At 41.5% G+C, this 134,653-nt stretch overlaps 3 protein-coding genes across 10 annotated transcripts; 2 read left to right on the top strand and 1 right to left on the bottom strand.

The window, feature by feature from the left end:
* The first annotated feature begins 18,135 nt into the window (after nt 1-18,135).
* On the top strand, nt 18,136-93,547 carry MED14 (mediator complex subunit 14). Of its 6 annotated transcripts, none has more exons than XM_079910764.1 (31): nt 18,136-18,750; nt 23,751-23,777; nt 27,336-27,441; nt 32,277-32,450; nt 33,106-33,235; nt 33,702-33,830; nt 34,146-34,253; nt 34,784-34,916; nt 35,888-36,038; nt 36,480-36,591; nt 40,343-40,384; nt 42,202-42,280; nt 51,037-51,196; nt 54,825-55,019; nt 55,409-55,543; nt 57,921-57,997; nt 63,279-63,439; nt 63,526-63,672; nt 64,740-64,831; nt 66,120-66,272; nt 66,813-67,082; nt 70,891-71,031; nt 72,831-72,942; nt 75,936-76,067; nt 78,043-78,225; nt 79,142-79,377; nt 81,452-81,631; nt 81,730-81,837; nt 87,937-88,062; nt 88,475-88,667; nt 91,268-93,547. In XM_079910764.1, the coding sequence occupies exons 1-31, from the start codon at nt 18,161-18,163 to the stop codon at nt 91,339-91,341; spliced, it is 4,656 nt and encodes a 1,551-aa protein (XP_079766890.1). In that variant the 5' UTR covers nt 18,136-18,160; the 3' UTR covers nt 91,342-93,547. The 6 variants fall into 6 exon arrangements, with proteins under 6 accessions (XP_079766890.1, XP_079766889.1, XP_079766891.1 ...); XM_079910763.1 differs by having other exon boundaries at nt 40,259-40,384; XM_079910766.1 differs by having other exon boundaries at nt 18,632-19,137; nt 40,259-40,384.
* A 2,160-nt stretch (nt 93,548-95,707) lies between these two features.
* LOC307180532 (uncharacterized protein CXorf38) lies at nt 95,708-113,269 on the top strand. Of its 3 annotated transcripts, none has more exons than XM_079910906.1 (7): nt 95,708-96,151; nt 96,313-96,447; nt 102,628-102,747; nt 103,920-104,069; nt 104,369-104,548; nt 112,241-112,403; nt 113,005-113,269. In XM_079910906.1, the coding sequence occupies exons 1-6, from the start codon at nt 95,936-95,938 to the stop codon at nt 112,400-112,402; spliced, it is 963 nt and encodes a 320-aa protein (XP_079767032.1). In that variant the 5' UTR covers nt 95,708-95,935; the 3' UTR covers nt 112,403; nt 113,005-113,269. The 3 variants fall into 3 exon arrangements, with proteins under 3 accessions (XP_079767032.1, XP_079767034.1, XP_079767033.1); XM_079910908.1 differs by having other exon boundaries at nt 95,986-96,151; nt 102,584-102,747; XM_079910907.1 differs by having other exon boundaries at nt 96,042-96,447; nt 102,584-102,747.
* Nucleotides 113,270-118,930: 5,661 nt separating this feature from the next.
* On the bottom strand, nt 118,931-119,436 carry MPC1L (mitochondrial pyruvate carrier 1 like; the record flags this gene model as incomplete). Its single annotated transcript, XM_079910339.1, is given in 2 exon segments — nt 118,931-119,063; nt 119,065-119,436. Coding segments are annotated over 2 exon segments (411 nt in total). The 5' UTR covers nt 119,343-119,436.
* Nucleotides 119,437-134,653: the final 15,217 nt, after the last annotated feature.

Raw genomic sequence — 134,653 nt, 5'->3', positions numbered from 1 at the left:
TACTTTTATATGAATATGTTTGGATGTAAATATATAGCAATGTTAATAAACAGTAAAATTAAAGACTTTAATTTCAAGATATAATTAGTGTTAGCGTATTAAATAAAATATGTATGACATTAAAATTACTATTTTAACAAACTAATAATTTCCTTAGGTGACGGACAAATCTGTCATCAGGAAAAACATTTTCTTGTTCACATATTTGTATTTTACGTGATTCTTATACTGTGTATACCTTTTTTTTTTTTTGCCTCGCTGTGCGGCTTGCGGGATCTTAGTTCCTCGACCAGGGATTGAACCCGTGCCCTCAGCATTGAAAGTGCAGAGTCCTAACCACTGGACCAGCAAGGAATTCCCTATACTGTGTACAGCCTTAATCATTTTTATTATCTCCTTTAGTTTACATAGCCAACTTTTGTCTTCTCTAGACCCAGAGAAAACCACTAGACAGGAAGCCAAGAACCATCTAGCTAATTTTCCGTGAATATACTTTTTAGATTATATTTATAAATTTTAAGGTGGTAAAATAAGCACATACATCATCCAAAGGCCTGGAACATTCTGTTAACTTATAAAAGTTTTATAATACATAAGAATAAGGGTAAATTGAAACTATGTTTAGTGACCAAAGTTTTGTATATTTTTATACTTAGAAGTTATTCAAATAGCCAAAGATTATTTACCAGTGAATTCAACCTAATATTTAAAACCTTAACAAATGTTAACTAAAGATCTGGAAATTGTAATTTTAGCTAACACACTAAGCCCTTATGATCTGTAGAATCATAAAAAATTTATAAACTCAAACTCTTTTAAAAGATATCTGTCATTAAATTCTCATTTAGTGAAACACCATTTTCATTTAGTGAAACACAATTTGGTAAACTTTAACATCTTGTGGAAACAATGAAAAGTTATTTGATCCATAAGACCAATGTGGGAAATTTAGGAAATCTAAATCATGAGAAGTTTGGCCTTAGTTTTATATAGACTAGAACACTGGCTTGCATTAATTTTAATAGATTAAAACCAGGAGAAGACATTCTTCTAGTAACAAAGGCTATTATTTAAATGTACTTGTCATATATTTTTTAAAGTGAAAGAAGCACAGTTTATTACACTTTTTCTTTCTCATAGACATTTATGAATATTTATCTGTACTAGATGTTCTTAGAATATGAATATGACAGAATGATCTTTCTGATCAGTTACCTTTAAAATTTCCCAAGTAATGAAAAGAGAAAAAAATGTAATAGAAGAGAAGGAGCAAGTTGTAGAATAAAATTATCACTCTAAAAGCTAAACACCCATTTGGACATATAGTCATATATACACATCCACACTAGAGTCATTAGAGGTGTTTTAAACAATAACTTGGGGCCTTGATAATTTCTTAAAATTTTATTGAAGTATAGTTGATTTACAATGTTGTATTAATTTCTGCTGTACAGCAAAGTGATTCAGTTATACATATATATATATTCTTTTTCATATTCTTTTCCATTATGGTTTATTACAGGATATTGAATACAGTTTCCTGTGTTATACAGTAGGACCTTGTTGTTTATCCATTCTATATATAATAGTTTGCATCTGCTAACCCCAAACTCTCAATCCTTCCCTCCCCCAACCCCCTCCCCCTTGGTTACCACAAGTCTGTTCTTATATCTGAGTCTGTTTCTGTTTTCGTAGATATGTTCATTTGTCGTATTTTAGATTCCACATATAATGATATCATGTGGTATTTGTCTTTCTCTTTCTGACTTACTTCGGTTAGTATGATAATCTCTAGCTCCATCCATGTTGCTGCAAATGGGCATTATTTCATTCTTCTTTATGGCAGAGTAATATTCCATTGTAGATATATACCACATCTTCTTTATCCACTCATCTGTCGATGGGCATTTAGGTTGTTTCCATATCTTGGCCGTTGTGAATAGTGCTGCTATGAACATAGGGGTGCATGTATCTTTTTGAATTATAGGCTTGTCTGGATATATGCCCAGGAGTGGGATTGCTGGATCATATGCCAAGTCTATCTTTAGTTTTTTAAGGAAAATCCATACTGTTTTCCATAGTGGCTGCACCAATTTACATTCCTACCAACAGTGTAGGAGGGTTTCCTTTTCTCCACAGCCCCTCCAGCATTTGTGATTGGCACCTTGATAATTTTATCAAGTCATACTATTAAAAAGCCAGTACTTATTGATATTAACACTTGTATGGAAAAAATAACATGGTCTCTCTCTTTTAGACAAGCCAGTCTCCTCATGAGTATTTTTGGTCTCTTTTTGTTCTAAAGCTCCTCTCAGATGAACAATCTTATTCATGTCAAAGTTGCCCAAAGTGGCCACTACAATTCCAAACTGTCCTCAGTGAAGTTATGCCGGAAGTTAGTACAAGTTTATTAGCAAACAAAGCCAGGAGAAATCGGCTGACACTTGGTCAGGTGTAAAAATATCACTTACAAATGAGTTGGGCCCTTAACGCTAATGTTAAGTCACCTCGACTGCTGACTGGAAGAATCAGCAGCCTCCCGGAAGGCAGAATATTTACAAAGATCTCTTCCAAAGTCAATTTCTCATAAGTTCTCAGACAAACAACAGACAAGATGGTGGACACGCAGATGATAGAAGATGGTGTTAAAAGCTAAATTTCACCAGAGGACACCAAAGTCTGATCAGACCTCTAAAATCCCAGGAGACAAATGACACATCTGATACCAGAGGGCCAAAGAAATCAACAGAGTCCAGATTCAGAGCAAAAATCCATGTAATCAGGGACAGAGATGCCTCAAGTGGACGAGATGCAAGGGGCTGCAGATGTGCACGTGATTACTGAGTCAAAGGCCCTGGTCGGGCTTCCCTGGTGGCGCAGTGGCTGAGAGTCCGCCTGCCGATGCAGGGGACACGGGTTCGTGCCCCGGTCCGGGAAGATCCCACATGCGGCGGAGCGGCTGGGCTGCGAGCCATGGCCGCTGAGCCTGCGCGTCCGGAGCCTGTGCTCCGCAACGGGAGAGGCCGCAACACTGAGAGGCCCGAGTACCGCAGAAAAACAAAGAAACAAACAAAAAAAAGGTCCTGGTCCATGTCAGTGAGGATCTCAGCCGTACCTTGGTAGAAACTCCAAATTATTCTAGCCTAATATGCCCAAGACCACCAGGGACAAACCTATAGCCTGACAAAATCAGTTTTAATTGACCCATCATGGTGAGGGACACCTGGGATGGCTTTGGCTGATGGCCTGGGGAGCCGTTAAAGACCTGGCTGGCGTGTCTGTGTGATGAGGGAACAAGAATGAATGGCAGCAGTGAGGCTGTCTCACATGCCTCAAGCTACCATGCACACTATTCAGTTGGGACAGAATTAGGCCCTCAACAAGGCTTGCTACTTTGGATTTCTGTTCCGATGACTACATTATGGCCAACCCAGGAAGACTCTCCCGAGGCTGATAAAAATCCCACGGAATACCATGGAAGAAGCTATTCGAAGCCCGAGTGCTGTAGGTGCTCCAGACTGACAATGAGCATTGGACAGAATGACAGCCCCCCACGATGAGCCTCTCACTGCAGAGAATGGCTGGAAAGATACTTCGATCTGCCCGCCGCCCCAAGTGGAAGAAAGACTCCATTATCTTTGTTTTAGTACTTGGGGGCCCTCTGTGGTAGGCTGTGATGATGCTGAGCCCCAAAATGCCCAGGATAAAGATAGGCACCCCAAACCAGGCACAGACTGTGATCTAAGACAAAACTAAGGAAGGGAAAGGCACAACAGTCTTTTCTTATTTCATGAAAATAATAGAGTCAAGGGAGAAGCAAGCCTAGTCCCACAAGTGAATAGATTGTGGCCACACTTTTAGGGGCCATTGTAGCTCCCTCTCCTAGATGACTCTGAGAGCAGCCTTTGGCTCCCTAGGGAGAAAGAGTGGCTACTGACCTAGAACAAATGAACTTTGTGGCCACGGAAAGAGAACAATAACCCTGGTACCTGAAGAATGAACACCTTCATTCCCTAGGAAGTTTGAGGTGGTGGGAATATTTAATGCTTTCTTTGTCCCCTAGACCCAGCACTGCAGCATCACAAAATAATCACATGGTCCCCTTGAGTCAAGCAGTGGGTGCAATTGGCAATATAACCCTGCTGCTGGGTTTGTCATCCCATCTGAGTGCTAGGAAAAGAGAAGAACTCATGTGGGTGTGGCCAGAACAAAACTATTCTGCTGTGTGGGACACCCGCACCATAGCAGGACTATTCAGTTCTGCCTGATACCCTCAGGAAAGCTGGACTGCTTGGGTGTGTCTGACACCTCAGCTCCCCCCTCATATGTGCACCAGTGTAACCTTTTTTCAATCTGACTGATAGGAATTAAGGCATTGAGCCCTTGGCCCTGGGTTCCTTAGCTGTGATGCATCTCACTGCTCACAGACTCTGTCTGGGCTCATTGAATAACTCCCTGGGACTTGGGGGCATGAGAACCAGAGCTACCATGCTGATGCCTCTGCTGTTGCTGTGCTGAGTCTTACTCTGATCACGTGATCTAGTTCCAGTACCTATGGATGCCAGGTTTACTCCTTGCAATCCAGAGGTTGAGGGTTCTTCCCTAACAAAGGTAGAACAAGGCAAGGTGAGATTTTTTATCTCTTTTTTTATTGCGGTACGCGGGCCTCTCACTGTTGTGGCCTCTCCCGTTGTGGAGCACAGGCTCCGGACGCGCAGGCTCAGCGGCCATGGCTCACGGGCCCAGCCGCTCGGCGGCATGTGGGATCTTCTGGACTGGGGCACGAACCCGTGTCCCCTGCATCGGCAGGTGGACTCTCAACCACTGCACCACCAGGGAAGCCCAGATTTTTTACCTCTTAATGAAGAATATAATAATTGTATTCTAAATGGGTTCCTTCCCCCTTCTTTCTGTTTCTAATAATACCCCTCTTTTCCTCTTTCCTTTGTTCACCCACTAGAAATCATTTATTTAAAAGATACTGAATTTTACCAAGAGGTATCTGCACCCTCCGTGTTCATTGCAGCATTATTCACGACTGCCAAGACATGGAAACAACCTAAGTGTCTGTCAACAGATAAAGAAAATGTGGAATACCCACACACACACACACACACACACAAATGCATGCATGCACGCATATTATTTAGCTATAAAAAAAAGGAAACCCTGTCATTTGTGACAACATGGATAAAACTTTGAGGGCAGTATGATAAGTCAAATAAGTCAGATGTAGAAAGACAAATACAGTGAACACTTGAACAACATGGGTTTGAACTACAGTGAATTTTTTTTTTTGACTAAATTTGTACTACATGATCCATGGTTGGTTGAATCCTCAGATGGAGAACGGTATGTACAGAGGGCTGATTGTGAAGTTAGACATGGATTTTTCAACTGGGCAGACGGTCAGTGCCCTCACCCCTCACCTTTTTAATATTTATTTATTTATTATTTATTTAGGCTGCTCCAGGTCTTAGTTGCAGCACGTGGGATCTTCGTTGCAGTATGCGGACTTTTAGTTGTGGCCTGCGGGCTTCTAAGTTGCGGTATGTATGTGGGATCTAGTTCCCTGACCAGGGATCGAACCTGGACCCCCTGCATTGGGAGTGCAGAGTCTTACCCCCTGACCACCAGGGAAGTCCCACCCCTCACCTTTTTAAAGGGTCAACTGTACTCTATGATCTCAGATATATTTAGAATCTAGAAAAGCCAAACTCATAGAAACAAAGAGTAACTTGGTGGTTGCCGGAAGTTGGGGGAAATGGGGAGATGTTGGTCAAATGGTACAAACTTCCAGTTATAAGATGAACAAGTTCTGGGGATCTAATATGCAGCATGGTGACTAAAATAGTTAACATGTATTGTACACTTGAAAGTTGCTAAGAAAGTAGATCTTAAATGTTCTCACCACAAAATTTTTGAAAAGGTAACTATGTGAGGTGAAAAAAAAAGATACTGAATTTTAGCAAAGCTAGAAATTTTTAAGATTATAAATTTGTGTGTGTGTGTGTGTGTTTTGAGAGTCCCTTGGAAACATTCTTATATCAAGGCCTGAAACAGAAATTGTTAAAATATTTGACATTTTCATCTGTTTTACAAGCAGTTATAATTAAAGTTTCTTGTAGTTTTCTTTTTTAATGTTAGTTTTAAACACTCTATAAATTACAAAAAAAGTTTTTAAAATCTGAAAAATTGAGTAGATATATATTAGAGGCTGTTCATTAGGAAAGAAAAAAGATCTGGGCCTTTAGTTTACTACCCATTCTTAATTTTTTTTTTTTTTTTTGGCTGCACTGCGCAGCATGTGGGATCTTAGTTCCCTGACCAGGGATCAAACCCATGCCCCCTGCAGTGGAAGCATGGAGTCTTAACCACCGGACCACCAGGAAAGTCCCCCCTCCCCCAGTTTTTTTTATTGTGTATATTTTACACATACAGAAAAGAAGAGAAAGAATGGAGTATAATGAACTCCCATGTATCCATCATCAACTTTAACAACTGTCAACGTTCTGCCAATCTTATTTCAGCTACCTCCCCCAACTTTTTTTTCTGAGCCATTTAAAAAGAACTCCTAGACACTTGATTTCACATGTAAATATATGAAAGTCAGTCTTAATCCCAAATAAGTTAATGCAATATAAATAAAATTACAGTGTATAGATGAAGGAATATGCCTGTTCTATTCACTCATTAAAGCCAGATAGCTAGGCACTATGTTAGCTGCTGGGAATATCAGAGAGAGCCACTTGAGGGTAGGAGAAGACAGAACGTTCATAGGTTATTAGGTGAAGAATCAAATATAAACATTATTGCTCCTAGGGGATGATAATGATAATAGTTAATATTTATAGATCAATTACTGTTTTAAGCCCTTTGCAAACGTTATTAAGAATAAATGTTAGGGATTGGTTCAAGATGATGGAGTAGAAGGACGTGCACTAATTCCCTCTTGTGAGAGCACTGGAATCACAACTAACTGCTGAACAACCACCGACCAGAAGACACTGGAACTCACCAAAAAAGATACCCCACATTCAAAGACAAAGGAGAAGCTGCAATGAGATGGTAAGAGGGGCGCAATCATAATAAAATCAAATCTCATAACCACTGGGTGAGTAAGTCACAAACTGGAGAACAATTATATCACAGAAGTCCACCAACTGGAGTGAAGGTTCTGAGCCCCACGTCAGGCTTCCCAACCTGGGGGTCTGGCAACAGGAAGAGGAATTCCCAGAGAATCAGACTTTGAAGGCTAGTGGGATTTGATTGCAGGATTTCAACAGGACTGAGGGAAACAGAAACTCCACTCTTGGAGAGCACACACAAAGTAGTGTGCACATTGGGACCCAGGGGAAGGAGCAGTGACCCCATAGGACACTGAACCCAACCTACTTGCTAGTGGTGGAGGGTCTCCTGCAGAGGTGGGGGGTGGCTCTGTCTCACCACGGAGACAAGGACACTGGCAGCAGAAGTTCTGGGAAGTACTCTTTGGCATGAGCCCTCCCAGAGTCCGCCATTAGCCCCACCAAAGATCCTGTAGCCTCCAGTGCTGGGTATACTCAGGCCAAACAACCAACAGGGAGGGAACTCAGCCCCACCCAATAGCAGACAATTAGATTAAAGTTTTGCTGAGCTCTGCCCAACAGAGCAACACCCAGCTCTACCCACCAGTCCCTCCCATCAGGAAGCTTGCACAAGCCTCTTAGATAGACTCATCTACCAGAGGGCAGACAGCAGAAGCAAGAAGAACTACAATCGCGCAACCTGTGGAACAAACCACATTCACAGAAATATAGACAAAATGAAAAGCCAGAGAACTATGTACCAGATGAAGGAACAAGGTAAAACCCCAGAAAAACAATTAAATGAATTGGAGATAGGCAACCCTTACAGAAAAAGAATTCAAAATAATGATAGTGAAGATGATCCAGGACCTCAGAAAAAGAATGGAGGCAAAGATCGAGAAGATGCAAGAAATGTTTAACAAAGACCTAGAAGAATTAAGGAACACACATCTAGAAGAATTAAAGAACAAAAAAACAGAGATGAACAATACAATAACTGTAATGAAAACTACACTAGAAGGAATCAATAGCAAAATAACTGAGGCAGAAGAACGGATAAGTGATCTGGAAGACAGAATGGTGGAATTCACTGCCGCAGAACAGAATAAAGAAAAAAGAATGAAAAGAAATGAAGACAGCCTAAGAGACCTCTGGGACAACATCAAATGCACCAACATTCACATTATAGGGGTCCCAGAAGGAGAAGAGAGAGAGGAAGGACCTGAGGAAATATTTGAAGAGATTATAGACGAAGACTTCCCTAACGTGGGAAAGGAAATAGCCACCAAAGTCCAGGAAGCCCAAAGAGTCCCAGGAAGGATAAACCCAAAGAGAAATATGCTGAGACACATAGTAATCAAATTGACAAACATTAAAGAGAAAGAAAAATTATTAAAAAGCAACAATGGGAAAAACGACAAATAATATACAAGGGAACTCCCATAAGGTTAATAGCTGATTTCTCAGCAGACACTCTACAAGCCAGAAGAGAGTGGCATGATATATTTAAAGTGATGAAAGGGAAGAACCTACAACCAAGAGTACTCTACCCATCAAGCATCTCATTCAGATTTGATGGAGAAATCAAAAGCTTTACAGACAAGCAAAAGCTAAGAGAATTCAGCACCACCAAACGAGCTCTACAACAAATGCTAAAGGAACTTCTCTAAGTGAGAAACAAGGAGAAGAAAATGACCTACAAAAACAAATCGAAAACAATTTAGAAAACGGTAATAGGAACATACATATCAATAATTACCTTAAATGTGAATGAACTAAATGCTCCAACCAAAAGACACAGCTTTGCTGAATGGATACAAAAACAAGACCCATATATATGCTGTCTACAAGAGACCCACTTCAGACCTAGAGACACATACAGACTGAAAGTGAGAGGATGGAAAAAGATATTCCATGCAAGTGAAAATCGAAAGGAAGCTGGAGTAGCAATACTCAATCAGATAAAATAGACTTTTTTTTACATCTTTATTGGAGTATAATTGCTTTACAATGGTGTGTTAGTTTCTGCTTTATAACAAAGTGAATCAGTTATACATATACATATGTTCCCATATCTCTTCCCTCTTGCATCTCCCTCCCTTCCACCCTCCCTATCCCACCCCTCTAGGTGGTCACAAAGCACCGAGCTGATCTCCCTGTGCTATGCGGCTGCTTCCCACTAGCTAGCTATTTTATGTTTGGTAGTGTATATATGTCCATGCCACTCTCTCACTTTGTCACAGCTTCCCCTTCCCCTTCCCCATATCCTCAAGCCCATTCTCTAGTAGGTCTGTGTCTTTATTCCTGTCTTACCCCTAGGTTCTTCATGACATTTTTTTTCTTAAATTCCATATATATGTGTTAGCACACGGTACTTGTCTTTCTCTTTCTGACTTACTTCACTCTGTATGACAGACTCTAGGTCCATCCAGCTCATTACAAATAGCTCAATTTCGTTTCTTTCTATGGCTGAGTAATATTCCATTGTATATATGTGCCACATCTTCTTTATCCATTCATCTGATGACGGACACTTAGGTTGTTTCCGTCTCCTGGCTATTGTAAATAGAGCTGCAATAAACATTTTGGTACATGACTCTTTAAAATAGACTTTAAAATAAAGAATGTTACAAGAGACAAGGAAGGACACTACATAATGACCAAGGGATCAATCCAAGAAGAAAATATAACAATTATAAATATATATGCACCCAACATAGGAGCACCTCAATACATAAGGCAAATGCTAACAGCTGTAAAAGAGGAAATCGACAGTAACACAAAAATAGTGGGGGACTTTAACACCTCACTTACACCAATGGACAGATCATCCAGACAGAAAATTAATAAGGAAACCAAGCTTTAAATGACACAATAGACCAGATAGATTTAATTGATATTTATAGGACATTCCATCTGAAAGCAGCAGATTACACTTTCTTCTCGAGTGCATATGGAACATTCTGCAGGATAGATCACATCTTGGGTCACAAATCAAGCCTTGGTAAATTTAAGAAAAGTGAAATCATATCAAGTATCTTTTCTGGCCACAATGCTATGAGATTAGAAATAAATTGCAGGGGAAAAAAACGTAAAAAGCACAAACACATGGAGGCTGAACAACAGTCTACTAAATAACCAAGAGATCACTGAAGAAATCAAAGAGGAAATCAGAAATTACCTAGAGAGAAATGACAACAAAAACACGATGATCCAAAGCCTATGAGATACAGCAAAAGCAGTTCTAAGAGGGGAGTTTATAGCAATACAAGCCTACCTCAAGAAACAATAGAAATCTCAAATAAACAATTTAAGCTTACACATAAAGGAACTACAGAAAGAAGAACAAACAAAACCCAAAGTTAGCAGAAGGAAAGAAATCATAAAGATCAGAGCAGAAATAAATGAAATAGAAACAAAGAAAACAATAACAAAGATCAATAAAACTAAAAGCTGGTTCTTTGAGAAGATAAACAAAATTGATAAACCTTTAGCCAGACTCATCAAGAAAAAGAGAGGACTCAAATAAATAAAATTAGAAATGAAAAAGAAGTTACAAGAGACACTGCAGAAATACAAAGCATCATAAGAGACTACTACAAGCAACTGTATGCCAATAAAATGGACAACCTGGAAGATATGGACAAATTCATAGAAAGGTATAGTTTTCCAAGATTGAACCAGGAAGAAATAGAAAATATGAACAGACCAATCACAAGTAATGAAATTGAAACTGTGGTTAAAAGTCTTCCAGCAAAAAGAAGTCCAGGATCAGATGGCTTCACAGGTGAATTCTATCAAACATTTAGAGAAGAGCTAACACCCATCCTTCTCAAACTCTTCCAAAAATTTGCAGCAGACAGAACACAGCCAAATTCATTCTATGAGGCAACCATCACCCTGATACCAAAACCAGACAAAGATATTACAAAAAAAGAAAATTATAGACCAATATCACTCATGAATATAGATGCAAAAATCCTCAACAAAATACTAGCAAACAGAATCCCATAACACATTAAAAGGATCATACACCATGATCAAGTGGATTTATCCCAGGAATGCAAGGATTCTTCAATATATGCGGATCAATCAATGTGATACACCATATTAACAAATTGAAGAATAAAAGCTATATGATCATCTCAATAGATGCAGAAAAAGCTTTTGACAAAATTGAACACTGATTTATGATAAAAACTCTCCAGAAAGTGGGTATAAAGGGAACTTACCTCAACATAATAAAGGCCATATATGACAAATCCACAGCAATCATCATTCTCAATGGTGAAAAACTGAAACCATTTCCTCTGAGATCAAGAACAAGACAAGGACGTCCACTCTCACCACTATTATTCAACATAGCTTTGGAAGTCCTAGCCACAGCAATCAGAGAAGAAAAAGAAATAAAAGGAATACAGATTTGAAAAGAAGAAGTAAAACTGTCACTGTTTGCTGATGACATGATACTATACATAGATAATCCTAAAGATGCCACCAGAAAGTTACTAGAGCTAATCAATGAGTTTGGTAAAGATTCAGGATACAAAATAAATGCACAGAAATCTCTTGCATTCCTATACACTAACAACAAAAGATCAGAAGGAGAAATTAAGGAAACAATCCCATTCACCACTGCAACAAAAAGAATAAAATACCTAGGAATAAGCCTACCTAAGGAGTTTAAAGACCTGTACTCAGAAAACTATAAGACACTGATGAAAGAAATCAAAGATGACACAAACAGATGGAGAGATATACCATGCTCTTGGATTGGAAGAATCAATATTGTGAAAATGACTATACTACCCAAAGCAATCTACAGATTCAATGCAATCCCTATCAAGTTACCAATGGCATTGTTTACAGAACTAGAAAAAAAATCTTAAAATTTGTATGGAGACACAAAAGACCCCAAATTGCCAAAGCAATCTTGAGGAAAAAAAACAGAGCTAGAGAAATCAGACTCCCTGACTTCAGACTATACTACAAAGCTACAGTAATCAAGGCAATATGGTACTGGCAGAAAAACAGAAATATAGATCAATGGAACAGGATAGAAAGCCCAGAGATAAACACACACACACCTATGGTCAACTAAACTATGACAAAGGAGACAAGGATATACAATGGAGAAAAGACAGTCACTTCAATAAGTGGTGCTGGGAAATCTGGACAGCTACATATAAAAGAATGAAATTAGAACACTCCCTAACACCATACACAAAAATAAGCTCAAAATGGATTAAAGACATAAATGTAAGACCAGACACTATAAAACCCTTAGAGGAAAACATAGGAAGAACACTCTTTGACATAAATCACAGCAAGCTCTTTTTTGACCCACCTCCTACAGTAACGGAAATAAAAACAAAAATATGCAAATGGGACCTAATGAAACTTAAAAGCTTTTGCACAGCAAAGGAAGCTATAAACAAGAAGAAAAGACAACCCTCAGAATGGGAGAAAATATTTGCAAATGAATCAGTGAACAAAGGATTAATCTCCAAAATATATAAACAACTCATGCAGCTCAATATTAAAAAAACAAACAACCCAATCAAAGAATGGGCAGAAGACCTAAATAGACATTTCTCCAAAGAAGACATACAGATGGCCAAGAGGCACATGAAAAGCTGCTCAACATCACTAATTATTAGAGAAATGAAAATCAAAACTACAATGAGGTACCACCTCACACCAGTTAGAATGGGCATCATCAGAAAATCTACAAACAACAAATGCTGGAGAGGGTGTGGAGAAAAGGGAACCCACTTGCACTGTTGTTGGGAATGTAAATTGACACAGCCACTATAGTGAACTGTATGGAGGTTCCTTAAAAAACTAGAAATAGAACTACCATATGACCCAGCAATATCACTACTGGGCATACACCCAGAGAAAACCATAATTCAAAAAGACACATGCACCCCAATGTTCATTGCAGCACTATTTACAATAGCCAGGTCACGGAAGCAACCTAAGTGCCGTCGACAGATGAATGGATAAAGAAGATGTGGTTCATATATACAATGGAATATTACTCAGCTATAAAAAGGATGAAATTGGGTCATTTGTAGAGACGTGGATGGACCTAGAGACTGTCATACAGAGTAAAGTAAGTCAGAAAGAGAAAAACAAATATCCTATATTAATGCATATATGTGGAACCTAGAAAAATGGTACAGATGAACCAGTTTGCAGGGCAGAAACAGAGACACAGATGTAGAGAACAAACGTATGGACACCAAGGGGGTAACGTGCCGGGGGGGGGACGGGTGGTGGTGGTGGGATGAATTGGGAGACTGTGATTGACATATATACTCTAATATGTATAAAATAGATAACTAATAAGGACCTGCTGTATAAAAAAATTAAATAAAATTCAAAAAAATGTCAGTTTTCAATAAGTTTTAAGAAAACACAAATGAATATATCTATGAAACAAAAACAGACTCACATATATAGAGAACAGACTTGTGGTTGTGGTGTGGGGGACATGGGGGAGGGAGGGTTTGGAAGTTTGGGATTAGCAGATGCAAACTATTATATATAGGATGAATAAACACCAAGGCCCTACTGTATAGTACAGGGAACTATATTCAATATCCTGTGATAAACCATAATGGAAAAGAATATGAAAAAGAATATATGTGTGGGCTTCCCTGGTGGCGCAGTGGTTGAGAGTCTGCCTGCCGATGCAGGGACACGGGTTCGTGTCCCGGTCCGGGAAGATCCCACATGCCGTGGAGCGGCTGGGCCCGTGAGCCATGGCCGCTTAGCCTGCGCGTCCGGAGCCTGTGCTCCGCAACGGGAGAGACCACAACAGTGAGAGGCCCGCGTACCGAAAAAAAAAAAAAAAAAAGAATATATGTGTGTATAACTGAGTCACTTTGTTGTATGGCAGAAATTGAACACAACATTGTAAATCAACTATATTTCAGTAAAATTAAAGAAAGAATAAACATCATTTAGTTTTCATAATCATCCTTTGAGGTAAATACTATTATTACAGATGAGCAAACTGAGAAACCCAGAGAAATGAAGTAACTTCCTGGAAAGCATTAAGATCATAAGTGGTTGAGCTAGGATCTTTTTCTAAGTGGTCTGATTTCAGATGTTGTGCTCTAAGAAAAAAAGACTACCTTAATATTGTGGTAAAAACAATGTTATTTGTTCACCAAACCATTTCATTTTCTTCCTAGGCACACAGGAAGACTATACTTCCCAGCTCCCTGGCCTTTTAAACAAGCCATGTGGCTAATTCTGGCTGATGGAATGTGGGTGGATATATAAAAAAAAAAAAATCTCCAGGTTAGAGCGATGGCTTCCCAAGATGAAAAGAGACTGTATCTGTAGGTTATTACTTACAGGAGAGCCTCTCCATCAGGTACATCTTTACTGAACTTTGTGAGCACAAGAAATGAACCCTTTCTGTGCTAAGTTACTGAGATTTGGTGGGGTGTTCGTTATGGCAGCTTGTGTAAATAATACTAATAGAAAATTTAAAAATTTAAAAATTATGAAATATTTCAAAAGTATTGAAAAGTGCAGAATATATTAACAATCATATCTCTATCCCCAGATTTAACATATATTAATATTGTCACATTTCCTTCAGGTTGTTCTTCAAGAAACCCATTAGATATAACTAATAGCTAATAACCAATAAAAAGCATCACCTCATCCCTAACCGTTCCTTAGAAGTAACTACTATCCTGAAGGTGGTGTCTATTATCCTCATTTACATTTTTTACTTTGTCTACGATATATTAAATTATAGAGTATTTTGTGTGCTTTAAAAATAGGAATGGTATCAAAAAGATGGGGTTTTTTTCATTCCATATTGTTTTTGAGGTGTCTCCATGTTGGTACATGTAGGTCTAATTTATTCAATTACAGAGGTATGTAGAAATACAGTAATTTATGTATCCATTCTCCTACTGAGAGACAGTTGAGATTCTTCTTATTTTTTTGCTTCTACAAACAACGTTGCGATGAACTTCCTTGTACCTGCCTAGTATCATAGAGTCAGGAGAGGCCTCTCTGAGGATTTTCTCATTTAAGCTGATACTGGAAGGATGAGAAGCCAGCCACGTGAAGAGCTGGGATACCAGTGTTTCAGGTATCTGGAACAGTAGACAAGCCCTAACACCTTAGGGAATGGCATGTACTTGATCCAGTGAAGTTACAGTGAAGTGAATGAAGGAAAGAGTGGCAGGAGATGGAGGTGGAGAAGCAGGCAAGGACCACTGTGTTAATGGCTTTAGAGACCACACTAAGAAGTTTGGGTTTTCTTCTATATGCAAAGCCATCCAAGTGTTCTCATTTTTTCTAGGTTGGTCAGACCATACTCACAGTGAGTTTCTTCCCTCAACTTCACTATGAAAGGAGCATCTCTTAAATGAAAGCAGTTACTGCTTTTGCTCTCCATTTTGGAGGAATTGATTGTAATATCATAAAAAAAAGAAAGAAAAAATACTTTTCATTTCCTTTCCCAGACTTTTGTGTCTGAGGGGCAGCTGTATGTTTCAAAAGGAAACTACATTTGACCCTTGAACAACATGGGTTTGAAGTGCATGGGTCCACTTATATGCAGATTTTTTTTTTTTCAGTAAATGTTACTACATGATCCGAGGTTGGTTGAAAATCGCAGAACAGCAGATAAGGAGAAATTCCAGTTAGGGAGGGCCAACTATAAATTATACATGGATTTTTGACAGCAAGGAGGGTCTGTGTCCCTAACCCCCAAGTTGTTCAAGGGTCAACTGTATATGTATCAAATTTTCAATGTTCCATCAAAAGGGCTTATAAGGAAATGTTCTTTTTTCCCCATATTTTGCAGTCAAATTGTTCCTCATTAAAATCAGATTGACTTCATGAAAGATCTAAAGTGTTAGGTTGATTTAGGAGCTGAGGAAATATGCTGCTAGTTCTGAAATTATCTCAGGTGTGATAGAATCTGGTGATGACCAAATAGAGCAACAATTGAAGAGTGGGAATGAAAAATTAGGTATTTATGCTACAGTGCCAAACATTGTACTGTAGGCTTTAAAATGATAAATTACACTATTTCCAAAAGTTTGGGTATGAGCCATTCCTTTAGAAACTCAGCCAAACATGCTAACATTTTCTCTCCTTCCTTATTCATTTTTTCGATTAGCAGTTCCTATATTTGCTTAATTGTCTGTACTATCAGGTTGGGAGGTGCGCTATAACTTTCAGTTTTCATTTAAATTACCTCCCGATCTCCAACAATTCAAGCACATCAAGTCTCACAGTTCTATTCTTGTATTTTCACCCTATTTTCCATTAGAATATCGTTTTTAATAACCAGTACTTTTCAATTTTTAAAGATACGTATTCAGACTCACAGAAATTTCATTAATATCTAACCCGATGGATGCCGGTGAAAATTCCTCTTTTCTAAAACAACCCCCATCCACCCATTACTTTTTTTTATTTGCAAATTGGTTGTAATTTCTCTAGGTAGAATCTTACTGCCAAATAGAATGAATACCAAGAGGCATGGTGTATAACTGTGTTTAATAAATGCAATAAGGCAGAGTTAAAATCCCATCAACATCACACAGAATCAGAATGTGAGTATTAGAAAAGACCTTAAGGACCATCTTGTACATCTTGTGTGTATGTGACCATCACGGCGTTTTAAGTGAAGTCAATAGTTTTCAGAAGAGGAAAAAGAACCTTCAGTAAAACAAATCAAAACAACTGCAAAAAAAGAGGTAACATTCTAACTAACTTAGAAACAATGTGTTTGTTTCCTGAGGTAGCAGCATAGGGATGAATCTTAGGGAGGTTATCTGCCCTCCAGCAACTGTACCTGTGTGTGTGGGGGTGGGAGTGTAAGTAATCTAATGTCTTTTGCTGAGTACTATGATGGTATTGTTTGTGTAAATGTGCTTTAGGATCACAAAAGAGGGAGCAAGTGATTAATTACACTCCAAAAGTTACACCCTCAAAAGACAGGTGAATGGTCTTCAAGAACGACTAAGAATTACACAAGTGGACAAGAATGAGAGTATTTTAACCTTAGGGAACAGCATGTGCATCTCTTACACCTAAGAGTTACAGATAAGAATCTGCAAATAGATGTTTGAAAAGGGTCGCAGCAATTGACGCTTTTAAACGGTTGCACATTAAAATCACTTAGGAAGCTTTTAAAAATCCTGAAGCCCAGACCAATTAAAGTCGAATGTATTGGGGGTGGGGGTGGCATAAATATTTTTTAAAGCCACCCACCCCTCCACCGCCCAAGATTCCAACGTGCAGGCAAGGTTGAGAATCGCCGCTTTAACGCAGGAAGCAAAATTATTAAACGTGAATTATGAGGGGAGAAAAAGTGGCAGTAGGGCACAGAAGATGAACTGAAAGTCCTTGGAAGGCAGGGCGGCTACTTCAAGGGCAGGGACAAGAACCAAGTGGGAGAATCAGCGGTAGAGGATTTAAGGGCTGTTTCCGTGGTAGAACTGCCAGGATTTGGGGGTCGGTAAAGAACTCAGCATATACTCAACTCCGTTAAAGTGAGGTTATTCTGCCAGTGGCCCTGCTCCTACCCCTAATCAGATTTTCTCGAATCTTTTCCCACAGTTTAAAAAAAAAAATGACGGAAACGTCTTCTATCCCACGAAAGGCGCATGGGCAGACTGTGGGCGGGGCAAAGATCTGAGAAGTCAGAAGCACGCAGCCGCAACAATTTGCGAGTCCAGAACCACAAGTCACAAACATCTGGGATGGGGTGGCCTCCCGATCGTGTTGCACCCACCTGGGGAGCGTTGATCGACACCTCAGCGCAAATTGGAGGCTTTTAAATCCCAGAGGGCGGAGAGGGCAAGGGCGCGGCAACTGCTGACGTTCGCACCGGCCCCGCCCTCACATCCACTTCCGGGGGCGCCCGGCCCCCGCTTCCGCTTTTCCCGCCAGCGCGCCGGCCCCGCCCCACTCCCACGCGCCCCCCAGCGTCCGCGCGCCCAACAGCAGGGAGAAAAGGCACAGGTTGCTGTCGGAAGTTCCCCTTTGGCTCCCTTTCAGTACTGCCTAACAACTTCCGCTTTGGGCAGTCAACAACATGGATGCTGCGGCTGCCTGGCGGAGCTGCATCTGATCGGTTGCGGGAGCGCAGCTTTTCTGCGGCGCCCGCCCCGCTTCCCCGCCCTCCCTCCTCCCCCCTGCCCCCTCCCCCCCCGCCCCTTACTCCAGTCCCTGGAGCCGGCGGGCTTGTCGCTACATGGGGGCGGGCCTCCGCGGCCGGCGCACGGCTTCCTGTTCAGAGGCGGCCTGGCGGTAGTAAGCGGCGGCGGCGGCGGCGGCGGCGGCGGCGGCGGCGGCGGCGGCGGCGGCGGCGGCGACGACTCCGCCCGCGCCCACATCGGCGCGGTGACCGAGCGCCCGGGAGGGAGACTCGAGGTCCGCATCTTGTGCCGCTGCGCCAAGCCCGGTTCTGCGCCGCGATGGCCCCAGTGCAGCTGGAGAACCAGCTGGTCCCGCCCGGAGGCGGCGGAGGGGGCAGCAGCGGCCCCGCGTCAGCCCCGGCGCCTCCTCCTCCGGGAGCCGCCGTGGCGGCGGCCGCTGCGGCGGCGGCTAGCCCTGGCTACCGGCTAAGCACCCTCATCGAATTTCTGCTGCACCGGGCCTACTCGGAGCTCATGGTGCTGACTGATCTGTAAGTGCCGCGAAATCCACGCCTGCTCCCCAGCCCCCCCTTCCCGCCCAGCCGGCTGAGAGGTTCGCACCTCCTTCTCCCCAAAAGGCTGCTGCTTTCTCCTCTTTGCTGGACTGCTTAGTCTAGAATTTTTGAACTCTTGGGGCCCAGCGGAGGTGGAGGAGAAGCTTTGCGTTTGGGGTCTTTCTGGAGATGAAGCAGCCGAGACTTGTGAATTATGCACGTTGTTAGACTCCCTGAAAAGCCAGTCCTTGGAATTTTTGCTCGATTTGCCAGCTGAACCCTATTGATTTCTTGGTTGGAAGCTTTCTAGCCCAGACCCCAAGATTACGGTTTAGGAATACATACTATTCGAGTTACAAAAAAAAACCCCCAAAAAACCCAAAGGTGAGAAATTGTTTTACAGCTTCTTACGGTACATTTTAAATGTGGGTTGTAATTACTCCTGACAAAGTTTGAACTCAGGAGATGTATTGTGTATAAAATAATGTGAAATTTTGGATTCCAAGTTTGTTTGTTTTTCTGGAACGTTTGGGACTGAAGTCTTCACGCATTTAGTGTAAGATTGTTTTGTAACTAGCCTGCTGTTATTGTCTCTTGGGGTATGAACGGAGTTTGTAAATCACCAAGTTACCGGGTGAAATGCCTTGCGACATGATTAGGGTGTTAATCTCTTCAGAATAGGATCGGAATACACTGTAAAGATTTTCACGTGTGTGAAGAAACTAAAATTTAGGGGTATATATACTTGAATTGCTGTTTTACACTTTTAAATTCATGTTCAGAAAAAGTAAGAGTTACTAGTTTTCATCTAGATTCGTTTTTATCTTTTATCTATTGGTAGGCTCCAGATCAGTGTATTCAGTTGAAATACACGAGTATGTAGGTATTAGGCTGTGCAGTGTCACAGTACTTTGTTGCTAGAGACTGTTAAAATGTTTTTTTTTGCAGATGACTTAAAGAATTAGAATAGGCTCCACTTATTCCTGTAAAACATCATTCTGAGAATTTTGATACACTGTACTTTACAGAAAGAAGCCTCCCCCCCCGCGCCCGTGTAATGAGAAACTTAAATAGCTGTCATGATGAGGGATTATTGTGGTAATATACTTCTCTGCACCATTAGTTGTTGGATTTCATAAGAATTTGAGTATCCATGAGAAGATATCATGTACCCGTCCTATGTAGAGCTATGGGAAACTGTTGAAAACTGCCGCCGTCAGTGTTTGTGTAATTTGTATAATTTGTTTCTCCATAGGGCATTTGTAGCACTTCTTTGAATTGTGTTGTTGTTACTGTTTCAGGACTTAGTTATGAAAAGAAACTTTTTTTTTTTTTTTTGCTGTACGCGGGCCTCTCGCTGCTGTGGCCTCTCCCGTTGCGGAGCACAGGCTCCAGACGCGCAGGCTCAGTGGCCAGCCATGGCTCACGGGCCCAGCCACTCCGCGGCATGTGGGATCTTCCCGGACCGGGCACGAACCCGTGTCCCCTGCATCGGCAGGCGGACTCTCAACCACTGCGCCACCAGGGAAGCCCGAAAAGAAACATTTTATTGCTGTAGAATAAGTATATAGTTTTATACTTCATCCTGCACCCTTTATAGGTTGATGATTCCCATACTTATTTCTCCAGCACAGGCGCCTCCACTGAGCTGCAGACTCTGTATCCAGGTGCCTACGTTTAAGTACCTAATGGGCAAGTTCTGGACCAAGTCCAGAACCAAACTGCTGATTCCATTCGATGCCCCCAAAACTTTCCTATCTCACTAAATAGTACCTCCATTCTTCCTTTTGATGCTTTTAGGCCAGAAATTTTGGAGTAATTCTTGGCTCCTCTTTCTTCCAATCCCACACTCAGTACATTAGCAAGTCTTGTCATCTCTGACTTCAGAATCTGACCACTTTTCAACGTTTCCATCAAGTGTTAATCCTTTGCTCGTGTTACTGCAGTAGTCTGCTAACTGGGGCCTCTGCTGCTACCCTTGCCCCTCTACGGTTTTTCCTCCATAAAATAGCCAGGATGATCCTTTTTTTTTGTTTTTTGCGGTACGCGGGCCTCTCACTGTTGTGGCCTCTCGCGTTGCGGAGCACAGGCTCCGGACGCGCAGGCTCAGCGGCCATGGCTCACGGGCCCAGCCGCTCCGCGGCATGTGGGATCTTCCCGGACCGGGGCACGAACCCGCGTCCCCTGCATCGGCAGCCGGACTCTCAACCCCTGCGCCATCAGGGAAGCCCCAGGATGATCCTTTTAAAACTTATTTGCTCACAACTTTCCCGTGGTTCCCCATCTCACTTAGAGTAAAAACTTTTTATAGTCACCTATATAGAGAGTGACCATAAAATTTATGGTCCAAGTCAGGACACTTTTGAGCATGAAAGGTGGTGCTATTAATAGCAATGGCAGAACGACAGGCATAAACCGGGACTATCTTGAGCAAACCAAGACTGTGGTCTACCTTTAATATCCTACATGATGTGTCTTCTCTCCCTTACCTCTTTAACTTCATTTCTAATACTCTCCTTGCTTCTTCTGTTTCAGTCACGCTATTCTTATTGATCTTTCTTGATAGGGTCAGGCACACTCCACCTGCGAGCCTTTGCTCTTCTCGCAGAAATCTGTGTGGCTTGCTTTCACATTTCCTTTAGGTCTTTGTTCAGATGTAACTTATCAGAAAGACTTTTTGGTGATCACCCATGAGAAGTACTCTGCCCCTTCAACCTATCCTTCTTACTCACTGCTTTGTTTTTCTGCAGCACTTACTGTTTGTCGTCTGTCTCCTCCTCACTGGAAGTTCTATGAGGACAGGGATTTTGAGTTGTTTGCTACCTCCCCCAGGGCTTAGAACAATAACTGTTCTAAGTCAGGGCACCTGTCATTGTAGACCTGGGGAATTTAAGGGGAAAATTCACTGTTGCTCTTGATACATAGGTATATAAAATAACTTTTTTCTCTTTTGATTTGTGGTAACCAAAATTGGTTTAGGAATATACCTTGGAAGTTCCTAAATCATGTATTTTTCCTTGTTCCAGGTAAAAACTGCCAGGATTAATGTATTAATATAAAACCAGTGTTCAAGGTATACTTTGAGTCTTATTTCTGCCACATTTGATGCTTGTCTGTGGACTATTGAAAGTAAAAAAGGTGGTTTGTTTTTGGCCCCAGATTTCTATTTTTTTTCCTTTTGCTTGTTCATTTCCTCCCCCGACTCATGTAATACATGCTTTCATTTTAGAGTTTACATTCTGCTGTGATTTTTTAGAGACGTAGGTTCTTCCTTTTAAAAACCTCTTTTAATTAAAATCAGAAAATGCTAGGATCTCAGTCATGTAAACTTGTCTTAAAACGCTTTGGTGTAAACAAGGTTTCTGTGACTTCCTCCAAAGATTCGCCCTTTAGGGTTGGTTTTTGCCCCAAGTGGTGGATTTGTCATCCATAAAGGAATTTTAAATAGATTAGGAGGAATTGGGGGGGGGGGAGGGATGTAGGCAGCAAAGCCTGTCCTTTGTCCCTGAAATGACACCACCTCTGGCAAGAGATGATCCTTTTAGGGTCTCTGGGGGGGGGGGGGCGGCGGCTAGAACAATGATTCCTATTCTTTCTACCCCCAAAGGCTCTACTCTTCTGTTTTTCTCCCTCTCTCACATACAAGTATCCATGGTTCTCATTCTCTCCCTCTCTTGAGGACAGGGGAGTCTTCTCAAGGAGTGTTTTCCGGATCTTTCACAGGTATAGGAACTTCCCAGTAGCTGCTTTTACTTGCAGTCTTATAATAAGGCCTTAATTTTTGCTTCATCCTCTGATCTGCTGGCCCTTCTAGCTCCTATCTAGTTTCTTGTATCACTTGGATCATAACTTGAGCTTCCATCCCATTGTCTACCCGGAGAATTGTAGGTAACTCTAAGTCAGAGCTCATTTTAATAGTTTCCCTTCCTTGTACCTCGAATCTCTGGCGGTGGTTTTCGTTTTTCTGCACTTGTGGCGTGTCGGGGGGAAGAGGGTCTAAGCGGTTCAGTGTGTTTTCTTCAAGAGCCTATCAGATGTAGGGGAGGCTTTAGAGTTCAGGCTGTTGAATCTTGGACCATAGGATAGAGGTTTACAGAATGTGGTGATTCAGGAAGCAAATCAGGATGTTTCTAAGCATCGGTGGATGTGAGAGTGTTAAATGGTATAATTTCAGGGAAAAGGGTGACATTGGTTGCTGGCTTTTGTACTGGACAACTAGCAAAAAAGAGATCAAAACCTCACTGGAGGGCTTCCCTGGTGGCGCAGTGGTTGAGAGTCCGCCTGCCGATGCAGGGGACACGGGTTCGTGCCCCGGTCCGGGAAGATCCCACATGCCGGAGCGGCTGTGCCCGTAAGCCATGGCCGCTGAGCCTGTGCATCCGGAGCCTGTGCTCCGCAACGGGAGAGGCCACAACAGTGAGAGGCCCGCGTACCTAAAAAAAAAAAAAAAAAAAAAAACCTCACTGGAGTTGTTTAAAAGTAATCATTTGCATCTAACCAAGCAACATCATAATTACTGTACATCCCTTGGCTGACGCTGGCCCTTTTGTGTGCCTAGCTTCTAGTTTTGCCCACCATAACAAAACATGGAGGGATTAGTGCTTGGAAGCAAGGTTCCATTGAATATGGGGAGGCTGGCAACTAAGTAGTACCTTGCAACCGTGATCATTTTGGTCTTAAAAGAATATTTTCTCTGACTCTCTATGATGTAGTGTGCTAAGGTAAGACTTGGTCTTTTTAAATGTTTGAGGTTCATGCAGTATCTTTTGAAGCACTTTGAATGGAGAGAAATGTTCCTTTGTTAGTTTTTCCTTTGTAGCTATATTGCCGGAAACTCATAAAATAAAAAAGAGTAGGGAGCCACACAAGCCTGTAGTGTCTATTCATCCAGTTTTTCTGAAATACTAAGGTATTTAATAAGTCAAAGTAAAGACCATTATCATATTTTAATGAAGGTGTGCATGTATTTAGTCAGTTTCTTTTTTTTTTCTTCTTAGACTGCCAAGGAAATCTGATGTGGAAAGGTGAGTATGAAAAAAACCTTAAATCTGTGTCTGTGTTGATATATCTATGAGTATGTGTGTGTGTGAGTGAGAGAGAAAGTGGCGGGGCGGGGAGGTATGTGTAGGTATGGGTGGTAGAGCTGTGGACCAGGAACATAGGCGCAGAGAGCCTAGGGTGACTTCACACCATTTGTTTAAGGAGCCCTGGGAAATACAATTTCCTCATCCTTGACAATTCTTGGTATGAGGCCAGCTCTGGACCTTCTCTTCTAGAAATCTTTATTGAATCACTGACCAGGTCAAGTGCCTGAGGGGGTAGGAAGATGTAGAAAATCAGAACTAAATGGAGAAAGCTGAGGAAGAGACTGACTTTAGAAAGTTTGCTGCTAATTTATCATTTGCTGCAGTGATGCTATTAGAGATCTATAGAGAGTGGACATTTGTCTACTGCTATTGCTGTTTTATAGTTAAGAGAATTTTGATTCAGTTGGAGTTTGGGGCTTAAGACATTTCTAAATGCTAGTATGTTTCCATAGTCCAAAGGAACAAGATAAATTAAGCTTTCAAAGAAATTAGGTGAGGGAGATTTAAACTGTGGCTACAGTATAGGCTACGTGACTCTATATTTGGAACTACTTATGCTCCTTGGTTGATCTTTTTATTAAATACCAAGTCACTAGGGCGGACTTTAGCATTTATTAGTGACTACGCTCCACTCCCTACCCCCAGTGACCTTTCTGAGAGAGTTAGACATAGATCGAAAAGATAGAAGTGGAAGAGACAATTGAAGCATACCTGTATTATGGTTTGGCTGGTCCGTTTTTAAGGAAGGAAATGAAAATCAGGATTTGAACAAAAATAAACAGATGGGACCTAATGAAACTTAAAAGCTTTTGCACAGCAAAGGAAACCATAAACAAGACGAAAAGACAACCCTCAGAATGGGAGAAAATATTTGCAAATGAAGCGGCTGGCAAAGGATTAATCTCCAAAATTTACAAGCAGCTCATGCAGCTCAATATCAAAAAACAAACAACCCAATCAAAAAATGGGCAGAAGACCTAAATAGACATTTCTCCAAAGAAAATATACAGATTGCCAACAAACACATGAAAGAATGCTCAACATCATTAAATCATTAGAGAAATGCAAATCAGAACTACAATGAGGTATCACCTCACACCAGTCAGAATGGCCATCATCAAAAAATCTAAAAACAATAAATGCTGGAGAGGGTGTGGAGAAAAGGGAACCCTCTTGCACTGTTGTTGGGAATGTAAATTGATACAACCACTATGGAGAACAGTATGGAGGTTCCTTAAAAAACTAAAAATAGAACTACCATACGACCCAGCAATCCCACTACTGGGCATATACCCTGAGAAAACCATCATTCAAAAAGAGTCATGTACCACAATGTTCATTGCAGCTCTATTTACAATAGCCAGGACACGGAAGCAACCTAAGTGTCCGTCAACAGATGAATAGATAAACAAGATGTGGTACATATATACAATGGAATATTACTCAGCCATGAAAAGAAACGAAATTGAGTTATTTGTAGTGAGGTGGATGGACCTAGAGTCTGTCATACAGAGTGAAGTAAGAAAGAGAAAAACAAATACCGTATGCTAACACATATATATGGAATCTAAAAAAAAAAAAAAAAGGTTCTGAAGGACCTAGGGGCAGGACAGGAGTAAAGACGCAGACTTAGAGAATGGACTTGAGGCCAAGGGGAGGGGGAAGGTTAAGCTGGGACGAAGTGAGAGAGTGGCATGGACATATATACACTACCAAATGTAAAATAGATAGCTAGTGGGAAGCAGCCAGGGAGATCAGCTCGGTGCTTTGTGACCACCTAGAGGGATGGGATAGGGAGGGTGGGAGACGCAAGAGGGAAGAGATATGGGGATATATGTATATATATAGCTGGTTCGCTTTGTTATAAAGCAGAAAGTAACACACCATTGTAAAGTAATTATACTCCAATAAAGATGTTAAAAAAATATATTTGACACCAGCCAAAAGTAAATAAAATACCCACAATGCATTCATTTGGGGAAGAAAAAAAAAAAGAAAATCAGGGTTTGTTCTGTCCACTCTGGGGTAGGAAGGGAAACTGGGCCTTGGAAAACCAACTCATGCTGCCTATCACTTGGGACAGCGTGGTGTCAAGAAAAAACCGTATTAAAATAGTTTACAAAGGGGGATGTCTCCTTTCCAGTAGAGGAGCTCCTCTGGCAACAGAATTAGTAATATACAAATATGTTTACTCTGTGAGAGAAGAGACCTCACATCCTCTGTAAGCCGTTGCTGAGTTAGAATGACAGCACTGAGGCTCCTAGCACTGAGGTGACTGCCAGATCTTAGTGTACATTTAACATTTCTGCTGTGTTCCAGTCTTGCCTGTGATGCTCTCTGCTTGTTTTATCTCTAAGGATCCTTCACAGACCCTGGCAAAGAGTCATAATTGTATCAGTGTCCTTGATTCTTCTCTTTCTACCACCAATAATCATATTGCAGGCTGAACCTTAAGGAAGTCTTTCAGGTTGTTTGTGGGGTATGTATGCTCTCAATAGGATCTAGACTCTGTGGTCTTCAGTTAGGATTATGCTTCAGCAGAAACTTTCATTTTGGCGCATTGCATCATGGTATTGCTGTTGGTGAGATACAGAGGTGTGGGTCGGATCTACAGGTCAGTGAACAGCTGTAACAAGATTAATATGTCAGAGTCCACTTGGAGGGAGGTTGGTGTCTTGCTGGGGCCTGTCATCAGTCCTGGCCTGTCGAATATTTTTGTGTGTGTCATAAGGTAAACCATGAAAGGTATGATTATCAGTTTTGTAGCCGACATGAAGTTGAGAGGTCTAGCTAACACGCTGATTGACAATGTAAAGCTTTTAGTAAAGCTTTTAAGCCTTTATGAGGAGATGATAAAAATACTGATGAGTATGGGGAGAAAAAGCATTGTAGTGGGTATAGTATAAAAATAGATATGGACAGACCTTTTAGCTTTTATTTTTAGTACTTTGTTATTGAAATTAGTTTGGTCAGGAGTTGCATAGTTAAGCTCTTTATTCAATTTTATAAATCATGCTCTTGCAAGATGGGAAATGGGCCCTTGCCTTTGTAGAAATAATACAGTTTCAGGTTTTGGTAAAGAGCTATTTCACTTCCTTTCTCTTACCAGAAAGGTTACTAATTCATAATTTCAACTTCAAACCATAATTTGGTCCCCTTTGTGACCCAGTTAACTTCTATATAATAATTTTATATTTGTGAATTTAGTATATTTTAGTAAACAACTTTTATTGCAGTATAAAATTAATTTGAAAATGTGATTCATTGCTTAAGCATTCTATTGGAGATGTTACTCTGAGGTAGAAAATGAAGTATATGCAGGTGGTATACAAAATGTGACAATAATTCATATTTAAATAAATATTTTAGGTGGTTCATTTCATTGTAATGGTTGTAAACAAAGACTGATTCATATTTTAGCTCAGATAAAATAAATTGTGAAATACTCCTTCAAATGTGTTGGTTCATTAAGAGTTGTTTTGTTTTATTTTAAAGGAAAATAGAAATAGTGCAGTTTGCTAGCCGGACACGCCAACTCTTTGTTCGATTATTAGCTTTAGTAAAATGGGCTAATAATGCTGGCAAAGTGGAAAAATGTGCGGTGAGTTAAACTTTTGACTTTATTTTATATAAAATAACTTTTTTGGAATGTTAGCTTGTAATAGGCATAATTTCTAATTTTAGCTCTAACTTATATCTGCTGATATGTTTTGGGATACATTACTTATGTGAGTAATCATTATTTCTGTATGATACTGTATAGTATATATCTGTAGAAACTTAGTATTTGTTTATGGAAACCTAATCAGAAAAAAGAGTAGGCCATATCTGGAGATGTCGTTACGCTAGAAGACATTAAATATGAGACTGGACCTAAAGGGGGAAATGGTTAGCTTACATTCGTATGCTTCCTTAGAGTTTGCAAAGTATTCCCTAAATTTGCCTATTGATTTCTTGACAACCCTTTGAGAATGGCAGAGTCAGTCTTTTCTTATTTTACAGATGAGGAAATAAGGTTCCTCGAAGTTAAATGGCTTTTTCAAGGCCCCAGAGCTGATGATAGCACTTATCTGTCCCTTCGTTTATTCATCTGTTCATTCTCCAACCCTTTATTGCACACAGGGCATAAGGCATAGTGGATGGAGACTTGAATAAGGCATAGTCCTTGCCCTCAGGAAGCTCATGGTCTTTTGACTGTTGGTTGAGTCATTCTTTTGAATTCAAAGGAGTGACCTGTAGCGAAGTGTACCAAAGATTCTAAAACATGCACCCCCTACCCCCCACAAAAGTTTTAAGCTATGTTCAAGAAACGTTAAGGAGGAGAAACATCAGTAGGGATCTTGTGTTAGCCTATTGAGCTCATAACTTGGGGAGGATGATATGGTGTTAACAGATGAGACACAAAATGAGGAGAATAGATTTCGTATTGGAAAGGGTAGAGTAATTATAATAAAATGAATAAAATCTTAAAATAATGAGAGCATTTATTTATCCACCATAATTTATTTTTTGCACCCTGACAAGCTAAGTTGAAATATTTTTATAGTAACTTTACATTTGCAGGTCTATTGGGGTTTGCATATTCCATAAAATTTCCCTTTAGAAAGAAATCTACAACACAGTGTGTTTCTGCATATGATTTTCTGACATCTCCCCTCAATTTTAGCCCAGTGCATTTGCTATCCTCAGTTTCACTAGGTTCCCTTATCATTAGAAAGAAAGCTTATGTGAAAATTGCTAAAGTGAAAGGAAAAAAGAGGTTTGAAGAAGTTGAGAATTTAAAATTCTAGAATAATATATTTTTTGAAAGTTAAAAGAAGACACATTTCTAGCCACAGATCTTTTGTCTCTAGGAGTAAGCTGGTATCATCCTTTTATATAGCATTGATCAAAGGGGGAGGATATTTTGTACCATATATTGAATTTTCTTTATGGGGGAAAAAGTTATTTTATTCATGTTGTCATCAAAGGATAGTTTTTATTATAAATATTAATAAAGAGGCTTATTCCAAGCTTATTTACCAGAAAGTTTACAATTCATTTCATTGTTTTGCAAATTTGGGCACCAAGTCTAATGAATCTATTTTGGCCAAAATGAAGAAGCATGGTAGTATTTCTGAGAAGCCTAAGGTTTCTTTTCAGTAATTCGTTAATTTGAGGTAATCTTTTCCTAAAGGTATTCAGACTTTCAGTGAAGAGTTAAGTATTACTGAGGTATATAAAATCCAAGTATTCAATTTTTCAAATCTAGCTTTAAATCCCTAATTATACCATGGGTATTTAAATTACCTGTTTGATACTACTGAGCTGTATGTCGTTAAAATAATATCAAGCAAAATCCAAAACTCTTGGTTTTGATATTGAGCCGTATTGTATTTATCTTTCATTAATTCATGGTATAGTATTTTCCTATTAGTTTTTTGAATTGGCTGTTCCAGTAAGTCGCATTCTGAATAAAGTCTCATGTTGAACTTTATACATAAAGTTTTGGTATTTTTGTTTTGTGAATGTAGATACAGAGATGTGTTTTTGTCAGGGATAAAGTCCATCAGCTGGAGAATTAGAGGATTATTCACGTTTTGACACTTGTGTTCTCAACCTAATGATTATTTAACTAGACTCATTAGAGGTTCTTAATAGATAATGATCTTTAGCCACGCCAGACATATAAAGTGTTTAGATGAGTGTATAAATACGCGGTTTATAGAACTCTAACTGATGGTAAAGCAGTCTGGATAATGTTTTAGCTAAGAAAAAGAAAAAATATCTCTCTCCTCCTTGAGCTTTTTTTAAAAGCAATTTTGAGATATAATTCACATACCATACAATCTATCCATTTAAAGTGTACAATTCTGGGAATTCCTTGGCGGTCCAGTGGTTAGGACTCCGCGCTTCCACCGCAGGGGGCACAGGTTCAATCCCTGGTCAGGGAACGAAGATCCCGCACGCTGTGCGGTGCGGCCAAAAAAAAAATAGTAATAATAAAGTGTACAATTCAGTGGTTTTTAGTATATTCACAGATATGTGCAACCATTAGCAGTCAATTTTAGAACACTTTCGTCACCTCAAAAAGAAAATCATTACCCTTTATCACCCCAAGCACCCCCCAGCCCTAAGCAACCTCTGCTGTCTCTATAAATATGCCTATTCTGAACATTTCATGTAAATGGAATCATAATATATGGTCTTTTGTGATTGGCTTCTGTCATTTAGCATGATGTTTTCAAGGGTCATCCACGTTGTACTTGTATCAGTATTTCATTTTTATAGCTGAATTGTATGGATCTGCTACATTTTGTTTATCCATTCATCAGTTAATGGACTTGTAGGTTGTTTCCAGTTTTTGGCTATTATGAATAATGTTGCTATAAACATTCATATACAAGTTTCTCTGTGGACATGTGTTTTCATTTCTCTTGGGTATATACCTAGGAGTGGAATGGTTGGGTCATACGGTAACTGTATATTTAATAATCATTTGAGGAACTGCCAGACTGTTTTCCAGAATGGCTCTACTATTTTACATTCCCACCAGCAATGTCAGAGGGTTCTAATTGCTCCATGCCAGCACTTGTTATCGTCTGACATTTTGATTCTGGCCGTTCCTGGTAGGTAGGTGTGAAGCGGCACTTCGCTGTGTTTTTTGTTTGTATTTCTCTGATGACTAGTGATGTTGAACGTCTTTTCATGTGCTTTTGGCCATTTGTCTATTTTCCTTAGAGAAGTGTCTCTTTGGTGCTCAGTTAAATTTTAAAGGAGATTGGTATTAATCATATCAACAGTTGGTATGTGAGTACTTAAGAATAAAAAAAGAGCATGATTATTAGGGACCTATATGGATTCACTAATAAGTAACTCAAAACTAAACTTTTATCTTTATTAATTTGATTTCGAAGTCAAAGAAATATAGCTGGAGCTAGTTTATTTTGAGTTGAGCAAGGTAGTTTAGAGAGTTTCATTAATAACCCACATTTAAGGTGGAGTGATGTAGGCTCGAAGAACTGTGGCACCCCACTAGGGTTGACGCACATCTTCCTGGACGGAAATCTTTAGTATTCTTTGGCCTAAGCATTTTTACAGTGTCTTGAGTGAATGGAGACTTGGGATGACCTAAATCTGAGTAAAAACCTATACGGAAGTTGAGAGAAGCAGGATTCAAATATGTTAAAAATCAGAGTACAGTCATGCTTTAGGTTCCGGGTGGGAAAGGGGACCTTGCTTGATAGAGATTCATGCACAGAAGATCAAGGCCTTTTAGTTAACTTCAAGCTTGCTGTGTGTTAGCAGTGTCGTGGCTGCTGATAAGAAGTTAGTGTTGGTGGTGTTAATAGAACCCCATTTTACTAGTCATGAGGGGCTGTGCTGGTCTAACTAAGAGTTAGAAAAAACATTTTTTGGTTCCAGCTTCTCTGATTATTCACTATCTTTGAGCAAGTGTCTAAACCTCAGCCTCAATTTTCTCATCTCTAAGATAATAGTAATTATCTTGTTTTGTCTATTTCCTAGAGTCGTGAAAATCAGATAGTAAAATAAGTGTGGGAATACTGAGAAAATGTAGGGCATTATGTGTGCATGATGTGTTATTAATTCTGGATACCATATTTTAAGTTGATCACTGATAAACTGGAGCATTTCCAGGCAGTGGAATAGGGATGGTGAGTCAGGAATTTGGAATGTTCAGCTTGAAGATGGAGTGGGCTTCCCCCGTTTGAAGGACGTGAAAGACTTTTAAGTATTGTTCCAGAAAGGAAGTAGTTTTCAGCTTCGTGATGACCTCTACTAGTTTAGGCACACTTGTGAAATGCATTGAGTAGACAACTGATGGAAAGGATTTCTATATTGGACGTGAAGTTGGCCTAGATCTCATAATGGACAATGTTTACTGTGTGTTTTGTATGTTCTAGGCACTGTTCTAAAGGTTTCATATGCATAAACTCTTAATCCTCGAACAACCTTATGAGGGGGAGGAAATCATCTCCATTTTATATTGAAAAAACTGAGGCAAAGAGGGATTTAAGCAACTTGCCCAAGGTTATAGGGCTAGTGAGTTGCAGAATTAAAGTTGAGACCAAGGCAGTCTGGGTCCAGGAGACCATGCTTTTATGTCTCCTTTATTACCAATCAACTCTAGAAGTCTGTAAGAGAAAAAGCATTGTATTCTATTTATTTTTCCTAACTTGTCATATGTATGTGTAATGTTAAAGATGGAGAAACGAATCGGGAAACCTTTTATTTAAATTGATAGAAAATTACTGGTTTTTAAAAATATTTCTTCTTTCCTCAAATTACTGGAAAATTTTTTGATGAAATATTTTGAAATATGGAAAAGCTATAGTAATTCCTCTCAGAGTTTACTTTGGAATCAATAAATGATATTTGACGTGAAAAGTGGCTGGTTTTCAAGGAAGCGTAATACATATACCCTTTGCTTTGAAGATGATCTCGAGCTTCTTAGATCATCAAGCCATCCTCTTTGTGGATACTGCTGATCGCCTGGCCTCATTAGCTAGAGATGCTCTGGTCCATGCACGCCTGCCTAGTTTCGCCATCCCATATGCTATTGATGTACTGACTACTGGATCTTACCCACGGCTACCAACCTGCATTAGGGTAAGTGCATTCCTACCCCAGCCCACCCTCAAAAGTTGAAGGCTTTGGCATTGGATTCTACAATATTAATAAGTAGCCCAGCCAAAACAAAAAACTGTTCTGTATTTTTAAAACAAATATTTCATGTAGTTTGCTTTTTTCTCTATAATTAAAATTTGGAGGGGGCGGGTTTGAAATAAATTGGAGCCAGAATGTGAGTAGCTATCACAATGAGTTTGTTTATTTATTTATTTAGGTGGGGGTGAACAGAATTATGAAGGTAACTTAACATCTATTTCAGATGTGAAAATACGGCTCGCTAGTTGCTTTTTGGAAGTGTTTTTAAAAATTTGTTGTTGTGGTAGTTGTTGACTCACTTGGTGCTGTTGTATTTTATACTTCTAAGAAGTGGTGAAAGTCATCTAGTGACATTAAGTTGGTTTCATAAATAGAACATGAAGAAGATCGTGTTGCATTACCATCTTAGCTGGGGGACTGGTGGAATCATTGACACTCTAATGCATGATAGTAATGGTCACTATTATTGGATGTAGACTGCAGAAATGAGTGTTGAGGTTCTCTTGGGTAAAGTAAGAAAATACTGTGTTAGAACAGGCGCAGGTAAAAATTATGTCTCTTTGTACATTATTTTTAGATTACTTAAACTTTTTTGTAGGATAAAATTATTCCTCCAGACCCAATTACCAAAATTGAGAAACAAGCTACACTTCACCAGCTGAACCAGATTCTTAGACATCGACTTGTAACCACAGATCTTCCTCCTCAGTTAGCAAATCTTACAGTTGGTATGTACCTGAAATACATTTTTAAAGAATTGACTCGTTAGAATATTTTTCAAACAGCTTTTGGGGTTTTATCTTTTAAAATATCCTTATGAAGTCTTGACCTACAATTTTGGTGGTGTTTGAATCCGAAACTTGTGCCATATCATTTCCCTTTAGTACCTGGAAATACAGTGCTGGTATTTGAAGCTGGGGAGTGGGCAGGATTACCTGGGGCTGGAGGAGAGACTAGGTCCTAGAGTTGAGCCTCAAGAAAATACTGTTCCTTGATGTTAGAAGAGTTGCCTTTGGTTTCTTGATGACCTGGAAGCTGGCTACTGTTTATGCAGGAACCAGTGAATTGTCTGAACACTTGTGAAAGATTCTTAAGTCTGTTTAAAATTTCTCGTGAGCGAGACTGAAAGTTCTAGGTTAGTGGGAAGCTGCTTATTTTCTAGCAAAGTAGACCTTCTTCTTCTTCTTCTGAAAGCAAATGGCCGAGTGAAGTTTCGAGTGGAAGGAGAATTTGAAGCCACCTTGACTGTGATGGGAGATGACCCTGATGTTCCCTGGCGTCTTCTCAAGCTAGAAATTCTAGTTGAGGATAAGGAAACAGGAGGTAAATCATAAATAATGATTTAAATCCTATGTATTGATTTAAATGTTGGGTGTTATATTATTGAAACATTCTTGCAGAATAATACATGTGTTTAGCAATTTATCCTGTAATCTGATGTAGGTTTTATGATAATTGTAACTGCCTACTGACCACAGAAGTTTCAGTGTTTCTCTAGTGTACTCTCTAGTTTTCATAGATAATTTCAGTTCTTTTTTTTAAACTCATCGTTAGTGAATATACTCTTCCTTAGTTGGTCTATGACACAATCTGTACACTTTTCTGATTAACCACCTTCTTTTCTCCTGCCAATGGAAGATGGGCGAGCCTTGGTTCATAGTATGCAGATCAACTTTATCCATCAGCTGGTACAGTCTAGGCTCTTTGCCGATGAGAAACCTCTTCAGGACATGTACAACTGCCTGCGTATCCTTCTGAAATTTGAGCCCTGTATTTGTAAAGAATTTGTGTCCCCCAACACACACACAATTTCCATCTGCCCCTAGTCCTGAACTAGAGCAGCTTAAACTCTCCCCGTCACCCTTTTTGGGTGGAAACGGGGGTTGGGGAACTGGCCAGTGTAAAGAATAGTGATATGTCTATAAAAAATGAAGTTTTAAATTTTACTATTGACTTTGCAGGTAAAAACTTTAAATGATAAGGTAGAAATAGTACTATTTGGAGAGAAAAAATAGTACCATTTAGTCTACCCATATTCTCTAAACTATGATGAATTAAGGGGCAACCTGGACCTTACATTTTGTTTATATTGGTTCAAAATTAAATACAAAACCTTTTTCTAAAATTATGTCACAAATTCCAACACTTTTTGTATAAGTCATTGGAGAAGTATAATAGCCAACTTTTGGGGAATAGAGCGTTTGTTAAATGAAGTTTGCTTATGCTTCACTGGCTGTTGTAGTAATATCTTAGATTTGCTTAACAAGATCCATCAGATTCTTTCTGCTTATCACTTCAGTTAGAAGTGCTACATTCCCAAACTCTAATGTTAATCCGAGAGCGGTGGGGAGACCTCGTACAGGTGGAAAGGTATCATGCAGGAAAGTGCCTCTCCCTCTCAGTTTGGAAGTAAGTAAAGTTGATTCTGGTGGGGTCATGCAATGACTGTAAATACTCTTTTTGTTTCTCTCTTTCTCTCATACATCTGATTTACCATATACCTCTGTGTACCTCTAGCAACATGATTTTGTATGGTAAAGTCCTATGGTATATAAACCACATAGGACATCCATAATTGACACCTTTCTTAGAACATGGCATATTTTAAATACGTAGACGTTTATCTATTTGTACTAAAACTTACTGTTCTTTTTTTTTTTTTTTTTTTTTTTGTGGTACGCGGGCCTCTCACTGCTGTGGCCTCTCCCGTTGCGGAGCGCAGGCTCAGCAGCCATGGCTCATGGGCCCAGCCGCTCACGTGGCATGTGGGATCCTCCCAGACCGGGGCACGAACCCATGTCCCCTGCATCGGCAGGTGGACTCTCAACCACTGTGCCACCAGGGAAGCTCAAAACTTACTATTCTTAAAGATTAGATTACTCTGGCTTCATACCAGATTGCTAAAAGACCATTAGGTTAGATTATCAGGTATCATTTTTAAAAAAAGTCTTGCTTATCACAGTGTTATATTTTGGATTGCACCTTTTAAAAACTTTTGGGGAAGTTTTTTGGGGGAAAATCAGTATCAGGCTGTTTTCCAATCCTCTATTCCCTATTTGAACTTTGCTTGATTCCCATTTTCTGTAAAGGAATCAAAGGTGAATAGACACCACTTAAAGATTGTTTTGGCCTTTTTGTGTGTGTGTGCATGTGTTTTATTTTTAAATTCTGTGTCTGTGTTTTTTTTTTAATGTAGTAAATCATATTGTGTTGGATTACAGAATAGCTGTCTTCCCAATATTAATATTCCCTCAACGAACAGTGAGGACCTGCCATGTTCTAGACTCTGGATAAGGTGCACAATAGACTGTCTCTCTTTTATTCCAGAAGTTAACAGACTGTGTTGGAAAAAATTCTTAATATTTCTTTTTTCTCTTTAGTCAACAGGTTCTTGGGAGAAAAACAGGAACAGCATCTGTTCACAAAGTTACAATTAAAATTGATGAGAATGATGTCTCCAAGCCTTTACAGATTTTTCATGATCCTCCTTTGCCAGCTTCTGATTCCAAATTAGTAGAAAGAGCCATGAAGGTAAAAGAACTCAATATATTTCAATATTGGTTTGATTAAATGAATATAGTAATATAACTTACCATTTATACTTAAACTGTTAGCACAAATCCTTTAAAATACCTAATTGTTCCTAAAACCCTTTATGAAACTTATTTTAAATGAATGTTATGCTTGTACATTTGTTGTGGTTGTTTTAACATCTAATATAATTTTTAAGATGTTCTTTCAAATTCTGTAATTTAGATCAGATCTATAGTTGCCAGAATGTTAACTGTAACCTTTAAGTTATCAATACCATTTAAATTTATTTTTTTAATTTTAAGTTTGCTTTCTTTTACTGGTTAACGCTTAATCATTGTGATTCTAAAAGGAAGTATCTTGGAGCACAATAATCTACTCTCGGGCTTTTAAAGTAAAAATGTTTAAATTGCACATACAATTCTGTTCTTGTTTATGCAGATTGATCATTTATCAATAGAAAAACTCCTGATTGACAGTGTCCATGCACGAGCTCATCAGAAGCTCCAGGAACTGAAGGCCATTCTTAGAGGTTTCAATGCCAATGAAAATTGTAGGTTCTTTTAAAATGGCATTTCTGTCTTTCTTTTGTTTAAATTAGTATCCACTTTTATTTTCTGAAGAGTCTTTCTTAATGATTTTTTTCCTGATATACGGATTTTGTTGTAGAGGCTGCATTTTAATTTGTGATCTACCAAGCTTGTCTTAATTTTTCCCTTACTTTCTTCTTTTTCATTTAGCTTGACCTTATTTTTGAAATGTATGTATATCAACTCTCCTTAAAACTTTTCTTTCCTATTGAAATAGAAGCTATTTTAACATTTTAATATGAGTCTTCTTTTGTTTTTTCTTCTAAAAGGTTAAGGCAGCTTTGCAAATATTTATAATGTATTTATGAAATAATGCCTGTTTGAATGAAGCAAAATATATCCCTTGTCTTTTTAAAAATGTTTTTGAGTTGTTAATACATTAACAGGATTCAAAATAAGAAATAAAGATATGCACACATAGTGAAAAATCTTCTAATTACCTGGTATATTCAGAGCGTATGGGGACGGTCAGTCATTTACAAAGTAAGTGCTTTCATTCTAGGAATATTGTTTCACAGTATTACAATGAGCATATTTACTATTCCTACCCCAGTTTTTAGCTGTGATTACCTGGTGCCCACAGTATTTTTGCAATCTTAATTTTTCTAATTTTAATTATTTCTAATTTTTCAAAATAGTGAAATTCTAAAATATCATTGGGATTGTAGAAAATTGGGGTTTATGATCTTTTGATAGGCTCTGGTTTACTTTAGTATCATCTGTAAACAAGTCTTAGTAAGTAAAAAAAACCTCAGTATGATTGCCTGGGGGATATTTAAACTACTTTGAAAAATGGACTGAACGTGTGTTTACCTAGGAATAGTTTTGCGTGTTGTTCACGTAAGTTGCGAAGATTTTTCTTTAGCAGCATTTTGTAGAGATGTCACTGCTTGAGTAGCCAAAAGATGTGGGTTCAGCTGCTCTTCTGCTCTTGAACAAGTCACTTAAATTCTTTGGGCCCCATTCTCCTCATCTGTAATTTGAGGATGTTAGTCCAGGCTCTTCCTGGATCTCTTACTGTAGTGGGAGTGTGCTACAGTAGTGGTTTTCAAGCCCTACGAGTCTGTTGAGTCCTCAGCGTTAGAGAAAGGTGCTTTGGAGACTGTTTTGAAGGAGAGGGAGGTTTCTGCACGTGGGGTTTGGCCCCTCAGCCCTGCTTTAATCGGAACAATTCTGGAAACAAGGACTGCTGTAGGATAAGGTCTGCTGACCCACCATTTTAGGACATATGCTTTAACTGTTTTTTTAAATTCACGTTCATGCATTTATACTCTCATGTAGTCTTACTTGATCTCTTTTGTGATGGGAAAGCATGCTTTAGTCAGATCCTTTGCTGGGACCAGGGACCATAGTCTGTTCTGCGAACCCCTTAGTGCAATTACCCTTAATTAGCTGGCTTTTCTTCCAACTCCTCACTAGAATAAGCCGAGGAAATGAGTAGCTCGGGAGAATGGAGCATTTCAAGGAAGGGCTAGGGGAGTGTACAGATAGCAGGTTTTAGACAGCCCAGGGGGCATTGTGTGGTTTCTTGAGGGTGGGAGGTGTGGGGTGGGAATGTCTCAGGGAAGGGTAGGCAGGACTCTGGGAGAGCAATTTTAAAAAGGCAGTTCAAGGCACTAAAGGTAACTTGCCCTGCAGCCCCTTCTCATCATCACCTGACTCTAGGAAGCCAGGGTGCTCTCCCTTGGGTTGTGCTCTGTCAGCACCAGATTTGGGGTCTCAAGGTCAGTTCAGAGCTGTGAACCACACACAGCCATTCCTAATTGGGCTTAGTTGCTTCTCTTCAGTCTTCCCACTTTATATTATTGTCTGTTGGTACATTCCTCATTTTGTCCTCAATAAATAGATAGGGAGAAATGAAAGAGGAGATTTGTATATATTCCTGCTGCAGGAAGAAGTGTGCAGCTCAGTCATTTTGCACGGCCTTTAATTCTCCATAAGCTTCTCCATTCTGGATACACTCCATTAAAACCTGTTGCCTTTAAATGCTTAAGGCCTTATATATTTTATTTTCTGTAAAGAAAAATACAGACATCGGCAGCCATAAAATATGTTCAGAGATGTACATCAAAGTATTTTCTATCTTTTGGACTGTGTTCTCTGTATTCTTCTCTGATGCCCTATCTTTTCAAAAATATTTAATTTTGTTAATTAGATTGAAATTATAGTTGTCATCCCAATTGTCAGAATTAGTTTTACTCCGTTGCTACACTTTAAAAATAGTTTTGTTTTAAAGAGTACATTCCTATCCCATTAGGAATTAAGACAGTACAGATATATTTTAAAAATCAGCAACTCTGCTTCAAATCTCTAAGCACTTTTTAAATTTGTCACACTGGTCTGAATGATAGAATATTGTAAAAGAAATTCCCGTTTGTGCCTTTTTTGTCCTTTTTTTTGTTTGTTTTAGATGAGTTATGCTGGACCTGCCTGTCAAAGATTTGTATGCAAATATGTTAGATACACTTGAAAGCAGTTTGTTTTCCTCTGATTAAATATGCTTCCTGCAATCTTTTTTTGATTTATTATTTTGTTTGTATAGACAGTACCAGTGGCAACATCACCTATTTTAATTGTTGCAAATTTATAACAAGAGGTTTTGGTTTGTTTCTTTGGTACATAAATACAGAAAATGTACATTATTGAGCACTTTGCTTTCTAAAGCACCTTTACAAGCTTGTCATTGCTTCTTCCTGAACCCATGGCGTGGACAGGAAGATGTCATTGTCCTTGTTTAACAAAGTAGCACAGAGAAGTCACACCTGGTGAAGGGCTGGGCCTACGCTACCACTCTACTCACTCCCCGCCTTTCTCCTGCAGTGTAGCTTTAAAGGACTGTGGTAACCAGAAGAGCATATTCCTTTAGCAGGTCATCAATGTGATGAGCACATGGTGTGCTTTCAGGACTTTGCTCCTTTACTGGATTGTGTTATACCAACTTGTGAGATTAAGAGGAAAGTTAATCGGGCCTGGTGGAAATACTGTGAAACTCTAGAAAGACTATATTGGCAGCTTTGGGAATTTGTGTTTAGCAGTTGCCTCTGTTCTTATTTCATCTGTGACTTGAAAATGAGGTACATAAATAACTTGAAAAAATCTTTTCCTTTATAATCAATGTTTAATAGCGTTCAGAGGTTTTTTTAAATACATGGGCCCTAATTGCCAGAAAAACCTCTCTTTATGAAAAATGGCATTAAAAATATTTAGACCATAAATGAAGTTTATTCTGTTTACCAAACAATATTTTTTTCCCATTATATCAGAAAGAAAATCCTTCACATTAGCTTATTAGTAATTACTGAGTGAAAGTAAAACTAGAACTCAGCTCACTGATAAGGTTAAATTTTCACGAGCTATTTTAACCTTTTTAAAGGAATCTTGGAGGGTTTTTTTCTTTGCCGTAGTATTTGAGATGGGTGTGTTTGTTTCAGGTCACCTTGTAGATTACATTCTGCTTTTGAGCTACTAAGTGACGTAATATTACTAACCCAGTTTAGCAAAATTATGTTTTTCCTGTAACATTCAGGATCATTCAGCAGTTGGTTCGTTTCTACTCACTGAGAAATATATGTATTTTTTTGGGGGGGTGGATATTCAGATAGAAATATAACTTAATTCTTAACTGTTCAGCTTCCATAGAGACTGCACTTCCAGCTCTTGTTGTTCCCATCTTGGAGCCCTGTGGTAATTCGGAGTGTCTACACATTTTTGTAGATTTGCATTCTGGAATGTTCCAGTTGATGCTTTATGGACTTGGTAAGTTACTAAATGATAGACTCACTCAAGGTAAAGAAAAATACTTTTAACAAAAGCAGAATAAAAATTTTTTGCCATAAGGTATTGGGAGGGGTGGTATAAACAGTGTATGGAAAGTAGATATGGAAGGAATAATTCTGGCTGATGTCTATTCCTTGGGGCCCATTTTAACTCTCTTGTACCAGAAGTGAAACTCCCCAGTATGAAGTACAGTCATGTTGTTTCTCTTATGTAAAAGTAATAATATTGATGGCTGATCTTTTCTTAGATTAACTATTTTACCACTAATAGTAGGGTGTCATGGAGAAGACTACAATCTAATGTCATTCACAGCTGAAGAACAAATTTATGACAGTATAAACATCTCAGATGACTCAGGGTACAGAATCCTGTAGGAAAGGATTTTTTTTCTGGCTTAAACACAGTAGAAATTGAAGCTTGATTTCTAGCATGTTCTGTTACCAAGTTGGTGTTCTGAAATGATGAAATACTAGGAACTTAGTGTTTTTGTATTGCTGATGGAATAGTGTTCTTGAATATATTAGCACATTTACCATTTGAAATTAATATTAAGCTAGATAGATTGATGAAAATAAAAGGCTTTCTGGTTATATCGTATGGCTATGTCGTATGGCTATAAAGATAGATTTTTCTATGAACTGCTTATGGAAAACTGGCCTCATTACTTTGAATCACATCACATTTATGATGGCTAAATGATAAGTGACACATTAGGAAATTGTTGTTTGCGCTTCAAAACTTCATTTAACTGTTTTCTTGATGATTAACACAGTACCTACTCATAAGTAGAAAAACTAAACATGTAAAAACGAGAGGAGCAAAAAAGTAGTTGCCTGTTGGTAATTATTGTTTTTAGGGGATATATGCTTGTCTTAGCTCAGGCTGCCATAACAGGGAACCACAGAGTGGGTGGCTTAAATAACAGAAACTTATTTTCTCACAGTTTTGGAGGTTTCAAGTATGAGATAAGGTTGCCACCATGGTCAGGTTATGGTGAGAGCTTTCTTCCTGGCTTATAGTCATCAGCCTTCATGCTGTATCCTCACATGGCAGGAAGAGAGAGAGAGCAAGCTCTCTGGTGTCTCTTTATAAGGGCACTAATCTTATATGAGGGCCTACCCTCATGACCTTATCTAAACCTAATTATCTCCCAAAGGCTCCACCTCTAAACACTATCACATGAGGAGTTAGGGCTTCAACATATGAATTTGGGGGGATGCAGTTCAATCCATAGCAATGCTCTTCTAATTTTTTCTATACTCCTTTCTTTAGTTGAACTCATTTTATATTTTGCTTTTTGCTCAACATTCTATTATTAGCATTTTCTAGGTCATTAAAAATTCTAAGTGACATTTAGCAAGCTAATCTTCAGCCAACAGATCGTGCTTATGCCAGAGATCATTTGTGTTTAATAAATAAACATTTTAATGGAGTTTTATAATTTTTAAGGTTCTAAGTCTAGTAATACTATGAGTTTGAAATACATACAAATTAATAATATTAACTAATTAGACTAAGAATTTTGGTAATTAAACTATAGGCAAAGAATTAATTCGTGTTGTTTGTTACTTGTTCTTCCTGCTAATGTACATTTGCTATTAATTATCCCTAAATGTTAAAGAGGGAAAACAAATTAGGTTAATTTATGCCTCATGACGCGTTCCGTTTAGTTTTTCTCTGACTCAAAAATAACACTACTTTCTGCCTAAAACAATAATTTTCATTTAAATTTTGGGCTACCTGGATATCTTGTGTCTCATGTAAGCAATTAATTAATGAAGTACTTTATGTTATAGACCAGGCCACACTGGATGACATGGAGAAGTCTGTGAATGATGATATGAAACGGATCATTCCTTGGATTCAGCAACTTAAGTGAGTTTATGTAGTTCAAAACTAAAAATGGAAACTTCTTTTGACAAGATAATATTTTCTTCTCCATCATTACTCTTGATCACCCACTATCCTTAATGTTTATGACATGAAACTTGAGTACCTTTTGGTACTTAGAATCTAAATTTTCTTGGAATAGGTCCAAGATGGCAGTGCTTTGTATCAAATTCCCCTCTAGAGCAAATATAGGTATGAAGGGCATGACACTCAGCTTTGATTCACTCAGCTTTGACACTCACATTTTCTCCTGTGCAAGCACTCTCCCAAATACTTACACAATGAATTTTATTGTATCTAGTGTTCTTTGCAGTAGAGTCTTATTTGCTCTTATCTGGGATAATCTTCATGGTATGAATCTACCAGCTGACACTTTCAGAGTAGTCATTTCTGCTTCTCTAATACTGTCATTCAGTTTGTCTCAGAATCCTTTGAATGCTTCAGACTGTTAAACTAAATAAAACTGAAAATGGAGCTAGAGATAATTGTGTGAGGTTTCATTACCACCCTGGTACACAAAGGTACCATTATGGCAACTCTAACAGACTCTTTTTAAATCGATAAAACAGAATTCCAAGGGATAAAAATAAATATCAGAGATTAAAACCAAACTGGCAAATGGCGGGGTGGGGGAGTGGGGGTGTGGGGGTGTGGGGCCAGACTGTTCAGTGGGATTTAAATGCTTAAATCTTGATAATTCACATCTTGTATAACTTAACGCTTTTGGGCAGTTCCAGCTAGTAGAAATATAACCTAAAACCAGAAAGTCAAGTCCCAAAAGCTTTAAACTTATCAAATGTGTACCTATACTTAAACTCACATTATTTATAGGAAAGGTCCCCTGGTTGTCACTTACAGTGGTGCTTCTCAGATGATCTTTGGTGAATGACCAGTTTATCACTAATCTATCATGGGACGTTAAATTTTTTGAAATAACTATTGAAATATAATGTACATATCGTAAAATTCAACTGTTTTAAGTGTACAGTTCAGTGACTTGTATTAAATTTACTGAGTTTTGCAACCATAACCACAATCCAGTTTTAGAACAATTAGAACATTTCCGTTGCCTCAAAAAGATGCTCATTTACAGTTAATCCCCATTCCCAGCCTCAGCCCCAGGCAACTATGAATCTACTTTCTGTTTTTGTAGATTTTTCTTTTCTGGACATTTCATATAAATGGAATCATAAAGTATGTGGTCTTCTGTGACTGGCTTCTTTCATTTAGCATAATGTTTTGGGATTCATCCATGTTGAAGCATGTACCAGTACTCCATTCCTTTTTATGGCTGACTAACATTCCCTTGTATGGCTAGGCCACATTTTATTTATCCATTCATCAGTTGATGGACATTTGGATTGTTTCCACTTTTTTGGCTCTTATGAATAACACAGCTGTGAGTATTCATGTGCAAATATATGGCTAGACTTCTCATTCCACTAGGAATGGAATTACTGGATCATACAGTAAATTTAAGCTTTTAAAGAAGTTGCCATACTAGTATGCAAAGTAGTTGTGCCATTTTACAGTGACATCAGCAGTGTATGAGGGTTTCCATTTCTCTACATCCTTGTCAGCGCTCATTACTGTCTTTGACAGTAGCCATCCTAGTGAGTGGGACAGGTGTCTGACTGTGGTTTTTACTGACATTTTCTAGGGACTAATGGTGTTGGGCATCTGTTCATGTGATTACTTTTTTTTATAACATGCAATGAAAACAAATTCTAGAAAAAAGAATTGAAAAAACATGTTCAAAATATAAGCCTCCATTTTTTTTATTAGAGTGAACAGACATAAAATTGCATTTCAATACATAAAATCAGAACAAAAAATACAAGAAAAAAATTCAAAATCTATATATTTTTCATTGAAAGTGAACATATACAGACAAGATACTCTTCACTCAAATTTGTTTTTCTTTTTTTTCTTTTTTTATCATCTTTATTGGAGTATAATTCCTTTACAATGGTGTTAGTTTTTGCTTTATAACAAAGTGAATCAGTTATACATATACATATGTTCCCATATCTCTTCCCTCTTGCGTCTCCCTCCCTCCCACCCTCCCTATCCCACCCCTCTAGGTGGTCAAAAGCACCGAGCTGATCTCGCTGTGCTATGCGGCTGCTTACCACTAGCTATATTTTACGTTTGGTAGTGTATAGATGTCCATGCCACTCTCACACTTTGTCACAGCTTACCCTTCCCCCCCCATGTCCTCAAGTCCATTCTCTAGTAGGTCTGTGTCTTTATTCCTGTCTTACCCCTAGGTTCTTCATGACATTTTTTTCCCCTTAGATTCCATATATATGTGTAAGCATACAGTATTTGTCTTTCTCTTTCTGACTTACTTCACTCTGTATGACAGACTTTAGGTCCATCCACCCCACAACAAACAACTCAATTTTGTTTCTTTTTATGGCTGAGTAATATTCCATTGTGTATATGTGCCACATCTTCTTTATCCATTCATCCGATGATGGACACTTAGGTTGCTTCCATCTCCTGGCTATTGTAAATAGAGCTGCAATGAACATTGTGGTATGAGTTTGAGAAGGATAGGTATTAGCTCTTCTCTAAATGTTTGATAGAATTCGCCTGTGAAGCCATCTGTTCCTGGGCTTTTGTTTGTTGGAAAATTTTAATCCCAGTTTCAATTTCAGTGCTTGTGATTGATCTGTTCATATTTTCTATTTTTTCCTGATTCAGTCTTGGCAGGTTGTGCATTTCTAAGAATTTGTCCATTTCTTCCAGGTTGTCCATTTTATTGGCATAGAGTTGCTTGTAGTAATCTCTCGTGATCTTTTGTATTTCTGCAGTGACAGTTGTTACTTTTCCGTTTTCATTTCTAATTCTATTGATTTGAGTCTTCTCCCTTTTTTTCTTGATGAGTCTGGCTAATGGTTTATCAATGTTGTTTATCTTCTCAAAGAACCAGCTTTTAGTTTGATTGATCTTTGCTATCGTTTCCTTCATTTCTTTTTCATTTATTTCTGATCTCTTTATGATTTCTTTCCTTCTGCTAACTTTGGGGGTTTTTTGTTCTTCTTTCTCTAATTGCTTTCGGTTCAAGTTTAGGTTGTTTATTCGAGATGTTTCCTGTTTCTTAAGGTAGGATTGTATTGCTATAAACTTCCCTCTTAGAACTGCTTTTGCTGCATCCCATAGGTTTTGGGTCGTCGTGTCTCCATTGTCATTTGTTTCTAGGTATTTTTTGATTTCCTCTTTGACTCCTTCAGTGATCACTTCGTTATTAAGTAGTGTATTGTTTAGCCTCCATGTGTTTATATTTTTTACAGATCTTTTCCTGTAATTGATATCTAGTCTCATAGCGTTGTGGTCGGAAAAGATACTTGATACGATTTCAATTTTCTTAAATGTACCAAGGCTTGATTTGTGACCCAAGATATGATCTATCCTGGAGAATGTTCCATGAGCACTTGAGAAAAATGTGTATTCTGTTGTTTTTTGGATGGAATGTCCTATAAACATCAATTAAGTCCATCTTGTTTAATGTATCATTTAAAGCTTGTGTTTCCTTATTTATTTTCATTTTGGATGATCTGTCCATTGGTGAAAGTGGGGTGTTTAAGTCCCCTACTATGAATGTGTTACTGTCAATTTCCCCTTTTATGGCTGTTAGTATTGGCCTTATGTATTGAGGTGCTCCTATGTTGGGTGCATAAATATTTACAATTGTTATATCTTCTTCTTGGATCGATCCCTTGATCATTATGTAGTGTCCTTCTTTGTCTCTTCTAATAGTCTTTATTTTCAAGTATTTTGTCTGATATGAGAATTGCTACTCCAGCTTTCTTTTGGTTTCCATTTGCATGGAATATCTTTTTCCATCCCCTCACTTTCAGTCTGTATGTGTCTCTAGGTCTGAAGTGGGTCTCTTGTAGACAGCATATATATGGGTCTTGTTTTTGTATCCATTCAGCCAATCTGTGTCTTTTGGTGGGAGCATTTAGTCCATTTACATTTAAGGTAATTATCGGTATGTATGCTCCTATTCCCGTTTTCTTAATTGCTTTCGGTTCGTTATTATAGGTCTTTTCCTTCTCTTGTGTTTCTTGCCTAGAGAAGATCCTTTAGCATTTGTTGTAAAGCTGGTTTGGTGGTGCTGAACTCTCTCAGCTTTTGCTTGTCTGTAAAGGTTTCAATTTCTCCATCAAATCTGAATGAGATCCTTGCTGGGTAGAGGAATCTTGCTTGTAGGTTTTTCTCCTTCATCACTTTAAATATGTCCTGCCAGTCCCTTCTGGCTTGCAGAGTTTCTGCTGAAAGATCAGCTGTTAACCTGATGGGGATTCCCTTGTGTTATTTGTTGTTTTTCCCTTGCTGCTTTTAATATGTTTTCTTTGTATTTAATTTTTGACAGTTTGATTAATATGTGTCTTGGCATGTTTCTCCTTGGCTTTATCCTGTATGGGACTCTATGTGCTTCCTGGACTTGATTAACTATTTCCTTTCCCATTTTAGGGAAGTTTTCAACTATAATCTCTTCAGATATTTTCTCAGTCCCTTTCTTTTTCTCTTCTTCTGGAACCCCTATAATTCGAATGTTGGTGCGTTTAAAGTTGTCCCAGAGGTCTCTGAGACTGTCCTCAGTTCTTTTCATTCTTTTTTCTTTATTCTGCTCTGCAGTAGTTATTTCCACTATTTTATCTTCCAGATCACTTATCCGTTCTTCTGCCTCAGTTTTTCTGCTATTGATCCCATCTAGAGTATTTTTAATTTCATTTATTGTGTTGTTCATCATTGCTTGTTTCATCTTTAGTTCTTCTAGGTCCTTGTTAAATGTTTCTTGCATTTTGTCTATTCTATTTCCAAGATTTTGGATCGTCTTTACTATCATTATTCTGAATTCTTTTTCAGGTAGACTGCCTATTTCCTCTTCATTTGTTAGGTCTGGTGGGTTTTTATCTTGCTCCTTCATCTGGTGTGTGTTCTTCTGTCTTCTCATTTTGCTTAGCTTACTGTGTTTGTGGTCTCCTTTGTGCAGACTGCAGGTTCGTAGTTCCCATTGTTCTTGGTGTCTGTCCCCAGTGGCTAAAGTTGGTTCAGTGGGTTGTGTAGGCTTCCTGGTGGAGGGGACTAGTGGCTGTGTTCTGGTGGATGAGGCTGGATCTTGTCTTTCTGGTGGGCAGGTCCACGTCTGGTGGTGTGTTTTGGGGTGTCTGTGGACTTACTATGATTGTAGGCAGCCTCTCTGCTAATGGGTGGGGTTGTGTTCCTGTCTTGCTAGTTGTTTGGCGTAGGGTGTCCAGCACTGTAGTTTGCTGGTCGTTGAGTGAAGCTTGGTGTTGGTGTTGAGATGCAGATCTCTGGGAGATCTTCACCATTTGATATTACGTGGAGCTGGGAGGTCTCTTGTGGACCAGTGTCCTAAAGTTGGCTCTCCCACGTCAGAGGCACAGCACTGACTCCTGCCTGCAGCACCAAGAGCCTTTCATCCACACAGCTCAGAATACAAGAGAGAAAAAGTAGAAAGAAAGAGGATAAAAGAAAATAAAGTAAGATAAAATAAAATAAAGTTATTAAAATAAATATTATTAAGAAAAAATTTTTTTAAAAATGTAAAAAGAAACCGGACGCACAGAACCTTAGGACAAATGGTGAAAGCAAATCTATACAGACAGGGCTTCCCTGGTGGCGCAGTGGTTGAGAGTCCGCCTGCCGATGTAGGGGACACAGGTTCGTGTCCCGGTCCGCAAAGATCCCACATGCTGCAGAGCGGCTGGGCCCGTGAGCCGTGGCCGCTGAGACTGCGCGTCCGGAGCCTGTGCTCCGCAACAGGAGAGGCCACAATAGTGAGAGGCCTGCGTACCGCAAAAAAAAAAAAGCTATACGGACAAAATCTCACACAGAAGCGTATACATACACACTCACCAAAAGAGGAAAAGGGGAAAAAATAATAAATCTTGCTCTCATAGTCCACGTCCTCAATTTGGGATGATTCGTTGTCTATTCATGTATTCCACAGATGCAGGGTACATCAAGTTGATTGTGGAGATTTAATCCGCTGCTCCTGAGGCTGCTGGGAGAGCTTTCCCTTTCTCCTCTTTGTTCGCACAGCTCCCGGGGCTCAGCTTTGGATTTGGCCCCGCCTCTGCATGTAGGTCACCTGAGGGCGTCTGTTCTTCGCTCAGACAGGGCGGGGTTAAAGGAGCAGCTGATTCGGGTCTCTGGCTCACTCAGGCCAGGGGGAGGGAGGGGTACGGATGCAGGGCGAGCCTGCAGAGGCAGAGGCCAGCGTGACCAGCCTGAGGGCGCTGTGTGTTTTCCCAGGGAAGTTGTCCTTGGATCACGGGATCGGGCTGCAGAAGCTCCCGAGAGGGGAGGTGTGGATAGTGACGTGTGCTCGCACATAGGCTTCTTGGTGGTGGCAGCAGGGGCCTTAGCCTCTCATATCCGTATCTGGGGCCCGCGCTGTTAGCCCCGGCTCGCACCCGTGTCTGGAGCTCCTTTAAGCAGCGCTCTTAATCCCCTCTCCTCGCACACCAGGAAACAAAGAGGGAAGAAAAAGTCTCTTGCCTCTTCGGCAGCTCCAGACTTTTTCCCGGACTCCCTCCCGGTTAGCTGTACTAGCCCCTTTCAGGCTGTGTTCACGCCGCCAGCCCTCTCCCTGCACTCTGACCGAAGCCCGAGCCTCAGCTCCCAGCCCCGCCCGCCCCGGCGGGTCAGCAGACGAGCCTCTTGGGCTGGTGAGTGCCGGTCGGCACCGATCCTCTGTGCGGGAATCTCTCCACTTTGCCCTCCGCACCCCTGTGGCTGCGCTCTCCTCCGCGGCCCCGAAGCTCCCCCCCTCCCGCAGTCTTCGCCCGTGAAGGGGCTTCCTAGTGTGTGGAAACCTTTCCTCCTTCACAGCTCCCTCCCACTGGTGCAGGTCCCGTCCCTATTCTGTTGTCTCTGTTTATTTTTTCTTTTGCCTTACCCAGGTACGTGGGGAGTTCCTTGCCTTTTGGGAGGTCTGAGGTCTTCTGCCAGCATTCAGTAGGTGTTCTGTAGGAGTTGTTACACGTGTAGATGTATATCTGATGTATCTGTGGAGAGGAAGGTGATCTCCGAGTCTTACTCTTCCTCCATCTTCCGCCCGTAACTCACTCAAATTTTTTTTTTCTTCTGCAAAGTCGTAACAAAAAGTTGAGTGAGGGCTTCCCTGGTGGCGCAGTGGTTGAGAGTCCGCCTGCCGATGCAGGGGACGCGGGTTCATGTCCCGGTCTGGGAAGATCCCACATGCCGCGGAGCGGCTGGGCCCATGCGCCATGGCCGCTGAGCCTGCGCCTCCGGAACGGGAGAGGCCACAACAGTGAGAGGCCTGCGTACCGCAAAAAAAAAAAAAAAAAAAAAAAAGTTGAGTGAAATAGCAATCCCATATATGCTTTGAAAGAATATCTTGTATGTATTATTCACACATTTATAATTTATATATATTACATTTGTAATAGATTTAGATTTTTAATGTGGCAAATGAGCTTGTTTCTGGTTTGTTGTAATTAATCTCGGTTGGATTGTTGATGATGAAAATCACAGGAGATAATGTGTATCTTAAGTGTTTCCATGGTTTTTTTAAAATAACATCCATAGTAGAGATACCAGTCTCACAAAGGTATGTTGATGAGAGTGGACGTAGAGATCTGAAAGCAGTTTTTGCAAGTTCAGAATATTCGTTTTTAACTGTCATCCAGAATGAGGCAAGTATTGGTGTATTTTAAAAATTTATTTTCATTGTTTTATTAATAGTTCTAGCAATTGATCCTGTGAAGCTGTAGTTAAATTTGTTTTTCAGGGTGAAAAAGCAGTTTCCAGATGCTATACATTTTGGGGGGTAATAGTTGACAAAGTGCCCTTAAAATATTATATTATTAAACATGGCTTTACTGTACATGACTAGTACATATTTTGTATCCCATGTGGCTCACCACAGAAATGCAACAACATCCAAACTGGTCTGTGCCCTGTTATGCAAGGCAAGCCTAGTGATCGTGATCTTGGATGTTGTGGCACTGTTATGTTGCTATGAAAAGCTTCTATATTTGTATTCTTATATTTTGAGTTGTCTCATTGTGGATCAGTGAGAGTTTGTGTACCAATCATTTTATCCCTTTTTCACATATTATATGGTATCCTAGCCTCAAGGATAGACAGTCAGATAAAAGGAATAAGAGGAGTACTGTAGTAGAAGCATCAAAGTGAAATCTGGTGGCTTAACTGAGAGAGCGGGGAAGAAGGTAAGCAACACTTACTGGCACCTGCTAGGCATACCTGTCACTTTATTTGCACAGTATAAAAACTGGGACTGAATATCTCCAGTGATACCAGAAAAATGAGATACTTTTATACTTATTGTTTGTTGTTCTATTTTGTTTTATAAACACTTCAGGCATTTTATAAAAGATGTTGAGATTAGTTTGTGCTGTCTTATAAAGCATAGGAAATCTTTCATCTCCTATAATAAACTGATACAGTGTCTCAGCCTTAATACTAGTTAATTCTACCTTATTAATTAAAATCCATTCACACTGCAGTTTAAACTCCTTAAACTAGAACTAGAACTAACAGTCCAGTACAAAACTAGAGGAATGATTCATCATTATGGTCATGTGTCCTTTTACTAGTTCAGTTAAATTTCATATTAATTGGTTTCTTAGTGGTCTTTAATCTATTTATAAATCAGTAGCGCACAGTTAATCAGAAAAGTCTATGATTTTGTGATTTGGATTATCTCTTTTAAGGTTTTGGCTTGGACAACAGCGTTGCAAACAATCTATAAAACACTTGCCTACAATAAGCAGTGAAACATTGCAGCTGTCCAATTATTCGACCCATCCTATTGGAAACCTTTCTAAGAATAAGCTGTTCATTAAACTTACCCGTCTTCCACAATACTACATCGTAAGTATGCAAAGGGGTGATTTGGGTGATCGAGTTCAGTAATTCTATTAGTATCTTGAATAATTTATTGTTTGCTTTAACTTGCAAACGTATTTTATTGGATATTTGAATTTTGTATGGTGATTCTCAACCCGGGAGAGGGGAGAGAGATGGTAGGGATGAGGGAGAGAGGAAAATCATGTCTGTAAGAAATTATATAATGATTAGGCAGGGTTGGTGAATATAAGGTATGCCCCTATCCCTCACCCTAGGATCTCTCCTGTAGTGAGGCCTAGGTTCTGCTTGGAATGAGGCATCTCTGTGTAAGAAAAAATTTGAAAGCAACTACTGTGAAGGTTTGGAGATGTTTTGGTGTCAGATAAACTTGTTTGGCTCTAATCAAATGTTAACTTGCATAACGCTGCCTTTTAAATATGGCTGACTAAAGTAGCTTTATTTTCTCATCCTTAATTGATTGAAGGCATATATATCCATTTTATTGATTGCACGTACCTTTCAATACACTGTAAAATCCTCATTCCTTTTACACTCCAGATGTTTTCTAGTAGTTTCTTTGAGATCATTGAATTGGTTAAAATTTGAAAGAGTTTGAAATATGGACTCATATATTTTATAAATATATTTCCTGCTTGTAGAAATTTTTGTGTATACCAAGTAGCTATTTCTAGATAAGATTCTAAGGTGTTTGAAACAACTTAATTCAGGATTGTTGGTTGAAGGTAATGGGAGTGCATTTTTTTTTAAGGTTTTAAGCTGTACTTTTAAAAGATACTGTCATAAAAAGGTAGCCTGATATATCTTAAGTTAGGGTTACTTATGTCGATGAATAAGTCTGTCATTGATGTGAAGTTCACTTTTTTCTGAATTCTAAAATACCAGCTGTGGAACTAGATCTGGCACGTGACAGAGGATTGTTGTTTCAGTTCTCTGTGAGCTGCCCGGTCTACATATGAAATGATATACATAATAATCAAACCTATGAACACACAAAGATCTTTTGTACCCAGCCACACACAGAAGTAAATGGTTATAATTTATTACTTTCTGACCTTATTTAGTATCAACAAAAAGCCAGGCTTTAAGCCTCAGTGACTAGTGATTTACTATAAAGCAATAATTTCTCGTGGTTTAGACCAAAACTGAATGTATACTACTCTTCATCCTTCATCTTTCTCACTTAAGGATGATACGTTCATAGTAGTGGGAAGAACTACCATGGACATTAAGAACAGGGGAAAGTCTTCCTGCCTTTAAATGTCTTTCTGCTATTTTACTTTTGCCAGCTGTATTGAGATATAATTTATATACAGTAAAAATTCAGATGTTTTAGTGTCTGAAGTTTACAAAATGCATACAGTTTTGTAACTGCCATCATCCCCCAGAACTCCCGCATGCTCTCCTCTATAATCAGGCCCTCCCCCCACTCTCATCCAGTGACCATGGACCTGTTTTCTGTCTCTGTAGGTTTGCCTTTCAGTTTCGTTTCTTTCACTCAGCATAATGCCTTTGATTGTCATCCATATCGTTGTATATATGATAGTTCATGCTTTTTATTGCTGAGTAGTGTTCCATGGTATGGATGTATCACAGTTGTTTGACCAGCCTCTCATTGGAGGCCATCTGGGTTGTTTCCAGTTTGGGGCAATTGTGAATAAAGCCGCTATAAGCCTTTGCATATAGATTTTTTTGTGAGCATAAGTTTTCTTTTGGATAAGTAACTAAAAGTGGGATTGTTGGGTCATACACTAAGTGTATGTTTAGCTTTATAAGAAACTGCCAAACTGTTTTCCAAAGTGGCCAGACCAGGGCTTCCCTGGTGGCGCAGTGGTTGGGGGTCCGCCTGCCGATGCAGGGGACACGGGTTCGTGCCCCGGTCCGGGAAGATCCCACATGCTGCGGAGCGGCTGGGCCCGTGAGCCATGGCCGCTGAGCCTGCGCGTCCGGAGCCTGTGCTAGCCGCGACGGGAGAGGCCACAACAGTGAGAGGCCCGTGTACCGCAAAACAAACAAACAAAAAAAACAAAGTGGCCAGACCATTTTGCATTCCTGCCAGCAATACGTGAGAGTTCTAGTTGCTCTGCAATTCTTGCCAGCACTTGGTATTGTGATTTTTTTAAAAAAAGTTAGCTATTCGGGACTTCCCTGGTGGCTCAGTGGTTAAGACACAGGTTCGAGCCCTGGTCTGGGAGGATCCCACATGCTGCGGAGCAACTAAGCCCGTGCGCCACAACTGCTGAGCCTGCGCTCGAGAGCCCATGAGCCACGGCTACTGAGCCCGTGTGCCATAACTACTGGAGCCCGTGCTCCACAACAAGAGAAGCCACCGCAATGAGAAGCCCGCACACCACAACGAAGAGAAGCCCCCGTTCACCACAACTAGAGAAAGCCCGCGTGCAGCAACGAAGACCCAACGCAGCCAAAAATAAATAAATAACTTAATAAGTTAAAAAACCCCATAAACCACAACAGTAATTTCTTTAAAAAAAAATGTTATCCGTTCTGATAGATGTGTAGTGGTATCTTATTGTAGTCTTAATTTATGCTGCCCTGATGGCTGATGATGTTGAATATCATTTCATGTGCTAATTTGCCATCCGTATAGCTTTAGTGAAGTTCCATTTTACTTTTAATCCTTCCATTTCCTCAGGTGCCTCAGCGTTTATGCTTACGTGTTGACCAAACAATTTCCTGAAGAGAGTGTGTGGGGAGGAGGAGGTGGAGAGAAGGGAGGCAGGAACAGAGACATAAAAGTATGTGTTGGTCAAGAGCCTTGTCCAATGGCATTCATTTCTCTCACTTCTTAAAGTATTTAGGGGACTTTTAAATTTTAGGTAGACCTTGAAAATAGTAAGCTGTTACAGTGAGTAAGAGCAAGGTCTCTGGATCCAGACTTCTAGGATCAAAACGTATCACTTCTCAGCTCTGAGACCTTGGGCAATTAACCTAACTTTTTTGTGCCTCAGTTTCTTTATCAGAAAAATGAAGATAAGAATCCCTACTTCATAGAGTTTTTAGGAGGATTAAATGTGTTAACATCTGTCAAGTACTTAGGACAGTACGTGGCACACAGTAAGCTCTATATCAGTGTTAACTACTGTTGATGTTATTATCCTCACAGTGACTGTATATTTCAGTTGAAAAATCAGAGTTTATTTTTATATGCTTCCAAGCATGAGAGGTAGTTGTCATTTTTCTTCTGCCATAAGAGTGGAATTCTTAGGCTGTTTCATTGGTTAAGAGAGACAGCAGGGCAATTTAAAATAGGTACCATTCTAGAAAATCTAGAAGACCTGCTGGACTTAAGCAGAAAATGTTTTCAATTTATAAGCTAAGGTATGAATTCAAGAACACCTAACGCTGATAGTCTAAATGTTCCATTTGCTCTAGTTTATGGTTGCATTTACTTTTATCATTGTTCTTTAGCCTGATCTATTTTTTTAGAAAACAAATTCCATATTTAATTGCAGTGCCTTTTTTTTTGAGATCATGACTGATTTGTCCTTGTTTAAAGAAAAAAGGCATCCACATTAGGCATATAATTCTGAGCCCTACTTGATATAAGGAGGAAAATATCCAACACTTATCAGTTATGTCTCTGAGACTCATTTCTGATGTGGGGCCTTTTTAGGTTGTGGAGATGTTGGAAGTTCCCAATAAACCCACACAGCTGTCATACCAGTACTACTTGATGTCTGTGAATGCTGCAGATCGTGAAGACAGCCCTGTCATGGCCCTCCTGCTGCTGCAGTTCAAGGAAAACATCCAGGAATTAGTTTATCGTACAAAAAACGGGAAGCAGCCTAGAAGCAGCACCAAGCGCAAGGTACGATCACATACAGGGATGAGCACAGGGTTTGCGTGTATGAACTTTGCTGTGCTCTTTAACCATTTTTAAATGGGAAAGAATTTGGTATGGTTTTTAAGATACTGAGCAGCAATAAGGTTTAGGTAACAAATGTCTATGTATTCTTGCAAATGTTTCTCTCTTAATTAATAATTATATACCATTTTCCAAAAGACAGCTTGTTAAATACATAATATTTACTACTAAATTTCTAGCGTTTAGGTCAATATTTGCTCAGTAAATATTTGTTGAATGAATTAACATTTGTTTTGGTTTACCTTGACTTTTGTTACAGTGGTACAACTGCCTTAACTAATTGCATCACATGTACTTTTTTTACCCACTTGTGTTCTTTACTTAAATTCTAGTTGTCTGATGATCTGTGTCCAGTAGAACCCAAGAAAACCAAACGATCAGGAGAAATGTGTGCCTTCAATAAAGTTCTAGCTCACTTTGTCGCTATGTGTGATACAAATATGCCGTTTGTAGGACTTCGGTTGGAGGTAATTTGGGGTATCTAAGTAATTTTTAAATGCCTTGCTAAAGCTACATGAATTCCATTAGAACCAGATGGTTGTGATCACTTGTATATTTTGGGAGGGGTGGGGTTGAAATCACAGCATCTCGTGGTATACATGTAAAACATGACTTAAATTATTTCATCTCTCTGGTTCCAAATTGTGGGCCTTCTGTTCTTTGTGGAAATGGAAAGTAAATTCTTCTAGTTTGAAAAAAAAAAGACAACTTTTGAGAATTAACATCTTACTTGTATACCTCTTAGGAACATTATTTACCCTTTTAGAGATGGGTAGTTGATAAAGGGGTGGCTCATTTTTCAGTGGGTGAAGCTGTCCGTATTGCTTACTAATAAAATTGGGTTCCTTTCTGAGAAGCGGGTCAGAAAGAATATTAAACTAAATTTTTACTCTTTTCCTATGGAAGAAGCAATAGACTTATGCAGAGTTAGTGTCTTTCAAGAGTACACAATCGTGATATCCAGCATGATCCCCAAACATGAAAGTAAAGGGAGGTAACAGAACCTGCGTTTTTGTATTTCCAAAAAGGGCTTTGGCCAAGGATTGGCAGCCCTTAAAAGTAATACATCAAAACCTTAATTATTTCCCTCTAGTTTAAAGTTTTACTTTCTGTAAGACTCCTCCCCTCTGTAAATTATTGGGAATGAAGAAGAGACCTAGAAACATGGAAGTGGATTATATCAGTTGGGCTGACGATGATAGTCTTGGGAAGACTTGTTGAAAACATTTTGATTCTTTAGAGCAGGAATCAACAGACTTTTTCTATAAAGGGCCAGATGGTAAATATTTTAAGCCTTTGTGGGTCATAGTCTTTTATTACAGCTTTTCAAATCTGCTGTTGTAGTGTGAGCCAGCCATAGTTGATATTTAAACAAATGAGTGTGGCTGTGTTCCAGCAAAACTTTATTTACCAAAACAGGCAGTGGCTGGATTTGGCCCATGAGCTGTTGTATGCCAACCGCTGCTTTATAGGGTTTTGGGATCTGAAGGCCGAGAATAAGGTGTGAAATTGTGAGGAGCAGCAGTAGCCCAGAAAATGCAAGCCCAGAAATAGGCTAAAGTAGATACTTATGTCCACAACGTCCCCGCTCCTAGAACTGTAAGCATGACGGATGTCCTCTTGTCTGGGAACTGGCCAAAGCTCCAAAACTGTGCGGTGTCCGTGCTTGTATCTACTTAACTGTGTTGTTGGGCTTTTTCATCGTGCCATGGGGATTGGTTACATGAATGTCATTCAGTTACTCCCTTGCAGTGGGAAGGGAGGCTACATGATGCCCAGGGGCAGTGTGATGCCTCATTCATTGTCTGCTGTCTTCCCCATTACCCACAGGCTAGAAGTTGCAAAAGCTTGTGTCTTCGTAGTGTCCCTGTAGACACCTGTAGGCATATGGCCTCTGTCCCCCTTCCCTGTGCTCCTATACCTGTTGCACACATAGGCCATGTAACATTCTGTAGTAGTCTACTGAACTCAGTCAAGCTCTTAAAAACGTAACTTTTTCTTCTCTCAATGAAAAAGATATGTTAAAGGTAAAAGCAAGCACATTTTCTGCTTAAAGTAATTTATATTGAGATGTGAATAACTAAATCTAGTCTTACCAGGAATGTTTATATTTCTGATCCATAGAAGAGAAGCCCTCCCACACTTTGCTTCCTTTTGAATCTGGACCCCTCCTGCCTATTTGGTCAGCAGCTATTTTCCTAAACCTCTGCTCTTCCCAGGCCCAAAGAGCAGGGCTCAGTGAAATGCTTAGGGCTGCTTTAAATCCTTTCTGGAACAAGGTGGGTATAAATAAATAAATACTCTGTCAGAGAAGGCCTGGGAATATGTGCTGAAGGCAGGCATTTCTTTGCTAGATCAGATGACTTCCTGGCATACCCAAATAACCTGTAGTTCCACTGATAAGGTCTCAGGCACTATCCCTGCATTTACCTTTTTAACTCATTTACTGAGTCCTCCAATTGGGAATGATATCTCACTGGGTAAATGCATAAAGTGGAAATCTTTTCTTCTTGGGTTTCACGGAGGAAATAGTTGTTAAAAATAAAAATGTATTCCAGAAAAGTGATAAACGGAAAAATATTGTTTGTGGTTAAAAATGAGATGTGGCTATGACTCGAACTTTGTTTTCAAACAAACATAATTGAATCACACAAGAAAACCAGTCTTATTTGGTTTCCCAGGAAATCGGATGATGGGGCACAATGCTCATGCCTAATACGTTGTCAGTTTGGGACAGAGTGACTCTAGTACAGACGCCACGAGAATAGAGACAGTAGTACTTAGAAAAGGTAGTTTCCTTTGTCAAATTGGTGGTCTGACATAACTGTGCTTTTCTGTTTTCAGCTGTCCAATCTGGAGATTCCACATAAAGGAGTGCAAATGGAAGGTGATGGCTTCAGTCATGCGATTCGCTTATTGAAGTAAGTCCCTGTCACGTGTCTGACTTGGTGCCACACACTGCAGCCACACTGCCAGTGCTGCCCCTCTCCTTCCATGAGTCAGCATAAAGCCGAGTTCAGAACCCGCGGATGTCACAGATTTCTGCATGGAATTACTACGGTCTGGGGGAGCGTTCTCTTTCACCTGCCAAGTGGAGATCCAGCAGCACTTGGTATTTTAGGATGTCTTTCCTCTGGCTTATCTTTCATTCATTCAACAGGTGTTTACTGAGTGTGAGTATGTGTCAGCCTTGAATTCTGAAAGGGCCCTTCAGGATGCTGTGGGTTCACATAGCAGGGAGATCTGGGCCAGTTCAGAAGTCAGGAAGGGTATCCCTGAGGAAGTACCAGTTGTACGTAGACTGAAGGAGAGGTGAGAATTAGCCAGAGGAAAGGGAGCTAGAATGGGAGTGGGCACCCCTAACCAGAAGGAATAACTGCGAAAATGAAGGCTTAGAGGGAAGGGAAAGCTCGGCATCCTGGAACTGAAGGAAGTTGGGCGTGGCAGGAGTTAGGAGAGATGAACCTAGAGACGTGAGCAGGAAGGGGTCAGATCCTGTAGGGTCTTTGTAAGTGTCCTTAAGGAATTTAGACTTTACCACAATGGCAGTAAGAAGCCATCAGATGATTTTAAGCAGAAACTGACATCATTAGATAGGTGTTTTTGAAAGCTCACTCTGATAGGGGAACAAGACTGAAGTAGCAAAACTAGTTGCTGAAATGGTTCACACCAGAGTTCTTAGTAGCTTGGACCAGAGAAAGTTCCATAAGGACTTAGGGGACGAAATCTTAAGGGGTTGGTGTTTAGATTGATGTCGAAGGTGAGAAAGAGGAGAAGGTGGCAAAGTTAACTCTTAGTTTTATCTTGGGCAAATGATGGATGACAGTGATGTTTTCCAAGACGGGACCGAAGATGTGAGTTTGAAGGGGCTTTGCTAAGTTTGAGGTGCCTAGACATCTCTTTGGGCAGGCAGGGTTGTGTCTCAAGCCCAGGTGACTGGTCTGGGCAGGAGAAGTAACTGAGTCGGTACCAAGGTGAAAGTAATTGAGCTGGGATAGTAACTTACATCACCAGGAAAGAGCACGCAGGGGGAGATGGGCAGAGGGCTTGGTTCTAAACGGGTAGAGGACAAGGGGGCCAAAGGATGCTTAGAGGGAAAACTAAGGCAGCATGTGTGATTTATAAGGTGACCAGGATGGACTTGAAAGCTAGAATGCCACTTAAGAGATCACCCTTTTTGGTGCACAAAGCAGTTTTCTTTTTTGGACATTTGTATTGTTTATTAGACGTTGCTTAATAATATAAATCATAGAAGCAATTTTTATTTATTGAATTCCTGTCTGCCAAGACATGGCGGCTCTGCAATTTGAGCCAGCGGGGCTTTAATTTTTGTTACTTGGGAATCAATTTGCCCTGTGGAAGGTGGGAAGGACTCGCAGATAGCGTGCACTCCACCCATGTGTCATGGTGCTCACGTTAGATAAAGAGTTGAACTAGAATAGCTGCCCTGCCTGGTTACCTTAATGCCATCTCCACAAAAAGCTTTCTGGGGAGAGAGCTGGTCTTAGAATAGACATCAAAAGGAAAATGTAAAACTTTTAATTAATTTGCCTTTGGTTTTATATTACTTCTGCCTAAAGTATAGGGTTTTTTTCTTTTTACTCTTTTTGACAACTGTAGATTAATAGATGATAACATTTGTGTTCTAGTCTCTTAGTTATATTTTTCATGTTTTGCAAGAATCTTAAAATATCTTGCTCTCGGCATTTTTACAAAAGACATTTCAGTCCCCTTTATTCTTGAACTCAAGAGAATTCATTATAGTCCTTACGTGGAGAGGAAGCACTTCATATTTTTTAATCTTCATTTTACAATAATTTTTGAGAAAGTCTTTACTATATCCTGGCTATTGTTTCCTTTATTTAAAACTTAAAAGGAAAATATATAGAAATGGATAAAGAGATCTGTTTGGTACAAGCTGTCCATTATCGGGGGAAGGAAAAAATAATAAATGTCTAAATATGATTTTATTAAATTAAAATCTGGGATAGATCTAATTATAATTAGTAAGTAATTGCTCCAATTCATTTAATCCTCAGAAACTCTTCTTTTAAGCATCTAGTCCTAGGTATATTCATATTAAATGGGAGTATGACTTCAAAGCTTTAAAATTGAGCATAGTTTTCTCCTCTTTGCTAAAAAATATGTTCTGTTCTTGTTCAGCTTATCTCCTTGAAAATCTGTTGAGCAGGCCTTCTTGCTGTATCTCTGAAAATATGGTAAACACCTTAGACTGCTCTGGTTCATGGGCCTGTTGCCTTGTGCAAACTCAAGAGCCTTGATCCCACCGCTCAGATGACACAGTCTCGAGAGCAGCATGCTCGCAGTGCCTTGTTTTGAGCTCTTGAGCAAACTTTCCACCCTCTCCTGAACTAACATTACGGTAATGGGCAGTGGTGCTGGTCCTCCAGCCACGCCCACAAGGTTTTTTCATCTCGTGATTCGTTTGCCTCTGGTAGCTTATGCAAGTAATGCACAGGCCCAGCTCTTTTTTGCAAGTTGTGTGACTCGGCTTGTCAGTTACGCGACTGAGTCCTGCATATGCACGTGCAATCTATATAAAATCCACCCCACTTTCCTTGTAGGTGCAGTTGTGCTGCTTTTACTAGCACTTGCAGTGATCTTCCTCCCCACTTTTGCACTGTGGGGACATAACGTGGTTACTGATGTTTGTAAAATCCCTCAGAACGAAACTGACACGCAGCACGTGATGGCGGAGAAGGAGCAGTGCTGATACACATCTGCCCTAGAAGACCAGAGCTTACTTTTCTAAATTTGTTCAGTATTCAGAATTACAGGAGAAAAATCGGTCAGGAGTAGCTGTTTAGATCAAAAAACTTTTTTGAAATGATAGAAATTTTCAGATATGTTAAATCCATTGTCCGGGGAACATCTTCCTCGGTTCTTAATTTTTGGCAAATATATTGAATAATAGTATTTTGTGTTTGTAATGATTTTGTCAGGTTTCCTTTTGGGGGAACCTGTTTTTTTTTTTTTTCCCCCACCTCACATGATCATGCAGGGAGGATTAAAGTTATTGTTATTTCTCTCTGTTACATGTATAACCTTAAAAGCAAGTAGATATTTTGCAGGTTCCTTGAAATAAAGCCAATTATATCGGTATCACAGATTAAGAAAGTGACATAGAATGCATTTTCAGGGTCGTGTTGTCCCTGAGAACATAAATTGGAAGGAGTCTTACTTAATTCTTACTTCCAAACATGCTGACTTCTATGTGTTCATTTTCTAACCAGATGGATTTCATGAAATACCTATTTTATGTGAAAGAAGGATAATGTACTGCATTTATATTTTCAAAATCAGGATTTAAAAAATCTATCTGAATTGGCTGCTTTATAACTACTGTGGCTTAGAGGTACATTTTGAGGGGTAAGGGCAGGCAAAAGTCCTCAGTATACCCGAAGTTCGAAGCATATGTGCAGTGTATGCGATTTCTATAATAACTACCCCAAATAATGTTGGACAGAATCTTCTTGGTAGTGAGTGATAACAAGTATGTAGTATGAAATATTAACTTTTGAAAAAACTTTAAAACCTGTACTTTTTTTTTTTTTTTTTGCGGTACGCGGGCCTCTCACTGTTGTGGCCTCTCGCGTTGCGGAGCACAGGCTCCGGACGCGCAGGCTCAGCGGCCATGGCTCACGGGCCCAGCCGCTCCGCGGCATGTGGGATCTTCCCGGACCGGGGCACGAACCCGTGTCCCATGCATCAGCAGGCGGACTCTCAACCACTGCGCCACCAGGGAAGCCCAAACGTGTACATTTAAAACAAGCTGTGGTGGAATTTTTAATTTACTGAGAAAATTTCAGTACATTAATTCTATTTTTATGCAACCTGGATAGCTTTCTTTCCCCCTACAGATTTTATTTTTTACCATATACAATCTCTGTCTCTTTTTTCTCTCTTAAATTGTTTATTCTAGGTCAGTGGTTCTCAACATCAGGGCAGTGTTCCCTGCCAGGGAACACTGAGCAATGTTTGGAGATATTTTTGGTTCTCATTAACTGAGAAGAAGGGGTGGGAGGTGCTACTGGCAGCTGGTAGGTAGAGGCCAGGGTAGGATAACCTGCACAGGATAGCCCTCCACAGCAAAGAATTCTGCAGCCCAGGATGTCAATATTGCCGACCCTGAGAAAGCCTGGTCTAGGTGTTATATCTGAATGAGAGGCCTGAACCAAAATTCCGTATTTCTAGTTATATTTGTTGTTTTTTGCTGATTTTGATAATTATTATACCAAGTCTGATAATTAACTCACCTTCCCTGTGAGTTAAAGGATAACGTGTAATTAAATATTATCTCATTATTTCATCCATTACTGAAAAAAACAGCCAAAATATATTACCTCATCATGTTCTATGACAAATAAGATAGTTCATAAAGTTGCAAGAGATGGGTATTTTAAGACACCGAAGCTAATACATTCCTCTTGCATGTGTGGTATATATAAGTGACAGTATGTATGTTAAATGAGTTGATACATGTGTAGCCCCATCACAGTGAGTTACCTCTACAGAGGAGGAGCGGAGAAGGTGGGGGGAGATAACGAACCTGAAATTTTGTCATGGCAGTCAGTGAGCAGGACTTGGTTTTACTGCAAGGAGAAACTAACATATATGAATACCTGCTGTATCAGCCACCATAAGTACTTTATATGTATGTTTTGTCATGTTTTAAAATCAGAGACCCATAAGGTAGTTATTTATCTCCATCTTATAGTTGCGAAACTGCAATTCAGAGAGGTTGAATGTGGCTGAGTCAGAATTAGAATGCAGGTCCCTTACTCCAAAGCCCTTGTTCTTTTCACTGTGTCATCCTGACTTCAAAGAGTGGTCTTAAAAATATTTTGTTCTCCTTAGCTTTTCCTTGAGGATGTTCTAGGTAGATTTCATAGAAAGCCAGTATCTTTGATTTTCTGAGAAATTGTGGTCTTTTCTAATAACAAGATTAAGGATGAAGGTGAGCATCACTGTTAAAATGAGAGTCCTAATCCATATTGATATGAATGGAAGTGGGTTAAATGCTATTAACTGCTGTGAATTGTTTCCTTCTCTTGCAGAAGCTGCCTAGTAGTGGACTTTGAACCAAAGCTCTAATATGCTACCCTGCCTGTCATTGTGTAGATTGTGCTTTTGTCTTTCTGTGATACGAAGTACACTTCATATGCTGTCTTTCATCACCAGAATTCCTCCCTGTAAGGGTGTAAATGAGGAAACGCAAAAGGCTCTGGACCGCTCTCTTCTTGATTGCACTTTCCGATTACAAGGTAGAAATAACCGCACCTGGGTGGCAGAGTTAGTGTTTGCAAATTGTCCACTTAATGGCACCTCTACCAGGGAGCAAGGTGAGATGCTTCACACACTTTGTCTTTGCATATTTCTGGGTTGTTTTTTGTATTGATTACTATTAATCTTTTCTTTTAATCTGTAGGACCATCCCGGCATGTTTATCTGACATATGAAAACCTGTTGTCTGAACCTGTTGGTGGTAGAAAAGTGGTTGAAATGTTCCTTAATGATTGGAATAGCATTGCACGATTATATGAGTGTGTGTTGGAATTTGCACGTTCTCTACCAGGTACAAGTGATAATCTTCCTTTGGTGCGGAGGGAGGGGGGGAAGCATCCGCCACCGCCTTTTTTAACTGAGGAAGTGAAACATGCACGTTGTAAAAAAAAAAAAAAATCGTCAGTCTATCCCCGAGAGACAGCCACTGTGATGATTCGTATATATTGAGAAATTTTAACACACAGGTATACCAGATTATAATAATAGTGCTTATTGAGAGTTTACTGTGTGCCACACAATGTAATAAACGCTTGTATTAACTCATTCACTCCTCACAGTCACCCTATGAGGTAATTTATCATCCCTCATTTCACAAATGAAGAAAACAAGTCACAGAGACTTAAGAAACTTGCTGAAGTTCACGTAGCTAGCAAAGGGCAGAGTTGGAATTGGAACCCATAAACCACTATGCTGTACTGCTTCAGTACATCTCTGCCCCTGCCCTGGCCCCCTTTTGTCGAAATGGAAATTGAAGCCTACTACCTATTTATTTATTTCTTCTTATTACTGTTGTCAACCAACTAAGTAAACTATTAGAAATACTTTCAGCTTTTTTTTTCTTTTGAAATTTTTCTTTTTCTTTTTTACATTTATTTTTGGCTGCATTGGGTCTTCATTGCTGCGCGTGGGCTTTCTCTAGGTGCGGCGAGTGGGGGCTACTCTTCGTTGCGGTGCGCGGGCTCCTCATTGCGGTGGCTTCTCTTGTTGTGGAGCACGGGCTCTAGGCATGCAGGCTCAGTAGTTGTGGCTCGCAGGCTCTAGAGCGCAGGCTCAGTAGTTGTGACGCAGGGGCTTAGTGGCTCCGCGGCATGTGGGATCTTCCCAGACCAGGGCTCGAACCCGTGTTCCCTACATTGGCAGGCGGATTCTTAACTGTTGCGCCACCAGGGAAGCCCTACTACCTATTTATGCTGTTACTATCTTTTCTCCTTTCTTTTTTTTTTTTTAAACTAAGTTATATATACAGAGACCTTTCTATCTAGGCATATACTATTGCCAAGATGCCGTCTTTTTCAAATATATATTTTAAAATTTCGTATGTATAATCTTAAACTTTTTTGTTTTCTTTCTGTTTAGACATACCCACTCATCTAAACATTTTCTCAGAAGTTCGTGTTTATAATTACCGAAAACTTATCTTGTGTTATGGAACCACCAAGGGAAGTTCAGTAAGTCTATGAATTAATTAAAACTAAAGTTCCTCGGGGATGGGGTGGCGGGGGCGGGAGCGGGAGGAGCTGTGGGGGTTCCCGGCGACGGCGGCGGCTGCGAGGAGGAGGCGGAGAAGCCGCCTGGCTGGTGGAGATGACTCCTGTGGGGGACTTGGGGTGGAATCCCCAGGAGGGGCTCCACCTCTTCAGATGGGGTGGGGATTGCCTGAGTGCGAAGCGTAGGCGAGGGGGTTCCCTGGACGGGTTAAACACTCCGTTTGTGGGGATTGGGGCGTTTTGGCAACGGTGAGTGGAGGTCAGAGGGGTTTCCAGGGGTCTCAGGGTGTCCGCTTGGTGGGGTGGGGGGGTGGGGTGCACAAAAAAACTAAAGTTCCTCTCATATATCTTTAAAAACTCAAGAATTCAAAAATTATGAAAACTTTCTTGAAATAATTGAGGGTTCAAGTAAAAATTAGGGATAAAATGGTAAATTTTAAATACTTTGTTGATAAAAAATATACTATAATGCTTAACTCTTTAAAATTGAAAACAAAAACTATACCCTCTTTGGAGTATGTATTCTTGAAGAGTTTTGGGCAAGGTAATATACTTTTGGTATTTATGGGGTTTTTTTTCTTCACTGATTTCAAATCTGCTTAGCAGCGTGATTACTATAATGAAGATTATATATGAATGGTCTTGAACAGTGTGGTATGTCTGTGCTTTTAGTCACATGGTTGTTAACATTATCTGATCCTGTATTAATCTTGAAGGTATTCCCCATAATCTGTAGTTTCTTATTTTTTTCCCCACCCCATATGTAAAGTCCTAGAAATTTAGTATATAAATTCAGCCAGCTAGCTTCTTTCTGGACTCTTCCACATAAAGTCATATCAGAAATTACTTGAGTGTTTTAAAATCTGTTAACCGAAGGTGGCATCTGTTGGGGCTGGCTTCCTTTTCCCTTTAATACGGTACTCACCTAGGGGGTGACTCTCATTCCGTTCAAGAGAAAATGGAAAAATAAGAAACAATGACAATTTTCAAATAAAGTTTAATCAAAATTTTTTCTTTAGCACCTTCTCTTTCTGTTTTATTTAGTAGAAGTGGGCTGTCTAACACACACATACTCAGTGAATGTCCATAGGGACAGCACATCTGCAGTTTACAGGGTCTCATGAGTTGCTTCCAAAAAAGACCTCATTTAGATCTTTGGCATTTTGCCTTACTGTTTAAACATTATTTTTTCTTCTGATTGACTCCGTTCCTTTCTCGGTTTCTGAAACATGTAATCTCTTTGATTTAGATTAGTATCCAGTGGAATTCCATACATCAGAAATTTCACATTTCTTTGGGAACTGTTGGTCCAAACTCGGGATGCAGTAACTGTCACAATACCATTCTCCATCAGCTTCAAGAAATGTTCAACAAAACACCAAATGTGGTTCAGTTATTACAGGTAATTAAGTTCATTTTCTATTTAAAAATAAGACTCAGTGTTAGTGTCTCGTGTAAAACTCCTCAAAAAATCATGTGGACTTGGGGGCTTCCCTGGTGGCGCAGTGGTTGAGAATCTGCCTGCTAATGCAGGGGACGTGGGTTCGAGCCCTGGTCTGGGAGGATCCCACATGCCGCGGAGCAACTGGGCCCGTGAGCCACAACTACTGAGCCTGCGCATCTGGAGCCTGTGCTCTGCAACAAGAGAGGCCACGACAGTGAGAGGCCCACATACTGCGATGAAGAGTGGCCCCCGCTTGCCACAACTAGAGAAAGCCCTTGCACAGAAACGAAGACCCAACACAGCCAAAAATAAATAAATTAATTAATTAAAGTACCCTTAACTAAAAAAAAAAAACCATGTGGACTTAACTTGTCTTTAACGACGAAAGTTTGTATGGAATGTGCCAGAAGGACATTGTCTCATTTGTGACGATTTTACGTTGAAAATTCTGAGGTTTTAGCAGAAACTGGCTGCTCTCACTGCATTTGTTCCTTGTAGGTACTGTTTGATACTCAGGCTCCATTGAATGCCATCAACAAACTGCCCACTGTGCCGATGTTGGGCTTGACCCAGAGAACCAACACTGCCTACCAGTGCTTCTCCATCCTGCCGCAGTCGTCCACCCACATCAGACTGGCCTTCAGGAACATGTATTGCATTGATATATACTGCCGGAGTCGAGGCGTTGTGGCAATACGCGATGGGGCCTATAGTCTTTTTGATAATAGCAAGTTAGTTGAAGGTTTTTATCCTGCACCAGGACTCAAGGTAATGGACTTCAGTGTTTACAGCATTAGTAAACATAAATGTGATCTCTAAAACAGTTCCTTCGAGGGGGAAATAATGGGGAGGAAAAGCAACAAATTCCTGTTTAAATTTAATGAGTAGCCATGTTAATTCATCATCTCTGCAACTTCATTCTGAAGGAGCTAGAACTTCTGGTAAAGTGCTGTGCCTAGGTATATGAAATGATAAGATGTCCTTCCTTTTATTTCCTTACCATGTAATGAGTGAAGATACTAAAGAGAGTCCTATTTGCTCTTTGGAGCTTCAAGGAACTTTAAAAGTAGTCTTTATCAGTGAATATTGAAAAGCTTTGTTCATCAGTTCAGCTGTGATACTTTTTTTAAAATGTAAGGTCTTGGGCCACAACCCCTGGAGATTTTGGTATGACAGCTCAGTTGTATGTTCTTATAGTTTAGAGTCAAATAGTTCCAAATGGCCTGTTTTGAAAATTAGTCCCAGTCTTGCCAGTTTCCTACTCTGTTTTCCACTCTTATACAGTATAGCTCATTCTCTTGGTATTTACATCCTTACCTCTAAATAGCATGCTTTCATTGCTCTTTGCTGACTTCTTAGTTGAGGGCGTTATCTGACTCTCGTAATGGGAGATGAGGATTTAATTCTTTTTTAGTTCTTTCTTATATGCCCCTTCCCCTTTTCAGGCTGCTCCCAGTACCGATTCATCTTCTTTCTTTCCTCCAACCTTGTGATATGGTTAGGTAATTTTTCAGTGTTCACATTATTATGAGTATTTAACACTATTCTACCAAGCTTACTATGATTACTTTTCCTTTCTTGCTCAGCATTTATTTTCCTGGGAACTATTAATTAACTTTTTTGTTTCTTAGCTCTCTCTGTACTTATCACTAACTCAACCTTAAAGTCTCCCATGTATGTAACTCTCCCCTCAGTACGTTCACAAATCAGATACCTTACCAGTTTCATCTTGAAGACATCTCTTCCACAGTCCTCTGAACTCCAGTCTGGAATGGTAGCGCTCCAGACCTTTTGCCCAGTTTTGATTTAGGAATCTGCAGAAGGGTGGTGAAGCAGGAGATTCCTTCACTTCTCTCCTGTGTTGCGTGCCCTGTGGCTTGGACCCCACGTCTCGTTCTTGGTTTACTTCATTGTTTTGGTGGAATACTTTCTATGTAGCTCCCTGGGAGAAGATACATGGGAGGTTAATTTGAGACCTTGTATGTCGGAAAGCATCTTTAGTTTAGCGTCATCTAGTTGAGAGAGCGGCTAGGTGTAGAATTCTAGGTTGCAGTCATTTTCTGGAAGAATTTTGAAGACATTGCTCCATTGTGCCCTAGCTTCTGTTGTGACCATTGAGACATTTCATCCTGTTCCAGTTCTTGAACCTTATGTGACTAAGTGGACTCTTTCAGTCTGGAAACTTACATCCTTTTGTTGTGGGGAATTTCCTTGTGCTCTTCCTCGAGTCTTTTCCTTTGTGTTCACTGTTAGCTCTTTCTGCTACCCCTGCTATTCTGAAGTTGGGCATCCTGGACTTATCCTCTAATTTTCTTATCTTTCCTGTTTTTTATCTCTTTGTTTCTGGGAGATTTCCTTTTTTTTTTCCAATCCTTCTATTTTTCATTTCCATCAAGAATTTTTTTTTTGCCATCTTTTAAAAAAATTCCGAGAGCTCTTTTTGATTCTGAAAGTTCATTTTATGACGTCCTGTTCTATATGGCTGCATTATCTTCTCTTACCTCTTCCTACATAATCTCCATTTCATCCACCTTTTTTTGTTTTCATCTCTTTCATATTAGTAGTTTTCAAATATTAAGTGATTCTTAACTCTGTGCTTTTATTTAAAGGTGACACTTGCTGACTGTAATCTTCACTGCAGGATGATCTGCTTGGGCCATTTCATTGGGTAACTCCCAATGTCAGTAGCTTCAGGTCTTTTTGTTGGGCCAGTGTGAGTACCAAGAGAAGAGTATCAAGACTCTGCATAGCCGTTGTGCATCTGGCTCCCAATATTTGGCAAGTCAAATAAGAGAAGGAAACTAGTATTCTCAGCATTCAGTATGTAAACTTTAATCTCTATTTTTAGTATGGTACCCCTGCTGTCAATTGATCCTAGAGGTCCCCCCCTGCCCCCAATCAGAGACCTTCCACCTGGTGGTAAAGGTCAGCCTAACTCAGTGGGAGTGCCAGAGGCTCTGGAGGGTTTCACTACTGTCTTTAAGACGTTTCACCCAGTCCTCTGCTCTTAGTCTGTTTCATTTCCATTTCCAGGGGTATCTGATGCTGCCAGTTCCTGTGTATCTTGGAGATCTGGATGGAAATAGCTTTGCTTCTTGGCTTTCCCCACTGCTTGCTTAAGAAGAAACTTCCTCACATCAGATAGTTCAGTTACCACTCAACCATCTGCTCTGCAACCTCCTAGAATTTATTGCTATTTCTCTCTTATCCCATTCTTTTTGTCTTGGTGACTTACTGCTTAAAAAAATTTTTTTAGGAGCTTCAGTGGGGTGTTGAGAGAAGATGAAATGTGTGTTGTGAATAATCTATTATCTTTAATTAGAAATCAGACTTTGTACCTTTAAAAGCTTTTCAGTAATTCTGATAAGCTTGTAATCTATATTTTTGAAGATTGGGAAGGTGGAGCATATTAAAGAGAATCTGGGACTTCCCTGGTGGTGCATTGGTTAAGAATCCGCCTGCCAATGCAGGGGACACGGGTCCGAGCCCTGGTCCAGGAAGATCCCACATGCCGTGGAGCAGCTAAGCCCATGCGCCACAACTAATGAGCCTGCACTCTAAAGCCCGCGACCCACAACTACTGAGCCCACGTGCCACAACTACTGAAGCCTGTGCACCTAGAGCCCGTGCTCCACAACAAGAGAAGCCACCGCGATGAGAAGCCCGCGCACCGCAACGAAGAGTAGTCCCCACTCACCGCAACTAGAGAAAGCCTGCACGCAGCAACAAAGACCCGACACAGCCAAAAATAAATAAATAAATAAATGAAATTTACATTAAAAAGAAAAGAGGGGCTTCCCTGGTGGCGCAGTGGTTGAGAGTCCGCCTGCCCGTTCAGGGGACACGGGTTTGTGCCCCGGTCCAGGAGGATCCCACATGCCGCGAAGCGGCTGGGCCCGTGAGCCATGGCCGCTGGGCCTGCACGTCCGGAGCCCGTGCTCTGCAACGGGAGAGGCCGCAGTGGTGAGAGGCCCGCGTATCGCAAAAAAAAAAAAAAAAGAGAATCTGTTCTTGAGACACAAATTCTGGTAGCCTTGCTTAATTTTAGATGACATAACCTATAAAACAAGACTGTCCCACTCTTGACGTTTAAGATTAAGTCACATAAAATAAAAAGGGAAAAGGTGGCTTAGTTTCTTTATTCAGCTTTCCTCTTTCATATTTTCTGGCTTAAAAAGTGAGAACTCTCACTAAATAGGAAGTTTTCCGAGTCATTGAAGTTACTTATATGCCTACCATACAACTTTTTATTCTTTTCCACGTTTTTGATTCAGAAATTAATAAGAAAATATTTTGGCCAGGGTGAACTTCTTTCTTCAACTTTTTGCTCACATAATAACATTTTAACTTAGATGTTATTTTTATTGTTGTGTTTAACTTTTCCTCAATTTTCCCCCTTTCTTCAAATTGATCACTCTCTCTTCTAGGTTGGCCTAACAATAGTGGCCACGTGTCAAACTTATATTTCAGATAATGGACATAATATGTTTGTTTCTGTTAACACATTCTCAGTGATTAAGAATATCTTACTAAAGTTAGGTAAAATAATCTAAATTTTACCTGTTTATATCCATAGACATTCCTGAATATGTTTGTTGACAGCAATCAGGATGCTCGAAGAAGGTCTGTAAATGAGGATGATAATCCCCCTTCTCCCATTGGAGGAGATATGATGGATTCTTTAATCTCACAACTCCAGCCACCACCCCAGCAACAGGTGATGTCTAGCTGCCATTCCAAACGGTGTCATACTTGTGTTACTTAACAGGTTCCGTAGGTGGCTCTGCTTCTTTGCTGAAAGGCAAGGAGGTCCTTGGTGGACCCGAGATGCCCAAGAAATTCATATGAAGAAATAGTGACAGAGGGAGACAGGAGGAGGCTTCTAGTGATGGGAAGTAAATAGTACCAGAAACAGCATTAACTTCAGACTCCCGCACTTAAAATAATGTCAGGTGATCACCCATGTGGTCACAAAAGATGACGTCCAAATGGCCAGTAAGCACAGAAAAGGTGAACAGTGTCATCTGGCATCACAGAATTATACATTAAAGCCACGGTGAGATAATACCCCCATACCCACAGAAATGTCTTTAAGGAAAAGAAAATTGATAGTCCTTGCCAACATTTGGTATTAGGACCATCTGAAACTCTCATTTACTACTGGAAGGTGTATAAAATGGTACAGCTACCTTGCAGTGGTGTTCAGCATTATTCCAGAGTGCTAAGGCTGAACATTATGCATGCCTGATTTAACAGTTCTACCTTGGGTATATATGCAACAGAAATGCAGCCAAAAAACACAGGAATGTTCATAGCAGCATTATTTACGCAAAACATTGTAAACAACCCAAATATCCGGCAACAGTAGAATGAGTGAGTAAACAGGGGTATATTCATACAGTGGAATACTTCACAGAAATGAAAAAAGCTATTGCTGCATGCAACGAAATGATGAATTTCACTGACGTAATGTTGAACAAAAGAAGCCAGACGCTAATGAGTACATTCAGTATTTATATGAGATGCAAAAAACAGGCAAAACCAAGCTTGAGTGATGGAAGTCAGAGTTTGGGGAGGCGACAGAGACTTGGAAGGTGGGTGAGGGAGGCCTCTGGGGTTCTGGTAATGTCCTTCAGTATCTTGATCTATGTGGCAGTTACACTTATAGAAACTCATCAGACTATACATTTAAGAGTCGTGTGCTTTATGTGATTCATACCTCAAGTTAAAAACATAGACTAGGGGGCTTCCCTGGTGGCGCAGTGGTTGAGAGTCCACCTGCCGATGCAGGGGACACGGGTTCGTGCCCTGGTCCAGGAAGATCCCACATGCCGCAGAGCGGCTAGGCCCGTAAGCCATGGCCGCTGAGCCAGCATGTCCAGAGCCTGTGCTCCGCAACGAGAGAGGCCACGACAGTGAGAGGCCCACATAACGCAAAAAAAAAAAAAAAAAAAAAAAAAAAAAAAAAAAAACATAGACTAGGAAGAATTACATGGTCATTACTGGAGATGAAGGTGAAGCTGAGTAGAGATCAGGCTGAACTACCATATTTCACTGACTCTAAAACTCCACCAAATGCATTGTTTTTATGTACCGCCCGAAACAACACTGCCAGTTCAACTACGACATGCCATGAATTGGAAGACACACACTGATTTCAGAGATGTTAAAATATGGGGAAAATTTATCTTAGAATCAGTCAAATGGTAGATAAATAATATAGATAAGTCAGTTATGTGGTAGATAAAATGAGCAAAAAACATCTTGGGGGCTATAAGCAGTGGTAGTGCAAGGTCAGGAATGAGAATGTTGCTATTTTTAAAACATTTTGAAAGGAAGTTTTTTAAAACTTGCATTATTGATGTGAATTTTGGGCATTTTCATACCTCACCTTTCCTATTTGGTAACCAGGGATGTGTGTAACTGTCAACACTGTAGCTCTTTATTGGGGAAAGCCACACTCACATAACCTGCATGGTTGGCCATTTTACCAACATGGAATGTTCTTCTTTTCAGCCATTTCCAAAGCAGCCAGGATCATCAGGCGCTTATCCTCTAACTTCGCCCCCTACATCTTATCACAGCACAGTTAACCAGTCTCCCTCTATGATGCACACACAGTCTCCAGGTAAGATACTACTTATTCTCTTGTTGTGTTCAACTTTCAGATCCAAAATAGACAACACGCATACACACACGCACACACACCGTGAGAAATACTACAGATGTAGCCGTAGATGTCAGAGGGAACTGCTTTGCTAGTCCGTGGCTGGATATTTGCCATTCATTCATTATGGCAGGGTTGTGAAATCTATGTTCGTGATTCAGGAGCACTTTTAAAAGGTTTGAGTTAAGTGGAGTTGTTGTCACCCAGAGCCAGACTCATGGCACAACTCCAAGAATCACAACGTGATCTAGGTCAGAGGTCGACACGCTAAGGCCTGTGGGCCACATCCTATCCACCACCTGGTTTTGTAAATAGTTTCATCAGAACACAGCCACATCCATTTATGTAGTGTCTGTGGCTGCTTTCCCGCTACGACGACCCGTTTCAGAAAAGCCCCCTTACAGAAGGAGTTGGCAGAGCCCAGGTGTATGTGAACAGTGCCCCACCTCAGAGTCAGGCAGGCCACAACCTACTTGTCTGAACAAGATGGCTCTGTTGGCGACCCCACGAAGTACGCTGTAAAAACTGCTGGAGAGGGACTTCCCTGGCGGTCCAGTGGCTAAGACTTCGCCTTCCGATGCACGAAAGTGCAGGTTCGATCCCTGGTCGGGGAGCTAAGATCCCACATGCCTCGCGGGCAAAAAACCAACATATAAAACAGAAGCAATATTGTAACAAGTTCAATAAAGACTTTAAAAATGGTCCACATCAAAAAAAATCTTAAAAAAAAAATTGCGGGAGAATGCCAAATTTTGACTTTTAACAGAACAATGAATTCGTTGGTTTGTCTTAAGTGGTTGCTCTGTGTCTAATGCTGCACGGTGCTGGGGATTCAGCAGTGAGCCCGATAGCAGTCCTGCTTCTCGAGCTTACCTTCTAGCGAGGAGCACTGGTATCGGATTTTTAGCGTAGATGAGCCCTTCCCTGCTCATCAGAGATGGTGGGACCCCAGGTGAAGACTTGGAAGTCATTGTCGTGTCATTGAAGGCCCCTGAACCCTGAGCTGGTGGGAGACTCAGACCCTGTGAAGCTCCGACAGTAGACAGTGTGGGAGCCTGAGGAGGAGCAGCTGGGGAGCAAGGGGGAGAACGGGAAGCGGGGTCCCAGCACCCGAGGGGAGGGAGTTTCTAGGATGTGGGTTGAGACTGGTTTCGTATAGAAGGAAGGAGAGATGATTATTTTGAAATAATTTTAGTAGCAGACAGGTATATAGTGCTTCCTGTGTGCCAAGCCCTGTTCTAAGCACTTTACCCGTTTAAGCCCTAGGCATTAAACGGGTAATGCCTAGGGATTAAACAAATTAAACAAATTCGTTTATTCCCTAGGGAATAAACGGTTAAACGAATACCGAGGCATGGAGAAGTTAAGTCACTAGTCCAGATCACACAGCTAAATATGTAAATATAATACTTAAAGGTTAATCAAGTTGATTAACATTTATTGAATATCAATATGTTACTATTGAATTCATACTGTATTGAATTAGTACTGCATTAGATATTAATAGAACATTAAAAATATGAAATTCTCTTACATAGTAGAGAATTTGAAAGCTGCTGGTATTGAGGATAGTCATGGTAATGTAGCAAGTATTTTAATGTTGCACTGATAGTTTTGATAGCCATAGTCCCCACCCTTCATCATCCTAAATTAAAGCTAGTCCTGTGGCTAAATACCATCTTTAAGCTCATGTCTCCGAGTTTTTTATAGCTCCATCTAGGCCTCTCCCCCAAACTCGAGTCCTGTCTTTTCCAGCTAACTATTCAGCATTTCTATGTAGATGTTTAGTCAACATCTGAAACGCAGCATGGCTGAAACTGAATTCCTAACACCCCCCAACCCTGCCCTGTGCTGCTTCTCCCATAGGCACTGCATCTCAGCAGGTGGCAGCTTCTTCCTTCCTTCCTGTTACTTGGGCCAAAGCTGTAGGAGTCATGTTGGACTCCTCTTTCTCTCACACCCACAGTCAGTCAGTTACCGAATACTGTCAGCTCCATCTTCAGAATTTATCCAGAATCTAACCACCTTCACCATCTCAGCCTTCACCCTTTCCCGGGTCATTAGCCATCCCTCACCTGGGTAATTGCAGTTGCCTCTAACTGGTTTCGCTGCCTCCTGCCCTATAGTCTGTTTTTCAACAGCAGCTAGAGTGATCCTTCTGGAACAGAAGTTAGGTCATGACTCCTCTGCTCCAGACTCTGCAGTGGCCTCCCATCTCATTCAGGGTAAACCCTAAGTCCTTAGAGTGGCCTACAAGTCCCTGTGTGATCTGGGACGCTCCTCCCACCTCTCTGACCTGATCGTCTTCCGTTCCCCGCTCCCCGCCTTGCTCACGCTGCTCCAGCCACACTGGCCTCCCCCTGTTATTTATAACTGCTGCTACCATTGGGGCCTTTGCACTAGCTCTTCTGATCCTTCACTTCATGTCTCAGCCCACATAGCCCCTTCTCAGAGAGGTCCCTGGTTGCTCTATATAAAGAACAGCACCCACCTCCACCACTACACGATACAGCCCCCTTACCTTGCCCTGTTTTTCTCCATAGCACTTAGCATAACCTGACATATATTTGTTTGTCTTTCTCATTATACTAGAATATAAACTCCATGAGGGCAGGAGTTTTTGTCTCTTGTTAACTGCTGCATCCCCAGTACCTACAACAATGCTTGGCATGAAATTGATGTTCATGCCTACTTGTTGAATGAGTGAGTGAGTGGATAAAAAAGTACACTGGCTTTTTTTTTTAAACATCAGTCAATATAAGAGCTAGAATTTGGACCCCATGGAATTGATGTCTCTCTTTTTCCATACTGAAATTGTTCCAGTTTTTCTTTGTGCTACTTACGGGAGCTTTACTACTTGTTTCTTTAGTCTGTAGAGAGTCTTAACTCGGGGTCCTTGGACAGGACATAATATGTGTCCTGCAAGATCATCTATAATTATTTTCCTTTATTAGGAAATCTGCATGCCGCCAGCTCCCCCAGTGGGGCTTTGAGAGCCCCATCACCAGCATCATTTGTTCCAACTCCTCCCCCTTCCTCGCATGGAATCTCAATAGGACCAGGGGCCAGTTTTGCTAGTCCACATGGTGAGTCCATACCGGAAATTGCTAGAACATAAGAGTTTGATGTGAAAGTAGTTTTTGTTAAATAAGTTTTTGTTAAATAAATTTTCTTTTTGCAAAATTAGCACTTGTGTATTGGGGAAATAGCGAAAGAAAGTACGTTTTTCCTGGGAATTCCCTGGTGGTCCAGTGGTTAGGACTCCGCGCTTCCACTGCAGGGGGCCCGGGTTCGGAACTAAGATCCCACACGTGCCGCGGCCAAAAATAAGAATACGTTTTTCCTAATCACACAACGAAGAGATCTACCAGCTAGTCTGTCTGCTTCGCACTCTCTCTCCCCCTCACTCGGCCTGTCACGCACCCCCGCTTGCCTGCCTGCCCGCCCAAATCTCTGTTGCTCTATCTTGCTCTCTACCCATCTTCTTCTCTCCCCTTAAACACCACCCCCCACACACAAAATTGGGACCCTACCATATGTATTGTTTTGAGACTTGAATTTTTTAACTCAAAAATTCTATTTTGAATTTGTTCAAAAAGAGAAAGAATAGAAGAGGTAGCCAGTGAGGTGTTTCCTTTCGAGTCCACCAACCACCTAGTTCTTCCTCCCAAAGGCATTTAGTGCTACTGATTTCTCGTGCATTCTTGGAGGGATGTCTTATGCGGATTGTTCTTCCCCCTCTCTTTTACACACATGGCACCACACTGCACACCGTCTTCGGTGCCTTACGTTCGTCACTTAACTGTATCATGAATCCCGTGCCAAATCTGAACATAAAGAGCTTCCTCAGGTTTTACAGCTGTGTAGCATCTGTGATTTTCCTCTTTACTATTAATATTTGCAGGAACATTTCTGTCAGTAAAAACTACGTCGTCATACTAAATGGCTTCATAGTATCCCCTTGTCTGGGCATACCATGATTTAACCGTTCTCTTATTACGATACGTTTAGAATGTTTCTATTTTTTCACAACTGAAAATGGTGTCTTCTCTGCTCGCAGGATTATCTTCTTAGGTAAGTTCCTAGAAGTGGAATTGCTGTCTCAAAGGGTTTGAGAAATTCTAAAGCTTTTGAAACATACTGCAAATTGCTCACCTAAAAGGCCGTACCAATTTCCTCTAGTATTGTACAAGAATGTCTGTTTTCCTGCATCATTGCCAACAAGGGGTATTGTGATTTTTTAAAATCTTGGTCATTTTGATAGGTAAAAAATGGCATATTACTGTTCGATGTGTGGTTTTTTGATTATTAGTGAAGTTGAACTTTTTTTTATGTTCATTAGTCTTTCGTGTTTCTTATTGTACACCTGCCAGTTTATATCCTTTGCCTATATTCTTGTGTTTTTTCTTACCGATTTGTAAGATTTCTAAGTAAGGAACATTTATTCTCTGATATATGGTAGAAGTATTTTCTCATTTCGTCATTTGGTTACAAAGAGGTGTAAATAAGTTAAAAGTATCTGCAGGGTGAAATTTAAATATCAGATTGTTCAGGAGGTCACTGCTTTCAAAATTTGATTCTTGGTGCATTTCTTAGTCACTGTACCCTTTACTAAATAAAGAAAATGGAAAATTCCCTCTCTTCAGCCTTCTCTGAGTAGAATGAAAACATAATTTGTCAGGGTTAGTTTAAAAATATAAGATTTCTACCCTTAAAGGAGCTTTGAGATTTTTTTGCTTAATATTTTCAAACACAGTGTTTGTTATATAGTGTAAAGTAGATTGTTACATATTACACATCTTGGAGCTTGTGTAAAGGTAAATTTTATCCTTTCTCAGTATTTTTTTACCTTCCTAATTTTTTTTATCATGTTCAAAAGTACAAAAACTACACCAAATAGAGATTCAAATGTGCCATGTGCATCAGGCTTCAGTGAAATATCTTACTGAAAGACAAAATATCACCACGTGGGGTTTAAGCATTTGAATGTTGTCAGCTATTTAATAGCTTTTCAGCTATTAAAATATAGGTTTTGAAAGCCATTTGTTTACTTGTTTACAGGAACCCTGGACCCTAGTTCTCCATACACTATGGTGTCACCAAGTGGACGAGCAGGGAACTGGCCAGGGTCTCCTCAAGTGTCTGGCCCCTCACCAGCAACACGCATGCCTGGGATGTCACCAGCCAACCCATCACTACATTCTCCAGTTCCAGATGCTTCTCATTCCCCTCGAGCTGGAACAAGTGAGTGTCATCGACACTTTTATGTTAGCTTTTAGAATAACATAAATGACCTGTTTTAATCATTCTGTCCTCAACCTCGCATTTGAAAGTCATGACTTAATAAGGATACTCAGTAACTTAAACTTTTATCCATTTAGTAAATTAGTTGTAACAGTAGTTAAATTTGTAAAAGTCGGGCAAAATGTAAGAAAGGAGAATGTCTCCTCCAGAAGTCTTCTGAGGTGAACCCTGTACCTCTGTTATGACTACTAACTTAGCTGCACTACTAGACCTTAAAAGATACCTAAAGGTAACTGACAAGGTTATGCAAATTAACACAGAAAAGAAGAATTGTACACATATGTTCATTAGCTTTTGCCATGTGACTTTTAGTGGCTTAAAACAACAATCATATGTTCGCTCGCTGTTCTGCAGATTGGCAATTTGGGCTGAGCCCAGCTGGGTGATTCTTCCAGGCTCTGCTGGGCTCACTCATGCATCTGTGGTCAGCTCCTGGGTTGGCTGGGGCCTGGCTTCTCTCTGCTTCTTGTGGTCTCATACTTGACCATGGGCTTGCTCACCTGGGGCTAGACAGAATTCCAAGAGAGTCAGTAAAAGCCTAGGCCTGCAGCTGGCACTGTGTCATTTCCACTGCATTCTGTAGGCCACAGCAAGTCACAAGGCCAGCCCAGATCCCAAGTAAAGAAGTAGACCCCACTCCTTGAAGGAACTGCTGCAAAGTCACACTGCAAGGGACCTGGCTGCAGGGAGGAGAATAACTGTAAGGAAACTAATATGTGATTGTTAACACCACAGGGAGTAACGGAAACAGTATGGATTGCTATAGAAAAGTAAAGGTGTTTAATAAAAGCAAAACAGGGAACAACGAGATTGTGTGTATTTGTAAAAAAAAAAATGACGTTTTCCTTCCCAAAAGGTTCCCAAACGATGCCCACAAACATGCCTCCACCTCGTAAACTACCTCAGCGCTCCTGGGCGGCCTCCATCCCTACCATCCTCACTCACAGTGCCTTGAATATTTTACTGCTGCCCTCTCCAACGCCAGGCCTCGTGCCCGGCCTAGCAGGTAGTTACCTTTGTTCTCCGCTTGAGAGATTCCTTGGATCCGTCATCATGAGACGACACCTTCAAAGAATTATTCAACAAGAAACGGTATGTGGGTACCTGCTGAATTCCTAAGTGGTGATTGTCAAAGCAGGTGCTAAGTTGCTTCCTAGAGTAGGATCTGAACTGAAGTGCTATTCCCTCACCTCCTTTAACCAGCCTGTTAGCATTGTGTTTTGCCCTCCACCCTAGCATTAAAAATGGATCCACTATTTTCTTTTCCATTCTTACATTAACAAATTCCTTCACTTACAATTTGCCATACTGTGGCTATCATGGACCTGGGGATAGGTCCCCACGATACCGTAGAACAAGTGCACCCAGGATCTGACTTGGTAGAGAATAGCATACGAGGAACTATTTGCCCTCTGGAATGCTTCTGCAGGCAGGCTGAATCGGAATCTGTGATCGTGAAATTATTTATGATCACAAGGATGAGAGCTACTTTTTAAATACACGAGCGACTGGGGATTTCCATGGCGGTCCAGTGGCTAAGACGTGCTTCCAGTGCACAGGGCCTGGGTTCGATCCCTAGTCAGGGAACTAGATTCTACATGCTGCAACTAAGACCTGGCACAGCCAGAATAAATAAATAAATAAGTATTTTAAAAAAACACATGAGCAACTGAATTGATTTAAAACTCTTATAGAAAAAGACTTCTATCCTGTGGTGATACCTTAGGAGACAGTTCAGAGTTGAGAGCACCAGTTCTATAGTCAGGCTACCCCAGTTTGTAGCCAGGCCATGCCACTGGCTGGTACGAGCTTCGGCACATTTCTTCACCTTTTTTGATAATAGTAGATAGTAGTATCTACCTAACTCACAACAGTTGTGGAAATTTGAGATAACTTCATATAAAACCTTTACATAATGTTTTGGTATTCAGTTACATCTTATTTATAATAATTATTATTGATATTTATGTTAATGAGGTAGTCAGAATGGTGAACGTTTAAAATAGCCTCACCACAGATGGCGCCAAGCTATTTTGCAACCTTTATATTCAAATTTGAAAGAAAGAAAAGTTTTAACGTAAGTTGAAATAAATTAGCATTCAAAAGTTATCATCAGACCTGTGATCTAGCCTCACCTCTGCCACTTAACAGCCATGTAAGCTTTCAGCCCTTTGAACCTCATTTTGCTCATCTGCATAATCAGCATATTAGGCTAGTGCAGAGGTCAGTAAACTATGGGCCTGGAGGCCAAGTCCTGCCCTCCACCTGTTTTTGTAAAGTTTCATTGGAACACAGCCACACGCATTCAATTGCATATTGTCTATGGGTGGTTGCAGCAGAGACCATAGAACCTCAACTATTTACCAACCCCTGGCCTAGCATATCGTCCCAGTCCAGATCTAACATTTTGTAATTGAACTCTTTATTCTTTCTTCCTACTGTATCTTTTTTTTAAAACTTATTGTGGACAATTTTAAGCATATACAAAAGTAGAGAGAATTATATAATAAACCTGTCTGTTCTCATCACCCACCTTCAACACAGTGAACTCACACTAACATTGTTTCACCTATAACTCCTCCTCCCAGATTGTTTGACAGCAAATTCCTCACATCATTTCATCCATAGTTTCTTTATCATCAGATTTCTAATTGGTGTCCAGATTTCCCAAGTTGTCACAGGTTTTACCATCTGAATCAAAATCCATACATGTTCTTAAGTCCTTTCTAAACAATAGGTTCCCCCTCCATTTCTCATTAGATAATGTATTTGTTGAAGAAGCCATATCATTTGTCCTGTGGAGTTTCTCAGTCTGGATCTTGCTGATTGCATCCCTTTGGAATCATCTAACATGTTCTTTTGACCTCCATATTTCTGTAATATTGATCAACCCTGTGGATCTGACTACTGAATTCAGGCTCAAGCTGGTTGTGGTTTTGATAGGTGGTGTTATGTTCTTCCATCAGGAGACACATAATGTCTGATTGCCTCTCTTTGCTATATGGTTAGCAATTGCTGGTGCCCAGTGCCTAGATACCTTTTTGTGGAACAGGTACCAACTTAGTTGTTTTCCTTTTGAAACATTTCTCTAGTTAACATTTCCATTTTCCCTTTGACTTACATATTATTTCACATGTTAATCTGACGCATGCTTCTTGTTTTTCAGCTACAGCTGATAAATTCCAATGAACCTGGAGTGATTATGTTTAAGACTGATGCGCTGAAATGCAGAGTAGCCCTTAGTCCCAAAACCAACCAAACACTTCAGCTGAAAGTGACACCCGAAAATGCAGGACAGTGGAAGCCTGATGAACTTCAAGTTTTAGAGAAATTCTTTGAAACAAGAGTATGTGTTTCTTAATGCATAATTTTAATACAGTCGGTGAAACAGAGGAGTCAAGGTAGAATGAAGAGTAACTTAACTTGCTTTATTTATCCTTGTAGGTTGCAGGACCGCCATTTAAAGCCAATACATTAATAGCTTTCACCAAGCTGTTAGGAGCTCCTACACACATCCTCAGGGACTGTGTGCATATTATGAAGCTAGAGTTGGTAAGTTACAGAGACACACAGACTTTTCTAGCCAGGTCGGTCTGAGGAGGTTGGAGTTGGTGGGAACAGTATATGTTGGTTTTCACCCATTTATGTTATGTACTTCATTTTTCTCTTGCATCCTTAATTTTTAACTTAAATTTTATTTGTCTTTGGGTAGGTAACACAATCCTCTTATATCTTTTGAATTTAGAACAAGGTGATACAGTGGGAAATTTCACATCCATCCCTATCCAGCCATCTAGTCCTCCTCCCCACAGGCAATCCAAGTTATCAGTGGCTTCTCTCTTATAAAAAGATACATTTAATATACTCTTCCTACTCCCAGATCATGAAATAATCCTCCCGTGGCTTCTCCTAATACTGTTACGGAATCATTTTGTAAACTACTTACATATTTGATCTATTTAAAATATATCTTGGGGTCAAACGGTGAGGTATGGGTCCAATTTTTTCAGATGCCCCCAACTGCCCTGATACCATTTATTGAAAAATCTGTCCTTTCTGTGGAGATTTTTTTTTTTTTTTACATCTTTACTTGATTACTGTACCTTTGTAGTATAGTCTGAAGTCAGGGAGCCTGATTCCTCCGGCTCCGTTTTTCTTTCCCAAGATTGCTTTGGCTGTTTGGGGTCTTTTGTGTTTCCATACAAATTGTGAAATTTTTTGTTCTAGTTCTGTGAAAAATGCCAGTGGTAGTTTGATAGGGATTGCGTTGAATCTGTAGATTGCTTTGGGGAGTAGAGTCATTTTCACAATGTTGATCCTTCCAATCCAAGAACATGGTATATCTCTCCATCTATTTGTATCATCTTTAATTTCTTTCATCAGTGTCTTATAATTTTCTGCATACAGGTCTTTTTTTCTTGATGAGTCTGGCTAATGGTTTATCAATTTTGTTTATCTTCTCAAAGAACCAGCTTTTAGTTTTATTGATCTTTGCTATCATTTCCTTCATTTCTTTTTCATTTATTTCTGATCTCCTCTTTATGATTTCTTTCCTTCTGCTAACTTTGGGGGTTTTTGTTCTTCTTTCTCTAACTGCTTTCGGTTCAAGGTTAGGTTGTTTATTCGAGATGTTTCCTGTTTCTTAAGGTAGGATTGTATTGCTATAAACTTCCCTCTTAGAACTGCTTTTGCTGCATCCCATAGGTTTTGGGTCATCGTGTCTCCATTGTCATTTGTTTCTAGGTATTTTTTGATTTCCTCTTTGACTCCTTCAGTGATCACTTCGTTATCAAGTAGTGTATTGTTTAGCTTCCATGTGTTTGTATTTTTTACACATCTTTTCCTGTAATTGATATCTAGTCTCATAGCGTTGTGGTCAGAAAAGATACTTGGTACAATTTCAATTTTCTTAAATGTACCAAGGCTTGATTTGTGACCCAAGATATGATCTATCCTGGAGAATGTTCCATGAGCACCTGAGAAAAATGTGTATTCTGTTGTTTTTGGATGGAATGTCCTATAAACATCAATTAAGTCCATTTTGTTTAATGTATCATTTAAAGCTTGTGTTTCCTTATTTATTTTCATTTTGGATGATCTGTCCATTGGTGAAAGTGGGGTGTTAAAAGTCCCCTACTATGAATGTGTTACTGTCGATTTCCCCTTTTATGGCTGTTAGTATTGGCCTTATGTATTGAGGTGCTCCTATGTTGGGTGCATAAATATTTACAATTGTTATATCTTCTTCTTGGATCGATCCCTTGATCATTATGTAGTGTCCTTCTTTGTTTCTTCTAATAGTCCTTATTTTAAAGTCTATTTTGTCTGATATGAGAATTGCTACTCCAGCTTTCTTTCGGTTTCCATTTGCATGGAATATCTTTTTCCATCCCCTCACTTTCAGTCTGTATGTGTCTCTAGGTCTGAAGTGGGTCTCTTGTAGACAGCATATATATGGGTCTTGTTTTTGTATCCATTCAGCCAGTCTGTGTCTTTTGGTGGGAGCATTTAGTCCATTTACATTTAAGGTAATTATCGGTATGTATGCTCCTATTTCCATTTTCTTAATTGCTTTCGGTTCGTTATTATAGGTCTTTTCCTTCTCTTGTGTTTCTTGCCTAGGGAAGATCCTTTAGCATTTGTTGTAAAGCTGGTTTGGTGGTGCTGAACTCTCTCAGCTTTTGCTTGTCTGTAAAGGTTTTAATTTCTCCATCAAATCTGAATGAGATCCTTGCTGGGTAGAGTAATCTTGGTTGCAGGTTTTTCTCCTTCATCACTTTAAATATGTCCTGCCAGTCCCTTCTGGCTTGCAGAGTTTCTGCTGAAAGATCAGCTGTTAACCTGATGGGGATTCCCTTGTGTGTTATTTGTTGTTTTTCCCTTGCTGCTTTTAATATGTTTTCTTTGTATTTAATTTTTGACAGTTTGATTAATAGGTGTCTTGGCGTATTTCTCCTTATATTTATCCTGTATGGGACTCTCTGTGCTTCCTGAACTTGATTGACTATTTCCTTTCCCATATTAGGGAAGTTTTCAACTATAATCTCTTCAGATATTTTCTCAGTCCCTTTCTTTTTCTCTTCTTCTGGAACCCCTATAATTCGAATGTTGGTGCGTTTAAAGTTGTCCCAGAGGTCTCTGAGACTGTCCTCAGTTCTTTTCATTCTTTTTTCTTTATTCTGCTCTGCAGTAGTTATTTCCACTACTTTATCTTCCAGGTCACTTATCCGTTCTTCTGCCTCAGTTATTCTGCTATTGATCCCATCTAGAGTATTTTTAATTTCATTTATTGTGTTGTTCATCATTGCTTGTTTCATCTTTAGTTCTTCTAGGTCCTTGTTAAATGTTTCTTGCATTTTGTCCATTCTATTTCCAAGATTTTGGATCATCTTTACTATCATTATTCTGAATTCTTTTTCAGGTAGACTGCCTATTTCCTCTTCATTTGTTAGGTCTGGTGGGTTTTATCTTGCTCCTTCATCTGCTGTGTGTTTTTCTGTCTTCTCATTTTGCTTATCTTACTGTGTTTGGGGTCTCCTTTTTGCAGGCTGCAGGTTCGTAGTTCCCGTTGTTTTTGGTGTCTGTCCCCAGTGGCTAAAGTTGGTTCAGTGGGTTGTGTAGGCTTCCTGGTGGAGGGGACTAGTGCCTGTGTTCTGGTGGATGAGGCTGGATCTTGTCTTTCTGGTGGGCAGGTCCACGTCTGGTGGTGTGTTTTGGGGTGTCTGTGGGCTTATTATGATTGTAGGCAGCCTCTCTGCTAATGGGTGGGGTTGTGTTCCTGTCTTGCTAGTTGTTTGGCATGGGGTGTCCAGCACTGTAGCTTGCTGGTCGTTGAGTGAGGCTGTGTGTTGGTGTTGAGATGGAGATCTCTGGGAGATTTTCGTCATTTGATATTACGTGGAGCTGGGAGGTCTCTTGCGGACCAGTGTCCTGAAGTTGTCTCTTCCACGTCAGAGGCACAGCGCTGACTCCTGCCTGCAGCACCAAGAGCCTTTCATCCACATGGCTCAGAATAAAATGGAGAAAAAGTAGAAAGGAAGAAATGAAGAAAGAAAGAGGATAAAATAAAATAATATAAAATAAAATAAAGTTATTAAAATAAAAAATAATTAAGAAATTTTTTTTTAAGTAAAACAATAAAAGTAAATACGGACGCACAGAACCTTAGGACAAATGGTGAAAGCAAAGCTATACAGACAGGGCTTCCCTGGTGGCGCAGTGGTTGAGAGTCCGCCTGCTGATGTAGGGGACACAGGTTCGTGCCCCGGTCTGGGAAGATCCCACATGCCGTGGAGCGGTTGGGCCCGTGACCCATGGCCGCTGAGCCTGCGCATCCGGAGCCTGTGCTCCACAAAGGGAAAGCCCACAACAGTGAGAGGCCCGCGTACCGCAAAAAATAAAAGCCAAAATCTCACACAGAAGCATACACATACACACTCACCAAAAGAGGAAAAGGGGAAAAAATAGTAAATCTTGCTCTCCACGTCCATCTCCTGAATTTGGGATGATTCATTGTCTATTCATGTATTCCACAGATGCAGGGTACATCAAGTTGATTGTGGAGATTTAATCCGCTGCTCCTGAGGCTGCAGGGAGGGATTTCCCTTTCTCTTCTTTGTTCGCACAGCTCCCAGGGGCTCAGCTTTGGATCTGGCCCCGCCTCTGCGTGTAGGTCGCCGGAGGGCGTCTGTTCTTCCCTCAGATAGGACGAGGTTAAAGGAGCAGCTGATTCAGGGGCTGTGGCTCACTCAGGCGGGGGGGGGGGGGGGGGGGGGGGGGGGGGGGGGCGGGAAGGGGTACAGATGCCGGGCGAGCCTTCGGCAGCAGAGGCCCGCGTGACGTTGCACCAGCCTGAGGCGCGGCGTGCGTTCTCCCGGGGGAAGTTGTCCCTGGATCACGGGACCCTGGCAGTGGCGGGCTGCACTGGCTCCCCAGAAGGCGGTTGTGGAGAGTGACGTGTGCTCGCACACAGGCTTCTTGGTGGAGGCAGCAGCGGCCTTAGCGTCTCATGCCCGTTTCCGGGGTCCGCGCTGATCACTGCGGCTCACGCCCGTCTCTGAAGCTCCTTTAAGCAGCGCTCTTAATCCCCTCTCCTCGCGCACCAGGAAACAAAGAGGGAAGAAAAAGTCTCTTGCCTCTTGGGCAGCTCTAGGCTTTTCCCCCGGACTCCCTCCCGGCCAGCCAGCCGTGGCGCACTAGCCCCCTTCAGGCTGTGTTCACGCAGCCAATCCCAGCCCTCTACCTGCGCTCCTACCGAAACCCGAGCCTCAGCTCCCAGCCCCGCCCACCCCAGCGGGTGAGCAGACAAGCCTCTCGGGCTGATGATTGATTGCCGGTCGGCACCAATCCTCTGTGTGGGAATCTTCCCGCTTTGCCCTCCGCACCCCTGTGGCTGCGCTCTCTTCCGCCGCACTGAAGCTCCCCCCCCTTCCGCCACCCGCAGTCTCCGCCCGCGAAGGGGCTTCCTAGTGTGTGGAAACCCTTCCTCCTTCACAGCTCCCTCCCACTGGTGCGGGTCCCATCCCTGTTCTTTTGTCTCTCTTTATTCTTTTCTCTTTTGCCCTACCCAGGTACGTGGGGAGTTTCTTGCCTTTTGGGAGGTCTGAGGTCTTCTGCCAGCGTTCAGTAGGTGTTCTGTAGGAGTTGTTCCACGTGTAGATGTATTTCTGATGTATCTGTGGGGAGGAAGGTGATCTCCGCGTCTTACTCTTCTGCCATCTTCCCCCTCTCTCCCTCTGGGGAGGTTTTTAAATGCCTCTTCTTTCCTATGAAAGTATACAGTTATATAGCTGGAATCCAGATGGTAGCTAATTTTATTTTTCCAGTCTTGCAGTAGGCCTTTCATTTTAATGTTTCTAGCATTGCTTTGGGTAATTCCAAATACCTCATTCCTTTTTTCAGTTGGTGTTTTATTATTAATATTGGGACGGCAGTGTTCTTTTGCTAGTAGTGTCAGCATTTGGCTTCTGCTCTGATAGGCTATAGGAAACATTATTTATGTTAAAAAAAATCCATTTGAGTTTTTAAAGGAGTAAATATTTATGTCACTAAAAAAGCTCCAGTAGATATAGTTTAAAATTATTAATGCAGTTTGTTTTAGGGAAGTAGTTGGAAATGAGACTGAGAAGTCTAGATTGGCACCAGTTAAGCGCCTTGAATGCCAGTGTTGGTCCTTGGGGGGTGAGGGGGGCAGCATGGATCACTGCATGTCACTGAGCATTTGTCAGCTAGATTAGAACCATGCGCTAGGACATTTGTCTGGCAGTGGTGTAAGGACGGATTGGGAGAGGCAGCCAATGGAAGGGACCATTAGGGGGGCCACGGGAGAAGTAACGGAGCCCTGAGCTCAGTGGCATCAGTGAAAATAGAGAGGAGGGAACAGATGTCAGAGACACCGAGGAAGGAGAACCCGTAGGCCTTGGGAATTAATGAAGTGGGAGGGAAGGAAGGTGAACATATCATGAATCCAGAGCTGACTCTTCAGTTAGGACCTTCATGTGTATATTTCCTTTGAGAATAGGCAGGTTATCAACTTTATGATCTACTGATAATTGAGTATAAAATTCCCTCTAACCTTTCAGGCTCCTACACTAGAATATAATTTTAAATGTTCATATGACTTTATCATAATTTTTTTTCTTTTCAAAACAGTTTCCTGACCAGGCAACACAGCTAAAATGGAACGTTCAGTTTTGCCTGACGATCCCTCCCAGTGCACCGCCAATTGCACCTCCTGGGACACCTGCTGTGGTGCTGAAATCCAAAATGCTATTTTTTGTAAGTACCACCTGGCGTGCACGTGTTTGTGTGTGTATGTGTGTGTGTGTATATGGGTGCAGGTGCGCAGAGCTTCTGAGGGAGACTCCATTTGAGGATAACAGAGCATCTTTTGGGTACCTACAGAAATTACCTGTTGCTGCCAAATATAGGCCCAGATCCCTTAATTGTCAGACCTCACATAACCTTGGTTCCTTTAGTAAGGAATATATTGAACTAGGTAATTGTGTGACACAGTTGCATCTTAATCATAATATTTAGTTGTTTGTCACTTTTCTTGTTCTATTTAATTTTCTTTTACTTGTATCTTAATCTGACAGTAGAGTAAATGATAGTACTTTTGATACATTTACATAAATATTTTGTTTTCTTACTGTGTTTTTATTCTCTTTTGTTTGTGTTGTGTCCACAGCTTCAGCTAACTCAGAAAACATCGGTCCCTCCCCAAGAACCTGTTAGTATTATAGTTCCAATCATTTATGACATGGCTTCAGGTACCACCCAGCAGGCAGACATTCCCAGACAGCAGAACTCTTCTGTTGCTGCTCCCATGATGGTCAGCAACATTCTGAAGAGGTTTGCAGAGATGAACCCACCACGACAAGGTACATGACAAGTAGATGATATTTTATTGCATATATGTTATAAACGTTCTTTTGAGAGATCCCCCTTCTCCCCTCTGCTCCCTCCTTACCCACCTTGCCCCCCAGTCCTAGTAGTAGAGCTCTGGTTGCTGTGGCCCTCTTAATGTCTGCCTGTCGCTTTCTTCCTTTCTCACTGGTTCTTCAGTTTTGTCCATGTCTCTGCTGCCTGGACTTTATTTTTGTTAGTGATTTACTATTGGGACTGACCCACTTGCTAATGCCAGAAGCTTGTATTTATAGCACACGTTGCCACAAAGCCCTAGGTTAGGATGATAGAATTTTCCATGGCTGTGAATTCCTGCCCCACCATCGATACCTGCCACTGTGTACATCACCAAGTTGAAATGCATGTTGCTTTCTCCTATTTCATGGTTCAGTCATGAATAGAATAATATCACTCAAACTTCTGTATCTTCTAAATGTTTTGTGAAGAATAAAAGCTGATACAAATGGCATCACTGCTCCTTGGGCTTCTTATATAAGTGTTAGGCGGGTGCAAGTGAACCTTTTCACCAAGTGCACAATGAAGCTCTCAAACTGAACATTTTCGAAGAGACCAGAATGATTCTGGTAGATAAACAAGGTCCCTTCAATACCGGAGTAGCCTATGCTTAACACGGAACTTCTGGCAGTGCTAAATTTTTTACTATAAAACATAAAGCTCAGCAAAGAGAACTTCTCTTCCATTCTGCTTATGTCTAACGTTAAGGAAATTAAATTAAAATTTGCTTATTTCTAATATTAAGGAAGTCCTCTGTATCTTTCTGTTTAGAATAGTATGATAACAGAATTAATTTTTTAAATGAGGGAAAGTTGTTCTCTGAAACATTTTTTAGGTACCACAGTGTCAAAATTTTACTAGACACAGGAATCATGGGAGAAATTATATTTTCAGCTGTTTGTTGCCCCATATTGTATACATAGACAAGTTCTCACCTACATATAGTTTATAAGGAACACACTGGGCAGTAGAGAAGGGTGTGCTTCTTTTGTTGTAATGCTTCTTCCACTTCTTATAATTTTCTGCTTTCATCCTTTGACTTCTCTTCTTTCAGCTCAGAATAGGTCCTTCAGAATCAAAGTTTAAAGCTATCAGCATTTTCCAAGTAGCAGTTCAGTGTAACTTTGATAATAAACACCATTCCTTCGCAAGCAGATGACTATCATTATTATGTCTCATGGAATTTAAAATTTAAAGGAAAGAATGTTTGATCCTGTTGGGATCGAGCAAGTTTTTCTCCCTATCAATAACGAAAATGTGTTTTTTAAAAAATAAAAAGTTGTAACTTCTTTTATTTAAGAAATTGTTGCGATATTTTGGAAGTATATTTCTTTTTTTCCTTTATTTGACCTTAGACTGGTTAAACCTTTGGATTTTTCTTTCTGTACCTTAATTTTCCAGTAGTTGGAGAGAAGGTTGCAGTGACTTGCGCAGGATCACTGCACATCCTGCCCTTTGCCGGAAGGCCATTATTCAATTGAGGTCTTCACTTCCTTCGCTCTCAGCCACTGTAGCGTTAGGCCATGCTCTAGGGAAAGGACCCGGTTTGGGGTTTCTAATATTTACAACTGGTTTTGGTTTATTGTATTGAAATATTTGAGATACGTGTGTGTGTGTGTGTGTGTGTGTGTATGTGTATGTACACATACACACACACACACACAATAAGTAAGAGGCAGGGTATTTCGTTCTTTGAGCAAAGGGGAAATTGAGAGGATGAATCATTAACCTCCCCCAACCACCCCCCCATACACACGCACACAAACGAATCTTGTTTTGGGATTGTTGGTGTGCTGTACTTTAGCCACCCCTCCCCTCCTCCCAAACTCATCACTTCCTCCCCGGTGAAGGAGAAATCATTCTATTTTTGTATTAATTGATTTTAACGTTGAACTCCAGAAGTTGATCAATTCCTGGAAATTTGAGGGAGACTCCAATAGGTGTCATAGACCTGCACTGTCCAGTATAACTGCCACTCTTCACATGTGGCTATTTAAATTTATTTAAAATCAAATAAAATGTAAAATTCAGTTCCTCAGTCACACTGGCTATATTACAAGTATTCAGTAGCCACAGCACACATATAGAATATTTCTGTCATCACAGAAGGTTCTATTAGTGCTGTCGTAGACATTTTTATCTGGCCTTTAATGCAACATCAGAAGGACACGATTGATGTTGTTAACTAATATATAAATATAAAATTAGATCTTGCATTAGATTCAAGAAAAGGTCGTCAGGAGCCTTGAAGTCCGACTTCAAAGTCTTATCCAATGCTCCAGTGTTTCTGTAGAGAAACTCTAGGCATATTGTCTTAAATTCAGATCTAACTGGGAGTTGCCCAAAATGTCTTCATGATGAAAAAAACAAAACCCAAACCAAGTATCATCTGATACTTAACGCTTAATCCCCTATAATCCGTGCAGTTAAAATCTAGTCTTTTGTTTTGGTCTTTAAAGTTCTTGCTAATCTTAGACTTAATTACCCCTACCCCCACCGGTGTGTTAACATCATCTTTCCTGTATTGCGAATAGCTAATGACCATTTTTCTCTGTTGCAGGTGAATGCACAATATTTGCCGCTGTTCGTGATTTAATGGCTAATCTTACACTGCCCCCTGGTGGGCGTCCATAGATACTATTGTTTTTAAACCAGGAAGGCTGACAAAAGAGACAAAACAACAAAAAAAAAAATCTGAATTCAGCCTTCAGTTTAAAAAAGCAAAAGGACTTTTTTGACTTTAAGAGCTGAATATTCTAAAGTGGCAAAAATTTTCAGGGTGCACTTCTTTCATCAAAAAGACCATCAATCTTTTGTATAGTGAACTTGTATAGTGTGTTTAAATGGGACACATTTCAAATTAGGTAATACGTCAGTGTCCGCTTGCCAGTAATAGATTTAATATTCTGTTTTATACTATAAAATTATGGAAATGCCAAATTTGTTTATTTAATTGTTTTCTTATGTTTTGGGTGTAATAGTCCTTTTTTGGGTTTTGTTTTTTAAGGCAGGTCTGTCATTTTTGAATACTGTAAAACTGTGATAAACTTTATATTGAAGCTGTATTTTAATATGACCGCTTTGAATCCTTACATGAAAATGTTCTGGGAGTTGTTATAAACACATCCCAAAGAAGCAATATTTAATAAAACTAGGTTAAAAAAGTGACCCCTCACTTGTGTGTATATCAGCTCTGTAGACTTCTCAGGGCCTCCCTTCATCTTTAACCTGGTGGGGCCAGTAATTAATTTCTAATAATACATGTCTGAAATTTGACCAAAATATCTTTGTTTCAAGGTTAATTTATTTTCCTTAAACATTCCTAATTTGACTGGTGGTTAACATTTAGGACCTTGGTTGTCTTTCAGTGTAGGATTTGGGTAAAAAAGAAAGAACCCAATCTTTGAGAACAAACAGTAAGTAGTTCATATTGATCAAGGATCCCAAATACTAGAGTCATTCTCTGTTGAGGATGTGGGAACTTTTCTGTTAGGCAAATTTAGTTTACAGGATACTTCTGCATATAGCATTAATTAGGAAACCAAGAACTTGAATGCTCTACCCTTGCATGAAATTTCTGTGACGTTTCTTTATCTTGATTAACTTCTCCCCCTTGCCTTCCCCACCAGAATTGGGGTGGTTCTAAACAATCCCAATTTAATTTATTGTCAACAAAATGATGAAATGTTTTACCTGGAAGAAGCCTGGTGCAGTGCACTCACTTGGAAGAATCCAAGACCCAGGGTCTGTCCAGGGTCAAATGGAGTTTCTGTTACACATCTCAGCAGAGTTTCTGTTCGGAGCACTGTGCTGTCTCTCCCAGTCCGTCGGGAACTTTTTTAAGCTTCAAAGAACATGATCCAAAGCAAAGGTCTTCTGGAGACTTGATGTTATTTGGGAAAGTTTTTTAAACGGTAATACCATGCTGAGCTATCTGATCACTGTTATACTTGTTCTCCATGAAATTTTAGATGCTTTATCTAATTCTACTTTAAGATGATTTAATTGAGCTTCTGTGACTATCAACTGCCAAATTCTAGTTTCAAGCATCTCATTGCAGTTAATATCTGTTCTCAACTTTGCTTGATTCTCCATTCATTTCTGGTCGGAACTGAGGCCTTCTTTGCCTTTCTTCTATGTCTTATTTCTGCCTTCATCTCCTGCTTCTCACCCAACTCTGCCACTATGCAGAAGCAGGTGACTAAACTTTTATCCTTCCCTTAACTTACCTTTTATCCTTCTGTTTTTGGTTCACCTTACAATGGTAATCACATCAGTTTGGCAGTCTGAGATGTCTTTTATCAAGGGTCAGCCCTTTCCTATTTGGAGCTGAATCCTTTCTTTCATGTAGAAATCTACATGTATATACAAGAAATGTATTTTTATCGGCAGGATAATATTGTCTCAAATAATTTTATTAATAGAGTTAAATTTTCAGGCATTTTCCCTTTTAATTGTGGTTTTGAAATATTAATTGCATTTTTAAACATGATACAGTCAGTGGATACTTTGTTCCTTATTATAAGTCATCTCTGAATGCATTGTGCAAATCAAAAGATAGAATTCAGTGAACAGAATTTGCTTTTGATGCTTATGAAGAGAAAACCCATGGATGTGAATTTTGATATCACGCTTGATACTTGGAATTGATGCATACTTTATTACAGCTTGAAAACACTGAGCATTTGAATCTTAGATTTCATCACAAACTATGTCTTTTGCCTCTTCTGTTAACCAAGTTCAATCGAAGGGACTGTATGCCCATAGGGATTTTGCCTAATAGGTGGTTTGGGTCTGTAGTGTATTTCAATGTGACTTTAGAAATTTCAGTAATAAATAAAATTCATACAAGTTTCAGAGAACTACCAACTCTCTAGTTAATTTTCATGAAGATGTTTTGGGTAGTAGTCTGGTTTATTATTAGCTTAACCTTGAAGAAATTGGTCCTGATTTGCCGCATTCTTTTTTCCATCTGCTGAAATGAGGACTCCGCGCTTCCAATGCAGGGAGCCGCGGGTTCAATCCCTGGTCGGGGAACTAAGATCCCACGTGCCGCGGCACGGCCAAAAGATAAAAAAAACAGAATGTATTAGAAGTATTTTCAGAATTAGAGAGGAAGAAAGCGAAAACTTTAACAGAACATATCAAGTTATTAATAACAGGAGCGCTGAACTTTGTTTGAAAACTAACACTGAGTGAGCTAAGTGCAAGCATAAACTAAAATATACATGATTTTAAATTTAAACACCACTAATAACTTTACTATGTTGTAGTTAACACAGTAACCTGTTCAGCGACGAGATACTAAATATACTGTTAGTCGTTTTGGGGATCATGGTTAATTTGATAACTTCAAGAAATATAATTTTGCTACTCTAAATCTGGGTCCAATTTCAACATAAAAAAAGATATTCCTGGGGCTTCCCTGGTGGCGCAGTGGTTGAGAGTCCGCCTGCCGGTGCAGGGGATGCGGGTTCGTGCCCCGGTCCTGGGAGATCCCACATGCCGCGGAGCGGCTGGGCCCGTGAGCCATGGCCGCTGGGCCTGCGCGTCCGGAGCCTGTGCTCCACAGCGGAAGAGGCCGCGACAGTGAGAGGCCCGCGTACAGCAAAAAAAAAAGAAGAAAAAAAAAAAGATACTCCTTTCTTTCATGGTTTCTTCCCCAGAAGAAATACCTATTACATTTTACTTTAATCCAGTTTACTATCATCCAAGTGTTCCTGATATAAAATCAATACACAGAAAATGATAAGAGAATTTATACTCAGGGAACTTAAGGGACAGAAAGGAAAGATGTTAATGTATATTTCATTGTTCCCTGTGGAATTTCCTTTTTCATGTGGTTTAATGGGAATGGACAGTTTGTCTAAGGGAATGATTTGAAATTTACTTGGGATGGATTTACTATCGAGGTTTTTAAGAAAAAATTAGCAGAGGCCAGCCAGCATTGTGCTGCAGAATTCCAGGAGGCTATGATCTGCTCACGGTTTTCTATAAATTGCCTCCATTTCCAGGTGGCCAGTGATTTGTTAAAATACTTTGCCCAGGAATGACTGATTGATGAAAGGGCACGTTTAGGTCAATATAAAATAATAGCTAATATTTACTGAGAGCTTACTATTGCCCGGCACTAAGTATTTCAGACTGTATTTAATTGTCACAACAACCCAACAGGGTAGGCCTCCTTTTACCGTGAGTAAACTGAGGCCTGGACAAATGAAGGAATTTGCTGAGATCAAATTAAGATTGCTTAAGATCAAACAGCTAAGAAGCAGCATTTTGAGTCCAAAGCTGACCCTCCTGAACACTGCCACTTTGCTGTGAAACAAAGTCAGGGGAAGGCTTCAATGTTTAGGCTCTTCCCTCAGGGCCTTTTGACTACACACAATTTTAAAATGTTTTCCAAGCTCAAGCAGCTCACTAAAAGCAACTAAAATTGAGATGACCTCTTGTCATTCGGAGTTGACAAGCCATTGCCTTCTGACCCTCATGGCACTTATTTGGAACTTAGATTACCTTATGCAAGGAGCTCTAATTATCATATAACCAAGAGTACTAAGTCACCTAAGCTCGATGCTTCAAGACCATAGTGGAAGAAGTCCTCATCCCACTCGGGGCGATGCAGCCCTCCAGAATCCGGGTGATGTGTCGTCCTGTTTTGCCTCTGCTAGGTAGCCCAATGGCGGATGTCTCTGAGCTTTGTGTCACCTTGGCACACCGCAGGCGCTTAACAGGTGCGCGGTGCAGACAGCCAACGGTCAAATTTCACTAATGTCCAGATAGGCTACAGCCAACCTGCGGGCTTAGGATCCGGTTAAATAAACTTTCTAGAATTGTATAACACAAGGAACGTAAGTAATTCAATAACTGTCTTGAGCACCGTCTTACACCTCTACAATAAAAAAAAAAAAGAACAGGAGCACAGGCTTCACGAGAGGGAGCCCAATCGTTGGCTGGCGAGGTCTCAGTTTGGGGGAACAGAGTAGAGGCTTTCTGGGCGAGCACCAAAGTACATAACGCGTCGGTCGCCATCTAAGACGGGGGTGGGGCCGACGTGCCCCGGAAACTAGAACTCCCTGCCGCCTGGCGGTTGGGGGAATCCGGGGCGCCTTCGGGCGGGGCCACGCCCAGAGCGCCGCCGTCGCCTCGGGCGCGCCCAGACTTCCGCGCCTGCGCACGACCGTCCGCCCCGCCCCTCGCTCCGTGGCCCCGCGGGCTCGTTCCCGGCATGGTGCTCTCTGAGCTGGCTGCGCGCCTCAACTGCGCCGAGTACAAGAACTGGGTGAAGGCGGGCCACTGCCTGCTACTGCTACGCGGCTGCTTGCAGGGCTTCGTCGGCCGCGAGGTGCTCGCCTTCCACCGCAGCCTGCTAGCCGCCGCCCCCGGCCTGGGCCCCCTCGCCACCTGCCGCAGCGGCTCGCGGTGCAGCCCGCGCGCCCGCCAGGTGAGCACCCGGCCCGGTGTCTTGACCGTCGCCCCTCACCCCGTCCGCGGGCGCAGTGCCTCGTGCCCTCCCCGGAGCCGGGCCGACCGCCGTGCCTGGGGTTCAGATGCCCAGACGCCGCCCCTCCCTCCCGGGCCCCTCCTCACCGCCGCCCCCTGTAGTTTCAGCCTCAGTGTCAGGTGTGCGCAGAGTGGAAACGGGAGATTTTGAAACATCACACCAGCAGAAATGGAGACGTTCACTGGGGAAACTGCCGGCCGGTCCGCTGGCCGGTCGACGCCTGGGAGGTGGCCAAGGTAAGCACCTGCGGTCGGGAGGGTAGGAGGAGTTGGCCCACCAGGTAGGAGTTACCTGGAGCCCGGGGCGTCTGTTGGGTCTGTGTGGGAGCTGGGCCCCCATAAACAGATGCAGAGAGAGATTGGGCTTTTGATCAAGGGTGTAGTGTCTAGGCGGCTCAGGGCTGTTATATCGGACCCAACGCAGCTTAGTGAAGTAGAAGATTTCAACAAGGGACGCTGGGGCAAGATGTAGAGTGGGCATCATGGGTACAGGCACAGAGGGAGAAGCAGGCAAGGCCTTTTGAGGGTAGGCTCCCTGCGTAGCTCACTTTGTCTGTAAGGTGCCATGAGGATGGCAGAATAAGCCAAGGGAAGTTGGGGTTAAGATAGAAAGGACCTTAAGTGCCTAGCTAAGGAGTAAAACTTTGGGGAGGTAGGGGTGGGGTAGGCAGCCAGATAAAAGGGGACTGTTCGGCCCGTTTTCAGATCTTGGTGATGTGACTTACTAGCTGGGCTGATTGAAGAATTTTTTTTGATTTTTTGATATTTGCCAGAAGCCCAGTAGGAGGGGGGGAGGGGGAGTCGAAGTAGCCTCCTAACACAAATTCACCTCTGGCGTCAGTCTACATGCTAGTTACCAGCAGGCACAGGCTTGGTGCCTGGGAAGCAGGGATCAGAATCTCCGCCCAGCTGCTGTGGTGCACCACTGGGCCAGCCTCTGTTCCCTAACCTCAAAAATGAGGAAGTTGGACTATATCGGTGGCCCCCAGACTTTTGGCTATCGTGGTCCAGTAAACCCATCATACCCTCTCCCCCGTTGGTTTGTTGCCGCCATAGAATTGCCAACTTCTGCTTTTACTTAGAAAAGAAGAAAACTTAAAACTCTACCCTTTGCTATGACCGTCCCTCACCTGTTTGCTTTCTGTCACTGCTTTCATACCCTCAGAATCCTCTTGAAGCCCATGCCACCTGTTTCTGCCGCTCTTTCCCTTCTTCATTGCTGTCACCTGCAGACCTAGTCTAACCACATGTGTATATTCTCTCCCCAAGCTGGACTCCCCTCTCAAACATCCTGGGATCCTCTCGACCTCAGCCTCCCACTTGCATGCTCACACCCGGACTGTGTCAGCACAGGGAGCTGCGGTGTCCAACATCCTGCTTGCCCTCGGTGTACTTATTTCAACCCGCCCCCACCTCTGCCCCACCCTTCGTCCCTCTCCAAAGTCCACAGCTTTCCCCATCCCCAGCAGCCTCTGCCCTCCCAGCTTCCTTTGCTTCCTCAGCCAGCCCAGATTCCACAGTCCATCGTTCTGTTCGGTCCCTTGCAGTTGTCTCGGTCTTCTTCCTCCTTTCTCTGCACTTGCCAGGCCCAGCTCCAGCCCTGATGACACCACACCTGCTGCTCTGGGGAAGAATCTTTCGAGGGATCTTTCGCTTTCAGTTCTTGATCACGAGCCCAGCAGCCTGGCCCTGTCTCTCCGTAGGTTCCTGTTCCCGGAGACAACTGTTGCTGCCTCTCCTTCGCTGAGCTCCCACTCCTCTTCCCCCACCTGCAATCCCAGCTGCTAACCTTGCTCTCGCTTTCTTATCTTTTTGCCAGACCTACCAGCCTACCTCAATGTGCACCATCTTCTTCCTTCTGCTACAAAGGAGGAAGGGCGTTTCTCCTCTTACCGCCCTGTCCCTCCACTTGAGTGTTGGACCTTATCCCCTCCCACCTGCCCAAGGACTTTGAGTCTCCACTCTTGCGACCTCCCAGTTTATTCCCATCACCGTACAAATAGCCTTAGTACTGCCTTGGTTTATTCAATTTTTTTAAAGAAAGAGATTTCAGTATAGAGTTAATATATGACTTAGCAGTGCCACTCCTAGGTACATACCTGATGAAGTGGAAACATGTGTCCCCACAAAAACCTGTGCACGAATGTTCATAGCCGTACTCTTCACAATAGTCAAGAGGTGGAAACAACACACATGTCCATCAGCTGATGAACGGATAACCAAAATGTGGTTTATCCATACAATGGGATATTATTTAGCCATAAAAAGGAATGAAGTACTGATACATGCTACAGTATTGCATGAACCTTGAAAACATTATGCTAAGTGAAAGAAGCCAGTCATATATTGTATGATTCCATTTATATGAAATGTCTAGAATAGCCAAATCTATAGAGGCAGAAAGTAGATTAGTAGTTGCCAGGGCCTGAAGGAGAGAGGGGGCAATAGCTAATGGGTAGAGGGTTTCTTTTTGGGGTGATGAAAATGTCCTAAAATTGTGGTGATAGTTGTGCAACTCTGTGAATATACTGAAAACCACTAAACTGTAAATGCTTAATTTTTTTATTGAGGTGTAATTGATTGTAACGTTATATTAATTTTGGGTATACAACATAATGATTCGATATTTAATATTTAAATATTTAAATATTTAATTTCACGATATTTAATGTGAAATGATCACCACAGTAAGTCTAGTTAATGTCCACTACCATGTGTGGTTGCAAATTTTTTTTTCTTGTGATGAGAACTTTCAAGATCTGCTCTCTTAGCAACTTTCAAATACTGCAGTACAGTATTATTAACTATAGTCACCATGCTGTGGATTACATCCCCAGGACTTATTTATTTTATAACTGGAAGTTGGTACCTTTTGACCCCCTTCACCTATTTTGCTCACTCCCCACCCCCCACCTCTGGCAACCACCAGTCTGTTCTCTGCATCTGCGAGCTGGGGTTTTTGTTTTAGGTTCCACGAATAAGTGAGATCATATGGTATTTGTCTTTCTCTGTCTGACTTACTTCACTTAGCATAATGCCCTCAAGATCCATCCATGTCATCACAAAGAACTGTGTACTTCATTTATTTTTTTAGCCGTATTATTACATTTTATTCATTGAAAATAAATAATTACCAATGAATCCTTTCTAGATTTTCTAGTTTCCCAAAGTTCCCTGTATTCACATTCTTTTTTTTTCACACACACACACACTGTATTTTATTTTTACAAGAGATAAATAAACTGACATCGAGCATTGTAAATGGATGACCACAACAAAAGCAACAACGACTGCAATTACCGAACACGAAACACGCTCATACTATGTCATGATATTGGCGTTCAGTCCAGTAATCCTCCACGGTAACAGCTGCTTTACTTTGCAGTGAAAATTGATTTGTATATTTTTTGCCTCTGAGTCCTTGTGGGATTTTTTTTTTTTAATTCACACAGAAAGTCACAAAAATTATAATCATCCTCATCAGTTCACTCAGTCCCATGTAATTAATTTTTTTTTCATCTTGATCTTTTGTTAGCACTTTTGTGAATTCATCAGTTTTCCATTAGAGTTCTGGAAATGCTTATTCATTCAGTTCAGCAGTATAGTCAGTTACCAGAAACCTGTGCTTGTCAGAGTCTTTTCCATGAAGGACTGTGTACTTTAAATGGGTGAATTATATGGTATGTGAATTACATCTTAATAAAGCTTTTTTTAAAAAAGAATTGAGTGAATACTTGGAAAATAAAATTTGAAAAGAAAGAAAAATGTCCTTCATCCATTCCGTCCAGCTGTCTCCCCATTTCTCTAACTGCCTCCCACATACATACCCAGTAGAACTTCTCAAAAAGTGCTTTATGCCTAATTCTCTTTTCAGGGTTCATGCAGGTCCCGTTGACTCTTCAACCCACTCCCCTCTGCCTTCTGCCCCGCCACTCCACTGCATGTCTTGTCAGGGGCACACGTGACCTTCCGTTCTCTGGCCTCGCCCTTCCTACCTCTCAGCTATTCGGCGCTGCCGCACTGCAGGCCACTCTTCTTGAAACAGCCCTGGCTTTGTGACATCCTCCCCTCCTGGGTTTCCTCCTGTCTCCCCGGCTCCTCCTTAGCCTCCTTCTGAGTGTCGGTTGGCCTTCCTCGGGCCTTTTCTGTCCCTCCCCATCCCGCCTTCTCCCCTGGTGATACTGCCCAGGCCCGTGGAGTGAAATATTAAATACTACGTTTCTGCTGACGGCTCCCAGATTGGTACCCCTAGCAATGCGCTGTTCTGCGCTCCGGGGGCCCATACCCAGCTGCTACTTGATGCCTTCACTTCATCACCTCCTGGGTACTTCGTCTTTTCTTCTCAAGCAGGACTCTTCATCTCTCCCCGCCAGCCTGCGCCCATGCCCCACCACCAACTACCTACAGTCATTCTTGCTTCATCTCTTTCCCCCCACCACCCCTCTTATTCGTAACGTGCAAATTATCTTTGGAGTCATCCTCGCCATCTCTGCATCACAGCTCTCGCCCCCTCTCCTGCCAGCCTCCCACCTGGCCGCCTCTGCTGCTCTGCTCACCCCTGGTTGGTCCTTCACACAGCAGGATGTGCGGTCTTCATGTGGGAATCAGATCGCTTTCTTCCTTTGCCCAAAACCCTTGGATGGCTTCCCGATGTCCTTAGAGTAAACTCCAAACTCCTTGTCAAGTCCAGTAAGGCCCAGCACGTCTGGCCCCTGTTTATTTCTCCACCCTTGTCTCCTACTACTCAGTGAAGAGACAGGAGGGGGTAGTGAGAGGCAATAGCGTGTGTTTCTCACCCTGTGCTTGTCACGTACGGAACCTGGCGGTAGGCGATACCATTTTAAGAAACAGCTTTCAGAGGCAAGGAGGCGGCAGAGCCTCTGTCGGCTTCTGGTTCTGAGGAAAGGAAAGAAGTACTAGAATAAAACCTTGACGTGGGAGAGACAGGTTTATATTGGTGAGAAAATGCCAGACTGGACATACCTTGTAATGGGAAAGAAAAACTCTGCTTGGTTTTGAGGCAACTAAGGCCCCTCCCACTTTGGGTGTTCCTCTCAGCCACAGTTGGAATAAGCAGTGTTTCTTTCCTTCCTCTTTTTTTCCTCTATTTCATCAAATTAGTTTGCCTGTGATACATTAGTTCTTTGTTAACACTTGTAACATCCATAATCTACTTTCAGCGGGTTGGCCGGAGACAGTGATGGTCTTGGCTACTGTACCTTTTGATAGGGGCCATCCAGTGTGTGTAGAATTCTTCTCAATTACATGAGGCCGAGGTGTGTGATTCTGCCACCATCAGGAACAGAGCCCTGACTCTCCTTGGGGGGTGTCGGCCCATACCGTGTTCCTTTTTCTGCATTGCACCATGAGCACTGTAGGAAGCAGCATGGTTGCTTGCCTACGGAAATGTGTTTGTTTTCAAGGGAGCAGGTCTCTTTATTTAGAGTTCTTTTTTGGCGAGTCATTTTTCATATGTCATCTCTTCTAGTCCCTTGGCAGGAATGTACTCTCGAGCTTCGTAGCTTGGTAAAGTTGTTGCCTTCAGATGTAAATTTGGAAATACTTCGGGAAAGAAATACGCCCAAGCCTTGCTATGACACCATTTTGGGGGTACACACCATAAAATGCTACAAAAGGAAAGATCATGCTCGAATGAGGCCATTCTGTTGTATCTAGTATCTCAAACCCTGGGACCCCGTCTGTAACGCCTGTGTAGGTCCTGCTCACCTTGCACCATCAGCATAATAACTGCCAACATTTGTGGCCTGTGTATTAGCATGTGCCAGGCACCGTGCAAGTGGTTTACTCGCATTAACTCATTTAATTCTCGAAACATCCTTCAAGGTAGATGAGGACAGTTAGCCCCTATTTACTGATGAGGAATCCGAGGATAGGTAACTTGCCCAAGGTCACGCAGTTGACAAGTGGCAGAGCTGGGATTTGCACCCCAGATCTGTCGCATTCCACAGCCCAGACTCTTAACTTTCTACTACCATACTGAACTTTCTCGAGTAATTTTAAAGTGTCCACTTGGGAATAACTATTACTTTTAAATCTTCTTTAACAACTCAGCCACTGAAACTTCAGTAAGGAAAAGAAAAGGGTGGTTTCTTCCCCTGCCTCATGCTTATATGCCATTAAGAAAGGACAGTTAGGTCAAGTGTGTAAGTGTCTGTAATAGCAAGTGGACAGATGGAGCAACTCTTCAGTTATTGCCCTGGGCTGAGGCTTGGCTGCCGCACTGTTTCCCAACTTGTGTTTTGGACTCGTGAGGCTCTAACTTGAAACCTCAGTAAGAGAGTTTCAGTCATCATTTGGGGAACAGGCACATAGCATTTGTCCCACTAGCCCCATATAGATAGATGTCTCCTAGGGTTGGAGGAGACTCGAGTGCCCCTTGGGCCTCCCCTGCTGCAGGCCTTCATGCCCCGAGGACTGGCAGACAAAACAGGACCCGAGGAATGTGACGCGGTTGCTCTTCTAAGTCTCATCAACTCCTGTGATCACTTCGAGGTTGATCGAAAGAAAGTCACAGAGGTAAGAACTGTCAGATTGAAAAGCAGACAGAGTTGGTCGGGTGGGTACTGTGAAGACCAGCCAGGAGCCACACCCCGTGCTGCTCACGGCTCTCCCCAGACAGTGGTGTGCGAAGGAGTTAGACTTTGGTCCACAGTTGTCATCGCTGAGCAGGCAAGCAGGGCTCACATCACATGCACCTTCCGTGATGTCCCAGAACCCCTGTGCGAATGCAGGCGGGAGACTGACCCTTCAACCCTACCCTGTTGAACTTTTCCAACAACCTGCTGTTGCACTCTTTGCCACTAAATCGACAGGCCTCACATTTCTCTTCCCTGTTCTGCCATAAACAGAAGCAAAGTAATCTTCCATATTAAAAAAAAAAAACAAATACAGAGTGATGCGTCATTCTGTCCATTGGATGCCAGCATTGGAATCCTGCCCTTCTCAGTCTCATTGGCTAAACAGTTGCAAGGCCAATTTACCTAGAACTGAGGAAAATATAAACCCTAATGGATAAACAGTGTCAGAACAGATCGCTACGCTTGTCAGACTTCCTCTGGGAGATTTAGACTATCTCTTGTTTCGCCAGAGAACAGCTCTGGCACATTTGTTACTCTGAGGATCCTTGCAAAGGGTACATAGCATACCTGGATTATTTATAATGTGTAGAGAAAATGCATGTATATTTTGCTAGCATGCCAGCAGCTGAAAGGACTGAGAATCCTTTATCATCAGCGGACTCAAAAACTATCACAGTATAAAATCGACCCCTTTGGTAGCTTTTAACCAAGAGTGTGGAAGACTTGGCATGAAATGTATACTAAAAGAGTTTTGCATTGTCTGCCTTGGCCTTTGGGTATTCTCAGAGCCAGTAGCCAATAGTTTTGCTCTTTGGCAGGTTGTTTTAAGTTAGGGCGTTTGGGGGATTGTGCGAGAGATACCCACCCGGCCACGAGATTTCAAGGACTAGCGACAGTTATAGGCGTGTTTGTATTTCTTACCCCGATTAATTTATTCAAGTGGCTGGGGGTTGAACATCCCCCTCGAGCCTCGACGGCACCTGCAGACCACCCACTTGTGGATTTTAGAATTAACAAGGCCTTTCAACAGTCTTTCTCTGGAACTACAAAATCTCAGTTTACCCCACTATTGGCCTTTGAAGGCTTTTCTCTCTTCTTGTCTTTCTATAGGTGATTAAGTGTCGTAACGAGATCATGCACTCTTCAGAGATGAAAGTATCTTCTGTGTGGCTTCGAGATTTTCAGATAAAGATCCAAAATTTTCTGAATGAATTTAAGAATATCCCAGAGATTGTGGCGGTATACTCCCGAATAGAACAGGTAAAAAATCACGTTTAACAGTTCCTGCATAAAGACCTAAGGGGGAAAAAAAGGAATCACAGTCACTCATTTAGAATTTGAAGCTTATTAGATTTAAACAAAATTCTAGAATGTAAGTAGGGGAACAACATTGATATGAAGTCAGAATCGTGATTGGGCTGAGCAGCTTTTCTGTGGTCACGGGATGTTTTTAGACTGGATCCAGTCAACGATGTTTAATTACAAATTCTTTGAATATCTTTTTTTTTTTGAATATCTTTTCCATTCAATCAGTTCATATTTGTTCGGTAACCCAACAGCTGTTGACATCTGACTGGGCTGTTTACATCCCTGAGGAGGATCAGCCAGATGGGTGTGACTATGAAACAGGAGTTTACCTGAGTGAGCACCAAGTAAACGAGATAGAAATGGAGTTACTAAAGGAAAAACTTCAAGAGCTATATCTTCAAGCAAAGGGACAAGAGGTGTTGCCTGAAGAGGTAAAAAAAAAAAAACATTATATCCTCTGTGTGAGTAAACAAAACAAAGAAAGGCACCAGGGAGGAAGAGTAGCACATTTTAACTTATTAACGGTTATGTTTCTGCTTTAAAAGTCAAATAATTTCCAGAAATGGATATTCTTTTGGCATAGATTACTGTTACCCTTAAACAAATGTTTTCACCCCATCAGCAAACGTTTGGGTGCCTAATATATGCCACAGAGTGGAAGACCACAGGAAGGGCGGCCACAGAATCCTGAACCGCAGGCTCCCGCGACTCTGCAGTTCAGAGGGGCGATTGCAGAAAAAGGCTTTGCTGAGAAGGCGCTGTTGAGCTGGGACTAAGAATCAAATCAGAGTTCAGCAAATTGGCAAGAGCATTTGCCAAGACATGAAAGACTAGCCTGGGCCAGACAGTGATGAGGCGACGTAGGAGGGAGGTATGGTCGGTTGTGAGGGTGGTCAGGTAGGTCAAAGCCGTATTTTGAAAGGTCTTCTATGCCTCACTAAGGGGTTTGGACCTAATTCCCAAAAAGCAGTTGGGAGCCAACAGAGGTTTTAAATCAGGAGAGAGTAAATGAATAGATCAGATAGGGCTTTTAGAAAGTGACGTCTTAATGGCACTTGGAGGTTGGAGACGAGCCAGGAGGCTCTTGGCAGTTGTGTGAGGGTGAGAGAAAGAGGACAGAAGCTAGAGGTGGGGGGGAGGAGCCGGGTGCGGGAGGCACTACTGGGGCTGAGCCGCAGTGGCTGGTTAGATTACTTGGGGCGTGGCCCGGGGCCGGCGGGAGGTGGCGAAGGAGGGGTTAAAGGATCGTCAAGGCTTCTAGCTCAGGATGCTGCAAGCTAACGATCGTCTCAAGTACAGGAGATATGAGTCCCCTTTGTTACATGCAAGATATTAAAAAAACTAACAGTAGTAGAATTATATTTTGGTAAGGTTCAGAAATAGCCCAGCACTTGCTGGATTAGAATTCCAGATTCCCAGGATGTCTTGGACAGATCATTTTACCTCTCCAATTCCACCTCATCCGAGGAAAGTAGTTTTACTGGCTACCTCGTGAAACACAGCGTGTTTTAATACAAAGTGTCTATTTCATTTTTTAGGCCATGCTCCGTACTGGTCCGTATGCCGACGCTAACTCTTCTGACCTTGACCCAGGTGCTTTACTCAGCTTGATGAACTCCTTTAGCACAGGGACTGGGTACCAGTGGTTTTGGGGTGCACCCACCCTGGCACACCATAGGTATTTAAAGTGACGAATAAGGCTGTTAAAGCTATTTTCTAAATCCATCTGTTTCATCTGGCTTTTTTTTTTTTTTTTTTTTTTTCAAAAAGTATTTATTTGTTTGGCTGCATTGGGTCTTAGTTGCGGCAGGTGGGATCTAGTTCCCTGACCAGGGAGCGAACCCAGGCCCCCTGCATTGGGAGTGCGGAGTCTTAGCCACTGGACCGCCAGGGAAGTCCCTCATCTGGCTTTACTTTAAAATGCCATTAGAACCATCCCCAGTTTTCTTTCCACTGCTCCTTTTAAAAGCAGAGTCAGACAACAGAAGAAAACCGGGGGATCAGGCTCACGGTCCCTGAGTCGTCAGAAATTCTCTCCTCTTTCTCGAGGGAGCTGCAGTTCTTTTCCTGTTTGTGTAACAAAGAGCAAAATGCATCAGTAGCAACACACTGAAACCAGGAGTCTCTGCAAGTTGGGAGCGGGAAGGGACCTGGGTAATACCCTGCTTTATAGCAACCCTAAGGGGCAGGTGCTGATGGGCTCAAGGCCTCACGGCTGGGGTATGAGGGCTGGCCCGGGGGTCTTCCCGCTCTGGCCCTGGGCCTGCCTTCCCACGTGCCGTGCAGCGGCTCTCATGTCACCGAGCAGCTAGCAATTGTAAATTTCAACCCTTCATTATCTCTGTTTTACAGAGAGGAAATTGGGGTTAATTGGCTTGTCCTCTGGGTCCCCAAGTCTCTAGATAAAGGTGATAAATTCTCGTTTTTCATGCTTTCTGTTCAGTGGACCGTGGCATTTCTCTTGATATTTCAATTGATCAAGTTGTAAGTTCGGACTGATTGGCACGTTATCTCTGAGAAGCTGAAGGATGGCTTTCCACAATGTGTGGAACAGACCTCTTTTGAAAGTTCAGCAGCAAATACGATTATTCATGTTCTTTTGGGTTAGTCTCCAAAGTCAGAGGATTTGGTAAACCAAATTTGAGTGACTCTAAAACACTATGAATTGCAAGACACACCATTAATTCAGTCACTTGTAAGAAAAAAAAATGCTGCCAGTTTCCTGTAAGACACTATCAGTGGTAAGGCGCATTCTCATTCGAGATGTTAAAGTATTTAAAAATGTGCAATTAGGAATCAAGAAATGCAGTGGTTGTATTATGACCGCGGCACTTTTTGTGTGAATGTTTAGCAAGACCTGTTTCTGGTGTTCATTAAAACAGCAGAGCTCGGGTTGGAAAGCCAAGTTGAGAAGAAAGGGTTAATGGTGGTGATTTAGTGCGACAGTCCCCCGAAAGGAGCACGGGAGTGAGTGCCAGGGACCACGAAGCAGAGAGTTCATCATCTCCATTCTTTTCTGTCCAATTGGCGAGCCTTAATGATAACATTATAAAAGGGGGCTCCCATTAAAATACACTGTGCGTGCATAACTGTGATTGTAAAACGCGGTCCGCCTCAGAGCCAAATGGGAGCAGCAGCTGCCGCCCAAGAGCCCTTCACACACACCTGCCGGCCCTCGGCGCTCTGTTAGGATCTGGGGGGTTCAAAATTCAGCCAGAGAGCGTTGAGCGCAGTAAGTGGCTAAAAACCATGCAAAGAACTTGCACATTCTTGAAAATCATTACTGACTTCTTAAACCCTGGTGGGGGGACCGCTTTCAGGGGGAAACTCAGGGAGGAAGTGACAGGATGCAGTCGAGGCAGGCAGGGAAAGGATGGAAGTGACACTCCATTGGTTATAGGCCAGATTTATTTCATGAGTGAGTGCCTACTATTTGCCAGGCACAGTTCTAGAAGCTTGGCGTGCATCAGTGAACAAAACAGATGGTAAACGGTCAGCATAATAAGCAATGATGGGGCGAGGTCGAAGGAGGAGGGTTGTGTGGAGCACCGTGTGGGGATCAGGAGTGGCCGAACGGGGCTGGGGGTTGGGTTGCGCGGGGTGGCCAGGGAGGCCCCATTGGGAAGCTGAGACTTAGCGATACCTTGGAGGAGGTGCGGAGCAGCCGAGTGCGCTTCTGGAGGAGGAGCGTTCAGGCGGAGGGCAGGGCAAGCTAAGCAGGCTGGCTGGAGTGCGGTGAGGAGCTGAGCGAAGGGAAGCCTTGTGGGCCGTTGGGAGGATCCAGGCTCTTCCTCCTGAGGCGGCAGCCGCACTGAGTTCTGAGCAGCAGAACGGTGAAGGGAGCACGCTGGCCGCCGTGTGGAGGATGCAGGGCCGGGGGCCAAAGATGGAAGCAGGGAGACATTAGGAGGCTGCCACAGGTACCAGGTCAGAGAGGTGGTGGTTCAGACCAAGGTGGAAGGGTGAAGAGTAGAGGTGGTGAGAAGGGGGGCACGTGTGGTGTGGGAGAGAAGGAAAGGCATCAAAGACAAGTCCAAGGGTTTTGGCTTAAGTGCCTGGGAGTATGGAGGCGCTAAGCATCTTTTGCCTAGAACAGCGCCTGCCTGGCACATAGTAGACTCTCGGTACACTTTTGTTAAATGATTGTCGGAAGGGAGGAATGTACCAGACACAGTGCTAGGTGCTTTTACTAGATTATTTCTAATCCTCACAGGAATGCTCGGTGGTGTTGGTATCATCATCCTATATTTGCATATATGGAAGTAAGCTCAGAGAGGTCAAGTGTCTTGCCCAAAGTCACACAGCTAGTTAAGTGGCAAAGCTGGGCTTCAATATCCAAGTCTGTCTGACTACTTTTCTAGCACTTTGTTTTTCCATCTTTACTTCCTTCCCCATTTAACATATAAACGTGCATAAGCCTTCCCCCATTCTTAATAAATTTATTTAAAAACTCCTTTTGACTCTTTCTCCTCCCCCCAAGCTAAAATAATCACCCCTGTTGAGCACATTTCAAGAGCAGAGAGGGTCAGGAGGTGACGGCACAAAGGATCATAGCTCCCAAGTCATGAAATGAGAAGGTCTATGGGAAGGGAGGACCCCACTCCATCTTGGAGGGTATGTGTGGTGCACAGACCAGGCCGGCATGGTCTCGGGCATCTGCTGGGAACCAAGGAATGGGAAGAACCCTGGGGTGCATCTAGAGCACCCGGCACAGGCAATGAGTGCTAACGGTGCAGTACCCGCAATTACTAATTACTAATGTACACTGAATTACGTCATTGATGTAATCTTCATTTCACGTTTTTATGGTTTCCAGATTTATTATTTAAAGCCCAGGTATCTTTCAGGAGCTGTAGGCTTGTTTCTAGCCATGTAATAAACAGCTCCAGCTGAAGGGCACATCCCCATCTACTTAGTAACCTGTCTGAAGACCTCTGGTCATCCTCAGCTCCACCCTGGCCCTCCCTGTTCCCTGTTCATCCTGGTCACAAGCCCTAGCCAGTCTTCCCCTCCCTCCCATCCCTGGCAGCCATCGTTCTGCAACCGACCGTCTCACTCACTGCCGTCACAGTAACCTGGTGCTGCGTAGGTTCTGCCCTAGCCCTACTGCACCAGAGTCCATTGTGTACATCTCTAAAGTTTAAGAACCACCACTCTGCTACGAGTAGGGTACTCCATCACTTTCCTTCGTTAGATGTCGATCATCTTGACTTAGCTTGGAATTGGGGGTCCCTCATTTTAAACAATTCACCACACCCCAAAATATTAATAACTCTCTTCTTTGTAATAAGCACAGTGACCAGTGAGGGTATCCTCGGATAAGCCGAGTGAAAACACTTCCGTGGTACTATTCTAAGAATACATGCTTTTATTAGTTTAAATGTCAGGAAGGATGTTACTGGTGGGAGTTTAAATTGGTATAACCTCTAGAGATGACAGTTTTGGCAAAATCTATTAACATTAAAACAGAAAACTCTATCAATTAAAACTTCATTCCACTTCTAAAAACAGATCCTACAAATAGCCTGTCACTTTATGCAAAATGACACATGTCCCAGGTTAGTTACTGCAGCAGTATTTCTCTTAGCAGAAGGTTTGAAATACTATGTTAATACATGAGACATCCATAACTGAAAAACTATTCAGCCATTAAAAAAAATAATGAGGCCACTCTTAACAATCTGATCTAGAAAAAAATCAGTTGAAGAACAATGTCTAATGTGCTGCCGTTTGTGTTTTTAAAAATGTGCCAATTACGTCTCAATAAAGCGGAAATTTTAAAAAGGTGTGCACGCATATACATGTATGCTCACGTGTAAATGCATGGACTGCCTCTGGAAGAGACACAAGAAACTTCATTGTGGTCACCTTTAAGAGGAGCTGGGTGACTGGGGACAGGATGTGGAAGAGGACCAACTTTTTACGTTGTACCCTGTGTTCATCTTGAACTTTGTACCAGTATATTTATTACTAGTAAATATGTATGTATATTTTATAAATATTGAATAGTAATAAATGTATATATGTATATACATATTTACTAGTAATGAGTGTGTACAAAATTCACAATCAAAGAGCATTATATGTGTGAGTGTATACATTTGTATATATGTGTGTGTGTGTGTGTATATATGTGTAAATGTATTTAATCATAGTAAATGGGTACAAAATTCAAAATGAAAGGGCTTTATTTTTATATATACGTATATATGTATGTGTATGTATACGTATGTGTGTATATATGTGTATGCACACACACACACACATATAGGTATAGACATATAGCCCTTTTGTACAAATGCAGGAAGTTTTACAGCAAAAAAAAAATCATCTTTTAAAATTTTTTTCCAGTTTTTTTGAGATGTAATTGACATACAGCACTGTATAAGTTCAAGGTGTACAGCGTAGTGATTTGACGTACATAGATCGTGAAATGATTACCACAATAAGTTTAGTTAACGTCTGTCATCTCGTATAGATACCAAAAAAAGGAAAAAAGTGTTTTTTACCTTGTGATAAGAATGCTTAAGATTTACTCACTTAACAACTTGCAAATATACCATACAGCAGTGTTAACTATTGTCATTGTGTTGTACATTACATCCCTAGTACTCATTTATCTTGTAAACTAGAAGTTTGTACCTTTTGACCACCTTCATCCAATTCCCTATTCCCACCTCTGGTAACTGCAAATTTGATCCCTTTTTATGTGAGTTTATTTTTTTGTTTTCGTTTTAGATTCCACATATAAGTGAGATCATACAGTATCTATCTCTCTCTGTTTGACTTAACTTAGCATAACGCCCTCTGGGTCCATCCATGTTGTCTCGAATGGTAGGATTTTCATCTTTTTTATGGCCAAGTAATATTCTATTGTGTATATATATATATATATATATATATACACCACATCTTCTTTACCTATTCATCTGTTGATGGACCCTCACATTGTTTCCTTGTCTTAGCTATTGTAAATAATGCTGCTATTTAACATGGAGATGCAGATATCTCTTCAGCGTGGTGTTTTTGTTTTCTTCAGATATATTCCCGGAAGTAAAATTTCTAGATCACCTGGTAGTTCCTTTTTTAAGTTTTTGAGGATCCTCTATACTGTTTTCCAGAGTGGCTACACCAATTTACATTCCCACCAGCAGTGTACGAGGGTTCCCTTTTCTCCACATCCTCGCCAACATTTGTTACCTCTTTTTGATGATGACTGTCCTTTTTTTTTGGCCGTGCCGCATGGCTTGTGGGGTCTTAGTTCCCCGACCAGGGATTGAACCCGGGCCCTTGGCAGTGAGAACACAGAGTCCTAACCACTGGACCGCCAGGGGAATTCTCGATGATGACCATTCTAACAGGTGTGAGGTGATACCTCACTGTGGTTTTAATTTTCATTTCTCTGGTGATTAATGATGTTGAGCACCTTTTCCTGTACCTGTTGGCCATTTGTATGTCTTTGGGAAAATGTCTATTCAGTTCTTTGGGAAAATGTCTATTCAGGTCCTTTGCCCATTTTTTAATTGGGTTGTCTGGTTTTTTTGCTATTGAATTGTGTGAGTTCTTTTTATATATATGTGTGTGTGTGTGTGTGTGTGTGTGTATAATTTTTTATTTTTTTTGGCTGCGTTGGGTCTTTGTTGCTGCGCACAGGCTTTCTCTAGTCGTGGCGAGTGGGGGCTACTCTTCCTCGCGGTGCGCGGGCTTCTCACTGCAGTGGCTTCTCTTGTTGCGGAGCACGGGCCCTAGAGCGCACGGGCTTTAGCAGTTGTGGCTCGAGGGCTCTAGAGCGCAGGCTCATTAGTTGTGGACCACGGGCCCAGTTGCCCCGCGGCATGTGGGATCTTCCCGGACCAGGGATCAAACCTGTGTCCCTTGCACTGGCAGGCGGATTCTTAACCACTGCGCCACCAGGGAAGTCCCTCTTTATATATTTTGGATATTAACCCCTAAAAGCAAAAAATGTTAAGGAGACAAGCAAACACGCCCTTGTGTGGCCCCAGTACCAGCTATTGGTAGACACATGAACAGGAGCCAGTCTTGGAGCTAGTAAGTTTTTCATCTGAATTTTAAGTCTGCTATAAAATTATCTAAGCTGTACATTGTATGGTTTCTTCTCACAGATCTTAAATCAACTGGAAGTGGTGAAAGAATTTCTGAGAAACAACGAGGATCTTAGAAATGGTCTTACAGAAGATATGCAGAAGCTAGACAGCCTCCACCAACAGCCTCAAAAACTGGATTCGAAGGAACCTAGGGCACAGACACCTGAAGGGAAGGCCTGAAGTGAGTTTAAGCATATGATGGTAAATAAGGACAGAATAGCCTCATCTCTTTAATGTCTGTTCTTTTAGGTAAGGCCATAACACGCATAGTCTCATCTGAAGTTTCCCTATGTCCTTTTTATTTGAAAGAAAGGACACTGAGCTTTGTGCTCTTTCTGATTGATGGTTCTCACATCTGTGAACTAGTTCAAGATAAACTCCCTGTCAGCTTTGTTCAGTCAAGTATACCTGAAGTCACTGGTCTAGTCTTAAATGAATCAACTTTATGACATAATCAAGAAGCATTTCAGCCCTAAAGTGATGCCAGTGATGCCTCACGCTTAGCCATGGCATGAATAATAGCAATTTGTTTATTTTCATAAGAAAAACTTGTTGGGACTTCCCTGGTGGTCCAGCGGTTAAGACTCCGCGCTCCCAATGCAGGGGGCCCGGGTTCGATCCCTGGTCAGGGAACTAGGTCCTGCATGCCACAACTAAGACCCAGTGCAGCCAAATTAATTAATTAATTAATTAAAAAAATACTTGTTAAAATAAGTAACTATCTTCAGTATTTTACTTTTTTTTCTCAAATGAAGAAAATTAAATATTTTCTTTTATTTTAGGTTGACCTTCAACAAAAATCGGGCATGTTCTGTGAAAGTCAGCCGGGTTTCCATCTCAGCCGTCCTTTTCTGTGCAAAAGGGAAAACTTACCCAAGTACTCCACTCAAACAAAAAGGAATTTGTGTCATCTTTTCCTGGACTTTCCTTTAACTCTTTGGGAGTTTGTTTTGTTTTGTTTTGTTTTTTTTAACATTCCTAATCTTGGTGTTATGTGATCTGTACCAGCCAAAAAATATTAGATACTCTTGTGCCAAACTTGCTGTCATCCGGGCTTTTTTGTTTGTTTTTTGGGTTTTGTTTTTGGTTTGGTTTTGCTGTTTAAAAGGTGAGATTCTTTTCTGGTCCTAAAACTCTAACTGCTTAAACACTAAAGGCTGTGTTCGGCCAGGCCTGTGTGAAGGGCCACGCAGAGTTCTCTGCCCACTGGCACGCAAGTCCTGTGCCCACACCCTTGCCTGAAAGTCTCATTCATGAGGATGCCCACGGGTGGGCTGTGATGTACATGTTGAGATATAAATCCTTTTCGCCAGCAGGCAAGGAAAAAAATGTGCCCGAAAGGCCATTTTCTAGCCATTTCCAGTTAGTACAGAACTGTTACTACCTGTTTCTGGTAGCTTGAGGCAGTAGGACAAAGAGGTGGGCTGGAGAACACAGTAACTTGACTGACCAAAGCAGGGGGAGGGCCCAGGCCAGCATCACAAGCAGGGATGTCCGGGCAAGTTTTGAGGTTGCTGGCTTGTTTATGGCACTCTTAAGAAAAGTCAGCCTTGGTGGCAGTCACAGCTCTTCCGGTTCAGTTATAACCTGAGTGCCGAGCACAAGGCCTGGCCCTCGCGTGCTCAATGAATATTCATCAACTGAAGGGTCAACGGATAGCTTAGAGGTATTCATAGACGCAGATGTTAGTTACACTGTTAACTAAGCCTTGTCCTTTGTTATGAGATTGAGGAATGAAACTTTAATATTCTTATGGAAGTTCAAAGACATCCTTTTCTTTCAGCAAATTCACAGATTCATTCATACTTCCTTATTCCTTTTACCCAAAAAGTCATACACTTTTGACTTTGTCCTGTTTGTTTCCTAAACTGCAAAACCCCTGTCCCATTGTATGCAGTGATCTGTGGGATCAGCTCTACCCTCACCTTCCCCCACCTCTGCTCATTTCCAAAGCCAGCAGTACTGAACTGGGCCTTGTCGCCCCTGGACCTTGAGGGACAGAATTGCCACATTCCCCACTGCCTGGAGGAAGTGCATCCGTTTCGAGCCCAGGTGAAGCCCTGCTCCTTTGCTTACTCAGCTGCCCAACAAGGATGTGATTTTTAGAGAATGGGGGTGGGGGGATGCATTTTTACCCTGAAATGCATTTAATGTAGTTCTGTAAAACCTAGATGAATCCACATATGCCTGCGACTTCCTGCTTTCATCTTTCCTGCTACTATTTGGTCTTTAATCTTACATTTTCTTTCTCCCTTCATTTCATGGAGTTCCTTTAGAAGACTTCAATAGTAAAGTAACAATTTTCTTTCATCTTGCAACTTCCCACAAACTAAGATACTCCATGAAATATTTCCTAGTTTCTACATGTAAGATAACAAAACTTGGGATCACATTAAATCTTGATTCACTAACCAATTTAAGATCTGATTTCTCACCTTAGGAACTTTGGATTATGAACACTTTCATTTCATACCTCTTGTATCTATTTAGCTTTTCCTTATCTACCCAAGAAACGTTTTATCAAGTATCAACCACATGCCAGGCACTGAAGTTGATGCAAATGGAGGATATGTAAGGTATGGACAATGGTATGTGAGCTGTCATCTTACTGGATTTATTGTCTGCTCTGATGAATTAAAGATACTGTTCAGGGAATTCCCTGGCGGTCCAGTGATTAGGACTCAGCACTGTCACTCAACTGCCGGGGCCCGGGTTCGATCCCTGGTCGGGGAACTAAGATCCCAGAAGGCGGGAGGTGCGGCCAAAAAAAAAAAAAGAAGATATTGTTCAGAAAACATTATTCTGGCAACATTTAATTACATTAAAATGGAAACGAAGATAGGAAGACATGCCTGGAGGGGGCTTTAAAGCAAACGTAGCTTTACAGCAAACACAGTTTTAAGACTTCCATGGTGGCACAGTGGTTAAGAATCCGCCTGCCAATGCAGGGGAGATGGGTTCGAGCCCTGGTCCGGGAAGATCCCACATGCCGCAGAGCAACTAAGCACATGTGCCATAACTACTGAGCCTGTGCTCTAGAGCCCGCAAGCCACAACTAGTGAGCCCGCATGCCACAACTACTGAAGCCGGAGCACCTAGAGCCCGTGCTCCACAAAAGAAGCCACTGCAATGAGAAGCCTGCACACCACAACAAAGAGTAGCCCCTGGTCGCCGCAAGTAGAGAAAAGCCTGTGCGCAGCAACGAAGACCCAATGCAGCCAAAAATATAATAAATTTATTTTTTTAAAAAAACTATAATTAAAAAAAATAGCAAACATAGCTTTAAAGGTTGATCCAGGGACATCAGCCCTGTGGGACTCTCTTCTACAGATCTGTGCACGTGGGCACAGGGCATGGACAAAAGAGAGAGGGGACTGGTTAATCACAGCACATCCATGCTACCGAGTATTATGCAACTGTTAAAAAGAAGGCTGCAATGCCATGATAGGGGATGACGTGTAAGACATTATAGATAGAAAAGCAGAATGTGTAACAATGCATAGCATGCTATAAAACTATGGTATTTTCAAAAAACTATGGTATTTTCAAATAACAGAGGTCTGAAAAGTTGTGTACTTTTCCCAAGCTTTTTTGCCATGTTACCACTGCCAAAGGAATTGGGGTCGAATTTGGCTTTTCTATTTTTTGCACACTCGCGTATGACATTTTTACAACAAAGCTGCACTCCTGTAGTTTGAAAACTTTCCATTCAAATTTTGCATTTCAAAATAACAGACATAAATTCAAACTGCAAGACTTACATGTCACGTTTCCTGGAATATATTGTAGCCTCCATTTTTGCGGGGGTCAGCTCCACCTCCAGGGGCACTCGTGAGTCATCAGGGTCAGGAGAGGCCCAGGAAGTGGTTTCCTTCCCGCACAGGGCTTCATCATCTCCAAGTGCCTTGTCTTTGTCCAGCAATGTGATTTGTTCCCAGCCTCTCCCTGAGACACAGTATGAGGTTCATAGTTTTGAAAGAATTAGAGGAGAAAAATGGTTGTAGCATTAGAGTTGCAAAGATAAGGCAGTTCGTTGGATTTTAGTCTGGGCTTTGCCAGGAAGGTCAGAGGACCTAAAGAGGAAGATGTTACTTATTAAACTCAGTATAAAACCCAAATTCCGGGAAGTAACAAAAGTGTGTCAATAACAAAAGCTTCCGAAAAAATAGCTCTGCCTATTTGGAAAATGTTTTTGGCTTCATAAAGTAGTGGTAGAGACCTGTAGACAGTTTAAGTTAAATTGCCAAGACCAGAAAGAATTATGTTTGAGAGTTTGGGGAGATTATGAAATGATTATTACCCTAATGATTTGAAGGGTGTGTTTTTATTAAAGTATTAATCACTTAGATGGCTTTAAACACTAATATCCTAGGCAACAAAGGGTTAGAGCTCTTAGCTGGGTGGGCATGCTACAAATTAGGTCCTGTAAGTGGAGCATTGCATTAGAATGGAGGTGTTGCAATCTTTTGGATATTTGCTCTAATCGTTTTGCCCTCTAAAAATGTAGAGTGACAGGAAATTATCAGCAGGGATTACCTATTTTCCCCTTACCAGGTTAATTAGAAACGTACCTGCTCTGATATGTCTTCAACAGACAGTGGCCTTTTACTGAAATACAAGAGTCAAATTACAAAATACATTTTGTAAAACAAATCTAAAAATGCATTAATTTCCACTCATGTAAGAGCAAAGGGGGAAAATCTTTAAAATTTTAATAAAAATCTCGATACAAGGTTATGATTCATTTCAGAACTTTCAGAACTGCTTTTTATTTTATGATAGTCTGAACTATCTAAAATATTATGAGCTACCACCTATCTTCCAGAGACTTTTTTTCCTGCTTCTCAAACCCATCCTCTGTAATATATGCATGTTTGTAATGACCACAAAACTGTAAACTGAGCATTTTGTGACATCTCTTGGGGAAGGTGGGCGACGACCTTAACATGATTTATTACTTTCTACTGAGTTTCAGGAAGGCAGGAGAGTTTTTATTTCAGAGCCACGTGTGGTAGGCAGTCTCCAAGATGGCCCCCAATGATCCCTGCCTCCTGCTAGTCCCACCCTTGTGTTGTCCTCCCACAGCGTACCAAGGTTGGTCCATGTGACCAAGAGAACACAGCTGAAGTGATGGTATGTCACTTCCCAGATTAAGCTATAAAAGACTATGGCTTCCATCTTGGGCTTTCTCTCTCTCGGAACACCTCTGGGGGAAGCCATGTTGTGAGCAGCCCTATGGCCCACATGACAAGGAACTGAAGCCTCCTGCAAACAACAGTGTGAGTGAGCTTGGAAGTGGATCTTCCAGCAAGTCTTCAGAGACTGCAGCCCCAGCAGACCTGAGACCCTAAGGCAGAAGCACCCAACTAGGCCCCTCCCAGATTCCTGGCCCTACAAAATTGTGCGAGATATTTGTTTTAAGTTTTTTTAAGCTAAGTTTGGGGGTGATTTGTTACACGGCAATAGATAACTCATACACTGTCACTTTCCAGAGCTTGTTTTTCCCCCTGTATGCAGAATGTGAGATGCAGAAACTGCCCACAAAGAGGACTACTGCTTAGATGCCACAGAAGGTAACGTGCCTGTCTTGTCCAAAACCTGATGTCTTCAGAAAATTTCAGAGTTGTTTTCAGTATCTTTGCATTTGAAATCTTTAACAAAAGTAGGGGTTTTGATCACATACATGGGGGTTCCCCAGTAGACCACCCTGGAACTTCCCGCATTCTCCAGAGGGAGGGGGGATTGGGGGTCAAATCCTGAAGGGCAGCCTCTGCTGCAGAGGTAATGGCCTTACACCCAAAGCCCCACCCTTCTCTTTTCCCTCCTCATGCTCCCAAGCAGAGTCCTTTAGCACCCACAGGATTCCTAGGGGGGATACCCTGGGCTAATACTGTTTACCACTGACCCTCATCCTCACCCCTAGCTACAGTGCAACACAGGGTGATAGGTTCACCACCTTTACAAACTGTCAGTTCCCCCATTTTTAGGCATGAGGAAAAGAGGAAAGGATAATGATCTTGTTTTTATTTTCTGTTTACCTAGAATTCAGGGTTGACAGCCACTGACCTGAGTTGTTTATTTATCCTGATTCCATTGAAGGTTCTGTCATTGCTCCCGGTCACCAACAGATTCTAGGTTCTCTTGCTAAGTACTCCTTAAAAGTCTGAGCTGGAAATCACTGAATTCATTTAAACCCCCTTGGAAGTATTTCCCTCAGTAGAAGTAGCCCTTGGAATTTTTTGGTGTACAAACATTGTGGCTCATCTGGCCCGGACACCCGAAACAAGTAACAAAAGCATGTTCCCAGGAGAGCTTAAAAAAAAATAAATTAGCTAAGTTGAAGTGTCTTTCGTTCAGCCTTCCTCCCCTACATAAACTAACCCTCGAGTTGCAGGTCCCGTGGCGAGGAAGACTAGCCAATCTACCCTCACCTTCTAAAAACCATTTTATTTCCCTGTCACGAAATAAACAACACTCAACAGCTTCAGTTCTGTGCTATTTGCCATTTTTTATTAACAGAACTGCAGGTTTCAATCAGATTCGCACTGTTTCAGAGTCAAAACCAAACTTTTTATTGATCTTTTCTTTAGGAAGAACAGTTCAGTGCTTGCAAGCTGCAAAGATTTGATAGGGCCCTCTCAATCATGTTCTGGGGTCAGCGGATCGTAGTCGGTGACCTCCAGGCAGTCGCCGTCAGTCACAGGGTCTTCAGCTGCCGGGGGGGGGGGGGGTGGTAGCGGGGGTAGCGGCGGTAGAGCCGGGAGAAGCGACAGAGGCAGCAACGGCTGTGGCCGCCGTGGCGCCGCCGTAGTGGTAGATCAGATAGCGGCCCCCCTGCACACTGCGCCACCACGTTGGTGCTGTGACACGCTATCAGCGGCAAGCTGCGAGGCCGTACAAGGTAGGCGAAGCGCATGAAGACCATCGAGTATAAGATGAACGCCGTCGTCACGCGGCCGCTGATGATGTCCGGCGGCGCCCACATGTCCTTGATGGCAGCCAGCGGGATGCCCCAGTTGGCGACTGGACCCCAGAAGTGCGTGCTGGTCACGTAATCCCGGAACTCCTTGGTCTTCACGATCTCCACCGCCCTCCGCCACAGTGCCGCCACCGCCGCCATGATCGCCGAGCCGTGGGAGCGCCAACGGATAGAACAGCCTACCGACAACGAGGTGGAGCGCAGAGCCCGGAACCGTTGATTACCCTGCGTCGGCCCGGAACCTCCGCCTTCGTGCGGCGGCCGTAAAGCGCGCTAGACAGCACGTGCCGCTGTCCTGCGTAGCTTTGGGGGCGGAGGCGCGGCCTCGCCCTCGTGCCTTCACGTTTCTGCCGTAAAGTGCACTAGATGGCACGTACAGCTGTCGTGCCTGTCTTTGGGAACGTGAGGCGCAGCCTCGCCCTCGTGCCTTCGCGTGACTGCCGTAAAGTGTGTATGCGTGTGCTTCTAAGTGAAGGTGGGCTCACAGCCTCGTCCTTCGCTCCTCGTCGTGCTGCGGCCTCCTGAAAGCTCCTCGCCCAGGGAGGCGAGGGTCCTGCTGACTGCTTCTCAGCTACACAGGGGGAAACTGTTCTCTCCAGTCTGTGGACAGCGTTGACTAGATGTTGATACAAAATTCTTCAGCCAGGTACAGAATTTTCTTTGCACAATTTGCCCGAATATTACTTGCGAAGTGACATTTCACCTCTAAATATTTCAGCATCTGGCTCTTCACAAGGACATTCTCCTACAAACCACAGTACAATAATCCACTCAGATACTTAACATGTAGTACAGTACTATCATCTAATATGCAGTGCACATTTAAGTGTTATAGTTTTATGGCTTTTTTTTTCCTTTATTGTTGGAAGGGGGAGATCCAGGATCCACTCAAGATTCACATTTAGGGCTTCCCTGGTGGCGCAGTGGTTGGGAGTCCGCCTGCCGTTGCAGGGGACGCGGGTTCGTGGCCCGGTCCGGGAGGATCCCACACGCCGCGGAGCGGTTAGGCCCGTGAGCCATGGCCGCTGAGCCTGCGCGTCCGGAGCCTGTGCTCCGCAACGGGAGAGGCCCCAACAGTGAGAGGCCCGCGTACCGCAAAAAAAAAAAAAAAAAAAAAAAAAGATTCACATTTAGTCATCATTTCTTTTACATTAATCTAGAAGAGTTCCCCAGCGTTTTTTTGTCTTTTGTAACATTGATATTTTTGAAAAGTACAAGTCAGTGTTTTTTTCAGAATGTCCTTAATTTGGATTAGTCTGTTTTCTCTTAAAGTTAAATGTTTTTTGGCAAGAATACTACACACGTGTGGTTGTGTCCTTAGTGCATCACAGTGGGAGGCACGTGATATCACTTTGTTCTATTATTGGTGATAGTGAGTTTGATCATTCAGTTGAGTTGTCTGCCAGATTTCGCCATTGTAAAGGACCTTTTCCTCTATGTAATCAACAGATAATCCAAGGGGAGCCTCTTATGAGAGTGTATGGATAAGTCTTTCACCTAATAGTTAATATCCATTGATGAAAATTCTTAATGACAAAACTGATGACTCTTTTCCCAGTGTTTTCTACCTTTTCCAGTAAAAGTAATGTGTTGAAAAGTAATTAAGTATACATTGAAATATTAATACTTTAGTGATTTATAAACAAGCCCATTATACTTTTAAAAATTAATACATTCATTATGTTCATTTACATCTCAGATGTTTTACAAATATAGCTTTAAAATGTACGGTATAGCCATTGTTCAAAAGGAAAGCAGCATCATTTTCATATAACCCTTTTAAAGCACTGGGCTTCCAAATATCGATGACCGGTATACTGGTGTGAGTCAGTTAAGTATACATTTGAATTAATAAATCAGCAAGCATGAATTAAGTGACATTTTAGGCCTACCCTGCCAGATGCTCCAGTGTCCTAAAAGAAATGTCCACAAGAAGCTATCAGTACTTGTAGATCGTCTCACATAGCTTGTTACTTGATTTTGATTACCTATTGCTGTGTAACAAATCACCCTAAAACATAGTGGCTTAGGACAACAACAATCCCTTATTTTACTTAAGAGATTTGCAATTTGGGTGGGACTCAATGGAGACAACTTATCTGCTCCTATCATGGCCAGCTGGGGCAGCTCAGCTTGACACTGGAAGATCCACTTTGGAAATGATTCACTAACAAGGCTGGCAAGTTGATACTGGTTGTTGACTGGGAACTCAGCTGGGACTATTAAAGCTGCTTGTGCTTCCTCACAGCATGGTGCCTAAGAACAGGTGTAACAAGAGAATCAAACAAGCTATGTGGTAGGCAGAATTCTAAAATGACCCCTGCCCTTGCATAATCTCCTCCAGGTGTGGGCAGAACCTATGAATATGATTAGATATCACTCCCATGATTATATAACAAAAGGGAATTTGCAGATATAATTAAGGTCCCAAAGCAGCTGACCTTAACATAGGGAGATTCTCTAAGTGGACATGACCTAATCACATGAGGTGTTTTGTTTTTTGTTTTTGGCTTAAGACAACAGAAGTTTATTTTCTCACAGTTCTAGAGACTAAAAGTCCAAAATTCAGCAGGGTCACGCTTCCTTTTGGGGCTGCCTCTTCCATCTTCTGGTGACTACAAGCATTCCTTGGCTTGTGGCCACAATACTCCAGTCTTGGCCTCCATGGTAACATTGCCTCCTCCTCTTCTGTGTGTCTTCTCTCTGTCACATGAGCCATTTGAGTGTGGCTCTGGAGGTCAGAGACGGAGAAAGTCAGAGATTGAAAGTGTGAGAGGAATTTGACCTGAGGGAGATTCTCTATAGCTGGCTTTGAGTGTGAAGGGGGCCACGTGGCAAGGAATTTCGGCAGCCTCTAGGAGCTGAGGGAAGCCTCAGCTGAGTGCCAGCAAGGAGAGGCAGACCTCAGTCCTACAGCCACAAAGAACTGAATTCTTCCAACAGCATGCATGCCTTTTGAGACCCTGAGCAGAGAACCTAGCCATGCTGTGCCCGGAATTCTGACCTACAGACTGTGAGCTAATACGTGGGTGTTCTTTCAAGCCACTAAGTTTGTGATGATCTGTTGTGCAGCAATAGAAAACTAATATAAGCTGTATTTATTGGCTTTTATGATCTAGCCTCGGAAGTCCCATAACATAACTTTCTCCAGACAAAAGCCCACCCAAACTCAACGAGAGCGGACATAGACCCACCTCTGTAAGGCAGGAATGTTCAAAGTCATACTTTTTAAGAAGAGCATGTGGGATGGGAAATATTGTTGGACCACCTTTGGAAACTACAGTCTACTATATTCTCTAACTTGAAATCACATGACTATAGAACATTGGATCTCACGGATTGTCTGTACAATAGGGATGATAGTGGTACCTACCTCACAGCAGTATGGTGAGGTTTCAGTGTGTTCGTCCATGTTCAGTGCTTAATATAGGGCCTGGTGTATAAGAAGTGCTCAGTGAATTTTACCTGTTATCATTATTATCGTCCAGTCCAACCCTCTCAGTTTACAAATAAGGCAGGAAGCTTTAAGGAATTGTGTCATTTGCCACGGTGACTCGGTGAATTCATGGTAGACCAGGATTAAGATTTCCTTCTCTCACTGTAATCCTCTGCACAAATCACTTTAACGTCTGATGTGTTTCTGTCTTTCCAACTATGTTGTAAGTTCCCTTAGGCCAGCGAAAGTATCACCGAATGAAATATTCCTTCTCCCCACAAGCCTTTCTAATGTGTTGACTGGATTTGGCCCAAATTGAACAAGACAAGATCTGCCTGTTCAGAGGGGCATTTTAAAGCTAGAGAAACGGAGGTACAGACAACGGTACAGGCAACGTTTAAGTGACTTTCCTGGTAGATTCCCGGCTGGTAGATGCCTGGCTAAATATAGTCTTTGTGTAAGGTTTGTGCCTGGTAGATATTTGTTGGTTGTTACAGTTGCAATGAATGGCCCAAATGGAGGGTAAGACACTGTAATGGAACTTGGGGAGACTTGAGAAGGATACAAGGCTAGGAATGGGCAAAGCTGTAGAGAATCCTACCTGGCAAAGATAGTGACAAAACAGTTTTAGGATTAGAGAACATCAGTAATGCTGTCCTGGGATGATTACCCTTCCCCACAGGGAAATTAGGCTGCTGTATATTTCACTGTATTTTAATAGATGAGAGTAAGCAGTTAAAGGTTTATTATTATTATTGATAGTATTTCTCTACCATTATTATCATTTCTACTCTCTGTGCCAACATAAAGCTCTCAGGGCCCGCTGTGTGGCTCCACCTTGAGACGCATGAACATGGAGGGCAAGTTCACTGGCATCTTTCAAAGGAAAGCGCTGGGAGAAGACTGGCAAATACTAAGATTCCCAGCTTTCCCCAGTCTACTGAAAACTTGCCCTCGCATACTGTCTTCTAACGAAGATTCCAGGTTTACAGGTCTCATGACATTTTGCTGGACGTTAAGGATCCGGACCCACGTGGCCGCTCAGTGAGTTCCAGGGCACTGGACCATGGAGAGCACACCTTTTGATTTTAATTTATTTTCTTTTTAACTTCTTATTCTGAAATAATTTCACATTCACGGAAAATTTAAATAGTTTAAAACAAGAATGACAAAGCAAGAAGTGTGAAAAGAACTCATGTATATCCTTCGCCGAGATTTACCAACTGTTAACATTCTGACACATTCACTGTATGGTTTTCTTTGCCCCTAAGAACTTCAGAACTTCAGTGTCTTTTTCCTAAGCATGCAGACGCTCGTGGACTTTCTCTTACGTTACCGCAATATACCCATCAACAGCAAGGCATTTACCATTGATACAGTACTGTAATCTACAATCCTTATTCACATTTTGCCAATTGTCCCAATAAATGTCCTGTGTCACAGTTTTCTGTTTCCAGTCCAGGATGCAGACTGGGGTCACGCATTGCATTTAATTGTGATGTCCCTGTAGTCTCCTCTAATCTACAACAGTTCCTCCGCCTTTCCTCAGCATTCATGACCTTGACACTTTAGAAGCGTACAGGCCAGTGGTTTGATAGAATGTCCCTCAGTTTGGGTTCCCTTGATGTTTTCTCACGACCACGTGCAGGGAGTTCATGTTTGGCAGGAGCCCCGCAGAAGTGACATCCTGTGCCCGGCGCGGCACCTTACCAGGCACATGATGGCCATTAGTGAGACGAAGGTGGCCTTCTGGTGACTAGTGAGAGCAAGGTAATGTTCACTAGGTCTCTCCACTGTAAAGTCAGTATTTCCCCCTTTGTAATTCATAAGTAATTTGTGGGGAGATACTTTGAGACTATGTAAATATCCATTTCCTCATCAAATATTTTAGCATCCATTGATGATTCTTGCCTGAATCAAGAATTACCGTAATGGGAGTTCCCTGGTGGGCCAGTGGTTAGGACTCGGCGCTTTCACTGCCGTGGCCCGGGTTCAGTTCCTGGTTGGGGAACTAAGATCCCACAAGCCTTGCAGTGCGGCCCAAGGGGTGGGGGGAAAGGATTACTGTAATGATGACAGCATTTAATTAATTAATTTATTTTTGGCTGCGTTGGGTCTTCGTTGCTGCACGCAGGCTTTCTCTAGTTGCGGCGAGCAGGGGCTACTCTTCATTGTGGTGCGCGGGCTTCTCACTGTGGTGGCTTCTCTTGTTAAGGAGCACGGGCTCTAGGTGCACAGGCTTCAGTAGTTGTGGCTCGCAGGCTCAGTAGTTGTGGCTTGCGGGCTCTAGAGCACAGGCTCAGTAGTTGTGGTGCACAGGATTTGCTCCGCGGCATGTAGGATCTTCTCGGACCAGGGCTGGAACCCATGTCCCCTGCATTAGCAGGGGGATTCTTAACCACTGCGCCACCAGGGAGGTCCTAGCAGTTTATTTTTTAAATGATTTTCTGTCTTGTGGTCTAAAACAAAAATCAGATTGTATTTCATTAGAGCTTCCCTGGAATGCTGGCCAACATTTATAAAACATAAGACTATTCCTGAATTATGGCTATGAAAACTGAACATTTAGTATTTAGGTATTTTATGAAATTTGTTTTGGCCATATCTTATGCTGATTTCCTTGGAATATTTGCTCTCACATTGTACCAAAGGGAATCAGTAGCACCGTGCCTCGAGAGAAGCTGGATGAATAAAACAGTAGGCAGGGGCTTCCCTGGTGGCACAGTGGTTGAGAGTCTGCCTGCCAGTGCAGGGGACACGGGTTCGAGCCCTGGTCTGGGAGGATCCCACATGCCGTGGGGCAACTAGGCCCATGAGCCACAATTACTGAGCCTGCGTGTCTGGAGCCTGTGCTCCGCAACAAGAGAGGCCGCGATAGCGAGAGGCCCGCGCACCGCAGTGAAGAGGGGCCCCCGCTCGCCACAACTAGAGAGAGCCCTCGCACAGAAATGAAGACCCAACACAGCCATAAATAAATAAATAAAAATTAAAAAAAAAACAGTAGGCGGATATATTGGCTCTGCTATTTTCAGTTACCGCAAAAAGTAATTTTAGAGCCATCTGTGGCCCTGATTCTAATCTTTTGCCTTCTTATGCCGTTTTTCCCCCCCTACACATGTGAATACAGTGGCTGAAGCCTGCGTGGTTATGCAGCGTCTTCCAGTAGCTAAGAGGACGTCAATTAAGTGTGTTATACCTCGGCTTCTCTAGCTATAAAACGCCCCCTGTGTCCTGGTCTGGTCTGGGTCCCTCCGTGCAATTGAGTGGCAGGAGGGGATCATTGGGTCCGGCCCCCAGTGGACCGTGGCTTCCTCCGCATCTTCTGTTTCATGTCTGCCTTATTCCTGTGTCCTCAGATCAGGTCAGTGGTGAAAGAAGCAGAAGGCTGCAGGCCTTCCTCCCCCTCCCCTGCCAGGGCCTCATTCGCAGCGTCCTGTCTGTCACCGGAAATAGGTCAGTGCCTACTCCTCACACATAGTCTTGGCACCGGAAATGAAAAAACCTTCTGTTAACCTTTTACTGAAAGGATCATCAAGTATTTTAAATCTTTGAAAATTTTGATATTTTAAAACTTTGTTTTGAAAGTGGTTCACACTTACAAAAAGGTTGCAAGAATGCAGAGAATTCTCATATACCCTTTCCTGAGATCCACCAAGGTCAGATTCTATCCGGGAAGCAGGGCCGCTGGATGAGAAGGGATTTGTTGCAGCGAATAGACGGGACGGAGCTGGGGATGTTATGGGGGAGGTGGAGGGAGGAAGAGTCGACAGCCGGTCAGAGCGAGGAGCCAAAGCGGGGCCTGGGCCCTGAAGGGAGGCTGACCAGGAGTCTAGTGCTGGGCCTGGGGAGAGGCGCTGGGGTCAGCCCCGCAGTCAGGGGGACGCGCTGGCCACGGAGCAGAGAAGAGAGCAAGCTGGAGTCCACCAGCACCTCTGTGCCTGCCTGCCTGCCTTCCACTGCGTTTAACCCTGCCGCCTTCTGAGAGTCAGTTTCCTTCTGCTGCAAACCTCTTGCAGTGATGTTTGAGCCAGCTCTTCCCTGGAATCGCGCGGGGAAGGCGATTCCAGGAACCACGGTCCGGCTCAACCGGGTTGACACAGTACCAACCACTGCAGCCAAGTTGAAACTTTGCCATGTTCGTTTTAGTGTTCTCTTTATAGATATGCATGTGTATGTGTGTGTGTGTGTGTATCTGTATATGTAACATATTTATATATATATAATCCAAACACACATTACTTTTTATCTGAACCATTTGAGAGTAGGTTGCAAACATCATTTTGCTTTACTCCTTACTACTTCACTGTGTATTTCCTAAGAACAGAGATATTCTCTGATGTAACCACGGTATAGTTATCATTGATGAAATGTTGTATACAATATTTTATGTAATTATAGTGCACATTTCAGTTTTGTCAGTGGTCCCCAAAATGCCCTTTATTGCATTTTTTCTCTTCAGTACAGGACCCATGCAGGGCATTTAGTAGTCCCCTTTCATCTGGAACAGTTCCTCAGCCTTTCTCTGTTTTTCATACCATGGACGTTTTTGAAGAGCACAGACCAGTTATTTTATAGACTGTTCCTCAGTTGGGGCCTGCCTGATGTTTCCTCACAGAGTCACATCTCAGCCAAAATACTGTCAAAGTGATCGGTGTCCTTCCCAGAGTATCACATCCAGAAGCACGTGTCTGTCTGCCCCTCACTGGTAATGTCCATTTTCATTACCTAGTCAAGGCATTGTCCAGTTTCTCCACTGCAGAGATACGACTGCCCCTTGCAGCTAATAAACGCTCAGTAGGTAATTACTTTAAGACTATGTAAATATCCTGCTCCTTGTCAGACTTTCTCTCCCATAGATTCAGCGTCCATCTTCTCCAAATCCATATTTACTGTGATGGATGCAGAGTGGTGATTTTCCAGTTCCACCAGTCCATCCATGTATATCCGTCAGCATTACTATAAGGAAGACCCTCCCTTCTCCCTCCATTTTTTGTTTGTTTGTTTGTTTGTGCTGCACCGCTTGCGGTATCTTAGTTCCCCGACCAGGGACCAAACCCGGGCCCTTGACAGTGAAAGTGCCGAGTCCTAACCACTGGACTGCCAGGGAATTCCCCCTTCTCCCCCTTTTTATATACTTACCTATTTATTATTAAGGTGGTCTCCTGGATTCCTACTTTATTCAGTGGGTTATGATCCTTTACTGTCCCCTTAATTTGATGCCCTAATCAGCCCATGTTTGGACAGTGGGAGCCTCTTGAAGCTGTCTCCTCTGACCTTTCAGCATTAAACTCCACAAAATGATACACCCTGCAAGGGCTGTCTTCTCCCCAATTTATTCCATGCTGTCCACCCCCATCCCCAAACTTACAGGTAACTAACTACATTGTTTTCTGGTTCATCCTTCCTGTGTTTCCTTTTGCAAAAGTGAGGAGATACGTGCATATTTACTTATTTCCCTTTCTTACACAAATGGGAACAGACTGTTTAAACTCCTTTTCACTTTACAGTATATCCTGGAAACCACCCCACATCACCTCACACAGATCTTCCACATTCTTTTTTCTACAGCTATGTAGTACTCCATTGTGTGGGTGTATCATCGTTTATTTAGCCAGTAGCCTTGATTTGGACACTTGGGTAGTTTCTACTATTTGGTGAGTACGAATAATGCTGAATACCCTTGTGTCTGTATTTTCTTGTTGTTACTGGTGTATTTTAAGAGGAAGGCCCTAGAAATGGTACTGCTGGGTCAAAGGGTAAATACAAACCTAGTTTTGCCAGATATTGACAAATTCACCTTCCGTTTTGCATTCTCACAGTGTTTAAGAGTGTCTGTTACCGCACAGCCTTGTCAACAGTATATTGTCAGGCTTTAGAATGTTTGCTAACCTCATAGATGAGAAATGGTATCTCACTGTAGTTTTTTCTAATAACAGCTGTATTGAGGTACAGTTCACATACCGTACAATTCACCCATTTGAAATGTACAGTGGTTTTTAGTGTTTTCAGAGCTGTGCCATCATCACGGTAATCAATTTTAGAACATTTTCGTCGCCCCGAAAAGAAACCTCTTACCCGTTAGCAGTCCCTCCTCATTGTCCCCTCCCCGAAGTCCCTGGCAGCCTCTCGACTCCTTCCTGACTCTAAGAAGTTGCCTATCCTGGACATTTCATATATGTGACATTAGGTCTGGCTTCTTTCATTTAGCGTTACGTTTTCAAGGTTCGTCCATGTGGTAGTGTGTGTGTCGGTACCTCATTCCTTTTTACGGCAGAACACTCTTCTACAATGTGGAGAGACCACATTGTGTTCATCCATTCATCAGTTGATGGGCATTTGGGTTGTTTCCGCCTTTTGGCTATTGTGAATAGTGCTGCTGTGAACATCTGTGTACAAGGTTTTTGGGTTTTTTGTTTGTTTTTTTAATTGAAGTATAGTTGATTTACAATGTTGTGCCCATCTCTGCTGTACATCAAAGTGTCTCAGTTATACACATGTAGACATTCTTTGTTTGTATCCTTTTCCATTATGGTTTATCACAGGGTATTGAATATAGTTCCCTGTGCTGTACAGTAGGACCTTGTTGTTTATCCATCCTGTATATGCTAGTTTACATCTGCTAACCCCAAACTCCCAGTCCTCCCCTCCCCTCGGCAACCACAAGTCTGTTCTCTAGGTCTGTGAGTCTGTTTCTGTTTTGTAGATAAGTTCATTTGTGCCATATTTTAGATTCCACATATAAGTGATATCATATGTTATTTGTCTCTTTTTAACTTCACTTAATATGATAATCTCTAGTTGCATCCATGTTGCTGCAAATGGCATTATTTCATTCCTTTTTGAGTAGTATTCCATTGTGTGTGTGTCTGTATATATATATATATATATATACACACATACATACCACATCTTCTTTATCCATTCATCTGTCATTGGACATTTAGGTTGTTTCCGTGTCTTGGCTATTGTGAATAGTGCTGCTGTGAACATAGGGGTGCATGTATCTTTTTGAATTAGAGTTTTGTCCAGGTATATGCCCAGGAGTGGGATTGCTGGATCATATGGTGATTCTGTGTTTACTCTTCTGAGGAACCTCCATACTGTTCTCCATAGTGGCTGCACCAACTTACATTCCCACCAACAGTGTAGAAGGGGGTTCCCTTTTCTCCACACCCTCTCCAGCATTTGTTATTTGTAGACTTTTTAATGATGGCCATTCTTACAGGTGTGAGGTAGTGCCTCATTGTGGTTTTGATTTGCATTTCTCTAATAATTAGTGATGTCGAGCATCTTTTCATGTGCCTACTGGCCATCTGTACGTCTTCTTTGGAGAAATGTCTATTAAGCTCTTCTGCCCATTTTTTGATTGGGTTGTTTTATGTGGTTGTATGTTTTCACTTCTCTTGGGTAGATCCCTAGGAGTGGAATGACTGGGTCATATGGTAACTCCATGTTTAGTCTTTTGAAAAACTGTCAGACTGTTTTTCCAAAGTGGCTTCAACGTCTTACATTCCCACCAGCGGTGTACGAGGGTTCCAATGTCTCTGCAGCCTCAGTAATGCTTGTTGTTCTGTTTTTGATCGCAGCCATCCTAGTTGATGTTCTCAGTGTAGTTTTAATTTGCACTCTTACTATTGAGTGAATTTGAGGATCTTTTCACATGTTTAAGGGCCATTTTACTATGCTTTTAGGTGAATTGTCAATTCATGTCTTTGGCTTGTTTCTATATGGGAATTTTGGACTTTTTTCCCCTCTCATTTTGAAAGTTCTCTCTGTATTAGACATATTAGTACTTTATCTGTGAGGTATGTCGCAAATATTTTCTTCTTTTGTGGTGTTTTTAGCAGCATTACTCATAATAGCCTCACACTGTGAACGGGCATTTCAAATGTGGTCTATCCATTACTGGGATACTGTTCAGCAATAAAAAGGAAGGAACTATGGATACATGCTATGACATAAATGAACTTCAAAAACCTGATGCGCAATGAAAGAAGCCAGACACAGGAGACCACATGCTATATGATGTCGTTTATATAAAATATCCAGAAAAGGCAGATATATAGAGACAGAAAGTAGAGTAGTGGTTGCCTGGCTCAGGGGATCAGAGTGCAAAATGGGATCAACAGTAAATGTGCATGAGGGATCTTGGGTATGAGAAGGTTCTAAACTGATTTGTGGCAGTGTCGCACAGCTTGGTAAATTTACTAAAACATCATTGAATTGTACACTTGAAATAGGTATGTTATATGATATCTAAAATATACCTCAATAAAATTAGAAAAAAAATTATATTTTTAGATAGTAAAATTTATCAACCTTTTCTTTCATTGCATCTGGGTTTTGAGTCGAGTTGGGAAAGCTGTTCCCTACACTTGGGCCATTGAACTAATTCACCCTGTTTTCTTCCAATACTTGTATGGTTTCTTTCTCTCTCTTTAAAATCTAGATCTCTCACCCATTTGGAGTTTGTTCTTGCGTGTGCTGGGAGATAAGGGATCTAGTTTTATCTTTTCCCAAATGGGTATCCTGTCACCCCAACATTTATTCAAAAGATCACCTTTGCCCAGTGATTTGAGATGCCACTTCTACCATATACTAAATTTCTGTATGTACTTCAGTCTGTTTCTAGACTTTCTGTTCTATTCCATTGGTTTGTCTATCAGTGCATCAATACCATACTGTTTTTTTTAGTGGAACATTTTATTTTATTTATTTATTTATTTTTGCGGTATGCGGGCCTCTCACTGTTGTGGCCTCTCCCATTGCGGAGCACAGGCTTCAGACGCGGGCTCAGCGGCCATGGCTCACGGGCCCAGCCGCTCCACGGCATGTGGGATCTTCCCGGACCAGGGCGCAAACCCGTGTCCCCTGCATCGGCAGGCGGACTCTCAACCACTGCGCCACCAGGGAAGCCCTATTTTTTTATTCTTTCTAATAGATCTTTATTGGAGTATAATTGCTTCACAATACTGTTAGTTTCTGTTGCACAACAAAGCACATCAGCCATATGCATACACAAGTCCCCATATCCCCTTCCTCTTGAGCCTCCCTCCCATCCTCCCTATCCCCACCCCCGTAGGTCATCCGCAAAGCACCGAGCCGATCTCCCTGTGCTATGCTGCTGCTTCCCACCAGCCAACTATTTTACATTCAGTAGTGTATATATGTTGATGCTACTCTCACTTTGCCCCAGCTTCGCCCTCCCATCCCATTTCCTCAAGTCCATTTTCTGCGTCTACCTCTTTATTCCTGCCCTGCAACTAGGTTCATCAGTACCTTTTTTTTTTAGATTCCATATATATGCGTTAGCATAAACCATACTGTTTTAATCATAGAGGCTTTATGTTTTAATTAATCATAGAGGCTTTATGTTTTAATATCTGGTAGAGAGTTCACCCTTGTAACTTTTCCTTTTCACTGTTCTCTTAGTTTTTCATATATAAACTTTAGGATCAACCTGTCTAGCTCCATAAAAACAGTTTTATTTTCATTAGGATCAGATTAAATGTGTTAATTAACTTAGGAAGAACTGACATTTTTATGATGTTGTTGTGGGTTGAATTTTGTCCACCACAAAGATATGTTGAAGTTCTAACCCCTGGTACCACACAAGGTGACCTTATTTGGAAATAGGGTCGTTGCAGATGTAAGTAGTTAAGATGAGGTCATACTGGAGTGGGCCCAGTACTGAGGGTGGGCCCTTAGTCCAATATGACTGTTCTTATAAAAAGGAATTCTGCCTCAAGTCTAGCATAGAAATACAGGTTTGAGTTTCCAGCCTGCTGGCCTGTGCCCACAATCACATGAACCAGCTCCTTAAAATAAATGTGCATGTATATATGTGTGTGTATATGTATTTTTCATACATTCTCTGGAGCACACCGACTGATATACATGTTGTTTTTCTATTCAAAAAGATGTCTTTTCATTTGTCTATTTTTGTGTCTTTTAAGAGTGGTTCAAAATTGAAACTTGGTTTCTATAGCCATGGTTTGAGATATAACATTCTGGGCTTGTATGTTCTTTCCTTGGGTTTCTTGACAATGCTGTTCTGCCCTCGCAGTACTTTGTATATTACACATGAGAAGTCTGATGCTAGGCAAATTTTCTTATTCATATAAGTAATTTGACCTTGTGCCTGGAAGCCCTGAAGATCTTTTGTCTTAAAAGTCTAAAATTTTAATGAGATATGTCTCAGAGTTGATAGATTAGTGTCAATTTTCTGAAGTACATGGTGGGCCATTTCAATATGTAGATTTAAATTTTCTCTTATTTCTTGGATTAGAGTTTAAAAAAAGGTAATGTCACCAAAGATTAGGCATATTGAGATCATGTGCCTCCTGACATCATGAGCAAATATCAAACCAACAATTTTATAGAGAGACATTCTATAAAATCACTGGCCATTACTTTTTCAAAAGTGAACCAGTGGTCCAGTGGTCAGGACTCGGCACTTTCACTTGCTGGGGCCCCAGGTTCAATCCCTGGTCCAGTCTCTGGTTGGGGAACTGAGACTAAGGAGACAGGACAACTAAGCGAAATGCGCTCCTGAACTGCATCTGGGTCCAGTAAAAGGTCACTAGAGTAGGACAACTGACATAATTTACCAACCAAAGTTTGTTCCTATTATTTGCAACCAAGAAACTAGCCAGTACATATCAGGGGTACAATGATGGGCCCAAGCAGAGTTCCTTGAGTTTGGTACTATTATTATAGTTTATATTAAGCATTCACAAACCTTTGAGCATGTTATCCCACTGAATGCTGACTTTCACAAACCTGGAGTATTACCATCCCCGTTATGTAGATGAAAAACTTTGATTCAGAGAGGATTAAGGGATTTGCCCAAGATTGTTCAGCTAATAAGTGGTGAATCGGATAACTGAATTCATCTTTATTTCAGTTACAGTGCTTCTTAACTAATGCCTTTTTCTGACAACTCCTTATTTTTCCAGGAAACCACTGCATAGTCTGTCGTGAAAAGGCTGGAAAGAAACCTACCTGAAGCCAAGGTTGGAAGGCCTGATGCCACTGCACGTTTTGGAAATTGTTGGTCGATCACCCATTAAAAAGTAAGTTTATGGCTTCCATATTATTTGGTACTAGTGAAAATGGATTCAGGAAGGCATTCCTTCACAAAAGACAGCCAAAGAAAGTAAAAAATCATTTTTCTATTACTCTTAACAGAATTAGGCTATAAGCAGCATCTACCACATGTAGAATCTCAGGTATTTTATAAACCTGGAATATCCCACCGATTAGATATAAAGTGACTGGGTTTTCTCTTTCAGTGTCAGTGGAATAGTCTGCCATGAGCCTGACTTTCCTGCCTCTCACACAAATCTTGACATCATGATTTATGTTCCTGAACAAATTAGACTTAAGAGCAAATCATCAGCAACAGGTATAATAATCTTGGCAGAACATTTATTTGAATTAATTGCTTTCTGCCTACCACAGATGGAAGGGTGCTAATGCAAGGATTAGTGCTGTCATGTTGATTTTTTTCTTCTCCTAGAACTTAGTCTCATCAGTTTTAAATTACAAAGGCACTGGTTTTTCATCATAACAATCTAACTTCTGTGGCAATATTTATATAATAAACTTGTGAAAGAAGAATGAATTTTAACTGCTCTGCAGCGTTGTAGATCCCTGTTCCCCAGACATAGGCCCTGTTGGGTTCCGTGGGGGTCAGAGTGTTTGCGGAAAATGCCCTCACCCTCATAAACCTGGCAGGGGGTAGTGGTGGAGAACACTTGAATGATTTTAGGGCCATTAGTTTTTCTTTCCTGTGGAGTTATCAGCTTCACTATTTATAGTTCAGTGAGAGGCAAAAAGAAAACAAAAATTTCCTCCACTCTATGGAAGTTTAACACTGTAACTGTCAGCGGTATCCTGCAGTAGTGGTAGAAAACGCAGCTAAATAGACTCTGTCTTCTCAGGTTATTGATTTGATGTTCTTTGCAAAGAAGAGGCAGACAGAGCTAATACTAAACCCAAGTAGGGTTCAAAA

This window comes from Stenella coeruleoalba (genome assembly GCF_951394435.1).
Source record: "Stenella coeruleoalba genome assembly, chromosome: X".
NCBI classification, from domain to species: Eukaryota; Metazoa; Chordata; class Mammalia; order Artiodactyla; family Delphinidae; genus Stenella; species Stenella coeruleoalba.
The sequence above is the reverse complement of the archived record's forward strand: the minus strand, read 5'-3'. Positions and strand labels throughout refer to the sequence as shown.

What these genes read in the sequence shown, in the direction of transcription:
- MED14 (XM_079910763.1), top strand. Translation starts at nt 18,161, where the DNA reads ATGCTGCGGCTGCCTGGCGGAGCTGCATCTGATCGGTTGCGGGAGCGC. An exon ending in TTGTAGGACTTCGGTTGGAG is followed by an intron (nt 55,544 to 57,920) that starts GTAATTTGGGGT and finishes TTCTGTTTTCAG; the next exon opens with CTGTCCAATCTGGAGATTCC. An exon ending in AGCCACCACCCCAGCAACAG is followed by an intron (nt 71,032 to 72,830) that starts GTGATGTCTAGC and finishes TCTTCTTTTCAG; the next exon opens with CCATTTCCAAAGCAGCCAGG.
- LOC307180532 (XM_079910906.1), top strand. Translation starts at nt 95,936, where the DNA reads ATGGTGCTCTCTGAGCTGGCTGCGCGCCTCAACTGCGCCGAGTACAAG. An exon ending in ACGCCTGGGAGGTGGCCAAG is followed by an intron (nt 96,448 to 102,627) that starts GTAAGCACCTGC and finishes CCCCTGCTGCAG; the next exon opens with GCCTTCATGCCCCGAGGACT. An exon ending in ATCGAAAGAAAGTCACAGAG is followed by an intron (nt 102,748 to 103,919) that starts GTAAGAACTGTC and finishes GTCTTTCTATAG; the next exon opens with GTGATTAAGTGTCGTAACGA.